The sequence below is a fragment of the Lutjanus erythropterus genome, chromosome 24 (assembly GCF_056507025.1).
Source record: "Lutjanus erythropterus isolate fLutEry1 chromosome 24, fLutEry1.hap2, whole genome shotgun sequence".
Classification (NCBI taxonomy): Eukaryota; Metazoa; Chordata; class Actinopteri; order Lutjaniformes; family Lutjanidae; genus Lutjanus; species Lutjanus erythropterus.
In genome coordinates, this window is record NC_139340.1 from 10635574 (window position 1) to 10763879 (window position 128306).

Here is a 128306-nt window from a genome sequence, read left to right on the forward strand (position 1 = left end):
GTGGAAAGAGTGCGATTATTTGCGAGTGCGAGTATTTTAACAGGGACCAACGAACTGGTGACGTTCTTCCAGAAATTATCTGACAGTCACCTCACATTTTTCATTCATGTCATGTATATAGATTTTAATCTGGTTAACTTCATACTTCTGATTCAGGAGCATCAGTATTTGGAAGAAGTAGCAGATTAAGTATCTACATTTAATGATGATTTCATATCTTCTGCTGCTCATCTCACATTCATGTTGTAGGTGCAGGTTGTGCAGATTAATTAGCGTGCTTTCTTAGCCAGGTAAAAGGTAAAAAAGACGTTGTTCACTTGTGGCTGTTTTAGCATTTAGTCACTAGTTGCAAATGTTGAAAGGAGAATCAGCTTTCTTGGCCAAGTATATCCAAATACCAGGAATCTGACTCTATTTTTTATTTGTTCCTCTCAATGTACAGAAATAGACATAAGAACAAGGACAACAATGCAGAGCCAAGAACATAAATGTTTAACTATTATGTACTGTTATGTGAGAAAAAGTATAAAAAGCAAACAATGAACAATAACATACAATGTCTATATACATGTCAAACTGTTTAAACTGTACAAGAATGCACTAGTGCAAGGGTACAGAGTGCAAAGAGAGCTGGGACAAATATTGAATAATTTGTGTATTGAAGTAGGTGGACATGTACAGTATATGCACCAAGACCTCTGGGATTTAGGGCTGTGAAGTATCTTGTCCTGTCAATGTGTGAAGCTAACATCAATGTTGGGTCAAGCAGGTTTAATACAGAGTGGTTAACAGCAGCATTAGGGGTCATCAGACATATATCAAAATATTGTAATATCGACACAACATACAAGTACTTTGTCATTATTACTAGGGATACATAAGATTTTATTGATACCAATGCCATTATCGATTCTGCTTATTGGTCCCATCTTTATCAATTCCCTTATTGATTCCTGAAAAAAATTAGTTGAGCTGTCTGTAGAGCTCGATGTAGAGCCAGTTGTAGTAATAGTGAATGAAAGGAATGAGATCAAAATTTGTATGGTATTCATTTTCATTTAGACTTTTTCATCAAAGAAAATATCTAGTAAGCTAAATGGCACTACTGTTCTAACAGGATCTTTACCAGTATGGTAATGTTAGACTACGTGTTTCAAATACATGGTATTCCTGTAAATTAAGCTCCTGTTGCATAGAAACATATTTCAGCGTATTTCTGGCACTTCCACCCCGACTCGAAATGATCATTTTTCAGACATTACAATTAGCTCTCCTGTTGGCTTTCCATTTGAAAAGAAACATTCTTTTGACTGTTTCTTCCTCTCCTCTATAACTTCTTCCTCTAGTTCAACATCATTGTTTTGCAGTGTGCGACTGTCAGAAAAACATGCTGACATTGATTAATGGAATTGATCAACTTGGCAGCGTTTGATTCCGATGGATTGGGCAGTTTGGAACTGGTCCTGAACCATTCCACTTCGCAGTTTTCATCCCTAATTATTATAATTACTGGCCAATATGCAATATACATAAAATGATCAAGCAATGTCAAGTCTAGTGCTACAGTAATAACTTCATAAATGTGAGCTAAATTGGTCATTTTTTTCTGTAGAAAATTGACCAATTTTGCAAACTTTGAAATTGACTTTTCTCTGATGGCTTTAAAACTGTGAGGACTTGCATTATTCTATCAACTTCTATTAATGTAGAAACAAGATAAGCTGGTGATTATGGTACCATTATCTTGTCCAATAGTCCATTATCTTGTACAATAGACCACAATTACAGGCCTGTGTTTTATTTATAGACAATAATTGCAATTTAGATAGCAATCACAATATCAGTCAGTACAGTCAGCCCTATCTTATTATATATAAACAAAAGCACATTATGTCTCCCTACGCAGAATCCCTTTTATATTCCCCTGCTGAAGCACCCTTGAACTTTCCATGGGTTGTTGGATTTATCGACCCTGACCTCTTTTAGAGGTGAGCAAACAAAAAGGCCAGTTTCCTTAGTGGGTTTATTGTTATTCACTTGGCCTTCTTTCTGAATAATTAATTGTTCAATTTAATCGCAACATGAGGAAGCAAACCGGTGGAGGAGAGCACTGCCCAGTTGGCCGTTTTCATGCAGAATTAATGGTTTCTGTGTAACAACTCATAATTTACAATGCATTAGATTTTATGACTTTCTGGCTACACTATAATTACTGATAGGAGGAGGCTGTAACTTGCAAGGCTGTCATCTTTTATAAGGTCTTGAGTTTTGTGCGCCCGTTGCTGCAGGATTTCGCTCTGATTCTTCTCTTTCTCCGAGGGTGCTCACTGGTTTCACATTGATGTGCTCTGACCTATGTTGTTCCTCCACGCTGGCTCCCTCTTCTTGCCCTCTCTTCTTTCAGCGCCGCTCTCTCTGTGTCTCTGTGGAGAAGAGTTTGGAAAGCTACACAGGCGGAGGCTGTGCGTTTCATCTGTCGAGCTCAGCGAGCGCGTTGTGATCATGTCTGTGACTGCCGTCCAAAGTTTATTGGATCATTTGATAATCTTGTTGGCCGGAGCTTAGCCACACGTGTCCCCAGTTCTGCATACGACTCCATAGGCACAGATGATAGATTCTAATCCAACAACACCATACTGGGATCATACTGATTTGTAGCCACCAGTCCTCTCAGCAACATGGCACATGAATAAAACAATAAACAGCCTGGTTGTTTGTTATCGTATCTGGTTATGTTTACTGGATTTGACACATGCCACTGTTGAAGTAACAGCATGGCCATGGAGAAACCAGATAACATGTGTTGGCATCCATTTTTCTGCTATTGTTTACAAAAATGACAGAAGATAAGAAATGAAAAAGTAATAGGCTGCTATTATCCCAAATGCTCAGTAGGCAGATGTCTTCTCTTGTTTTACCAAAGACAACAAACCAGAACAGTGTGAAGGGACTCACTGAAAAGGATAGTTTGGATTATCTGAAGTGGGGTAGTATGAGGTCCCTAGTCAGTGTTTACCTTGCAAGGCAGCAGGATTCGCGAGATCACCCTAGAATCCATCTTGCCAGGCTCGTATCAATCCGTTTATGTCTGCAAGAGAAGTGGTCCAAGCCAATCAGAGGGACTACTTGCAGCTACAGGCGTGAATAAGTAGCGTATATCTCTGCATTTGACCATTTTTGGAAATATTTGGGATAATGTAAGTACACAACTCAACAACATATATAACTTCGTCTGGTGTTTTCAGACATTTTATTGCAGAAATGTTGCATATTACATCTTTAACCTGGTAGTGACTTTTTAAGTAGCTAAAATACCTTCTGTTGCTGACTCTGTCCACAGCAGTACATGGCCTAGCTTTCATGCTGGTTCTCCTCTCTGCATCTCCTGACTGGGGATGTGCCAACCACCATCTGCTGTAACTAATACACCGACTATGCATAAGTACCTCGTACAACCCCACTCCAAACAATTCAAACTATCCCTTTAAAATCATGTCCTCATCTCTGGTGATGAGGTGTGTTACATACTGCTGCAGCCAGGTGTGATAAAACAGCTAGGGGGATTACATTGTTCGATAAGGCTGAAATTTGTCAGGGGATTCTTGCTTAAGTGCTGAATTGCATTTTATTCTCTTTCTGCACAGCTCTGAGGGTCACGGCGGTTCGTTTTTGATTGTAGTTGTATCACATAGCCTCTGAGATGCAGGGAGAGCCAGGCTGTGCTAGCTTCATGCCGCTCCCCCGCATCCTGTTATCTCATACTCCACCAGCTGTGGTTGCATGTTGGCTGCTGTCGCCTTCCCATTTCCACACGCGAGGCTCTGCTGCAAAGCCCGCTGAGCTCCCATCCGCCACCACACTTGGCATGGGATGAGTGCAGAGCCGAGCCTCCTAGCCCTGGTTTTTTTTTTAATTGGGTTCTGATGACGGGCCTCTCGCTGGTTTGCCAAGCTGGCCGCCACCACTACTCATGTCTCCCAGTACCCCCTTTGGTCAAGTGGATGATTGGATTTCCATTGGAGTGGTCAAATAGCGGGGGTACAGAAGGGGTGAGGACCCTATCAGCCGTCTCCGTGTGTAACTCTACAGGCTGTTTGGCCTCCGATAGCACTGAATTTACAGGCATAATACAGGGAAGCTTTGTTTGTGTTAGGGCATGCTTCTGCCTTATCTCTCCTGCCGCATGGATACCTTGTCACTCTAATTTTGAGGTTGTGAATTGAAAGTTTATGTGGACCATTATGTTGAGCATATCTGGAAACCCTGTGGCTTATGAAACGCATTCAAAACCACCCGTTTGAAAATGCACGCTCCAAAAAGAAGGCTGTTTTTCTCCATTAGAGAAAAAGACTTTTGGAAGACATTTTGGACAGTAGCATTGTGCTTTTTCCTTTCCATTTTGACAGCAGATGCCTAAGAAAAAGCTTTATAATTTTTTTCCTTTGTCTGACCCCCCCCCCCTTCCTCACTCTAATCCTCTTTACAGAAGCCCAACATGGTTCCATACTGATATTTATATGCAGCAGGGTTGTCGGGATGAGGAGTCAAAGTCATGCTGTTTTTACTTCTTCAGCTAAATTAATTAAATACAGAGAGTGCAGCTCGCTCCTCGGTCGCCACAGAAGAGATATTTAATTTCATTTTTGGAGGCTGTATGTGTAACATTTTTACTGCTTTAGGTGATATTAATATCTTGCTGTATGCATGGCTGATTTCAATCAGCACATAGTCTTCAGTGGACCCGACTCACCCGTTTGAATAGTGGTGTATTTGACTGCGAGGCCTAATTATAGAGAATGCAGGTTCTATACAGCATGTGCACAAACATCATACAGAGCCTCATTAATCTTATACTAACTAGATGCAGCATCAATTATTTCAGGTGTGTTTGATACACTTCATGCATGTTTAAGTGTCTTTATCCTTTGAGGCCTGTATGTAAATTTGACATTTGTCTCTCAAAATGATGTCTACCAAATTGATTTTGAGGTCAGGCAGATTTAATGTGGAGCGATCTTATCCCCATCTTATCCCAGTTGGTCTTGTTAACTGGCTCCGCTCTCAGCTGTAAGAAGAAAAATATATTTACATGAGACTGACAGACCCAGATAATAAACTTTCTGAGCTGCTCTCCTGGACTGAACAGATGTTTCCTATCAAACAGTTGGGAGCCATAATAAAATGAAACTGCAGGTTACTGTATGCACACAGCGGGATGATATGCTGAGCACCACAGGTGCTTTTATCCCGGTTGAGGCTGTACAGTAAAGCTTGAATTCACAGGTTTTGTACATGTGAAGCTTTTGTGCTGTTTGAAACACAAAGCATTGCTTCACTTTGGTGGAACATGTCATAGAAGTGGAGTCAATAACCAGCTCCGGCTGCTTCAGGGATTCACTGCCACTGCTCGCATTTGTTCTTCCGCTCTCAATATTGATGATTGCAAAAAGGATGAATTACTCCCTGCAAAGTTAGGAGGGTTGGAAAGCAAGTCAGAAAGTTTATATGGAGTCTAATTTTCCTTATTACTTCCGTCTAGAGTTGCATATTGGGTAGAGCTGCAATTTTGCCAGTTATTTTTGTTTGTTCTAGAAAATACCAAGAGGAAATAGTGAAAAATACCCATCAAAGTTGTTTTATTCTTGAAAAATTACTTGAATGATTAATGTATTATCAAAATAGTTTGTACATCATGCAATTACATTTAGATCTTGGTCAAAGAAAAAATCTAAGCCTGCCTGTGTGACCATACTGCTACTATCACAAGATATTTAACAAGATATTTCTGTCTTTTCACAAGGAGTGATTTCATTAGCAAGGTCTTTTGGATGTATTGAGCATACAACCAGATAACTGAGATTTGGATTATACTGTTCAAGTTGTGTGAGAACATTGAAATGTATGTTTTGATATTGTCTGGATAAGTCGAATGGTTTGGATTCATTCTGTGTTCAGGAGGCAACACAGTGCAAGGTTGTATGAGTCATTGATATACAGATAATGTTGGGGGTGCAGTCCTCCTTTTGGTTTACTTATTAGCATGTGACAATGACACCAACTCATGCTGAGAATTTGCTTAAGTTTTTTTTCACCATAAACGACTAGAAACCATTTATCCCAATCCCCTGATCACATATATATTTTATGAATAGCAGCTGACACCGATTGATGTCTGTGCATCCCCATCCAGCAGCGTAGATGCATGAGTCTGACATTGTTTTGCAATGCACAGCTGTCACAAAAACATGCTGGCAGTGAATTGATAAGCTCAGAGGCATATGATTCTGATGGATCAAACTCTTTGGAACCGGTTTTCAGTGGTTCCAGTTCTTGATTCCCATCTGTAATCCCTTTGAATCCCTTATTGAATTTTTTTAGGTAGTTTGTTTGGTGGGGAATGAAGACATTTCTTATCTTGTAAAATATGTACTGTTTTATTTCACTCTTTATCTTACCTAAACCACAGAGATTTTATTATGCTGAAAGGATGTAACGCTTTCACCACATATTTTGTTTCTCCTCTGTGACATTCATTAACCCTGTGCTGAGTCATTTCTCCTTTTGCTGTGTTTGCTCCTCACTGAGGGCCTGTGGTACAGCTGCAGAAGTAAAAACAACACAGTGCAAATAATATTAATTCTGCTATATCATTGTGCAAATGTAAACTCACAAATCACACAACTTTCTGCTTGTACAATGTACCTAACGTTACCTGAAGCAGAAATGGTTGTTTTTATCCAAAAATAACACAAGTTCTTTATTAAATATGATAGATACTATACATATGTATATATATATATATATATATATATATATATATATATATATATATATATATATATAGTAGTGTGTGTGTGTGTGTGTGTGTGTGTGTGTGTGTATGCGTATACATGTGAAAACAATCAAAATAGTTATTAAAACTTGATCTGACAGCTTAAAGATGCTTCCAAGGTAAATAAATCAAATTCAAAGTGAGTGTTGCAGTAGGAATATTTTTTTTTCCTGTAAGAGCAGTTTGTTCAGCCTTGATTCAGGTTTGTGCTCCTAGCAAAGTCTGTCCATCCTCCATGTTTACAGCATAATCTTCATGCTAGGCTGCAAGTTTACAGAATACAACATATTATTCTCTTCTTCCTGTTGTTGGACCCCTATAGGCCTGTAAAGCATCGGTGCTGAAAGATACAGCACATATATGACTGCAGTGTTCCTGTCATGTTTGTACTGTGTTCTCAAAGAGGTTTATCTCATTTATTCCTTTTCTTGCCTGGGAACAGCTGTGAGGAAGCCTCAAAAGGTCAAATAACACCAAGTTAAGCTGCCTGAATGATAATAAGAGAAGACTTTTATTCAGCACTTGGTCTTGTTCCACTTTTCACTTAAGAGCAGGGCTTGGTATCATTCAAAATCTTTTTGATGCATTATTTACTTCAATTCTTTTTTCTATACCAATTGTATAAAATCCATTTTAAAAAGAAAATTACATTAAACCATTTGTTACAATTACTCACTTCAAATAAGGAGGCTGTTCAGAGACCTAGCTGCAGCTGGAGAAGCTGTTTTAATTCTGCGCACTTTAGTCAACCTGGATGACTGGATCATATTTAAGAAACTAATGGAATATCTGTACAGTATTGGACTACATACTAAAATATAAATAACTGTCTAAAGGAACATTAATAACAAACAACAGCCTGCCTAATCCAAAGAGAAATAAGAACAAGAAAGGTGTCTGCCTTTGTCTTTGTTGAAGAGCAGCAAGCCTGGGTCTGACACCCATAAACTGTCTCAGCTTCAAGAGTTTTTCTCTCCTTTTACCTGAAATGCGTGAACGTTTTCATCCAGGTAGATGATGTAGTGAATAGACTCACCAACAAGTTAACAGGTCAGCTGAACTGGCTATATAACAAACAGTACAATGTTTGTTTGGACATTTTTTCTGGATGATTTTTGTCATTTTGTTTTACTAAGTTAATGGTCTACAGGAGTGAAAGCAGCTGTTGACCACTTTGGTCTTTGCAAAGATAGTTTGTGGTAAGTAGAAGTGAAGCAATTAGGCAACAATTTTGATAATATACCTATAATTTTCAAGCAAAATGCAAAAAAAATTCAACTTGCAGTTTTTCAAATGTGAGTATTTGCTGTTCTTTGATAGTACACATCTGAAGCCATCAATATTGGCTCTGAGAATTTTAGACCCAACAATTAATTGAAAAATAATCAGCAGTCCTGGCAGAACATGACAAAAACAACACAACACCAAGTAGATATGTGTTACGATCACATAAACCACAAAGGCACGTGTTTGAAACACTGACAAGTAAAAAACAATACTGGGAGTATACCTGAGCAAGTGTTCGTGCTCAATTTTTCTTTTTTATTCACTACACTAGACGTAGTTTATTTGTTGTTTGACTGTGCTCTCATAGTGGCACGGGTAAAAAAAATAACAATTCTTCCCCTTGAGAAGACATGGGGATAGAGGCAAAACACATTTGAGGTTTGTTTGGTATAATCATTTCTTGGAGCGTGTTTATTCTCAGGCATTCAGGGCACTGTTTTGTTATTTTTGTTCTCCAGGCAAAGCAATGCACACTTATCTTTGCAGAAATTTCCTGTAAATATGTTGTGTATAGATTTCAATACTGTATGTTGCACTCCATTAGCTGTAGAGTTTTGACTGCATACATGCCCTGCAACATGTAGGTTATGATGTGTAAATGATAAATGACTTGTCTGAAGCTCTGGCTCTAAAGATCCTTTTATCTGCTTAGATTACTTCAGGAATGTCTGTCTTCTCTAGTTGCCTTCACAGAGAAAATAATGTACCAGAGCCACACTAATGTGTGTTCTGCCGAGATGCACACTGCTGTGTCCTCTCTAATATGTGAACCCCATGCATTTTTCACGATGCGGTTGATTACATTCTCTGGATGATTTTTCATATTTAATCAGCTCCAGGCGCCATGGGTTTTACTTACACAAGAGTGGCCATTAATATGCAGCGTATCCACATTGCCGACATGCATTTACTTTGTTTGTATTCACCGTTATGACTTCTTGTAGAGTAGATTTAGTAGTTTCAGTGTGCGGCTCTGGCGTAAATTTGAAATAATGTATGTGTTACTTACTCTGTTTATCATTTTCATCTCCTGTAATGAGTTCTAATTGATATCTAGTTAGTGATTCGTCTTCAGATAACACTGATTTCATCTCATTTTTTGAGGAAAGTTCCTAGAAAAGTAGTGAAGACTGGAATAATAATGAGGATTATAATTGCGCCTGAAAGCAACAAAACAAGGATACCACAATTATGTGGAATAGAAACAGAAAATAACTCCTGTTTTTCTTCATGTGGATATGCGGTGATTGGATGTTTGCCACTCACCAGCTCCGCAGATGATCTAGATATTCGGATCATTTTTCATCCATTCATCACTGTCATCATCTGTCTTGCCTGTGGGAAAAACAGCGTCGGCTCGATCACGGACACCTGGTGACCTTTCCAGTGAGACTCCGCTGTGGGGAAAATTTTGTTGCAGAGTCATTCAATTCAGCCAAGTTATCACTGATGTGGCCCAAACCGTGGAATAGTTGCTGTGTCACCCCTGCTTTGTCATGATATAGAGAGCAAAAACACAAAACTCTCATAATAAAATACTCATTCACCTGTTATTATACAGAGCGAGAACAGGACAGCCTTTCAGCATCATCTGTTTGCTGCTGCCATGACAGTTCTCCTATTCACATTGAATATAAACAGCCCATGTGTAATGAACCAGAGGATGATGGTCCTGCTTTGCGGTTTGTAGGATTGCAGCTCTGACTCCCTACAGCCTTTGAGATGTGTTTGATGTGCTGTGACGCCTAAAGATGCCACAATAGTCCTGCAGGTTCAAAGCACACAGCTGTCCCCATGCATGCCAAATAGGACACACAGAGGAGCTGTATAGCTGCACGCTACAGTATACCAGTCATTTTGTTCAACACTGAGGATGAAAAGCTTTTCTGGTAATCCATCATGTTAAATCACGATAGGTTGACTATGGCTGCCCTCTAAATGTCAGTTAATAAAATCATCAGTCAAGGTGTGCCCAGTTCAAAACCAGTGTTGTCAGTCAAATCATATCCTTTTTTTCAGCTGCGTCACAGAGCAACACAGGAAAACAGCATGGCAGGCTGTAAAGTGTAGTGTAACTGGGCAGAAGCCATAAATAATGGTTTAGTAATAGCAAAAATTGTATTTCTCATAATTCTAGGCAAGATGTATTGATGAAACAAGCCTAAGAGACTACAGTCAGTGGCTCTGTGAGGCTGCACTTAGACACAGTAGTTCTTTTAGCTCAATGTAGGTGCAATTCCAGAGCAAAATGACCAGGGTACATCTAAAATTAGTGGGGTGCACTAGGGCCTACAGTGCTGTCCGCCAATAGCGATGAAATAGGTGTTATGTGCCCAAGTATGGTTCCTGTGAACAGATAATGCTGGAAAAAAAACTGAAAAAGTAGTATTTTAATGAATACAGAGTGTTGTTCCTTTTCACTAATAGTTTGCTTTATGAATCAGAATGGCATTTATTATTCAAATTTCAGCTGAGGGTGCAGTGTATGCTTTTGCACCCTTGTAGATCTGGGCCTGGATAAATGAGCATAACATGTTCACAATGACAATGCCAACATGCTGATATTTAGCAGGTATAATGTTTACCATGTTCACCATTTTAGTGTAGTGTAGTGCACAGCAGAGGCTCATGGGAATGTAATTTGTATTTGATCATAAACCAAAGTATTCATCACATTGAAATGTCTACCTGATGATGTGCTACATGAAAAGTTAACAGATTCAGTCTGTATCAAAATTTCTTCATAATTAATCTAGCAGATTAATTTGAGGAGAAGTTTAGGGATCGTCAAAGTTATGCATCATTATGGGAACCCCTTAATGTTTGTACAAATTGGTAATGGTAATCCATCCAGTAGTTGTTTCAGTCTGGACCAAAGCGGTGGACCAACCGACAGACTGACATAGCCACCCATAGAGCCAAGCATTTGTCTTCTGTAAGGACTTTGTTTTGTCCATGTTCACCAGCTAACCAAAAGGTGATAATCTCTGCGAGGAAACAAACAAACAAAAAAACCCTGAGCTGGGTCCCCTTACAGTGCTGTGCTGCACAGTTAGTAGTGTTGGTCATCAGTCATCGATTGTGTGACGAATGTCTGGTGATTGTAGCACAATAAGATGCTGCTTTATGGTTTCAAAATGTAGCAAAACAATAAACAAGCTTTGGCCACAGCAATGACACTTCTATGCATGAAAAACCTCAAAAAAGGATGAGGAGGAGAGCGACTCTGACTCAGACTGTATTTGGCTGCCAAAGCACTAAATCGGCCATCAGTGTCTCGCTGTGCAGAACCATTGTTTTTGACTGACGACCAAAGATTTCATCATGTTTTCTCATGTTTGTCAATTTTGATCTGGGACAGCCCAGAAATGCACAGTCTAAAGGGACCTTTGAGGCATTTCAGTTATCTGGGACAGCTGTTAATATCAAGCATGGTTAATCATCTCTAAGTTTGAACTGAAAAAAGATGAGGACAAACACTTCAATCACAGGCAAAGGTAAATGAGCTCTAGTAAGCTTTGTGTATATGCTCAACCTCTCATCTTATCAGGTAACACTGTGAGCATAACCCTTTTGTAAGACTGTTACCACTCATTTTAGTGTTTCCATGATGACATTTTGCTTTATGTGCAATGTCGTGCCTGCACATCGTGGACGGCTCCCATGATATAGAGTTATTGCTGCCTTCCATCACTGAATCTGTGGCAGTAGGCCTGCCATTTCCTGTGCATTCATCACCATTAAGAGAGCAATCAGTGGTGCTGGAGATCAGTTCAGGCTATAGGAAGTATGCAACGTAGATGGCAGATTCAGATTCAGCACCCCTCCTCCTCCCCAATCACCCGAACCCCCCCTCTCCATCGCTTTATCGAGTGCTATGATCTATTGAGGGAGAAAGCCGGAGCGGTCTTCAAATAAAAGCAATAACTCTGTGGCTGTGGAGAAGGAAATCAGGAGGCAGCCGTGTCCTAGCAAGCCAGACAGCCATCCTTCCCCACCTTAGTCGTGTATATGGACATACGTTTCTCAACCCCCCCCACCCCCACTTCTGTTGCTGCCTCACTCAAGTTTATCATCAGCCAGTCCCCGTAGATGGCTTATTGCCTTTTCCACCCTCATCTGTCCGCCTGGCTGAAAAGGCCTCCCAGGAAGAGATTAGCAATCCAATAACTCGTGGAGCATCCACCTCAGCAGCAGGTGCTCCCCTGAGTGAATGCTGATGAGAACAGCCAGGACTCTATAATAACAGGCCAGGCAGTATTTGCTAACAGCGAGCAGTCTCCCAGAAGCCCCGACCTGCTGGTGATCCTAACTTGTTGTTAAGTTATAGCGGGTTTCAGTGCCATTCTCTATATTTTTCCACATCATTCAGAGGAATTGTGCTCAACTGGTCTGCAGAGTTTTGTGAATTGGCTAGGATTGTAGTTTTGGTTGTGTTTTACTGAACCATAAAACTAGTCCCAGTACAACAACCAATTAAAGTAGCTAACAGGTATTTTAGCAGTAAATTAAAGAACCATTTAAATGGTGAAAAAAACTATTTCATTTGATTTGGATTTAGATTTTGCCATGATAAAATCTTTCAAATGTGAATGTACATTATGTTACTGATGTAATTGCTTGATGATTACTGATGAGCGAGCACGGCCATTATGATGATAATGAATTAGTGACAATTAGACAAATCAAATGTTAGACCCACGACACACAGCCTGTGGTATAATGAAATATCTGTCTCACATGTGAAATCTTTTGATTGCTCACTTCATCTGATCCCAGCCACACTCCATAAAGATGTTTTCTCAAATTTTGGCCTCACTTTCTCTCCAATCTGGATCCCATAAACATATTGAGACTGACTTCAGATTTTGAATTTCAAGTAAAAATGAAAATAAAAAAACTAATAATCTCCTGCCCCCTGTTAATTTGGGTAACTGTTAGATTTTCACTGAGCTAGATCTGAGTTTGGCCTTTGAGGCTTCTGCACCCTTCACTTTAGATCTAAATCTCACTGGTTGTGTTGTGCCTGCTGTGGTTGGTCAGGCCAAACTGCCATTTTTTTTCATGGCTCCAGAATAGAATAGTGGCACTGCTGCACCCTTTTGTGAATTTCAACTTCTAAAGGCCCTAAGCAAAATTCTGCCAAGAGGCCCTCTTACCTGATCAGTGAGCCATTTGCCATTTCCACATAACCACTCCTGGCAACTCAGTGCCCCTTCTTTAAAACAATTTGCTCCATCTGCCAGTCCTATAATAAGTAGATCTATACAGAATTATGTATAAACAAACAATATTTATTGAATAAACTCTTTTCTGTATAATCTTAATGAATCTAAATATTAACATTAACATAAATAGGACATTGAAGAAAATTTGATGTAGATTATAAAATATAACACTGAGGTTGCTCTCTGCTGCCTGGTATTTAATCCAGTCTGTTAAAGGACCAGTGTGTAGAATTTAGTGGCATCCAATGGTGAACTTGTATATTGCAAACACCTTGACTCACTCTCCCCTTCCAAGCATGTAGGAGAACCTGCGGTGGCTGCCAAACTTGCGCAACAGGCAAAAGGCCTTATTCAGAGTCAGTGTTTGGTTTGTCCAGCCTGGGCTACTGCAGAAACATGGTGGCACAACATTGCAGCCTCCATAAGGATCCACATCCTCTGTAGATATCAGTGGCTCATGGCGAGGTAACGAAAGCACAGCACTTCATTTTCTCTCACAAAAGCAGCGACTTTGACCTCAGATTACACTGTCTGTGTGACTGCTATTTGCACTTTTCAGCTCAGGGATCCTCAGCTAGGGAGCTCTCCACTGAACCCTTTAGACATGTTAAGTTTGTCTTTCCCTTTAAATCTTGCTGCAAATCAACCTTTATGCAAAAATCTTTTTATGACTCCTTTTACTCTGCCATTTTCTATTTTACTGACTTCGGTTTTATTGTTTGAACTTTTATATTCCTTTATGCTCCATATTTTATTTGTTTTAGTTCATACTGGCTTGTTTATGCTTTCTTTCCTCACGCTGCAGCTCAGTAGTTAACTGTCACCTGCAGTTTTATGGAGCTGTGCAACACTTTTTACTGTGGTGTTGTGTTGATCATTATAATAGCCCAGGGGTGTATGGTAAAAACACATGGAAGCGTCTTCACTGTGATTTTGAAGCTTGATAAGAAGACAGGTGATGTGCTGTAGACATAAATATGAACTGAAAAGCTAATCATCCATTACACAGAATTCATTATACACAATATGGGATCGTTAATGAAATCTGTAGAGTTTAACCATCTTTTAAAATCTACTGGTGGGTTATCTCTGTTAGTGCAGAGTGAGCAAAGTAACAAAGTAAGATGGCATTATACATTTACTCATTTGAAACACATCAACAAAAGCAAATGATCAGTGAGTATTATTTATCTACTGCGCAGAAAAAGTTAGAATCATTTTTGGGAGCAAGAGTCATATAATGTGTAAACAACTGTGTGACTATCTGCAGCTCCACAGCCCTGGCTTTTCTCTTACTTTATTATACCTGCTTCTGATATCAAGCCTCAGACAAAAGACTCCACAAACACAAACTCAGCACAAAACAAACTGTGGGAGTGTATTTTCATTTTACGGCGAACACAAAAGGACTTAAACGCCCTATAGCGTAACTGCAAGTCGTCTCCCCTGTCCATAAATCCCCTCTGGCTTTCTGCTGCGGGGTGTGCAGTGAATTTACGCGCTCTGCTTGTGTTATCTGTAGTTTGTGTTTTCTTCAATTTCACGGGGGCTTGTGTTTCATGATAAAGAGTCGGTGGGAGTCAGTTCCTCAAGGCCAACTAAACGTGATAGGCCAACATGCGGCGTTTGTTATAACGTGTGAATCACAGCAGAGACCAGCTCTTCTCTCAGTGATGCATCATCTGTAATGCAAAAGTGTCTGCTTCTCATAAAATGATTTGCAGGGGTCAACCGGGATTATTTTTAGGATGGGAATATAAAAAAATGGCACTTTTTAAAAAATAAGATTGGCAGTCATACTCAATTTAAGTAGGATTTCTCCTTGTCATCTTCAGCTTTCAATACAGTCACCTGTCGCTAGATTCAGAGGAAGTGGCAAGCAGAAATCTTGTGTTCTCCCAGGTGCTGCAAAAATCATCCAAAGTATCTATTTTTGATAACTGTTTGCAGTCTGAATATCAGAGAGGCTGGGAGAAACAGAGAGATAAAAAGAGAGACAATGATAAAAGGGCTGTCTCTGCTATGCTCTTGGATGTTTGCCATCTTCGGTAAGAGAAAGGGCATGCACAGACTGGTGAATGGGAGGCACAGGTGCAATAAAGGATCTTCACTAATTGAGTGAAGTACAGGAGCCCAGGAGGGACGGGCCAGGTGCACAGATACTAGTCAGGGTTAGCAGAGGTCCACTACAAACGAAGCAGAATCCTCCCCTTCACTGTTCTTCTGTAATTGCGGTTAGCCTAATCTGTCCCCCGGCTTCCTGTCTGTGGAAAAAAAGAAGAAAAAATAGAACAGCGAAGCACTAAGCAGTCATCTGGCACGAGTCTCGCTACGTTGGGCTTGGCATACACCAGCCTGCAAGATGAGGAACAAATGAAAACTGAATTACCAGGCTGGGAGATTAATGGAGAAAAATGAAAAAGGATGGATTGGACCGTACGGAGACGCCAGTGTTACAGGTGTCTGGGGAGGGAAGACGGATGCCAGGCTTCAGACTTTGGCACCCAGAGTTTCCTCGTGTTCCAGCAAATGATAGGCCTATGTCATAATAAAAAAAGGCTGCTGAAAAGTAGCGTGATATTAATTGCGACAGGCGTCCCCTCCTCCTTCATCTGCAACCACTGAAAGCATGTCTTCCTAACAAAGAGAATCTGTCCTAAAAGAGTTCACATTTCACTTTTTTCTTGTCATTATAGCATGAATAAAGATAGAAAAGAAAGAACTATTGTGCTTTTTGATAGAAGACAGTTTCTACAGCTGCTCAGTGAGAGTGATTAGCTGCTATTTCATTTTTGTTAACTTTATTCTATTATAGATTAAAGGGAAAGTTTGGATTATTTGGTGAGGGCTTGTATGAGATACTTAACAATAGTCAGTGTATTAACTACTAATAAGTAGATATTGGTTGGCATTCCCCCCACTTTGGTGAAGCACTCAGGAGTAGAAGCATGGAAGCTAAGCAACAAAGTGCTATGGACAGGGTCAGCAGCAAACATATTTTAGCTAACTAGAAAAAGACACAAGTGTACACTATATTTAGAATATTTTCACCACTTTACCTTGCCGTCAGACAGCCTTTTATGACAGGAAACCACTGTTATGTCAGCCAAATATTACTGTAGGCAAAGCAACCTTAAGGAAAAACAGTAATTTTATCTCACAAAACACAGGAATTGCTGGCCTACAGCTGCCATGATCTATTAGTTGTGTTATTGTGTGACTTTGGTGAATCTGAATTAACTGATGACTGACTGTACTGATCATGCAACCCCACTTCAAGTAATCTGAGCCATCCCTTCTTTATTTTCAATCAACAATGTAGTTTAATAATACAGGACTGCAGCTTAATGTGGCCTCCTCCTTGTTTCATTACTCCCTGCAATAATTCAAACTGATATGCTGTCAGAAAATGCTGAAAATGACTGTTGTCTTGTTTTGTTCAAGCATTTCTGATGAATGGTAGCAATATTATTAGCCTACTTCATTATAAAAGTCAATTCGTGTTGCTGCAGCAGGAGGAAATCTTTGGTTTGCATTAGCAATAACTCACTACCTATCACGATATGCGCTATCTCTGAACAACATGCAAAAAAAAAATCACATTTAGATTATTTTGACAGTTAATGCGATTGCAATATGAGTAACAGTTTTAGTGGGGATGGTGATTTTTGCATTTCAGTTTAGATGAAAAATATAAATATGATGATGATGTGTTTTTGTTGGAGCCTGTATCAAACAAGCATGTTCCCCCAGGTCTGGAGAATATGATTTGTAGGCCTGTGCATCTCTGTAGTGCCACAGTTCTTCATTTATAATGGTTTGTTGTGACCTGACTTATATACACTCAGTTCATAATACTGTGAATATGTAAATATTGCAATACTGCATCAGCGGCCACTCTGCAGGCTGGGTGGAAGCTTTGGCAGGCTGTATGTGGCCTGGGGTTGCTAGTTGTCCATCTCTCCTGTAGTTTAACAGTTATGATGCAGTAAAATATTGTAATTTTCTGTATCAACCCCCCTTGGATATCATTACTTTCCTCACTAAGTGGGTCTTCAGTTCATTATTAATGAGTGATTTCTCTGCTGATGACATTTTGGCCTTTTACTTTCCATTTGGGCTAGTGAAAAGACAGCTTTGTCTTACATCAGATTAATATCATATTGAACTTTAATGTCACTGGGATGACATTTTATTCTTGCTTTATTTCATTATTTTTCATTCTAATCAATATAGATTGTGAAGGCTGAAGTCCAGCCACAACACTGTCTGACTTTCCCATAAGCCCCAAAGTATGCTTTAAAATGTCACTAATACTGTAGATATTGCTTTTTCAAGGATTAGAGGCTGAGAAATCTGCTTTTATTACTACATAATACTAAGCTGTATTCTACTAGCATCCAAGTACACATCACAAACTTGTTATCAACACTCCCAGCTATCAATCTTTGTATCCTGCCAATAAATGAATGCTTACAGAAGGTTTTCAGCAGTGACGCATCCCCTCTGTGTGCTTTTGGATTATGGATTGGGCCTTTAATAATCAATGACAGTGTAGTTGTCGGGACAGATTAGCGACATAATCTCCAGTGTATGCCTTTATAATGCTCTTTACACTGTAACTCTCAGAAGCAATAAAGAGCCTCAGATTAGTGCAGCTAATGTTTGTCACCATATTGGTTTCCATCAAACTGCGCTGTTGAGTTCATTTCGAATCCCTCACTGTCAAAATCGCTTCCTCTGAGGATTTTATTTGAGGTTATTTTTGAAGTGACATTTTCGGTGGATCTTGACATTTTGATCAAATTGATAAAAAAAAAAAAAAAAAAAGATTATTTGATGGTCGAGTTCTCAAATAAGGCTGGCAAAGCCGTGTCGCTCGAGGAACCTTCAAGCTCAGTCAAAGTAAATGGAAACGTCATTTTAAGCCTTTACGCCCTCTGTCTCCAGCACCTGTGTTGCAATGCCTTTCCTCCATCTCCCCACAAGTTTTCTGAAGCAGGAGGTCACCATCTGTTGTACCCACGCCAGAGCAATACCTTTTCCATTTACATTTCTCTGTGTTTATTGAGGTGTGAGATGCTGCCATGCAAACGCCATTATTCTACCTCTCCCTGGCTGATTTCCCAGCACCCTTGGCTGATAGAGGTGAGCTGACGACAGCCCCAATGGAAGACGAGCCGCGCTCTGCGGGCAACAAGTGCAACACAGTAATTATGAGAAACGGACGGCAATCAAGCCTGGACATAACTCTTCAGAGCCCACACTGTGTGACATCACGGTTTATATTTAGTGAATTGGTGGGAAGCTGTTCTTTTATGTGAAAAGCTCTCAGTGTGAGAGGGATTGTCGCTGGATTGGCAGCCAGGATTTAGAGGCTGAGGTTCACAGAAAGAATATTTTTGGGATTTTAGGGGGAAGGATGAAGCCAGTTTGAAAACATAGTTTGACTCAGCTGTGCCCTCTTTGCGATAATCAAAGGGGGCATTTGAGGATTCAAAAATAAATTCTTACTTCTCTACCATACTGACAGTGAGCATTGTCAAAAAATAAAACTGATGCCTATGATCTCCTTCCATTTTTAATATAAGTATTCTCCAACAATTCCTTCTTTTTTAATCAATTTTCCTTTGTTGAGAGCAGAGTTTGTGGCTTCAAAAATGGGTAATGCATCTGATGTAAAGATGTATATGAAAATGCATGGTATACATTTAAGAGCAGAGAGTTGGTTATCCTATTCACTCCCAGCAGGACACTGTTGGTCAAATTGGTGTATCGTGCCTGAAGCTAATTGTCTTTGATCGTCTTTAACCTGGTTATTATAATCATTGTAAGATCCAGAAAGTTATTTGCAAGTGACCAGATCAGATTTGTGTTTCCAGACATCACAGACCTTCTTGCATGGGTTGCAGCAGTAATGATGTAGGCTTCAGTTACTACTTACACTGATGACGCTTGATCCAGAAGGTGCCTCTGTGTTCTCTGTGTTGTCCCCCATACCACTCTGAAAGTACCAGCATAGATTCTGCTCAGCTGCTCTGATGCACTTTCGTTAGTCTGGATTTGATGTTGTTGTTGTATGTTGCACTACAAGTGACACAAAAGACACTCTAGCGTCTAGACTGTGACGCATCTGTACAATTAGAATCACATTCCAAATCACCACCAAATGTGGCTTGGCTCCTCTTTGCAAAAATCATATTTAATACGTTTTTTTTTTTTTGTTGTCCGGACCTTCTAAAAGCATCTGGATATAATCAGGATTAAATTAATTGGTAACTTTTTTGATAATTGATTAATCTGTTTGATTAATTTTTTTAAAGAAAAAAAGTCTAAATCCTCTGATTTCAGCATCTTAAATGTAATTTATTTTGTTTCTTTACTCTTTTTTGACAGTAAACTAAATATCTTTGAGTTTTGTGTTAAAAAGGACAATCAAGGACGTCATCTTAGGCTTTGAGTTTGACCATTGACAAAATTGGCAAAATGATGTGAAATACAAGATGTACATATTCTTGTCCTATCCTATTCCTATTCCTGTCCCCATGTCTCCACAGCAGCTTCTTGGCAAGGTTGTCAAACAGCCTCTGGTGGACGGAGAGGCTGAACGGCTCCACGGCAGTCTGGGTACGTCTGTTTGGGAGTATATTCAGGAGACAGAACGGAGGACAGAGACGCTCTGAGTGAGGAGCACACTGGACTACATCTCCCAGTCAGCACTACTGAAGTGACAGGTAACTTAGTTGTGATGTAGTTTTCTTTTGTTAAAGCTGCCCAGCAGTTGGTGGTCAGAGTTAGCTTGTCTTTCGTGGCACATCATTAGTGGACAGCTACACATGGGAAAAACTATTTAACAGTAAGCAAACTGGAAATGCAGAATGTAAAACAAATGAATGAGTGAAGTTCAGATGCTGGCAGCAGCACTGACTGCTGCAAGAGCTCATTAATATCATCGTTCTGGACAATCAGAAACCAGGTTCCATTTTAAGTCCAACCTCAGTATCCATAATAGTGTATTCATCAAATGGATCGAAGGACAGGTGTTATGAACATCTACAACAGTGCAGCACAGCAGTTACCATAGAAATACTTCACAGCCTTCATTATTAAATGTAATAATATTTCACTCAGTATAAAAATAAATTATAAATGCTGCAGTGTGTGCTTTCTATTAGTTTGCGAGGACTCAGCCGCACAGAAACTTTCATTTGTTGCCAGTCTGAACGTTGTGTTTTCAGGTTAACTGGCCACGCGGGCCGGGACTCAGGGGGATCGCTTGTTTGTTTTTCTCTGTTGTATAAGAGCAGCGGAGCTCAAATCCTGTTGTGTCACAGGCTTTTTGCATAACTCACACTTTGTACAAACCCTCTCTGTCTGCTGCAGTGGAAACAACACAAGCCTGGAAATTATTGATTTGAACTAATCTCATTTTTTGCTGCATACATGTTGCATTTTGAGCTCATCAGCTCAATAGCTCAACTGTCCACTCAAGACTCGTGTCTGGTCCAATCATAAGTAGGTACCCCCTCCTCCCTCCCTCCCTCCATGCACATGCAGGAGCAAAAAATAGCGCAATCACTCTGCACATGGGCGTGCGGAATGAAATCCATCTTTGGTAATTTAATGAAATTCAAGTGTCTTGTCCTCACAACTCTCATTCCAATTAGAAACGAAAAACTGTGAACACAAGGGTGAGAAATTATTAAAAGAACAGTTGGGGTGAAGTGGAAATTATAGAAGGCCCTCTTTCCCTTCACTCCTCTTTGAAAAGTGAATGTCAATGCAACTTTGTTAGCAAAGGTTAACACGGTCATTAGAATTCAGCCCGCAGCACGTCCTAATTTATTCCCAAAGTGGTGTCGTTCATTTATGGATCCGTTCCATATTTAGGGTGAAGGCGGTGGCAAGATTTCCATCGTAGAATGTCATTTAAAACAACGGCGTGTCTAATAGGAGACACTTAGCTCGGTGTCTTTGTCTTTGACTCACAGGTCAGGGGGATTAACACTGACAGAGCCTCTCTGACTGTCACTCAGAGCCTGAAACTAAATCCATATCATTTGAATAAAACAGGCGGGGTTGCACCAACAAGGATTCATTTTTAAACCCGATTAAGTCATGGTTTAACTTTAATTTATATTGCAGTAAACAATATAATATAAATAATTTTATGCTAAGCCATCATGAGTAGGCTAACTGTACTAACCAACTTTTTAGCTAGCTAGCAAACAATGTAATTTAATACTTAATAGGTCCTGACAGCATTAAAATTATTATTATTATTATTTTTTTTTACATATTTCTGGATTCTGGAATCTGTATTTACTCATTTTAAACTTTAAACTTAAACTTAAACTTTAACTTTAAACTCTGATTAGAACTAATCTTAGATTAAATTAATCCATGTTGATGCAACCCAGTCATAGTATGAAGAGTAACTAAATTCAGATGTTTGTGCCTTGACAACACCACTTGGTCTTCATTTTCTGGCTCCCTAAGTAAAACATGGAAACAACAACACTTGTCAGCCTGATGCGCTCCTCAGCTCAGGAAAATGCAAAGGCATTTTTTGGTGCCAGCGTCTCCCCCACTGATTAATGGCTAGAGGTGGAGGACCCATGTTGTGGCTTTGATGAGGCAATTTGTACAGTTCTGCAAGAAAACAATGGCAGTTCATTTTATTGCAATGCGTCTCCAGGGATACATCAGCACGGCTGCTACATCGTACAGTGAGGAGTTTAGTCCAATAATAAATCAAAAGATGCTGGTGTGCCAGGGAGGGGCGGTATTACAGCCCGCTCTTTAATGGCCCATGTGCTGTTTGTAGCTCCATTTGAATGCAGAGTTTGAAGCCAGTTTCTTATTGTGTTCAGTTATGAATACAAAGCCGGAGACTGTTAACGCTGTTGCTTTTGATACCTCCCTCTGAGTGTGCAGAAAGCCAGTGGTAGATCATTTAGACATTGTATCCTAAACATCACATTTTCCAGAGGAGCACAACAGCAGTAAAGCCTGGAAGTTGCTTCACAATAGAGCCGACTGATGCTTGATTTTAAGGCCGATGCCGATAATGATTTTAGGGAGTAGAGCCCGACTGATAGTATCTGCATGATATTGGCCCTGCACAGCTGTATCAGTCAGTGTTGGAATTTTTTTGCCACTAGCAAAAATGAGCGTGAAAAGGTTCCAAGCTGTAGACGTAGGCCATGATGCATGTTTTAATTGATGAAATCTTAAGACTTCTTTGTTTTTATTTGGTGTACAGACTACACTGTTTTACAACTGGAGAGTGTAAAAACCACTTCAGGCTAACAACAATGATAAATGTGTCTCCAGAGGTTGCAACACAGCAACGTCGGTTGCTGACCCACAGTATAGGCTTAGCTTGATGGTTGTCAATAGTAGAAAGTTATCAATAAACCATAATTATGTGGATTCCAGCATTGATTTTGCTACTTGAGCATTTTATCAGCCTGAGGATGAGCTGTAATATTTTTTTTTACAGATTTTCTGCTGATGGGCCACAGTTAACCAGCACACACTATATGTGACATTCACTGTCATACATCCTGCACACACATTACTGAAGCATCCTGTCAGCTGCTGGCTCTCTGGGTCCCACTGAAGGGAAATAGTGGACATCTTTGTGTACTAAATTGGCTACTTGGTGTGAGTCTGCCCTGTCTCCATCCATGGTATGGAAAATTTATCGTGCATTTCACTTCCAAAATACAAAGTGGCTATTGATCATATGGTGTTTCAGGGTTATACTGTAAGCTGGATGAGAATAGCTGGGGAGGATATAGGGGGGATTTTCCTCTCTCTGCTTTTGATAGCCCCGTCTGTGGTCATCCATTTTTTATCCCTAGTGGAGATTTGTGTTATCCCTGCTTCTCGTCAAATTGAATTTATTGAGTAAAAATGCATTTCATGATGGAAGTTGATAAGCCATACTAGCTTTTTTCACAATAAGTCACGATAAGCCTCTGCCCATAGTATAACAAATGGAAAATGCACCTTGATCTGTTTGTTGTTGTTGTTGTTTTTTTTCAAATTGCACACTGGCTGCAATGAATTATTTTTTAGTTAGAACCAAAAGTCAATTATTCAATTACTTGCTCAGGCAGAAAATTAATTGGCAACTGCTTTTGTAACCTGTTGCTGGTTGAAGTCAATTCTCAAAGCAAAACTGGCAAAAATTCTCTGGTTCCAACTTATCAAATATTATTACTTTATGCTTTTTGTTGTCCTCTGTGATACGTTTGCAAACTGAATTGGTCAGACAAAACACAACATTTGAAGACATCACAATGGGGTTTGGGACATTGTGATTGGTATTTTGGCTATTTTCTGATATTATAAAGGGATTTATTGAAAAAAAATAGATTTGTTCATCATACAAAGAATCACTGGTTGCAGGTTCTGTTTTCATCATTGATATTTTCATGAAGAGATCATAAAAAACTGGGAAGAAGTTCTCAGAGCTCAAGGTGACATCTTCACTTGTGTTACTGTGTCTGACCATTTATGATCATATCAAAAAGACAGTTTTTAAAATGTTATACAGAAGTAATGTGCCTGCAACCTGAGACTTTTCTGACACTTGTACTTTATAGATTTAATGGAAGCATCTGCACCTTTTGTTTCTCTGTTTTCTCATTTGTTCAGTTGTTTCCTTTCCTTCCTTTTTCCATTGGTCACCTGTCTGTGTCCACTTTGTTCGGTTTTACAGTTACTGTCATTACTGTCATCATTATTTAGTTGGTTAATGAGAGCAATGGGACACTTGGCTTGCCTGTCTGAACTACACACATTTTTTCTGGGCTGCTGCTTCACTGAGGCAGGATAGTGAATTAACTACTGCAGCATTAGCAGCTACTGTTGAGCCAGGAATTTGGACGAAAGGTGCGTGTTATATGTTGGTGTGTGTACTAGAGGGATTTTGATTTTCCCTTTGTTTTGAAACACAAATGTGTGGTGATATGAGTGCTAGATCGCAAGCATCTGCAGTGAGATGAATATTGATCAGGTAAATACTGATTATGAGGAGTAATTTTTCATTCTGGAGTTCTTCTTGCCTGCAGGTATTTTGATCAAATCTGGTATTTTTGTTATTAAAGCAATAGGTAACAATTGTGCATCCAAAAATGAGTACTGCACACCAAAAGTGAACTGGAGCCATTGACCGTATATTAAATAGGTTTGAATCCTATTTAATATACAGCCTATGGTTGAAGTGAGTTGTTTCCCCCTGCTTTTCCTCCCTAAACTTGGTGAAGCTCAGGCAGGCTGCAGGGACTCTGCAGGGCCGAAGACGTGCAACAAATTGGCAATTACAAGTGGCACAGTGTGCGGGCTGGAATGGCAGAGGTGGCAAAAGTACAGACATTCTTTACTCAAGTAGAAATATGGATACTTGTATAAAAAAATACTCCAGTAAATGTACATGTCCTGATTCAACCTCTCGCACCTCCCTCTCTTGCCATTTTTGTCTTGTCTTTTATGTTATTTTGTCTTGAAGCATCTTTTACATTGTTTTCGTCTTGTTACATCTGTCATGCATGATATGTACGGATGGCTACATCAAGTCTTTTCTATGTGGTCGTGTTCAATCCATTTAGGTAGATATCAGTCTTGAGAACTTGGTGCACAATGACGCAAAATAAAAACAATGAATAATTCTGCTCAAATGCATTAAAACTAAAGTAACGTCTGTATTGAAAATGTATAAAAGTACAGTAGAAAGTATCGATATTTGTGTTAAAATGTAGACAGTAAAAGTAAAAAGTTGTTAGAAAAATAAACACTGAAGTACAGATACCTGAAAAATTTGTACTTAGTTTCTTCCCATCTCTGCAGAATAGAATTATCAAAGGAGTAGTGTTGTCAGAGATGAATATTACAGCTGTTTCTATAATCATAAGTCATTTTATGGTTTCTTACAGTAAAATATTCCAGATTCCTCCTTCAAATATATGCTCGAAAACACCAGAACTGTAATGCTAATTATCATGTTTGCCATATATTTGTTGCTGGGAGTTTGAAAAGTCACCAAGGTGACTGTAAACTGTTCCTGCAGCTGCTGCTTCATTCCTGCTGTGTTATGCTGAGTTTGCATAACTTGGTGAGTTAATTCACAGTTGGTGACAGACTCAATTGCTAATGTTCCCATGTTAACAAATGTGGCAGTGAGCAGGCATTAAGGTTTGTGCCAGGGCCATTATTACTGTGTTAGTGCAGGATATACGGGCAGCGGTACAACAGCTCTGCAGCAATCAGCTCAGAGTAAAGCAGGTCCACTTGATTGACTTCGTGGGGTTTTCCATTTGTGGGCTCTGCAGTCCTCCTGAACCAGGTCATCTCTAATTGTTGACATGAAGCTCTCCTCATAACAAGAAGAAAAGCTGTGACAGCTGCACGCAGGGCGCAATGATTAGTGTGCCTTTTATATCAGAATCATGATTTGAGAGAGAGCAAAAGAACCACAGTTTTAGTTCTAACTTAATCAGCATAATCAGCAGTGTCTTAAGAAGCTGAAGTGAGAAAGTTTGGATTTGAGCAGCTATATTGACCATTGTCTCCAGCATATTTACTCGCTGTAGTTAATTAACTGTAAGTCTGTGAGCTGGCAGAAACAGCAGGAAGAAACTCTTGACTGTTGTCTGGTTAATACACTCAGAGGCCTTTTTCACAGAAGACAATTCTGACATGCAGAGCGGGAAACGTAAAGGTGAAAATAATCAAATCAATGATGGCTGAATTCCATTAAGCTGCTGCTATTGTTCATGCTGGCTTACTGGAACACTTGAATAGAAGGTAGACATTGTTAATGTTATTATTAACATCTGTACCATAAACACCCTGAGAGGACCGCAGCATCAAGCAACTGCATTCTTTTATCTCTTTCTATGCGTGTAGAGAAAGAAGAAGATATGTTTTTTTTAAATCAGGCCTGTAGTTTGATTTATAGAAAATAATAAATTGAAATTACAGCATTAGTTAGAAAAAACAGTCTTTTTAAAAAATGTAAAGATATAAAATGCAATTTTAAGGTAATGAAAAAACAAAAAATTGTATGTATAGGTGATTTTACACTGATGAAAAATAGGTATGAATATTATATTCCATTCCTACCATATTCTGCCAATAAATCCCTGTAAATCTCACACACTGGACCTTCAATCCAACAAGACACTTCTGTAGGTATGTTCAGACACGTCCATGTTCTGTTTTTTCCTTTTCCAAGCCAACCTTGAAAATGAGGCACATAATTTAGAGAGAAAGGGTCTGAAAGCCTGATGATCATGTGTAATCCACTGCAGTTTGCTTTCACTCTGAGATGCTTTGCTCCTCTCAGAGTCATTTAGTTATTATTCACAGGAACACTGTTACTGAACAGTGGGTGGCTGCATAGTAGCATTAAAAATCCAAATACAACAATGTACTCTTTTTAGTTAGGAATCGTATACAAAAGAAAGGACAAAATGAGAGTCTTGAAACGTTATTCCTCACGATATTGAAGTGAAATGGCAAAGAGAATGAGGACTTGGGCGACAGAAGAGATAGCAGCAGTGAGGGGTGAACACTGAGAAAGAAACAGAGACCCTGTGAAGAGAAATATTCTGTTTTGCACACCACTCATCCTCCGCGCTCGCTCCATGCATAAATGAATACAGATAGCTGGGTGAAATCAGTACAGCTAAGGAGTAGCTTGGCACAAGATGTTGCCACTAATCAGTCCCCTCAGCCACCGTCCAACCGTGCATGCAAAACCACCTCACACATACACGCTCACGCGCACACACACCGCCTAAACAATCACTTTGTCTGATATTTCCTTTCACGTTTGCTTTTCTCTTCCCATTTGTCCCTCGTACAATTCCAGTGGAATGTGCTCTGCAGCTTATTACACAATACAGATACTGGATGTTGTTTTGCATATTGACAACTTTGGCTTGCTATTATTCTTTGCTGCTGGCACATGTCATCATTAAATTACTTATTTCCAGAATTAACACCCTCAGTGCTGTATTTCAGGTATATTTCCACACTGTTAGAAAGGTGGAAACTAACATAAAGAGTTTCACCTGTCATTTCATCAAAATGAGAAATCTGTGGTGGGTGGCTCCTGAGAGAATACATTAGGGAGGATAATAAAGGTGACGGAGAGCACCCAGGAGGATTTCCCGAGGATAATGGTATATTTTCTAGTTCATAAATTATAATGCTGCCATCGAATGAAGCAGGATTAGAGATGTATGCATGCATAAAAGCCTATAGAAATAAATAATAACATCATAAATGCAGAAATAGAAAATAAACAGCCACTTTAGAGCCTGTTTGAATTCAAGGAGGCATTTTCTCTGAATTAGCTCAGATTGTCTTAAAGAACAGCACACAGCCAGCTCAGAGACATTTCCTAGTTCTTGTTGAAAGTGTAAAACAGTATTCACAAACTTGTAAGCTGTCTCCATCTTGTCAGCCATCTTGTCGTTTTTGTCCTTAATTGGAAACCCGAAGTGCTGACATGCGGCAGACCTGAAGCTTGATCCATGAAGAAACACCTGATTTTCACTTTTGCCTGAGTCCGTCCTGTCACTTACTTCATGTTGTCAGCGGTTGAGTTGAGCTCGGCTCACCGATAAGTGTGATGACCTGCAAAAAAACCTGCTGTTCAGAACGACGCAGAGGAGAAAAGTCTTCTCTGGGTGTCGTTTCTGAGCAGCAGAGCACATCTGGAAACACAACTTCTGTTTCATGTTCTGTTGAGATAATTTGCAGACCAAAAAAAGAGGAAACTGTTTCTGCATGTTTCTACTCAATAAATCTGTCGAATAGTTTCTTGATTGATGGATTAGTTGATTGGCCCAGAAAAATGGTGTAAAATGTTGATCAGTGTCTCCCAAAGCCCAAAATGACATCATCAAATGTCTTGTTTTGTCCATAACCCAAAGATATTCAGTTTACTGTCATAGAGAGGTAAAAAAACAGAGAATATTTACATTTAAGAAGCTGGAATCACAGAATTTTTAAGCTTTTTCCTTAAAAAAAATACTTGTTGAATATATATATATATAAATATTTCATGATGTCACACTCTCTCACTGATGTTAGAACCTGTGAACGCCCACACAGGTGGTTTTCAGTTTATCTGGCTGATCATACCTCTTCTCAGGCCTATGTGGGCAGGTATAGACGGTAATTGATTGACATCTTCCTGAGTCTCCTGTTAGCTTTGTTGCACCTATTTTCCATTGATTCCGGTGGGCAGGTCGAGTCTGCATACACACGGCTTCATGCTCTGTCAGCAGCGTTACAGAAGCGGTGCCTTTTGTGGGCCTGATTTTGTTGACTTGCTCAGATTTTGTTAATTTTTTTAATTTTCCTGGATTTTTGTGCTACTACCATGGGTAAGTAGGCTGTGTAGTATCTATGTTCATAGCTACATTGAATTATTGTAGGTCAGAAATGTAAAAGCTGTGAAAAGCCTTGCACAAATAAGATGTTTTTTTGTTTTGTTTTTTTGCCTGTATTGCATTTTCAAGTTAGCTGGAAGAGAGTTCTTCTCATGCAAAACTTTGCACAAAAGTAAATAAAAAAGATCTCGAATGATACTTTTGAAATATTGTATTATGAATATGGAATAATGTCTTTAAAGTTGCTAGTTATGAAGAAAAGTTGTATATCTTTTCGAAAACAACACCTGAAGACAGTTTATTACCTCTGCATCATTCTCTTGCAGTAGAGCTTCTTTTTTGTGCTTGCAGGAACGACTCACTGTGCACTGATTATGCACACGTCAACTAAAACAAATGTTTGCCCAGTTTTTTGATTAGCTCGCTGTATTGTTTGTGATGCGAGTCTGTCAGTGAGTCAGAGTTACAAGAAAAATGTTCAGACTACAAACACTACCTATGTCTAATTGGCTCTATCTCAAAACTTCAAAACCAGGGGATCTGTGCAGGAGTTGGAACAAAGTTGGAACAACATTATTGTTTAGAAGACTGTATCATTATATGCTGTGGCATTAATTTAAACTAAGGGGCCAAGCCTAAAGCATGAAAAACAACCTCAAAAGACCAAAACTACACAATGTGGACGGGGTAGACCTTATAGTATAGATTATTGTAGGTGATATATTTTCATATCGGTTGTCGATTCCAGGATACAGGATATCACGATGTAAATGAATTCCTAATAATTCCTTGGTTGTAGATTTTATTTGAATAAATAAATAATAGAAAAGAGACAAAAATCAAGTCAAAATTGGGGCACCATGTCTTTGGCCACTGAAAGTTAGCCGCATTTTTTTTGTTTCTCCAGAGGATAGGGATAATTGCTGGTGTTTGAGACTGTGCGCTCTAGTGGAGGTTTGACAGTTGCTAGAAGCACATTCATGTCCCTATAAGAGATTCACTGTGTCGCAGACACCTGTTAGACATGTAGAATCCACATTTTATTAGTTCTGATCCAACTTTGGATACCTGAATTTGAATTATCTGTACCGATACAAATGTTGTAAATGTAGATTCAGCCCTCATGATTTCTCTGTGAGGCTTTCAGACAACCAGACATGTACCATAAGTATGACTGCAGGCTCCAAGCAGCATGTTAGCCCCCCTTAGTATCCATCTGTTTTCCTCTTCCTTTCTCACTCCCTCTCCAATCGCACTGATCCTCACAAACATATGAACAGCAGTCGAACGAATTAACTCCCGAAAAGCCCCAGACGACTGTCATAAAAATATCAGACAATAGATTCCACCATTATTTCCTGCTGAACAGACAAGCCAAAACAAGCGCTACCCCAGCCACAGCACACCACCCACCAGCTCCAGCTCCACATTCAAAAAAAAAGATGGCAACCCCCGACAGTTCACAAACCAGTGGGTGACATTAATGTTGGTCCACACTTGATCCCAATCTTAATACCTGGGTGGTAGCTTGGCTAGCAGCTTTACTATGAAAAGCTCTGTGGTGTTTGTGTCTGTGGGGGCTGTGAGGTTAGAAAGCCATAGCTTTATACCCCCAGGTGTTGCCTTCACAGCCGCTGCTGAAAAGCGAATCTCTTGTTCTTGTTCAATGCCGTTTCTCTGCTAGTGCTCAACAGTCTTGCTAATGCAAACATCATCTATTACCACCACCTGTAATAACATCATATGCCGACTCACTGTAACTTTACCTGTGAAAATGTAAACACAGGCTTTCCCATCCTGCATATGATCTAATTTCAAAGAGACATGAAGAATAACTATAGAGAATAGCCATTCTTCTTGCTGATGGCCCTGTTTGCTTATGTGGGTAAGATAGGAACGTCCGTAATAAATTGAGACAGTTTCATAAGCCGTTATAAACTCCTTGTAGTATGTTTAAGTAATCAAAGATTCACCACAATAGCATCTCGTTACCTCATCTGTCCACGACAAGCTGCTGAGCTTTTACTCACACTTGTCTGTCTGATGTATGACTGGGTAGAAGTAACTCGGTTTCTGTGATGTGATTTGTTGTGAAGCAATGTAATGTATAATGTACAATGTGAGGACAATATATCAAAGGTGTAGAGTTTATGATGGGCCCTACAGTAGTCTTAAAACATCCTTTTACACATGTATCACAGCATGGTTTGTGCTGGAGAAATTATTTGTTGTTTACGTTGAGGAGAATTTATCACCACCAAGTCTTGTGACTATACTGTACCAGCTTCTCCGTGTGTGACATATTAGATAAGACTTGCCCTCTTGACTTTCAGCAACTAGTCAGTAGCAAAAATATATGCATAATGTATGCATTTTTAACTGCCTCTGAGTTTAAAGGTGCTATAAAAAAAAACCCTGATGCTTTGTCTTCCCGTGTGAATGTAGATTGAAATACATAATGGATGATTTGTGCTGATCAAACAGCTCAGAGTGACAGTATAAAGGGGGAGGAGGAGGGGACAGAATGACACACTTTCATTCATTCACACCTCTTATTAGCTGCTCCATACACATCAAATCAGTTTACAGACGTAGAAACATAAGGAGAAAGAAGGGAATCATTCACACTCGAGCGCACTTGGATGCTAATGCATTAGACTAAGAGTTAATGTTTGGTATGTGTTTGTGTGTGTATTATTTGGCCTCCATCTGAACACCACACCAGCCCCCGACTCCCTCATCAGCCATCACTCTCATGAACACATGTTTAGTTTTCATTGCAGCAACGCATCAACCACCTGGAGGGGGAAATGCCTGGGTGGCATTTTGACATGCTGTTTGCAGCTGACAGCTTCAGGATAATCACTTCACGACTCCCGTGAAATTTCCTAATAAGCCGTTCGCTGAATGTCAATCCGGCTTTACCTGTGTGAGGTGCGACTGTATGAATTCACAGGGATTTCTTTTCTTTTTCAACCCCTCCTCCATTTTCTCCTTCTTCTCGTTCTTCTTCTTTTTCCTCCCGCTTACTTCGCTCACTGATTTGACAGCTGTTGTTCTTAATTTTCTCCCTGACTATTTCCCGGGGATCCATCTGGTGCTGCCGAGAGTGGGGGGCTGATGTGGGAGCACTGCTCAGTGAGTCAAATTCACAAAAAACACACACACACACACACACACATCCACACACACACACAAATCAGATACTTGCACACACACCTGGTCAAGAGCAGTGTTTCTACACTGGTGTGGGGAAAGCTTACAGAGACTGCCCACGTGGGTTAGATTTACCTCCCACACAAGCCAGTGTTGCTGTGTTGAATCAGGAAGCATTAAATAATCACAGAAAAATAATAGCAAAACCATTGCTACACAGATAAATCAATAAGTAGAGAGTATGTGTCCTTGCATAACAACACAATGAACACATGCCTCTTTGCTTTCTTCTTCTCTGAGTTATGTGTAAGTAGAGTAGGGGGGAGGAGGAGTTTTGTACTGTTACATTTTCAGAATTCTGGCATCAACGTAGGACTGAAGCATGAGTTTTAATGACATCCACACAAGCCAAAGATGTTGTGTTGAACCAGGAAGCATTAAATAATCATGTATAGGAAAATAATAGCTAAACACTGCTCCATAGGTAAATAGTAAAAAGTATGTGTCTTTGCATATAAACATCACACCGACCACATTCCTCTTTGCTTTCTTCTTTTGTAAGTTTGTGAGGTCACTGCGAGTTGCAGCCTTTCAGTAATTTACCTGCAAGCTGTAAGTTTTAAACAGCCTCAGCCTCAGTGGACATAATGGGCTGAAAGCAGCTCAAAGTGGATTTGATGGTTGTTATTGACTCGTGTATGTACACTGCAAAGAAGCCAATTATTGTGAGAGTCTGGAAGACATGTCTCTGTGTGCACGTATTCACGCATGTTTCTCTAGAGGCAGAGAGGAAAGAAAGGCAGGCCAATTACAGAGAGTGATTTTTCTATTTGGGCTCTTTGAACAATCACAGCTTTCTTTTCTTGCTTTTCCAGAGTGCTTTTGGTAACGCAGTGCCGTGGGCAGTTTGGTTTTTGTCTGCTTCCAAGTACAGATTATTCCTGCTTGGAATAACTGTTTGTTTTGGTGTGCAAAGTACTGGCAGAGCTGTCCTCCTTCCACCCCGTGACAGACTTTTTTATTTGTACATACTTTTGTTTTCTCTGTAGGTTGTGATTCTTTCATCTCAGAGGGGTTAACGGCAGTTATAATCCTATTGATCCAGAAAACTGATCCTTCCTAATCCTCTATACATGAAAGTTGGGCATTGTGATGTGCAGCACAGTACAGTAGCGCCAGTAGCAACGGCTTTATAAATTCTCAGCCAACGCCATGAGCCCGCCGTCAGTGTTCATCTCAAAGCTGCTGCGCAGACAGAGAACGTCCAGGACTGTACCTCAGCTAAGAAGAGGCAGTTCTTTATGAATCCGTTATTTGTTTCTCCTGTGGAGGATGGCGCGTCTTTTCAACGTGCTGTTATTGTGGATTCGGCAGACAGAGAACTGAAGACGAAAGAGCATTTTCAGATGAGCCTCGGGGAATGAGTCAGCCCAACTTCACTAGCCTGCCTTTCTCTCTGCTTCTCACTTTCTCACCTTGCGTTGTGGGTTCTTACTCTCTGTCTCTCTGGAGTTCTGCTCCCGGTGTGCCCTCGCACTTATTCCTCTTTTAAAACCTCCCATCAGCTCCCTATCCTTCCTCTTCATCTCCCTGTCTTTGCTTCACACTTCTCTTCCTCCTGTACTCTGAGAAATAAAAGTGCTAACCAGAACTATAAAGGGTTCTTCGGCTTATCTCCATAGGAGAATCCTTTTGGGCTCCTTGTAGTACCTTTTATAACAGTTCCTGTTGGAAACCTTTCAGCGAGTTCTACCTAGAATCCAACATCATGGGTTATAACAAGAACCATCTCTGAAAGGTTACGCCCTTTCACAGAACTCTTTCATGTTATGGCACAAAGAACCCTTAACGAAAGAGGGAAAGAAGAATTTCAACAATAACTGAAGAACTCTTTCTTCCAAAAAGGAGTCTTTTGAACCCTTGTGGAACCCTCATTTCTAAGAGTGTATCGTCTCTCCCTTGACACCTGCCAGGTGTGTGTGTGTGATGGCAGAAAGCATGTGGAGGTGCCCTGCCACGACCAACACTCATCCATGCCAGTTAATGACACTTAGAGGCATCCCATGGTGCACATCACCATGGTTGCCAGGCTGAGTGCTGGCTGATTCAGCGGTAAAAAGTCGCACTTTGGCAGCGCTCCCGGTTCAGGATACAGTGGAGGTGACATCAGCGACTCTGGATGACACTGTTCTGGCAGCCTCTGCCTCCCACGCTCTGTCACTATCATCGATTTTCACACTGTAAGCTGCGAGACAGAGAGGAGAGAGGATAGAGATAGAGTATTGGGAAATTTGGAGATAAACTGGTTATACTTGCAGTGCAGTCAAAGTAGTCATGAATGAAGGTAGGGAAGTGATGTCTGAGAAGAAAAAGTGTGTCTTGAAGTGTCAGTTCATAAGAGAAGTGTGTTTTCTGCTGTTTCAATTGTCACACTACCATTGAGTTTGTTTACAGAAGGATTCGTTCGAAGATAGGTCAGTCAAGACAGTTTTTGCTCAAATGTTGACAGCCTTTCACAGCTAAAAATGCTTTTTTACATTAATTTTATGGCTGTAAATATGTGTTGACATTTGTAGAGGACCTATAAGGAAGAAAAATCCAAATACAAACCAAATGAAGGCTAAATATTGTCATTATATTTACCTGCAAGTATGGTAGCAAGTAGCAAGAATGATTCTCTAAGATAAAAACAAGATATTAAAATCAGATTTAATGTTTTATTAATAGGGTTGGGAGTTGAGAACTGGTCCAGTTGAGAACTGGTTCCAAATTGTCTGATCCATCAAAAGTGTTTGCCCCTGAGCTTATCCGTTCCTTTTATCAATACTGGCATGTTTTTCTGACAGTTGTGCTTTGCAAAACAATACTGTCAAACGCCTGTGTCTCCCCTCCTGGAAATTTGCAACAAGAAGAAGTCAAAGAAATGGTTCAAAGTGTGGTTTCATTTCACAAAGAAAGAGAACAATAGTGCTAGTTGTAATGTCTGTAAAACGATAATGTCGAGTAAGGGTGGAAACACCAGCAATATGTTGAAACATCTTTCTACAACATGGGTTTATATTCCAGTAATGCCATATATTTGACACTTTTTTTGCACACTAGTGCCACTGCTTCCTAACTGAGCAGCACATTTGTAATGTGCAAAATGTGTCTTGGTATTGTTACACTGAAATAAGCAGGGGCCTCTCTGAAAAAGACAAACCTGTGTGTGTCTTTCAGCATCCATGGTACCCAGACCCCCCATACCATCATAGATGCTGGCTTTTGAAGTTAGTCCTGGTGCTAGGAAACATAATGGTCCTTCTCCTCTTTAATTGATCAGGAATCATTAAGGGGATTGTTAAAGAATCACCGATAAGCAGAACTGATAATGACTTTAGCATCAAAAGATCTTTTAAATCAGCAGTTTATATACAGTGTAGACCGCCATATTGTTCTTGCAATTCTCTAGAAACATCAAGTGTTCCTCTTGGTTTGCTTAGTAGAGAATAATATAAGAAACTCTCCACTCAGTTGCTAAGTGCTGTCGTGCAGTGTTAACTGTAGCTTTTGTCCCTGAAATTGTTACTGTAATGAAGTCTGACCTTACCTACTACACCTGGAATCACTTAATGAATCAGTAGAAAAACAGCCTCCACTGATTTCTGTTCATCAAAAGTGCCTTTTCACAGATGTCAGAATGATGGTTAAGTGTTAATTCAGCTTCTGTGAACAAATGATGTATTCAAGCCAAGTGAATATACCAAATGATCCTCGACGTAGCACCTTCTTACTAAAGCAGCGACATTCAAAGCAAACTCATTTATTATCAGGTCAGCGCCTTATCTGTCACTAGTCTGAGGAACAGCAATTTAAGGCTCACCGGAGTTTGTTAGTTGCCCACAAGTTTTAGTATTAAAGCATATTTGACTGCATCGATTGCTCAGAACTTTTAATGGCTTTGCTTGAAGAGAAGCGATAACTTTGGAAATGGAGTGAACAAATCTCTTTCATGTAGAGTACAAGTTGTTGTCATTGCTCTGAGGGTTCCTAAGGCAACCATTGGCTGTCTCCTTTTATTTTGCAAGGTGTGAGTCATGGTCAGCCAGCTTTTTCAACCAGCTTTTGAGTAAATTAGACATCTGTGAATTCAAGTCACCTTAAGCGGCTTGATTACACAATCTCGATGCTGCCTTTCTGCGCATAATGTCTGTATTAGAGTTTTTATTCATCCACAGAAGCTTTCGTGTTACCCTTGACACTTGTTAACAAACCAGTGCATCATTGCAAATATGTATTTAGATGAAATACAGTTTGTAGACCAATTTTGCACTAGATGCATGTAGGGCTGCCTCTAAAGATTTTTTTAGCTTTTAATTATCCAAATAATATCTCCATGATTAGTGCTTTGGTCTATAAATGTCATGAAATGCTGAATTAATATCTTGCTTTGTCTGACTGTGAAGATATTCAGTTTACTATGACATAAGATAAAGAAATTCAGCAAATTATCCAATTTCAGAAACTGAAAGCAGGGAATGTGGGGTATTTTATTTGTATGCATGTTTGCACACTAACAAAATAAAAATAAGAATTTTAACAGAACACATTTTCCAGTTTTTTTTTTTTTTTTGCAGATTTACTATTTACACCCGTTTGTTTGTGTGCGCATGCTTGTATGCACCAACATGCCACAACAAATTACTTGGAAATAAAAATATTTCTGATTCTGATTATTACAATAAATATCTGTACCTTCTTGTGAAGTGGCATTTATCAAGTTAAAATTAGCAGTATATAATGAGATTGTGAATTTAACAGAGTATGATGAATCTGACTCATATGAGCAAACCTCACAGAGGAAGAATTCATGATAAGAATCCAAAAATGTCTAAGAATGAGGTCCATTGTATCTCAGCTAGAGCTACAAGTTCTTATTCTTCCACCATTCCCAATTGGTTACGTAAGGCATCTTTCTTTGAAGGCATCTCCCCCCTCATGTGTGATTTCTCTGTGACCCATGTCAGCGCTGCATAGTGAGCTAGTTACACGTCTCATTCAGAACACTTTCGTCCTTGTTTGCAACATTAACCTCCACCAGTTTGCCCCGCGGCAACGAGGGATCCAATCAACTCGCATGCTTTGTCAACCCCCAATGTCTCCGTCGTCTGAGACTGTGACACAAAAGAAAATGAATGCCCTGCATATTCATCACTATTACTAGCGAGGAGACTACGCATTTAATTGAATATGTAATAGCACAAGGGATTGGAGTCGGGGCTCGGCTCATTGCGTCGTTGAAGCACAGGCCATGCTCTGGATCTCTTCATGGGAAGATAACAAATGCCGGGCTGCAGAGATGACACGTGCAAATCCCACAACGGGAGTCCAACTGTTGTTCTAAAGTGAAATATTGCTCGGAGATCTGCGGAGTGATGATAAACAAGGAGGTCGGAGTACATAGTGTAAATAACAAGATTAAATCAAAGGCCGAGCTATGAGTGAAACACTCCCCTCTGGGCCTGAATTGATTGGCCATTTCAGCGCTGACAGATAAATAAATAAAGAGCAAAAGGAGGAGAAATGATGTGTTAACTTATTTGTTATGCACATTTAATGTGTGAGCCTGATCAATGCAAGCATGGCACCTTGTTGTTCTTAGCGCTCATACTCGCACTGTCTGTGCTTCAGTGAAGTGATTGCTACAATTAGCTGTTAATACTGAGGAATGAGCCCTTGACGCTGACTAATGGCTTCGCTTTGACTGAAAGAAAAAGCCAACTCTGATTAACCAGAGGGGCTGAGTGGAGAGGGGGGTGGCGGCTACTTCTCAGCGGAGGCTAGACTTTGGGTGGCGGTGAGGTCCTCCTGGGACCCGGGCCGCCTTCACCAAGCATTGGGCGTGAGGATGAAAGAGCCCCGAGATGTGATCGGGCGCGATGAGGGAGCAGAGCGGACAGACCGAGCCCTCAGAACTCTTGACAGCTCCCCAGCAGAGAGGAGAGAGAGGATGATGGGGGAGAGAAAAGAGGAGGAGCAGAGGCGCCTCAGAGAGATCAAAGGTGCACTCATCAAGGGCTTGTCTCTCCTTTCCTTTGACAGGGGCAAAGAGGTGGAGAGGGGGGGGGGCTTCAATGAAAAGTCAATGGCAGTGACAACTGTAGGCTGAGGCTGGAGAGCAGAGAGTAATCCTTTTACCTGTAGCTCTATCTCTGTATATTCCTCTCAAGCTTGTCATAGCTACAACATTCTCCATATCATTTTCAACGCTTTCCCTGAAAGCTTTATGTATTTGTAATGTAACAGGCATATGCAGAGTGCGCACACATTTGCCCCTCGGCTGACAGCAGTGCAAGAATTACTTTTTCATGTGTGTTTCACATACTAGTACATCAATAATGACGTTTTCTAGAGTTTCAGCGTGTTGAATCAGAACGAAAGTAGAAGAAAAGTGCAATTTGATGTCTGCAACAAATTCCAGAAAGTTGGGACAGGGGCAGCAAAAGACTGGGAAAGTTGTAGAATGCTCCAAAAACACATTCAACAGGTAAATTGTTAATAGGTAATAGTATCATTATTGTTTATGGGGAGGAGGGTTAGTGGTCTCTTCTGCATGTGTTACAACAGTGTCGTAGTAGTAGTTCAGGTACTAGACTGACCTGCCTGCAGTCCAGACTTGTCTCCCACTGAAAATGTGTGGTGCATTGTGAAGCAAAAAATATGAGACCCAGACTGTTGAGGACCTGCAGTCATATCTCAAGTGTACATCTGATTGACCCCAGACATTATTCATGTTTGAGAAGATTTCTAAAAAAAATACTCAAAACAATTAAAGGTATAGTTTGAATTATTTGATATAGGGTTGCATGCAGTACTTATATATAGTCAGTGTATCAGCTACAGTTAATGGTGGTCAGCATGCCTCCAAGCTTTTTCTGATGGGAAAATGCCATTATATAGACACAAGAGTTGCCGGCCTACTGCTGCCTCGATCTGGTTGTTGGTCGGTTTGAAGAGAGTGATATTTAGCTTGCATAACTACAGTGTCCTGTCAGAAAAGACTATCTGACAGCAAAGTAAAGTGGTGAAAATATTCTAAATATATCTATATATCAATCTAATGTAGCTAATACACTGACTCATATAATCCCACTTCAAATAATCCAAATTATCCCTTTAATTTATGATCAAAAGAGTTGGCAGTTAATTTAATAGTTGACAACTAAATTATTATTTGACTAATTGTGGCAGCTCTATCTAATATGTCTCTCAGAGTTTTCTAAAACTTGCAGGAGTGTCTCATGGCTTTATTGCCATGCAGCATTTGCCCAGTTGACACCGATCAGCCCAGATTTGAAGTTGGGGGGGGGGTTACACAATTTGTTTATTCATTCATCTGTCACATGCAATATGTCAGACTTGAATGATCTCGTTTTGACTAAACCCGAGGAAACGATGCAACTCACAGCTGCACCCAGCTGTCAGAATTACACTGATTGGCCCTTGGTACAAATCAATGTGTCCTGTTTGTTATTTTCCAGCACAGACTGGAACATGTTAGTTAATCATCCTGTTGCATGGGGAGAGGGGAGCACACTTACCTGCTGAAAGGGGATGCACGCAGCACAATGAAGAGATGACACAGTTCCATGCCGAAAGAATGCCTGGAGAGTGTCTCACTCATTAAACACGATCATAATGAACCGAGAGGTTACAGAGGCGATCTAGAGAGATATGACCTATTTCTCCCTCCTGAGTGCAGCTGCTCTCTCATCACTGAAGGCAGAAGGAGGAAGGAGGAAGGAGAGAAACAGGAGGAGGAGGAGGACACGCTGTAGTTTGATACACAGGACGTGTAATTTCTCCTGATTTACTATGCATCAGCAGCCTGAAAAATAGGCAAAGAATAAAGAGGGTTGTCTTTACTGTACACGGGATAGAGGATGTAAATGTGGGCATAAAGTGGATGTTTTATGAGCAGTGTTGATGGATGTAGAGCAAGTCTTCATCTGGCTTGTCTCTTGTGTAAATCTCTGTTCCATAACGTTATTCAGCCGGGAATATAAGACGAAGAAGAGAAAAATGTTCCTCCAACGGTACATTTTCTCTCCCCAGGCTCAGCAGTACAGTACAGGGCTGTTTTTAACATCTTGACATGAGTCACTAATTGACACTTCTTGGACCAGACTTTGAGAAAGAATGTACACTGTCAGTCAAAAGTTTTCCTGTGTTTCAGAATTAATCAAATTTCAAGTGATGCAGTTACTTTGTGATTTAACACCAATACAGCCGTTTTTTTTGTAAAACACTCTTTGATTCCTCTGAGCAATAAAAGGCCGGCTTTTTACTCTCACAAGCTGACATTTCCCCCCAATGATGACTGCTAAGAGACCTAAATCTTTGTGTTCAAGGACTTTAATTGACAGGATCTCAGATTCTAATGGGACCCTTAATTAGGGCTTTAATAACTGCGCGCACATTGAAAAGGTCAACCAATTAAGGGTATAGTTATGTTAAAAACACCTAGACAGGCCTCGCTCCGAGACAAGTATACAGTGTGTTGTCTGCTCCAGGTGCATAATTAGAGTAATCAAGATCTAGGCCATTTCCAATTAGATCTGGGTCATTTCCATTAAAATGAAAAGTCACAGGCATCTCTTAATGCACCATTCATAATACGATGCTCTTCAAGTAACAAGGCGCAGTCTCTTAACATGATGACGGCAGATTCAAATCAGCACTTTAATTTCTGCCTGTTTGTAGCCTGAATAAAGACCAAACCACTGCCATGTCCAGATATAATACTGCACAGACCTGAAACCTTCATTCATTTAAAGAGTAATTTAACCCTACTTTGAGTTAGTAAATTACATGGACAGTTACTTTATTATGGTAGCTATTGATCCTGGACCCTGTCCCATGTTTATCACCTTGTTCTGTCCTCTAGACCAGGATTTCCCAAAGTGGGGTGCATTCAGCCCTTGGGGTATTCTTATTATTGCTACTAGGTTACTGGGCCTACCCATGCGTCTTCAATCAGTGGAAGAGGCTGTTGTATCTGTTTCTGAACTTATGCATGTGTCATTCTCTTTGTTCTGTTTTATGTGGCAGATTATAGTAGTTCTGTTAATTCTGCTTTGAAGACATGTGCCCTTGGCCTACATTTTACTAGAATGTCAACTATTTATGTTGATTTCTTTTGGCTGGATGATTATGAGTTACTTGAGTTGTGCTTTTAAAAGGGAACCTTTTTTGTAGCAGATTTTATTTGTCAAGCTTTGGAGAGAAGGCAAAATATTCCATTTCAAGGCAAAGCTGTAAAATGGACTGTAATTTTGTATTGAAAGGAAACTGAACACTGCGTCTGTATTTTTGGAGTGTATGTAACCCATCAAGGTTGGGCACTTTGTGTCCATGACACAGAAAATCAATCAATCAATGTAGCGTAGTCAGCCTGCAGACAGGTCCGTGATCAGTCCCTGCACTCACAACAAATTGGAGGCTCACGGATGTCTGTACAGAGCTCTGAGGACGGAATTTGCGTCACTCAGACCCTAGCAGACCTTTGCTCATGGGTGTGGAAAGCATAATCTTGGCATTGACATCAGTGAATTTGTAGATTCATTGAGAGTTGGAGAGACAGAGGACACTGGCACAATGATCTGACAGAGCTGTGACTGGGGTCTGAGTATCAAGAAAGCAGGTGTCTTCATGCTAAAACAGGATTCTTTTTAAGCCAAGGTGGAGTCAAATAGATCCTCAAGTATCCAGGTGGTTGGTTGTGATAAATAAAAAATAAACAAATAAATAAATAAATAAGCGATTACAAAAAAAACCTTTCTTGGTGAGGCAGGAACCAAAAGGGCCAGTAAAGTATTACAGACATTCTTCTGACTGCAATAATTCAAAGTCTGCTTGGCCCAAAAGCCAATATTTTGTACCTGTGAGGAAGAAAGCAGGCATTTGTGTAAAGCTGGCAGGAGTTCATATAAAACGAGTGTATTGCTTTGGTTTGACAAAGACCCATGGGATCTGGATATGTGGTAGAATTTCAATTCAACCTCAATCCAGTGAGCAGAGGAGTGAAATGTGACCTTGAATTTCATCTCCCATGATAAAGTGAATACACTGAGCAGCAGTGTTGGCTGGTCTCAAGCTCAAGGTGTCTACAGAGCGTGAATCACCTGTGAAATAATTGAAATAAGTTTAAAAAAAAAAATCGAACACCATTTCCATATCCTCCACATGTCGTTGGAGACTTTGTCAACAACGCTAACAGCAGCTGACAGGAAGTCTTCAGGACGCCTTCAAGCTGAAAGTTAATTATCTCATTCTCCCAGGCGGGTATCTCAGGATCTGACGGTATCTGTTCCAACCTTTCAGACCACACAAAGACACGCTTTTGATTTGCGACAACTCCCATACCCCCCCCCCCCCCACACACACACACACACCCTTCCAGTTAGCGGCACTTGTCGGCAGTCAGGAGTGTGTCGATAGGTCGTAGAGACGAATGCCATTGGTGACAGATGTGTCGATCAGCCATTAGATCATTACTAGAGAGATCCATGAAAACCCCAATGAAATCATTACAGTATTTTCCATGTTGTGTGGACGTCATCTCTTCTAAGCCATATTCATTCATTTTGTCTCTTCATTTCTTTTTGAAGGGCAGTGGTTTATAGCTCTGAATCATGTCTACTATAATCACCATGTCTATTAAGACAGACTGAAATTTGATTGGCAACTCATTCTGAAAGGTCAAAGGAACCCTGCAGTACTGCCGGATTTGTGGATTCTGCTAAAGCCTTTATCTCTCCAGGAAAGTCTACTATAATGAGTTTGACCTTGCCAACCCGGAATTATGATACCCAGGTGTAATTCGTGTTTGAAGTTAAGGAAAATATAAATTATATATTGCATTACATATTTTTCAATCCTTTTGTCATAAGAGCTACAGAGAGCAATTGAAGCTGGCTTACAGGATGGATCAGAGTTCAGTTTGTCTTTGAAGGTAATCAAAATCAGCCACCCACAGTGATATTAACAGTGCAGAAATTGTGTAAATAAATAATAAAAAGGTGTTAATTATGTTTGTGGTCTTGCCATCACCTCTAGAAATGTCACCAGCTGCTGCTAATTGTTGTTTTAATATTGACAGTATTGGAAATAGGGTGCATCTACAGATTATTTTCATTATTGATTGATTTGTTGGCCCTAAAGTGTCAGATAATTGTGAAAAATGTTGATTGCTGCTTTCCAAAGCCCAAGGTGACATTCTCATATGTCCCAAAGATATTCAGTTTACTGTCAGAGAGAACTAAAACCAAAAAAATCATGCTATCAGCATGGATCTAGGGACAGTAATATCATCAGGTCAAAATCTCAGTTTGTCCAGCACTTTGATTAATGACTAAATACCTGCAACACTAATGACATCCTCATTGGCCTCAGCTGTACTTTGTGTTTTGTCCTAATTAGCAAATTTTAGCATGCTAACAAGCTAAACTAAGATGGTGAACATAGTAAACATTACCCCTGATAAACATCAGTGTGTTAGCAGCACAGCCTCACAGAGCTTCTTAGTCTCGTTAACTTCAGATGCATGTATTGTTTTTCCGGATATCAAAGAAATGCTATTCTAGGTCAAGTTTCTTGTACCTCTAAAGTGCATAATGAGACATTACACATTATAAGCAGAATAACATTACCTGCAGAACACAATCTCCTCTGTTGATTCATCAGTGGTGGACAACTGTATTCAAACAACATCAACAATGCACAGTGTAATACATATACACATTGAAGTAATATTTTCATTATGAGGAAGCATCCAAATAAATTATGTAACCTACCTTAACTTCAAATCTGGGGCCAAAACTGGCCTTGAAATGTAACTTGAGCAAAATTACGCCCCCAATCATCACTTTAATGGCACACAGAAACAATAACAATTACACACTAGAAATTATAACTAGAAAAAACTATTGCAAAGCACATTTTTATTGGGCTCTTATGGTAATTTCCGCACTGTGCACTCACAGACAAACAACACGAGGAGTATATTCGGGGGGGAAAACAAGCTCATCACTCATCACAATCTTAGAAATGATTTCCACAACAGAGGCTCGGAGCCTGGGTCTGTTCCCAAAGGGGAGAGAGATACAAACTCTAATGACTGCTGGCAGCAGAAACTAAAGGTGCATTTGCTTTCCCTTTATTATTCCTCGTTGTTGAATAATTAAGACCTATTGTTATTTCTCGGCCACCCACTGTAATGATGGCAATAATTCATATTATGCTGATTAGCACGGTGACAGGGGGGGCGTAATGCATTCCAAATGGCACGAATTTCTCCAGCATCAGAGAGATTATGTTAATGGTGAACAGAGGCATGCTTCCACAATGAGGTAAATGTATGAGAAAAATGTCTGACTTAGCTTCACTCTTAGACATAAAGGTGCTAGCTAGAACCGTAAAGGAGAAGAACCATCTTCCACCCAAAACCCCTCATAAAAGGTTCTACAAAGAACCCTTCTATGATGTAATGGTTCCATCCACCCCCTCTGGAGGTTGTCTCCAGAACTTTTTCATCGTCTAAAAGTGCCAACAAGAACTCACCCAGGAAAGTTTTAATGAAAACTTTTTTATACTCCAAGGTTTGTTTTTTTTAACCTGGAAAGTACTCAGGGGTTCTACCTATAACCTTTTAATAATGTGTCAGTTTCATCTAGAACACAATCAGGGGGTTCAACTGAGAGCCTTTTTTTAATTCCCAGAGTTTAATCTAGAACAAAGTCAGGGGTTTCTACGAAGAACATTTTTATATTCCAGTGATTATCAAGAACATACTGAGAAGGTTCTACCAAGAACCTTTTTATATTCCAAGGGTTTATCAAGAACCCACTAAGGAGGTTTTACACAGAACCTTTTTTATATTCTAAGGGTTTTATCGAGAACCCACCAAGAAGGTTCTACCCAGAAACTTCTATGCATTCAAAGAGTTTTATCTAGAACATACTTAGGTGGTTCTACTGAGACAGTTTTTGTATTCCAAGAACCCACCAAGAGGGTTCTACGGAGAACCATTTCATATTCCAAGGGTTTTATCGAAAGAATTCTTCATGGATTTCAACAATCTTTGAAGGACTCTTTCATCTACAAAAGATTATTTGGATGAAAAGAGCTCTTAATGGAACCCTTAGTCTGGGTAGAATGGGTAGAACCTCAGCCTTACAGGAAGAATCCTTTTGGAACCCTTATTTCTCATAGTGTATAATAAGGCAGAATTGAGCCAAGGCCACCAAAGCATGTTTGTAACGCACTAATAAGTATTTCTCCGCATCTGTATAGTAAGCCAATTTGCAAGGTGATTGCTCATCAGCTGCCTCCTCCAAGTGGTTGTGTGTGTGTGTGTGTGTGTGTGTGTGTGTGTGTGTGTGTGTGTGTGTGTGGGCTCAAGAGTGTGTGTACGCTGTTATATGTGGTTGTGTTTTTTTTCATCCTACTCCTCTCTCTGGCGCGTGATCGGCTTCTTGATGGAGGCCTGTGATTACTCCCAAGCTGAGCTGACAGCTCGATGTATCTCAGCCACGATCAGGTAACTGACTCCATGCCACGGCCGGGACATGCCACTCAAGTCTGAGGCCAGGAAGTTCTTCCCAATTACCCAGCGCGCACCTCTCCCTGCGTGTTAGCAGGAGTGGCGACAGGGCTCCATCCTGACCTGATGTAGTGTTTCCTCTGTCTCTCTTAACCTTGATGGCAGGGAGATAGTCACACCATGATGGTCTATACATTTTCTCAGACTCATGACCAAGGAAGGAAATGTTGGCCTGTCTGTTCATTCATTCTTTCATTACAACTTTATTTATACTCAAGCGATCATCGAGGGGCAACCCTCATTTTCAATGACCTCAGGTCAATTACAGAAAAAAGAGAGAGCTAGAATTACTGCCTTGCGGTTGTATGCCTCTGCTAACCAGTCAAGCTGCAGTTTACATCCATTTCACCAGTTCAGTTCACCCTTGAGTTCAGGTGGACATTAGTGCCAAATTGAAAAAATTCTGTCCGTGTTGGATGGATTACAGTTAAATTTTGTTCAGACGTTCAGAGTCCCCAGAGGATGAAGAGTATTGACTTTGGTGATTCACTGACTCTTCCTGTTGCGGCACCAGCAGGTCAAATTTTTCACTTATGCAGTGAAATATGTCAACATCCACAAGATGAATTGGGACAGGTTGTTTTGGCAGATGCTAATGTTTCCCTGAGGGTAAATCCAAATGATGCTGGTGATCCCTGACTTTTTATCTGGCGCCAGCAGCATGTTGACATTTGTGGCTCAGATTGAAATAACGGCTGATGGATTACCTTGAAATTTGGTTCAGACATTAATTGTCTTTATGAGCCCTCAGGTTTTCATTTAACACAATCATCTGGTCCAAATTTATATTGACTATATTTGACTTTGGTTTATGACTAAATACCTTCAAAAATAACTCAGCCTCATTTGTCCTTTCTGGTTCAGTCACATACTGACATGCTAGTCTCAGATATTAAATTTAGTGATAAATAATTTTTGCTCAGTTTTGACTTAACTCACTTAAATTAAACAGAGTAATATAGCTGTGACACTAACTTCAGGCTACACCAACTACATGAAAACGTCTGTCCAAAGCTATTTATTAGTTTCTGATTCTGAAAGCAATAAAAATCCCCAAAACTGTATCACTGAACTATCTCTAATCATATTGCACACATTTAGGCCCTTCTATATGATCTCCTTTTAATAACTAATGTAATAATTTTTCACTTCCACTCACAGAGTCTCCCCTGAAACTGTTTGGAGCTCTCCCAGGGAGGCCCACTTCCAACTCTGAAAACCTCTGCTCTATACAGTATACTATATTTAATGCCATTTTATTTGAGTCTGAATTCTGCGTCTGACGTATCTACTATATGGTGTTTTGAGAAATTTGCATGGAACCGAAAACACAGACACATGCCATGTTCTGCCCCACAATGCAATGCATCATATTTTATAGATCTGATAATTACAGTTGAGGGAGCTGCAAGTTAGTGATTGTTATATGGGGAGGGATGAATGAGTGAACAAGGGAGTGATTTTAGATTAAAATATTTTCCTTTGGAATATTTTAATTAGTCTTGTATTATCGTCTGGAGTTCAGTGCCATCCTCTGAGGTAAATGAAAACCTGAAAATGTTTTGAAATTCGGCGTGTGTGGGTGCAGCATCTGCCATGGAAGCTTATTAATCAAGCAAAAAACTCAATTTGATATGAGAGAATTTCATTTGACCTTTTCTGAGCGTAAGTGGGCCTTGAATGATAAGTTCTCATAAAAGAGCATACATCAATAGATCCGTCTCCGCCTGTTTGTTGCCATAGTTAGGAGATAGCGGCGGCGGCGGCGGCTGCAGCATACTAATGAGCCATCGGCTGATTACTCTTAAAACTTCCCTTATGGTCTGTGTCAGGATCAATTTGAGTTGAGCTGAGCCTTTATGCAGTTTGTATGAAGTAAAGCATACATGTATCTGCTGCTGCAATGAATGCTGGTTTATTGTTTCATTTTTCTGACAGAATGGGTTCAACTTTCAACTGAACTGCGTTCATAAGAATTTATTTATGCTAAAGAGATGCTTTTCTTTTTACATTTTCATCCTGATGTTTTAGCATCAATCAAACATGTTTATTTAAAACATTGAAGGGATAGTTCAGATTATTTAATGTGGGGTTGTATGAGGTATTTATAATTAGGCCATTAGCAGTTTTGTAGTTTATTTGCAGATGCAGAGAGGGGCACCAGCATAGATGCTAAGCAATGAACTACTGTGGACAGGATCACAAACAAAAGGTATCACAACCAACCAAACTGCACAGGCGAAATGAATAATTTTGCCGTGAAGAACATGGGAGTTGCAGAGACTTGGTGTTTCAAAAGAATAGTTCAGATTCACCAAAGTCACACAAAAACACAGACTAACTAACAGATCGAGGCAGCAGAACACTCCTGTGTTCTGTGAGGTGAAATTACTGATTTCACCTATGCATGTTGGTTGGTAGTGAGAGAGCGATACTTGGCTCATATAGCAGCAGTTTCCTGTCAGAAAATATTATTTGATGGCAAGTTAAGAGTAGTAAGAATGTTCTAAATATAGCACACACTAAAACTGGGTAATGTACAATTCACTGCAAGTTTGGCTGGGAAAATGTAAACAGTGAACACAGAGAATCACACCTGATGGGAGGTTCTCCTCTTAGTTTCTCCATACTGGACACGTGCTGACCAGCGTGTACTGTTGCTAATACACACAACACCACTTCAGATAATCCAAACTATCCCTTTAATATTGTTTTTTAGGCTGCAAGAATTACACATGCACTGCTTCTTCACAGTATCACCTAATCTCCTCCTTTTTCTTTTCCAATATCCTTTCTTTCTTGAAGTCTCTTATCAGTTTTTCTGATCTGCTTTTGTCTTTTTCTTGCTTCACAGAGATGGTATGAAGAGACGGAGCCCATATTGCCTTGGACGAGAGCCAGCTGTGTCAGGTACGGTATGCTACACTGACCTCAGCCTCCTGTCCGTTTGTCAAATAGCTGCTCAGTCAGGGATGCAGCCTATTTCTGGTTTTAAAAGGCCTTTTATAATAGGTAGACACACTGGCCCTGTATTTCACAGAGCTTTTCTCTTTCCAGAGTCTGAGAACTGAAACAGAGGCCCTGCTTAAAAGTTATTGTTGCCTCTGAGGTTCACTGCTTCAATCTTGCTGTTTAATGAAGCAGAGGCTTTATCACCCCTGCATGCATTTAAGTCTTCTGGGTTCCCTTTGTCATCAAAGGGAATTACTATATTAATTATTGAAGAGAAAATATGGTGTATGGTGTGTCCCAGTGGTTCACATCAGCTCCTTTCTCGAGTGTTTGGGCTACAGTCTGAGCAGCACAATAATCACATACAGACTATTATACATACAGTTTTACATATGACTTCAACTAGAGGATGAGGCTGTTGAATCAAAAGTTTTCTAGTCAATGTGTTGTGTTATTACAGACAAATCTGGAGGTCTTGATTGTAACCAGGCAGCCAACATTTTGGCTTTTTTTTCTAGGAGGCCCGCCAGAGATTTGGTGATAATTTTAACCCAAAGTATGATCTTTCCATGTTCTCTGTCTGAACCTACCCAGATCTTAAACAAAGTGTTGTCACATTATAAAACATAATTAGTGCACAATAAGCAAACAACATGTACAAGTTTGACAAATCTAGGGATCCTTTCTAGACATCATCATATCCAATGGAGACTCACTTCACTGACATTGAATGAGTTTGAAGGTTTAAAGTGACCTTTAACTTACCGTTTTTTTGTGTAACTCCATATATCCAGCAGTTTTGAAGTTGTTGCAGTCTATAATTTTCAACCCACATGTTATGCATACTGCAATTTGTTTCTTGTAGACCACCTCATAGTTTTTGTACGCGGACGAAATGATCTTTTTCAACTTGAGCTTAGTAACATAATGTTGGCTCTTCGTGGTTCTCTCCTGCACTTTGATTGGATGCTGTCAGATTGGTTTGAACAAAGTGGATCTGGGGAATTAAGTGTTGGCTTTCTGCAAATGAATAGCATTAACAACTCATTTGATTCAGGAAATGAGAGGAAATTAATTGATGCATTCATTCACACTTTTTAAATACCAGACCTTTTAATCTTTGGGTTTGGGAGAATGGATCAAGTATTTTCAAGTCAAATGACTCAAGTCCTATTCTAAAGTTGGGCTGACAGTCTTTCTGATTTTGTCAAGACGAGTCAACAGTCAACAGATTGGTCACTCGAGTCTGACTGTAGTCCATGTCATGTGACTAGCATCCACAGCTCTGCTAACAACCTTTTTTAAGTCTATTTTATATCATCTAAAGTAAATTGTTTATTCTGTGTGTTTTTGAGTGACATGTAGCTTATGGTCTTAATGGGTACAGCTGAGACTGAACTTGAGACCCTGAGTTGGGCCAAGAAAACAGTGATATTCAGTCTAATTGGGTCAGATAGAGTATTGTTGTACTGCTGTGGGTCTCAGTCTGTGTGTCAATATTTTTGATGCGTGAGCAGACTTGCTGTTAGCTTTGATCAGTACCATAATCATCAGAGGAGAAAACTGTGCTTTTTGAGGTGAGACGGAGAATATAAAGTGTTTAGGAAAACGACACATACCGCTACTCTTTATGACCATGGCTGCTCGCTGATTGATGGTGCATAATGCTGCTGCTGGTGTTGGTGCTTGGGTCTGTTTGTATCGGGTCTTACTGTCCTCAGGTCTCTTACAGAACAGGCCTTGAAATAAAATTTTCCACATCGATTATGGGTCAATTTTCCACCACTTATTTCAGATCTTGACAACCTCTCTTCTGACCTCTAATGTGAACATGATCAGTGGGATACAGTTCACTGATGCTTGCAAGGATGCTGACGCAGGTACCCAATTTTATTATCATTTTTATTCTATACTTATTTGTAATTGGGTCCAGATGCATATAATTATATATTATCATTATGAAGTAAATGTTGATTGCACAGTGAAATGGCTATAGAATAATGACACCATCCATATTTAGACTGGTTCCCTCTGAGCCTCCCTTTCACTATGCAAATCTGTCTGCCACCGGGCATGATTTTTCCCTGGAAAATGATGTCGCCATTATAAACTAAATTAATGAAAAAAATCATTTTTTCTCCAAATGTTTATTACTGTGCAATGCAAATCATTGCAATAGCTTATGCCTGTTCCCAAATTGAATATAAAATTACCTCTTCAGTGAACATCTTTCTTTTTTCTCTCTTATTTCCAAAGCAGTGTTGATCAGTCCCTCACAGAGCTTGGCTCTTGTTGTACCGCTGGGGCAAAAACAACAGGTGTTGTGTTGAGTGATAGGCTATGGGTAGGTGTAGCAGAGTAAGGTAAAAGCGAACACTTATCAACGAGAAAAAATTTCGACACACACAGCAGGACTTGAAAACACTAGGGGGCTGAAAAGCTGTCTGTTTCCACTTTACAGAGGCTTGCAAGAGATGCACAGATCAAGTCAGAAAATTTTCTTCAAAATCCATTCAAACCGTAAATCACAACTCTGATCAACACACAAGACTAATCATACCAAAGGCAGTGTTAGTGTGACGAATCACCAAATGTTGTGTACGGTGTAAGCATTATTAAAAAATATTTTATGGTGATTTCAAACTCACAAAATTGAAACTTAAACTTTTTCAAACTACTTCTAATGACCTCTCACAGCCCCCCGGCAGTGCCTTCATAGCTCACTAGGGGACTATGGCCTGGACTTTGAGAATCACTTGCCTAAATTAAAAAATAAAACTCTATCAGCGTTATCTTCGAGCCACCGAGGGTGTGAGTTTGTGTTCAGTTCAGCCTCTGACAGAATTTGGCCTTTGGACAAAAAAGTTCATTTTGCACCTTGAATACAACTCATTAACATCTTTAGTCCCTTGCCTGGTAAAATGACCAGATCTTTTAACCTCCTTGCCCCCAGTGATGCAGATTTTATGTAAAAATTTCAAGCCCAAGCTGAGATAACCCTAATGACATCACCATGACATCAATAGGGTTATGTTATGCAGACTTGATAAAGCTCCTGAGCCACAGGAGACGTTATGCAGCTGTTTTCACAGGCTGAGTCAGAGTGATCATCATGTATAAATCTGATGGAACATAGTTTAAATATTAAAGGTGCGCTCCGTAATATCCTTCTCCAAAGTGAGGGGATATCTTGTAGTTTGCTCTTGAGCATTGAAACAAAATCTGCATAATGTCTCTTTGAATAAGACGTTTAGTTAAATCATCATCCTGCCTGATCTTTCTTCCCTCTTCGTCTCTCCCTCTCAGTCCCCTGCCAGTGTCTGCAATAGCCCACAGAGACACAAATGGTTATCATACATATGTCAGATGCTCCATGCAAGCAAAAGTTCAAGTCTCCTTCATATGTGCACTTCCTCAGCGCCACAGGCAGGGAATCTGTGAAAAGGTCATCTCTCACACTGAGTAAATGAAGGAAATTGCCGGCCCTGGCTTCCTCTCACCATACTGTTTTTAGCCAATGCTGAGCATTAGTGGCTGCTGCTTACTCCCACTCACCTAATCACCACTCAGCATGCCAAATTAATACATGAATCATATTACTAATCTGCATACAATTTGCATTTTCTAGCCTTGAAGAGCATTTTAACGTGATGTCATTTTTTAATTGCAGCAGCTCTTGCAGCCAGACACATTGTGTTCTCCAGCTGTATTATGATATTCAAAGCACTAATCACACAGAAATTCTAGTTTCTAAACTCAACAATGAAGAGAGCTTCAAGATGAAATTATATTCAGTAGCTGCAACCTAATTGAAATACAAAAGATTTTCGCTGAGGATGGAAACCCATCCAGTTTCACTGGATGATGGTAATCTTTTTACAGTGGATTGTTCTCTGGCTGCAAGGAAAAAAAGAAAAAAAAACAAAACTGGGCTTCAAAGCTGCATCTAATCACGGAAGTACAAGAGGGTGGCTGAAATTACTGATCCACACATGTTGTACTGTGTAACCGGGGTTGGGAGGGTTACTTTAACTTACTAAATACCAAGACTAAATGTATCTGTAATCCAATTATGTGTTTTTATAAATAACTGCAATGGAATAGAGTTACCTTTGTTTGGTATTCTAATTACCTAATCTGGTTACATGTAATCTGTTATTACCCAACCCCGTGTGTAACATGAATGTAAAACCTGAACACATGGGTGATTCATGTCTAAGATCATGGTGAAATTTCTAGCGAAAAGAACTGAACGTGTTGGTGGGCCCTGGGGAGGAACAGTCAGTATCTGAGAAGCTATTCAGCCTTCTTTGAACTGCTCCTCCTCGTTCTCAAATCAGGACTCTCGGAGATACGAAGAATCATGTATGAATATATACAAACAGTTAAAAGGCCGTCCATTTTGCAGCACGCTATCTCCTCTTTTCATTTATAAAACTCACTTTTCTTTAAATATTCAATCAGCCCTTGAGATAATTTTTGTGGCAAGTTGGATGATTAGATTTTTTTTTCTTATTTGGTTAGTGAAATAGAAAGACACTATGATGAATTATAGTTAATACGCTGGAGTAGATCTAAACGCAGCTCTCTGACACACATCCAGCTATAACAGTATAATGTGCTAACATCATTTAACTTCCTTGATGGGGCTTTTTTCTTCTCACTGGGTAAAAAAATTTGAATGTCTTTGTCTTGGTGTAAGCCTTGTTAGCTTGTCTTAAAGGGATAGTTCAAACAATCTGAAGTGGGGTTGCATGAGTATCGACAGTCGCTGTATTAGCTACAATAGATAGAGGCCCTAAGTTTAGAGAAGCAGAGGGGAGCATTAGCATGGAAGCTAAGTAGATTAGGTCAACAAAAGATGATAGGTCAGCAAAACAAAACAAACAAACAAAACAAGTATAATTTGAACACTCAGAAGACAGCTGCCTTGAGAGTGATATTTGGCTTATGGAACAGCAGCTTAATGGCAAAGTAAAGCTGTGAAAATATATCAAATATAGTGTACACTCAAACTGATATTGATATTTTTAGGTTTATATTTTTTAAGGTGGATAAAATGCCTTTTGTTGCTGACTCTGTCCACAGCAATACATTGCTTAACTTCCATGTTGGTACTCCTCTCTGCTTCTCCAAACTGGAGGCGAGCCTATACAACCCTAAAGCAAATAATTGGAACTATCCCTTTAACTTTCTTTATGAGACTCCTTTTTAGGTAAAAAGAAATATGAGTAACTTTGTCTTGTTGCCAGGCTCGTTAGCTGGTGTCTTAACAAGCGTCCCATGCATAAATTGTTGATTTTAGATTACGGTCTACCAAACTCATAATATTGCTTTTGATTTCATCATAATTCTGGATATAAAACTCGTATGAATTTCAGTAATGGATGGATTCATTGCTCACCCAGTCTCCACCACAGTGACGGGCTAATTGAACAGTACACGCTGGAGATCCAGCTGCAGGCCCTATTTGCATAGCTTCATCATAATTTATCAAAGACACCTCAGCGGGCGCTTCATCATGTCTCAAGACCAATTTCTCCATCTTTTTCCCTATGAATACATTACGCCACCAGCTCATACATCTTCTCCTCGGCTGTCCTTGCACCGAGCGGTCGCCCTCCCGTTTGTCACGCGTGGTCTCCCCTCCCTGCGCTGTGTGTTCAGCCTAAATGGCAACCCGTGGCGAGATCTGCTTGGGCCGTGGCCAATGGCAGTGAGTTATTTGACCGCACTGGGAGATTTCAGGGAACACAATGCTTAATACAGTGGTGAAGAAGCCTCGGAGATTAAAGTCTCTGTCCTGCCGTGGTGGTGGTTGTAACTCATTAGTCGATTTCGCTGATCAATCACGGTTGAATTATTGTGGGTCATTAAGAACGTAAACCCTGAATGCTGGCCTCAGGGGGAAATCCATTTTGGCGCAGTGGGAGGTGAAGGGCTTGATGAGTGGGAAAGGATGTGTGTGTGTGCAATCCCTCAGACTGTATGAACCCGGCTTAATGACCATGATTGTCAATGAAAATAGTAATTTATCCCCAAAGATAGAGGAGTTTATCGTATTTTCCCTATAAAACGTCTCTTATTTCATCCTGTACGACCTCAACAATGGCAGCGTCTGTGGTTACATTAAAGAAGCTGTACTTGAACTGCTGGCAGATTTACACTCACACACAAACAGACTGGACAATTTCAGAGCAACGATAAAACTATTAAGCCTTTATTGCGTGGTTGACTCCTTCACTGACTGGCATTGTTTGGTATTTTTCCATTTCAAAGGCTATATTTGTGATTATGGAATGGGAACAACAATAAGGTCTTCAGATCAATGAAGTGGCTCTTTATAAGCTCTCCAAACATCACAGCGGGAAAGGGCAATCTCAGAAGATTATACTTGTCAGATTAAATGAAACTGTGGTGTGGTTTCAATTGGCGAGCAGCAAGAGGCTCTCGTTTCGAACAATAACACCCCACTGCATTGGAAACACAAGCCAGAGAGAGGACAGCGGATGCACCTTGCAGGTCTCCGTCGCCCATGTGTGAGTTGATTTATAATGTGTGCCTGGGTTCAAATAAGTGCTCTGTAGGAAAGTTATTTGTCTTGGCTGACACTTGAACACAACAGCCTCCCCACAGGACCTGCCGTGCTCGCTTTCTCTCTGCTGATGTACAAGATTTCAGATTGTATCTGGGATCCACCACTGGGGTCAAGTAGTAAATGCAAATTGGGATGTTATTTAACTTGTTGATGTGTGGAGGCTGCTGCTGCTGCGTCAGGACAGCTCTGCTAGCGTCAGCTGCACTTACAGTCACCCTGTGTAACCTCACTGTACAGTCACTGCATTAATATAGCTCCATCAATAGCCAGAGGTCATTAAGTCACGAAGGTCAGGACTTGTATAAACATTATAGCCTGATTATAAGCAGTTATGCCCTTATTTGAAGTAAGCATTATCAGGAAAAGTCAAACTGACATTTTGTGTTGGAAAATGAATAATTAACAATTATAATGATTCTGTGGTACAACTGTACCAAAAAAGAGGGCAAAAAGAGGGCAAAATTCCCATGACAACCCCATGAGAATCCAAACTCGAAACATCATAAATTGGCAGTGGATGTTCACAGTCCAGGGCAGGAGAAATCACACAGAACATCACTGGAATCCAGTCGGGCTGCCATAATTCTACAAATCCACTATTCAATTATATTCTTGATTTTAAGGTCATGATGTTATTCAGTGTTTCAGTTTAAACATTTTAGTTTTGCACTGACGGCTGTGACATTGCTAGATTATTGTGTCGTCTTTGAAGTATTGTTTTTTTTTTTCTTTGGACAACACTGCAACAAACAGTTATTTTCAAGATTAATTTACTAGTAAAATGTCAAAAAAAAAAAAAAAAAAAGTGAAAAATGCTCATCACAATTTTCCAGAGCCCAAAGTGAGGCTTTCAAATAGCATCTTTTGTTCAATCAACACTCCAAAACCAAAGGCTCTTCATCTGCTATCACAAATGACAAAGAAAAGCAAATAATAATCTTTAAGAAGCTGAAACCAGCAAATGTTTGACCATTAATTTTCTGTTGATTGTCTTACTGATTAATTGATTAATCATCACAGCTCTAATCCAATATGTGAATTAGGTCAGTACTGGCTTCTGATACAAGATTGGATTGGCTGAGTACCAATTCTAACTAAAAGTGTTCACCCTGCTGCTGTCTAGCAAGAATATCAGCTGCCGCACCATCAGCTTCTTTCCTTCAGGTTTGAGAGTCTGCAGTTCATGCTCACTCACTTGTTTTAGTATGTGTACTATAAATGGCCTCCAAATGTAAATTCCATCATACAAACTTGTGTGTTGAGTGAAACGTTGGACCCTTAGCAAAATTTAATTATAATTTTAGTGTGACAGCTTAAGGTGGATACAATTCTGCTTTCTTCTCTCTGGATCTGTGGTGAAGCTGCACATCTGTTGTGTTCTGTGGAGGAGGAGGCAGTGCTGGTATTTTTAGTTGAATGTCAAAAACATTTTTGGATTTTGAACAAGTTGCATACAGAAGAAAGTCTACAGAGCATAAAAGCAAACCTCAGCCTCTGGCTGTAATGCACATGCACGCTCCTATCTTAATTTCTTACCCTTTTAACTCCAGAAATTCTCTTTGAATAACATTACTGAAATATATACTCATGCAAAGAGGAGTATTATATTTTCCTTTCTGGCAGAACTGGTAAGAGCTGTGGACCTGCCAACATGGACAGTATCTCTGTTTTCTGCAGGCTGCTTTTTCCTCTGTGTTAAATTCAACTCATCTCACTCTGAGCAGGTCAAACAAATCAAAAGCAATCCTTACAAATATCATTAAGATCAATCATTGAGTCTGCATTTAACCAAACTGTGTGTGGGCAGTATCTACATCAACTCACAGCTTGTTTTGCTGTAGCCTTTAACCTTGTAGCAGATAGTGTTTACACCGGCCTTTGAACCTGGCACATTACAGCACAGTATAGAGCAGTGCAGTGTTTGAGCTCTGATTTGTCTTTTGTCTCGTGGTAACACATCTCCATTTGAGAGTAAAGCTCCGCTGGTCCTCACCAGTCAGAGCATCTCTTGACAAATGAAGGTTTCATTTACAGTGAAGGTCGCGAGATGCCTTTGTTTTGAAATCACTGGAGTGGATCCCCCCCTCTCCAAGTTGTATTTCACTTTGCCGCTAATTTAAAGTTTTTGGCTGACACATCCTTGTGAGGAGAACTATAAGCAGTCAGTCACCAGCATGAGCTGTCTGCAGTATTTAACCACTTAAATCACAGCTCTGCTCTAACTTGTACGCAGTTAAAAGACAAAAAAACGATGGAATAAAGTAGAAAAGAGGTTTTGTTTGTCAGTTTTCTCCCTTGATCCTAGTTTGCTTTAGCTGAAGTGCTTTTTGAATGGTCAAACCGCCTGTGAAACCCCTGTCCTTACATTCCATAGTTTCCTTTAACTACCTGAAACCAACAAGCCAACAAGCACACCCACTCCACACTGCACTTGACCAGGTGTGTGGAGATGACAAAGAAGGCAGGATTTGAACTTTCAATTCGATTTTTCATTCTTTACGCAACTAATTCTGTTACTTTTCACATATGCAAATGAATTGACCCCAACGGAAACCTTCAGAGAAAGATTGTCCGACAGTTATCTCTGTATTTGAATGATAATTTTGTCTTGCCAGCAGGGTTTTGACATTGTATCTGCAGGTCTTGAAAAGTCTTAAAAAGCAGGTTCCTCAAAGGCTTTAGAAATTCTTACATTTAGTTTACTAAAGTCTTAAATATTTTCTCTTGCTTGCCATCAAGCAAGCCATCATTTTTGTTATAAAATGCATTGTGTTTGTTGTGGCAGTGGGTTGTGCTGCAGGTGGATGGTCAATCCTTTCCTCCTGTGGAGTTTCACTGAGCACCATCAAATACTGTCTCTGCTGCTGGCTACAGTAACAGAGAAACTCATCACCTCTTAATGGATCATTTTGATTTTTAGCAAGAACTTAAATAAATGGATCAGTTTTCATTGGTTTATGAACTTATCCATGAGTTTGGGTTTTTAGAGATATCTTGCAAAAGTGGGGCACTGGCCAGAAAGTAAAGCTATTTAGGCAGCTTTGGCTTCAAAATACTTGGTAACCCCTGTACTATGCCACAAACACCCTCAGCGTGATGATGCACTGAGTGGCTATACTGCACTGATCACTGCATGTTTGTCTTTTTACCCCTCGTTGCTGAGCATTGAATACCAAAAAGTGTGTCCTGTTCATGGAGTACTCCTTAAACAGGCTTCATATCAACTATTTAGTTATTGGACAAATGTTGGTTTCCTCGCCATCAAAATCTCATGAATGCAAATAGAGTGGCCGGACTGTCCTCTCTTCCTACGTGCTTCAGCCTTCCCTTCATCCAGAGCAAGGACTAGAGCAAACGCTTTACCTTGTGCTGACACTTTACACATTCAGTATTTGTTGACAACACAAAGTATCTATGAAATTAGATAAGTGCAACACATAAATGTGGATAATCGGTATCATAACAACCAACGTGTCTCAGCTGTAAAAATGCTGCGCCTCCAAAGCACTCTCAAGCACTCCCACGGGGCTGTTTTCAGTAGAGCGCCTGATGTTTTCAGCTGGGGAAAAAAACGCTTTCACCCGAAGATGTTGATTCAATGGACCATTGGTCTGTCCAACACTTTGATTCAGTGCCTCAACACTGACTTGACAAATTGGCATTAAATTGGTTACTGATTGTCTTGGTCTCTAGAGGATCATTGCCAATGATTTTGTTGATCACCTGACCTAGCCTTTAACAGTACTGTCAAGTCAAATTCTTGCCTTAAGAAACACTTTGGTTGGAGGAAAGGATCCTCTACGAGTGGCCAGATGTTATTAAATTTTCTGCTGATACTCGTATTCATGGTGGATAAACCCTCATGTTTATGTTGACTTTTTGGATGCTTTTGATCATCTGATTTACTAAAGAAATTAACCATTTTGATTTTTAAGACCTTGTGGCCTTAATTCCAGTGGGTACTGAGCTTGGTACAGCTCTAAGAGGAGGAGCATGTTGTTTTTTATGTTGAACACTGTCGTATTATGGCTTTAAATGAACCTTGAAGCCTGAGGGCCAACTCACTTGGCTTTCAGATACCTGTTGAGCATAAAAAAAAGTAGTTTATGCGGATTGGAGGATGTTATTTGCGGTTGGCCATTGATGACAAGGTATCAAGGTGAAAGTGCTTGAAAATGAAAATGTTGTTCCAAAGCAAAGCTCCCTTCAGTGAACAGCCATTACATATTCCACTCTCTGCTCCTCTCCCATGGTAAATCTCCTTTGCCCACTACTGCTTTGACCATTTACCCCCTGCTTCTCTCTTTCACTCCCTATACTTTCCATTTCTTGGAGGTGTTTTCACACGCACACATGCGTAGAGCACACACTGTCTCTTTGAACAGCGGTGTTTGATGTTAGAAATGAGCCTGGGTGTGTGGACTGTGAGGTTTTCTCCGTACCCAAATCCTTTAGTCTTTTGTATATTCAGTGAGTGATTGCATACTCTTAACCATGCATGACTTTGATAAAGCTAAATTCTGCGTAGATGAATAGACCCTCCCTCCACACACTGACAGCACACTTCATAAGGGGTCTTTTATGCGCTGCAATGCTTTTACTCCAATGTGGGGGCTTGGACTTCAGCACAATAGTGTTTTGATGCCGCATAAAATTAGAACTAGGTTCAAAAGGCAGGATTTTCTATGGCCATTTATCATGTCCACTTTGATCAACTAGGTCATTTTTCAGGAAGGGGAAGAGAGAAAGTAAAAAGGACGCAAGAGAATAGACCAGAGTGGGAAAGAAATTGAGGTAAAAGATGAAGAGAATGACAAAGAAAGCAGAATTGCAGGATATATTGTTGATTGTGTGTGTGTGTGTGTGTTTCTCTCCTTGTCGACGCTTTTCTCACCACGTTCATCTATGAGTCTCAGTTTCACCGCTCCGTCTTGGTAAACATGTTGACATTCGCTTTTACATTTCGGAACATTTCTGTTTTGCTGCTTCAACTGAACTGGAAAAGACAGCACCAAACTTTCAAACTATTTCTCTGGACGTAAGCACTCTGCCACACATTCTTACTCTCCACTCTGATCCGTGGGAGTGCAGGCTTTTGTAGCCGTCTCTGGTGGCTCAAAGTGGGTTGCATAGCATACTAAGTACTTTGTGTCGGTGGTATGTTATGTAAAAGTATTTCTAGGGCTAATTTCAGTTAAAAGGGGCAATACTGTGGCACAGCTGTGGGTTGTGGTAGCCATGTGCCTGCATGCTTTTAGTTGAAGTGACACATTTTTCAGTGCAAACTGGAAATAGTTCAGCGCAAGAAAATGATCATAGATTCATGTCTAAATTATTGTTTTGTAAGTCTTAACAAATTTATATGAAAACAAGAAAAAAAAACAAAAACACCACAATATCCCAAAGCCTGATTGGCCATTTTCAAATTGGCTGTTTTGACCAACCAGCATTCTGAAACCTAAAAATATGAAATTCACATCAATATAAAACCAAGAAAATAAGCAAAACATTACATTTCAGAAGCTGAAGCCTAAGTATTTTTGCTTAAAAATGACCAATCATTAATTGCAGATTAATTTTCCGTCAAGCTTCTGTCTAGCTTTTATTAGATGATTTAAAAATATATTTACTAGTAACTTAGAGAGAAGTAGAGTATTGTGGCTGGATTTCAGCACTGAGTGTCAGTGTTCTGGCAACTGAGGACCAAATGAGAGGCGGCTCTGGCACGTATATAGCTGGCAGTTTTGGCTAAGTTTTTCAGATGCCTGTGGTAATTTTTTAGCCAGTTGGCAGAACTCATTCCAGCTTTGCAAACCAATACCAGACAAGAACATCAAGAATGAAATTCTGCAAAACCCCTATTACAATCTGTGTCAATGTTATTTTACTTCCTATTGTGACTAAGTCTTATACTTTACCTGCTACTGGCTGCTCATTAGGCTACAGTTGTTTAGATATGTATGTCTAGTCTTTACCAATACTTTATATCACAATACATGTATTCATCTTACTTGTGTCCACACTTATGTAGTGTCTGTCACTTCCAGTATGTTATCCACACAGAGTTAAAACAAATTACAGAACAGAACAAAACATAGCTCCTGCACTCCCAATGTCAGCATTTTAAAAAAATACAATACCTGCACAGCAAATCATGTTTACTTAGAGATACTGGGGAGTGATGACCAAATGACCAAACCAGGCAGAGCAAGAGATGGTAAATTTCTGCAGTTTAAAAAGATTTGTAGGGTGTGTTTGGTTATTATGAAATGTGAGGCATATCACATGTGTATTGCACTGCAGCTTGAGTTGACTGCTGGAGTGGTAAATGTAGAAGTATCGGTGCTGGACTAATATAGGGTAAATTGAATTGAGCTTTGGGGCGGTGTCAGCACGCAGAATTGTTCTGGTCTTTTTGATATATTTGATTCTGGCACATCATTTCTGAAGAGTCCAGTAACCAGTCAAGCTGTTGGGCTGAGCCCTCACGGTTGTCTGGGATAGTATAACCAGCATTTGATAGATGGATAGGTGCTTAATTCACCTGGCAATGAAATCCACTTGTCACAGTTATAGGTGGCCCCTGCACAATAGCTCAACCTGTTATAGCACCTAACATATCATTCACCAGAACAGCGTGTCCTCCTCCTCTGTGAGAATCTGCAGGACTGTGTTTCAGAAAGGTAGCTTTTTATTCCTGTGTTTGTGAGAAAAGAGAGGAGTTCAAGGACTCAACAAGGACTCAGGTCCCCAGGGGCCCCCCCCACAGAGACAATGATGACTCTCCTCCCACGCCTGCACACCCACCCACCTACCTACCTCCTTCCTGTCCTCCATTTTGACACTGAGCAACGAGGCCCACTCTGACCTTGCAGCGACTTGCAAATGTGCACCTAGCCGCTCGTCTCACAGCTACAGGAGGAGAAACGCCTGCAGCTGACGGACCAACACTGGGACATGCACGGACACACACAGAGACACAGCCTCACATGCACGTTCACACACACACACACAAAGAGTACATCTGCAGGGGGACGCTGTTTCTAGGTCCCCCATCTCCCCATGGGAGCTCCCTATCATCACAAGGTCCAGCAGTCAACATAACCCCTAGACAGTTCTGCCATTCAGCGCTCCTCTCCTCCCCGCTCCTCTCCCTCCCCACCCATCACACCTTCAGCATAATAAGTGTCTGCAGCAGTCACACCACGCCACTGTGTGACCCTCTCAGTCATCGGTGGCATAACCCCCGCCCCTCGCTCCCGGGCAAGACCAATTTACAATCTGACCACCTTCGACGTTGCTGCCTCCCAGTCGTCTGAGTGTGACGCCACGCCGCCGTTCACTCTGTTGTTTATTTACGACCCCTGGCCCTCCAATGAAGGGCATTATGAAAGAGATTACACAGCCAAACAGCTTGGCTCGGACCCCACTCTCATTACTCACAGCTTGTCCAGGAAGATAGGGGAGGACTCAGACAGGGAGCGGGAGCAGTGTTGGACTGTTTGATCACTCTGTAAACTGAACGTATACGCTCTCACCGGGGCGAAGAGGTTCGTCTTTCAAGGGGCACCTGGAAATGCGCAGTGCTGTAGGGGCTCCTGTCGCAAAGGCGGCTGTAATTGAATTGGAAATGACAAAAGGGACTCTGGAGCCCGAGCTGCCAGGAAGGACTGAGAGCCCAGAGAGAAGTTAGACGAGCCAGGCTGTAGAGGAGGAGGAAGGACGGCGATGCAGCAAGGGCTCAGTTTTTCTCACCTTGCCACGCTCATTCACCTACAGCGAGAGGCATGAGGAGTGCGGAAGGCTGCAAACCTGAGGGAGAGGTGAGACGCATATCTTGATCTGTACTTGAAATTAGGGATGTCCACCGGGGACACAGAGATACAGTGTCTGAGACAATTCTGGCAGAGCAGTTTGGGGAGCAGAAACTTGTTATTGCTAATACAATTATTACATTTATGCATCATCAAATATTATTTTAATTGTGAGGTGTACAAATTTGAAAAAATGTGGGGTTGAGTGGCTCAGTGCTTCATCACATGCAGGCTCACACGCTGAATATATCTCATAGTATAGATTAAATTTGTTTTATTATTTGGTTTCCACTGGAAGGGCACCCTGGAGGGCACTTTTTCATGTTTTGTACCCTCAAGGGCACTTTACCAACTATTCTCTACTGAAAGGACACCCTAGGGGGCACTTAATCACATTTTGTCCACTGGAAGGGCACCTGAGAGAGCAATTTGTCATGTTTTGTCTACCATAGGGGCAACCAAGAGGGCACTTGTACTGCATTTTTTCATTCAGGGGAGCATAACGGGGGCTTCCTCCCTTTTAGGCCACCAGTGCATTATGACAAAGTGGTTATGTGAATTTCCATCATTGTATACCAATCATACTGATTGAACAGCTAGAAATAAACAAGAAACAATAACTCAACCAGTAACTAAAAGAATAATGAAAACAGAGTGTAGCCGAACAACCAGGGTGAATTCAATTTTTTATTCAGTTGTAAGTGCAGGGAACAGCTAGCAGAACTTCCATGGCAGACCAGAGTGAGTCAGTGAAGTGAAGTTACTGAAACAAAGTTATGAAACTATATTTATTATGTAGAATTAAAGAAGAACTTCAGTTTAGGACAATCATTAAGTCTTAGTTGGAAGAATTTCGATAATCAATTAGTCATTTCAGTCATTTTTCACAATTTTTTGACATCTTAAAGACTAAACTATGAATCCTGAAAATAATCTGCACATTAATCGATAAAGGAAATCATCGTTAGTCGCAGCCTTGCTGGTTATGACATGTCAGAAGAAACATGAAGGGACAGAAGAGATGCAGATTTAAGCAGTAACCTTATCTTAATGATTGCGTGGTGTTCTTGCTTGAGAAATTTATGTAACTTTGGTCTTTTCAAACCCTTTTTCAAAACCCACTGGCTGAGTGAAAAGTACACAGTGCTCAAGGGTGGAAACAAGGCTGCCTCTGTGAAAAAGTTGACATTTTAGAAATACAAGGTTTCCACCTGACAGGGCTCACAAAAGAGAACGGCCTTGTACACGTTGGCAGATTTTCCTCCAGGAGCCTTTTCAGTTCAACAGCTTTTCTACACACACACACGCATGCACACGCAATGTGAAAAACAATACACTACTCATCAGCATAGTGTTAAATGGTCACTGTTGGTGATTCAGCAGGTGTGAGCTGAGATTTGCTTCCATTTTCATCCTCGAACACAACATGTTTCCATAACGGGGAGCACGCAGCTAACTGACAATTAGTTTTGTGCCATGTCCAAAAGCAGCAGGTGGACAGAATCTTGTAACTGTGAAAAACAAGCAGTGTACAAACTTTTTCCTTGTATACCTGATGTCTTACAAACTTCATCCTTTGTATTATTTTACTATTTTGGCATAGAGCTTTGATAAAAATCCATCAGGAGACAGAGTGATGCTGTACATCCAGAGATTAGAGAGATCAGAGAGACTCTGAATTGTTAAAGGTAGTGTATGTCAGCGTGTGTGTGTGGGCGGGTGGCTGTGATGTGTGCTGGCAGTGTGGCTTGCAGCAGGTGGGTGTGTGCAGTACAGTAACTGTGCAGAGTTAATCTAAGGATGTGGCTAGTTTCCACCCTTATTAAAGCTGCTTGTTGTAATATAGAGTTACTCTCCTACCTGGAGGTTGGCGGATACTTTGGTGATTGCGGTAGGTTACCATGGGACCCTCTGCTGGCGGCAAGCTCAAGGACATAGCTCCATGTCAAAGCGTACAGGAGAGGTGTGCAGGACCCCCTACCTCTTTCCATCTTTTCTTCTTTTCTTGATTTTTCCTTTTGTTTTACAACGCTGTTGTTCCAGCTCCCTCCGCTTCACCCGGCGTTCAAATCAAAGAGTGTTGCTGGTTTGGTTCAACAGGGGCTGACACCGCCAAAAATTAAGACAAGTCTCTACCTTTTACTTCTCTTGGTGTGATCAGTGCCTGCACGCATGACCTTCAGCTACCTCATCTACCACCCACCTTACATCTCAATAGATCAAAAAAGTGCTATTTCATATCTCATTTGTACTTGTAAAAATGCGTCTTCATGCTGTATGAGAAACATTTACAATCAGTGTTGGAGACATTTTGAAAAATGAGGTAGAGAAAGAAGTTGTTATTGGTTTTGTGTTGGCGACAAACAGAAATATAAGTGTCTTGGTTTCTGTCTTGATGAAACTTGCCCCATGTATACCTGGTATTAAAATGGGATCTGTATCTGGATAACAAATAATCTGATCTTGCCGCTGAATTTACACCTGATGTTTTTAATACATTCTCATTATCTTCATTGAGAAGGTAATTTGAGGTGGTGGCAAATCAGCCCCGGACTACCTTTGAAAATCTTGGAGCTTTTGAGTGTGGAGAAACTTTATAAACCTAATGAACCACTGTCAATGACAAATTCTTAATCATTTGTCCCCTCTTGTAAGTTTGGCAGATGTAATATATTAAGTTCTTTCTTTTTGTATAAAATATTGTGTCAGTTTGCCTCTGTGTGTTGCAGTGTCGACTTGCAGGCTAGTCTGAGTAGATAAATTATGCCTTATCAACACACATAAGTACGCACACACCGTAGCACACGCAGCTATTTCTTCCTGTTTATTATTCACTTCCCGTTCACACAGTTCTGTTTAACAAAGCACGTTTTGGTGCTTTCATCGCACAGAATAAATATATTTATTAATTAGCCTTCTCACTTGCTCGCTCTCTAAATTTGAACAACCTATATTTAATGTCAGTTAAAACAAATATCTTGATCAGTGTTATGACATGTACAGATGACAGCACATTGTACGGATTGTGTTTACACCATCATAAGATCTGAGCACACTGCAAGCCAGACTACCTCAAATGTGATCAGGCAGATCTGATTATGATGCTAGATACAGTCATATTGAAATATCATGTATAAGTGGGGTCACTATGGGGCCTCCTGTGCCACAGTTTTGATCTGTCCTCCACCACATCAGGAGCGTTTCAGAAGTGTTTCAGCAGGGGAACATTTTGCCCTCTTGATAATGTTGACTTGCTCAGAGTTTGTTGATTTAGTCTTCTTTCTTTGCTTTTTGTGCCACTACCATGGCTACATAGGCCACATACTTAAATAGTTTCTTTTTTGTCTGTTTTTCTGATTGTGAGTCTGCACAAAATAATTAGTTTGAAAACTGATCAGATTCTCTATGCTGTTTCTGTGTCTGACTTCCTGCCCCGTCAATCTACTCTGTGCAGATTGTATCCATTAAAAATACAGTCAGCACGTAGAGACACCCTTCTTGGACGTGCTGCAGCACTTCTTGCGCAAACACAAGCATTGTCTAGAATAGTCGCCATCAGCCACAGCAGACGTAGTGCAGCTGTAACTCGACACAGCCGTGCCTGGTGGAATCAACCCTCAATCAGCAGCAATTATAAAACAAATGCTGCAAAGTGAGAAATCACACTCTACAGAAATGCTGCAAGTTGAAGAAGAGAGTGGAAATGAACAGAAGTTTCCAGAGGACGCTTAATGTTGTGTTTTCTATATTTGGTTGTGTTTTGTGTTTTTGTGTCTGTAGTTATGGATAACAGACTATTTACCCTTAAAACAAATCAAAGATTCGATGAACATGAACTGATATATCGATGTAGACTTTTTTTCTGTTTGGGTTATGTTTGTTTATATCTGTACATTATGTTTGTACTTGTGAGGCTGTGTTTATTCATTTCATTTCTGTAATTGAACTTTTCCTGGGTTGTTCTGTGGAGGCTGTTTGTATTTATATGAGGTCAAGATATTGTGCCGAGAGAAGCCGGTGAACATATATATAGTAATGTTTAGTTTGCTGTTGATTAATGTGTCATGTAAATGACTAGGCATAGAAATAAAACCTATACGTTCATTCATTCTCCTCTCCATCTTTCTCTGTATATTTCCTCCCTCGCTCTCCCTTGTCCTCCCTTTAATTGGATGAAGCAAATGTAATGACACACTATTTCATGAGAAAATAGATGGGCTCCAAACAAGCAGCTGCTTCGTTCCAGGGCGACTTAATGCTATGCCGAACCCGATAACAGTTATGGCATGTACATGGTGGCACACAGGAGAGATGAATAGATTCCCTGGTAAACTGCGTATCAGGACAGCGACTGCCTGGGAGTGATGCTGATACTGCCAGCATTGGTCTGGACATGGAGTGTGTGCAGAGGACCTGTGTAGGAGCGTGATAGCAATCAGGCGACACAGACAAGTCTGGGAAAAAGAAGAAAAATGTTTTCTTCAGATGCTCTAAATGTTTTCATGATGGGTCTTGGACAGACAATCGGCGCAAACCTTAATTCCAAAAAAGTTGGGATGTTGTGTAAAACTTTAATATAAATAAAATGTCCACATTTCCCACCATTTTTTGAAGATTACTTAAAATTTAGAATGAGTGTAAGTTTACAAAATAGGATGAAGTGTATCAGTCTGAACATTAAATTTCATGTCTTCATACTGTTTTCAATCAAAAATAGGTTGGATTTGCAAATCATTTGTTTCTGTTTTTATACATGTTTTACACAGCGTCCCAACTCTTGGAATTTGTTGAAATCAACTTATTTTAACGCTATAAGCTCATCACATTCTCTCTAAGAAAAGGCATTAAGTACTTAAGCATAATTAACACCCACTCAATTATTATTTCTCCATAACGGAACAGTGAAAATCCTCTAACACATCTTTGAACTCAGATAACAGCCCACAGCAGTGTAAACATGTGTTTAAATCTGTGTCATGAACAAATCCGCCGTAAGGCTTTTGGTAAAGATATTTGCACAAAAATAAATTCAACCTAGTGATCATATTAGAGTTCTCTGATGTAAGTGGTTAAAAAGGAATCTCTAAATATCAGCCCATTTAAAATGTAATTAAAAATTTAATACAGAAATGCTATAAGATATTCAGTAATAGTTCATGCGTTGTATCACTTCAACTATAAGCCCTTCATCTGAGAAGGTTATTGTGCATGAAATGAGAGGAGGGAGTAAAACAAGCCGGGGTGAATAGAACAGAAAATTATCTGCCATACAGTGTAAAGACCTGCCCTCCTACGCCTGTGTAATTTAACGCTGGCTCTGCAGGACACACTTTGTGCTCGTGTAACGTATATTGCTCTACATGTAGGGTCATGAGAGAGGCCCTGATGAGGATTTGAAAATTAATTAATTTTTCTCGGAGGGAACATTTTGCTGTCAGAGAAACACCACCATCTTTTGTGGTGGTGTTTTGAAGCGTGTACGTGATTGCATGACTCTCCTTTCACCTCTTTGTGGTAGATGGTTAACTCCCACGCACAAATTAGTTCATAAAGTGGATCCACATAGGTGTTTTCACTTGTTTTGTCTAATTAGTCCTTGCTTCAGTGCTGTGTGGGTGTGTGCAGAAGCTGCCTTTTTCATAGCGCACATTTTGACTTGCTACAGCAGGAAAAGCACAGGTATTACTAACAACATGAACAATGGCTTCTATAGAGTTCTGCAGGGACATATTTTTTTAGCCCAACCCGGAAGTTAGTGTCACTTTGTTTTCTTTGATAGAAAAAGTTGGATTTTGGATTATTGCAGGAAATAAGCTCTGTGGCAAACAAAATTTGTTCAGCAAGATAATCTTGACACTATTTTAATCATTTTTGAAGCATAAATACAATCGCCAGAAGTTAAAAGCTAACATTCGGCTATAAATGAACCACATCACAGTTGTATAACTCAACAGCATCATCACGAACTACCAGTTCTTAACAACAGCACATGTAAGGGCTTCAAAATTCATGAGTGGAATAATTACTGACACATTTTATGTCAGTTTGTAACCAAAAACCTTTTCAAAAAAACAGAGTTTGAGACGAGGGACTGGAGGGGCAAATAGTGCTAATTAATTTCCATGTTTTAGAATTAATTCATGCAGCACTCTATTCCAGTAAGCCATGACTGTGTAGTCATTCTTTTTTGGAGTCAAAAATAATTTTAATCATTTTTTTGTTTGGTGTTTGGTTAACAGATGGCAGGCTGAGCCCCAGCAAGGAACAAGAGGATCACAAGAGCCTCTAATCCGATCCAAGTGACGATTGCAGGTACGTTTACATGCTGTTTAAGTGCTACAGCTGAGCAGCTAATTAGCTATCTAGCCTGCACACTGATGTTAGCATTGCATTTTGTGAATCTGAAGGTTTGTTTGGTCGCTCTTTCAACAAGCTAAGGTGCAGAACAAGGCGTGTGTTTGTAAATTAGGCCCTGTTGGACAGCTCTAAGTCCGTCAGTTCACACTTGGCAACAGAATGCATCTTCACTTGCATCTTGAGTGACCACCAGTGATTAGATCTCACTTCTCACGTGGTCTGAGCAGTTGGATCGTAATGCATCTTGGGTACATTCACACCTGTACTTACTAGTGATTTGATCACCCAAGACACATATTAATACCAGGTGTAAACAGGGCCTATAGCAGGAAAGCTAATGTGGGTTGTTGTTCAGAGTTTGTGGCTCTTGTGTTGTGTAGCAGGCTCCTGTTTGGTATGTAGACAGAACTATATAAAATAGTATTCTGACAATTAATGAAAAGATAAGACGTACCAAAATGAAACCCAAAAAATATGAAATCTTATTTTTCATTTCAGCTTTTTCAAAGAAGAACACAGGACTTACGTCTTTAAACATGATTAATGAGCAACAATCAAAGAGCACAGATATGAAACAACCTAAAATGTCTGTGTAAAGGTTCAGAGGAAAAAGCCAATAGAGAAAATAGAGATTTTCTGGGCCTTTAAAACTGTGAATGTCATCTTTGTTTTCACATTAAACAGAGCGGTCAGCCATGAATTATCATCTGGAGGAAATTGGTTTTTAAACTTCAAAAGCTGGCAGGACGGAGGAGAGAAAATGGACATGGAAGGTCGAGGTGGAGGATGAAAAAGAGGGGTGCAGTGTACAGTATGTCTGAGCTTTTAGCAGTGGAGACAGCTGCTGGTGATTAGAGATGTTTAAATTTGATGCACAAAAATCCATTTCTGACCAAGGATAGTGCTTCAAGTGATTGTTAAAACTGGCAGATTTTCAGTGATGGAAGTGTTGATCACCCATAAGAACAGGCGCAGTTGTAAAAATACTTTGTTGAAAAAGAAAAAAAGGTCAGATTTTCAATTCCCACATGCAAATGCACTGACATTTTTTTGGCATACAAACAGCTCCATGTAGAGACAATGGACAAAGGTGTGCTTCATTTCACAGGGTCTTTTAAACAAGCACATCACTGTGTGTGTGTGTGTGTGTGTGTGTGTGTGTGTGTGTGTGTGTGTGTGTGTGTGTGTGTTGTCTCCCACTGTGTGGGAGCTATTGTCTTCTTCACTTGTTTGACATACCTGCAGATGAATTTAAATTCTCTGCAACAAGCTGGTGGATAAAGACATTCCCTTAATATATGTAGTTAGCGTAAGAGGGATTAGTGTGTCCTACATGACTATTGTATCACTTTGCGGCGGAGCAAAGATAATTAAGAGTCATTAAGACATTTTCCGCAAGAGCTTTGTTCATTTTCCGTTTCATTTCACCCAAAGCGAGTGGTCGGCATTGTCATTCAAGTGCTGTAACGAGACACTGTAGGTCACGCTCGCTAGCTTTAAATATTTCACCAATTTATAAGTTAGAAAGAACAATGTTGAATCCATCAGCAGTGCAAATTGTTTTGAGCTCAAACAGAACAGAAGAGAGTTGGAGTTCACTAATTGGTGACACACTTTGTCACGCACACTGATGCATTGTTAGGAACAGTTGGACACATAACAACAAGTGCAACTACACCCACTCTCACACACCTACGCACCACCTCTTTGTTTTACTGTTTGCACTCTCAGGCTGTGCTGCAAGTTGGCTGCAGAAAAATACTCAGTAGAAACGAGGAGAAACAGTTTTACATCTTATTTACATGTATGCCCAAATCCAAGGAGTAAAAAAGCAGCTGTGCCCACGTGCTGAAAGTGCAAGAGAGCAAGTGTGTGATAATGCCTTTTGTCTGAGTGAGACAGTGAATCAGAAGATGAGTTCAAGAGAGCAGCCGTCACTCCAATCCGGCGTCTCAACGGGGGCGCTCGATTTTGTTTTCCTTCTTTATGCGCGAGTAAACAGACAGCAGTGACATCCATGCGGGGAATAAGGAGGATCATAAAACCCCACGATGGGCGTCACAGGAGACTTTTAGGTTTACAAAAGACATTTTTATTGGTTGAGGTCACAGACTCGTGTATTTCTTAGTTCCCTCTGCTCCTAATCCCCTGTGCAAAACGAAAGAGATCCTGTTTTTGATGTTTCTCCATTGCTTGTTCCACCAGTGTGATATTTCTGTCTCCTGACATCCACTTTTGTCTCTCCTTCTTTGTGATTTTAGTCCCATCTTTTCTCTCCATTGTTTCCTTTCATAGTTCAACATATAATTTCCGTTATGCAAATGATACATTTCCCATGAAGCGCTGACTGTTGTCGCCTCTCCTGAAAAGTTGAAACTGCTGCTCCATTGTCATTTAGTCAGGATAACTGCTTCAGTTGTATCGCAATTGCAGCCCATTGTGCGTGTTCTTGAAATGCTCCACACTCCATACATCCCTGCTGTTTAAAAGCAGACGGAAGAGAATAGTTAGAGAAAAACTGCCACAATTTGTTGCAATTTCGCATTTTTGCTGCACTATTATTGGTACATGTTTGTTTAAAGTTCGACAGTAAAGTCAGGCTTTATTGACAGTCCAAACAATTGACACAAAGAAACGTCTGAATCACAGGAATAAGAGTGTTGAACACAAGCTGAGAAATGAAAAAACAAATTTTCAACATATGCAAAATGTCACAAATACTATTTTTTTCCTCTCCTTCCATTGCTTTCTTTTTCTCTGACACACACACTGCCATCAAAGTGTTTTTGTGTGTGTGTGTGTGTCACCTCAATATGGCGTGCCGTACCTCTCAGCCTCTCACATATTCTCTTTGATGTCACCAATATGTCGACGTTAGTCCAAACCCCAGACGCAGCCACATGTTTAAAGAGCAGTCGAACATCCTGTGCAACACCTCCGAAGCTAATGAGCCAAACACTCTCCAAACACCAGCCCAGGCTGTTGTGTGATGTGCACAGTTTAAGAAGAAAAGTTGTGGTCTTAATAATAGTGTGAATTCGAGGCCCCATTTATTTAGGCATCCTTAAAGGTACAGTTAGTCATACTTTGCCTGCATGAATTGACAGTTATAGTCAAATATATTTGATAGTTTTATTGATAAATGGAAAAGAATTGCTTATTTGTGTTTCTGAATTGAAATTATACTCATTTTTACTCTTGTTTACCAAATTAGTAAACAAACGTTTTATCACATGCATATTATGTCATCTATGCATCAGTATCTGGTCCAACAAAGACAAAAATGTTTCTTAAGTATTGTTAATGATATTTTAGAGGGGGTTTTTTCTGGGAAATGTATACTAACTTCATCTAATGAAACATTTTCACCCTTTTGGACACTGACAGGGCAAAATGTTTCTGGACACTGGGCCTCAATGAGCAACAATCATATTTAGAGACAACTAAAAACAGTTTAACACTCAATGTCCTATTCATATATTGCTAATTATTGCTCGGTGTATCTGATATCACATTTTTTCCAATGAGAAGACCTCTGACTATAACACAAATGCAGACAATCGTTCTACATGAACACACACACAAAATCTGTGTGTGTGTTCATGTAGAACTGATTTGCTCTAAGAATAAAAACTGCTAAAATCATTTTTTTGATAGTTTTGCTATCATCCCTACAGATAATAAAAGCATTTGTAATCACCAACATAATTGGTGAGATGTATGAATGTGGTGACGGTGCTTAAAGGAGGACTGGCAGGTCAAGGCACATAAGCAGTCAGATGATCAGATTTGTTGTAAACTTGATGAGAAAAAAAAGTGAAAGTTAAAATTATTATCCAACTGTCCAAACACCATCACAGTTTACAGACCCAGTTCACTGTCGCCAGATTAGCTGTTTTTCAGGCCAACTGGGCTTCTTTTTATTTGATTGGGCAGGAAATAAAGGTTTGGGGCAGCTTGGGCAACAGTTTGTACCACTTGGGTGGTTTCCACCAATGAAAAGTAAGGCTGCAGTCGAATGAGTTGGTCCCCCGCCCCTACGATTATGATGGAGATTAACTGCACTGAGTTCAGGAGGGTTAGACCAAATGTGTTGTTTTTTGATCAGTGATCAAACAGTAGCAGCCAAAATGCTGGGACAAGCTAACAAAGTGTTGTTACACAAAGAAAGAAAGAACTTGCAATTAATTTAATATTCGCTGAATTTAGAAGAAGGCCCAAATAATCAAGAATTTGTCATGGACAGCGTTCCACAAAGCCTTTAAATTTCTTCCTGACTCAATAAACGTTCTTCACAAATTTCTTCTCACTCAACAACAGCAACAAAAAAAGAAATTAAATTAAAAAAAGGCTGTTTTTTTTAAGGGAGTCTGGGGATAATGCGCTTACTAGTTCAATGGACATCAGACAGCTGTGTAGTGTGCACTTACAGGATGTTACTTGAGTAGGCAGTCCTTCAGGTCCAGAACAAATTTACAGACACACTGCTAGAAGAATGCGGTCACTGACCACCTCCAAATGTAGTCTGAGTGATCAGATCTCAATGTGTCTGTGCTGGGCACATTCACACCTATACTTAGAGCTGTCCACGTGTGACTGGATCAGCCAGGATGCAGCTGTAAACAAGACCTTGGTCTCATGATAGTCTGTGTACTTTGAAGTAACAGCAAGATCCAATCCTATGTTTTAAGCTTTGATTGTGGTTTGCTTTTTAGATGGGTTGTAGTTTCAGCTTGTAAATGGTTTGGTTGTTTCTGCACCAGCTCACTGCTGTAACTGTTCTCTGTATTATATCTCATATCCACAGTATATACGTATGTTCTTTAATAATCAAAGGGTTCCAGCCTGCTCTGGAGCTGTTTCACTAGTGTTGTTATTGGAGGGTTTTAATGCCATGAGTCCTAACTGCAGTTTCCCAGGTCTTTTTAGCACTCTAACACATTTCTGGGGGAAAACAATACTCTGCAGATACTGAAAAATTATCTGCTAAGAACCAGGGTGAAAGCTGACTTCTATTTAAGGGGAAAAGAAATGCAGCTTTTTATTTTATTAGTTCCTACAAATGTCAGTGCTGCAGCAAAGCCTGGCCTGTTTTGGTTGAACCCCATCATAGGCCACAGGAGAATTCTTACTTCCATACACAAAGCCGTCATAAAGCAACATAGTTCACAGGACAAAGTCTGCAGGGTATTTGCAGCTAAAACGCTTGCTTGCTTTACCGCTGGAAAAGTATCAGAAATAATTGGCCATTAGTGTATTTGGGGTAAAAGAAAAATAATGAAACACTTTTTAAACAACAGTGTTGTTTGTCTGCACATGGGTGTACATCTCTCTGTATCTGTGTTTGCGTGTGTTTGAGGGAGTAGCATTAGAGAGTGACGTGCACAGTCATTACTACACAGCAGGTTACTGACAGGGCATTAGGCTCTCCTGCAGCGGGGCCAGCAAAATTGTGCTCATTATGGCGTCTCAGTTCAGATCCAGGCCTGATTTGCCTGCCTTTGCATGGCTCCTGGTTATCATCGAGTGCAGCAGACGAGGAATCGGCAGAACAAATCTCATTAAGGGAAAGGACAAACTTACAATAGAAGCTGAGCTCAAACTAAAAGAGGTAAATATTGACAAAGCAAGGCCGGCCAAACTCAGCGGCACTGCTGATACTTTTGTTTGTGACCAGCAGTTTGTCTTTGTTGTTTTTCATTGAAATTTGACTTGCCGCATCAATGCTGAATGCTGCTCAGCAGGGCCACGCTGTCACACTGTTCTTTATAACCGGAGAATTGAACTGTAATTGTATTTACACATTTTATTTCGAGGGTAGTTAACACCAGTCAAGATGGTGCTAGTAAAATTGTGGTGAAGAAATAGCTGAGGCTAATCATCATGGTTTCTCTTAATGTCCAGTGTAGAAGATTTATTAGGATTTATTGACACACAGAGGCTGCCATGTTGAACAGCCTATATACACTTAATGGCTGCATACATGATATCACGCTATCAGACAGCTAATGCTAACTAGCTCCAGTTAAAAGTCAGCTTCCCCACCAGCTGATAAACAGCATTGTTCTTGTATTGTCAGGCCTTAGAATACAACATTATGAATGAAAATGTAATTTAAGCGTTATTTGTTGGAAGCATAATTCTGTTCAAATGCTAATATAAACAGAAGCTGCCCGAGCAAGCAACATGCAAACATGCTTCATTGTTTGTACAATATGCTTTAGTTTTACAAGAGAAAATCCACTGAGAGTGAGTATAAACTGTTGGTTTGGCAAAGGCAATCTCAGATAACAAGCTGCTAACATTAGCTACTTATGTTAGCCTAAACTCTGATATCTCAGCATCGAGGCTACCACACAGTAGTTGTTCCTGTCCTGAATGAGGCTTTTTGTTACCTAAATAATGTAGTTTACTTATAATGTAGTTAGCCAATGTTGTTATTGTTCAGCAGCATCAGTATAGATGATAAAACAACCAGGTAAAAGACAGTTGAAGAAAGGAAAAGAAAGAGGAAAGGAACTTCTACTCTGAAAAAAAAAGGAAAAACTAAGAGTGATATTGACCGAGTGGAAGTATCTCAGCTGTTTTATTTCCCACTACATCACTGCTGCTGTAGCAACAATAAAGCCAAGCTGACAGCTCTCACTAACTGGCCAGTCAAACCAAAAGTGAGCTCTGACCTCAGGCCGTGTCTCACGTGGATCAACTGTGATTTCCAGCAGAGTCTCTGACTTTTGTGAAAACATCTTCCCTTGAGGTTTAAGAAGTATTTTCAAGCTGTGATCCCCAGAGACAAGGAATACAAAAGTACAGGTGTATTTTTGAATAGATCCAAAATGCCAATGCTTATTTTAGTACTGAACAAAAGAAACCCTGTAAAAGGTTGAGTTTATGTTATAAGTGGACAGTATGTGCAAGCATTTTTCTTAAAAGCGGCAGTTGAATGCACACTGAAGCCTTTTCATTTAATGATGGCCACATCAGAGGAGCTCGAGAGCCACAGTGGGTAGATGCAGTAGATGGAGAAATGAGCAGTTGTCCAAAAATCTGAACAAGTCTGGCTGGCCAGCCTACACACACTGGAGCACTCACAGCCAAATGACACTTTCCATTTTGGTCACAAGCCCCCCCATGCATTGTGCCTCTGAAAAAGCTCCAATGTGGCTAAATTCAGAGTGCAGGCCTGACAGCAAGGCTTCCCCTTCATGGGCAAGAATGCATCACTCATATTAACCAGCATATCAATATGGAACATTCAAAGACAGACCTCTGAGAGATAAGCATGTATTTTCTTCTCATCCTCACTCAGCTATCAGCCATACTTCTATCATGTAATTAAATCTAATTGCACATTCGGAGCGGTGCAGCTTGATGGGTCTTGGTAATTGGTCCCGCATTAGAAACCGTAATTACCGCTCCGGCCGCAGGATAATGTGTTTGCATCATCATTGTCAGTCATTCTTGGCTGCAAAAGTATTCACATTCAGCACCTACTGCAGTCTCTTTCCATATGTGTGTGCATTCAAGCGTGGATTTATCTTTGTGTGTCGGAGTTCATGTAAATCACACCAACACAATACATATTCAGCTCCGCCAATAAAAAACCATCATTAAAGTGCCACTCCAGCTAGAGTTAACTGACACTTTTAAGTTAACATTTTTTCTCAAACAAAAAGCAGGACAGCATTTAATAATCAGACATAATCTATTACCATGGCAACCAGATTGGCCAACATTATTAGCATGGATAGCAGCAGCAATCACTCTCCTTCACCTGAAAACAGGGACCCCAACTATATGAGGGTCTGTTGAAGGCACCGCGCACCCAACCTGGAATGGATGGCTGTTCCTCTCACCTTCACAGGTGAGGTGAAAGAGGGAAAGGCAGCATCCGGTGTCCATATATCCTCTTTCACACATGCCTTGGCTGATCAGACCAAGGCCTTGGCTTTTTTCCCCAGGATGGCAAAAACATGTCCTGCCCTACTCTGCCTCTGATTGGCTTACCCTGATATTCCTACCCTAACCCTACATAATAACACTCCTGATGTCTAAACCTGCCCATAACCTACACAACATGAACGACCCAAACCAATGCAAGCAATGAGAACAAAAAATCTGAAAGTAGTATTATTTTCATTGATGATGAATGAATTAAGCACTTTGTATCTCTAGACATGTTATCTTGAATGTACACTACTACCACCCATAAATGACCTCCGAATGATGATTGTGATAATAAGAAGCGGCCACAAAGCACAGGCATACTGTGCTTTGTCACTGTGTTGTGACTCCTCCGCCTGGAGGTTGTGATAAGGTGAACAGCAGAGCACATTTCTACGTCTGCACACACAGGGCCTGTTATCTCCAGCAGGAAGGTGATAAGGTTTATATGTACAGTTCAGCACAGATGGACACTTTCACACCCAGGACCTGCTCTAGATTTATTAATGTGCCACAGATAAACGCATTGTTTATTTACATGTTTTCTTCCTCTGCAGCTCTTGAAGTAAAGAGGGAGAAACAGAGGGACTGTTTTGGCTGCTACTTTCTTCCTCATTGTTCTTGTCACTGTTTAGGAGTAAATGCACTGCTGTGGACAGTACAACTGCTTCAATTTGTTAAAGTTTAAGTGAACTGTATAGGGAGACCTGAAAAAGAAACAGCACTTCAGGGCCTGAGTTTATTAAGTTTCTTGGAGTCCCTCACAGGAATCAAGTTAAAAGTTAAACCAGGACTAAAACACTCCCACCACAGAGAAAGATTTAGAGATATTCATAAAGCTTCTTACACTGATTTTCTGCAGGGAGAAGTAGAGATTATGATGATGTATTGTAGTTTTTCTGACAGTTATGGTTTGAGATATTCGACAGTGGTTAGTTGTACAATTCAAAATGCTGAATAAAGGTAATAATATTAGTTAACAAAGCTACCTAGCTTATATATGGAAAAATATGATGCAAAATTTATTACATATGTTAAATCTTACAATAATACTCACCAATTAACCATTTGCATAGGAGGTCAGTCAACATGCCAAAAAAATAAAATATACATAAGTTAACAGGTTACTTTGTGTGACTTATTCTTACATCATTTCATAGCGTCTATAATAGTGCTGAATGTTGCATATATTTTGCAGTATTGCACACACAGCGCTGATGTTGCAAACCCTCTGTGTGCTGTTTGAATTCTCTCCATGGAGGATATGGAAAATTTCATCTTCCAATCAGTGACACTCATTGCAAACTTGTGTCTTTACAGATGGGAGAGAGTTTAGTCTGTGAAATACATCATAATTATACACTGTGGTGGAATGTAACTAAGTACATCTACTCAAGTGTTGTACTTAAGTATAAGTTGGTCTCGGAGGGACTTTAGGAAGTATTTCCATTTAATGCAGCTTATTCTACTGTGCTACATTTCATGGGCAAATATTGTACCTTTTGCAGTATGTAAAGCAGTAAAAAAAAATTGCTCCACCGTAAACATCTGCGGCAGTAAAATGCAACATACAAATTAATGCAGTAGTAGTACTTTTACTTTTGATACATTATTTATATTTTGATGACATGTTTTTCCTAAAAGTTAAACTTAAAGTTTGGAATGCAGGACCTTTACTTAACGGAGTAATTTCACAGTGTGGTATGAATACTTTTACTTCATTATCAAGGATAGGATTTGAATACTTCTTTCACCACTGACAATATGAACACGTTTCCAATCCCATAACTCTATCAGTAATTTTAAATTAGGTCTGCAATAACTCTGGTCATTACCAATTAATCAAGCAATTATTCTCCTTTTTTTCTTTGTCCATAAAATGTCCGGAAATAGTGAAACGATCCCGTTATCATTTCAGCCAGCTTGTGGTGACGTGTTCAAATTGCTGATTTTATTCAGGAAATAGTCCTAAACCCAGAGACATTCAGTTTAGTATCATGTATGATACAGAATAGTATCTTTGAAGGTGGAAACAGAGAATGTTTGATATTCGATCACTAAAACAATTACTAATAATTGTTTATAATAATGCTAATAATCCAATATTCATTCCAGCTCTATTTCAAATAAATAATTAACTCATGATTTACATGAAGCATCTTGTGGAAATGAGTGAATGTATGTGTTATCTGGGGAGCTGTAAAACTGATCACATTTTGATTTCTGCTGAAAGTGTTGGCTGTGCAAAATCAGATCGTCTCTATGTCAAAGCTGCTTTTTCCCTTTTGCTGTGCATTTGTGAGAATCTTGGTTTCTTCATGTGCTCTGCTGTGTTGGCATCCCACACAAGGTCACAGTGATATTTTTTACCATAACACGTTTCTACCTGAACAAACAGGTTTGGACTCCAGTCATTTCAAAAGAAAATTTGGCCTCCAAAAAGAACAAAGGTAAATTTTATTATCACATATAGATTTAGACAGAGTACAACCAACCACAGTATCAACTGGCATCCTGGTCACAGGTACTGACAGGAGAAATGACATAGCATACATGTTTTTGATTTACTTGATTGATTTTTGTCACTCTGAGAGTTTTTTGGCCTGTTAGGATTGATTTGGTACTCTGAGATACTTACAGGCCCTGAACATCTTATAAAAGAGGACCTCGTGGCTCCCAGTTGAGGCTCACAGATGTATTCAATTCAGTTTTAACAGGTTTGGTCATAGTGAATGCTTAGCAACTCGGTCATGCTGCACGCCTTTGCTTGAGAAAAATACAGTATCTGGCAATCAATATAACTCACATATCAAAGGTCAGAAACATTTTTCAACTTCATTTAAGGTTTCCAGTGTGTCACCGGTGTCAAACACTGAAGGCAAAACATTTAGAAGTTCTTTTAGCTCTGCTCTGGTTCTTACCAAAGCACACTCAGTCTAATGCTACCTCTGACACATTGATTAGCAGCTGTAGTTGTAGATAACACCCAGTTTTGACCTGAATATGGCTCCTGCTGAAATCTGCTGTGGGACAAAAAACACCAGTTTTTTTTCCTTTCCACAGATTTATTGTAGTTATAGTGTGTCCAAGGCAAGACATGACCAAGACAGGAAATAAACTTGGCCAGTCACCTGAGGCGAATGATTTACAGGACGAGCAGGTTCAGAGCAACAAAAGGACCCATCTGTTTAGTGGTGAATAAGGCTTTATATCAGCATCCTGTACAGGTTCACTTTTGCAAACCTGCTCTTGCAAAGCTTAGGAACTGACCTGTGATTACACACACACAGGCTACAGAGTCACTCACTTGTCACTCAGCGTGTTCTTACAAAAGTAAGAAAAATGGTGCACTACATGAGATAAGTTCCCGAATTAAAAGATCTAGACCATGATTTTCCTTTACCAAGTGTTTGTGTTCCTAAACTTACCCAAGTTGTTTTTGTGCCATTTAAACATTTTAATGTGATGCCTGGCAACCAGCCTACATTCTTGATGTGAATTTGGTTTTTTTACAGGCTTTCACAATTTAAAAAAAATCCTGGCTGCTGATTAGGCTTGATAATCTTAACTGATGCTGATGTTAAAAATACTCCACAGTTATTTTCATTTTCAATTTTTCCAGAAAATAAAACAATTATTTCATCTCACCTGCTGCCCACCCACATTCACTTTGAACCGAAAGTAACTTTTTTTATCTTCTCCATCACTGTAGTTATGGTTTTTTACATTCCATATATTATATATGTTAGGGTTTTGTTTTCACCGTGCCTCCACCAAAAGCACTGAATATGTTAAGGGAACAGTAATGTTGTGTTTAAGTGTCTCTGGGGAGGTGTAACCTCCAAGATGTCCAAGACAGTAGCCAGACAGAGTTATATTTGTACTATTTTTTCTAAATCAAACCTGGGGGTCTGTAGTCCAACCCCCTGGAGATGACACTTTGATGAAAAATAAAGGTGTTAGCAGTCAATGGAACATCCTGCCTGGGGCGGTAAGGCCATGTCAACTCATGAATACGTCAAACTAAAACAGACTTTACACAGATAACATTGCTAGAGCTGTTTAGTTCATTGTTTCAGTCTGTAAAGTAGCTGTTTTTCTGCTTGTTTCCATTTTAATACATTAGAAGTGTGCTACCCACAATATTCTTTTTATTCTCTAGCGTATTTCCTTCCACGCTTCACCCATATCCAGTACTTCGAACCTTGTACTAATGTTTAACATTTTGTTGGCATATATTTGTAAGACCTGCTTTTGCTCTTGTGTTCTCTGTTCCTTCGTTGTGTCTTGTTACTGTTTGCCGCTCCATCGACCCAATTTCTACATGGGGATCATTAAAGTTTCATCTTATCTTAAATCTGAGGGCCAAGAAGGAGAGAGAGAAAGCAAGACAACAGAGCTGAGAACCGGTGGTGGATATCAAAAGTGTTAATCACACTCTGCATCTCATCCTGTTGTTCCTGCGTGCACCATCTGACACGGCAAATGAACATAAGCCGCTCCTCATTTAAAGCGAAACTTAAGCTTGTCTGTTTACTTTGTTGAAGAAGTAAATGAGGTCAGCGTGATCGAAACATGGACCAGTCGATGAATGTTTGGCTGGGAATAAATCTCAAATCTTTAAAAACATCAGAATTGTGTGAACATATTTTAACTTGACTTTTGACAGGTGGCCATATCTTAGATGTTGCGCCTTTACTGAGAAGTCTAATTCTACATTTTAAATTGAATGGTACGTTTTCTCTCACTGTACCACATGTAAAACTGTCCATAATGTGATTGAACTAAGTATAATCAAATTCATAATGACATAATCCTCATGAGCCTGAATTATGATCATTTTAAAATGCTTTGTTTTTGTAATTATTTTAAGAAGCCCAATTTCAACAAATGAAAATAATGCTTTGTGGCGAGAATCAAGCTTGAGCTGTAAATAAATTCTGGGCATAGTCTACAAATAAATCCTCAGCTCTCCTAATAAAAACTTCATTTACAGTAAATCAACAGGCTAAAGTGTTTTTCAGTGCAAATCCAAAACAATAAGTCAACTCATCCGTGTTTTTAATCACATTAATTGTTGTTTTCACGGTTATTTTGAATTCAAAGAAATCCAGATCCTGACTTTACTCCTCATCCATGAATACGTGTGTGTGTGTGTGTGTGTGTGTGTGTGTGTGTGTGTGTGTGTGTGTGTGTGTGCGCGCGTGCGCGCACGCTTTCATACAGTGTCTGGTGTAGCCAAGCAATCACAGACTGGTGCATTCACACCAACAGCGGCTCCTTTCCTCCCTTGTGAGAGCTGATCCTGTCCGTACAAGTAGTTATTGGATTACATGCGCTGGGAGATATTGAGTGTCTGCTGCTGTTGCTCACTTACCATCAGATTTAAAGGAATGAGCTCTGTGATTCCACTCTGAGGTTGATACTGTAATACACAGGGATGACACGATTCTCCCAAACTGGATGTTTCTGAATAATTAACAAATAGCAGTATGTGGTTGTAACACTAAATCTCCTTTCTCACTCATTCATAGTGTTACATAATTGTAAGCATAACCTTTTTTCCTGACAGTGGGAAGATGAATAACTCCAAATTGTTCTCCCAGATGCATCACCTGATACAGTCTGATTTACGGCCCATAAACTCTTCGCAGGCACTAAAACAACAGGAGGGGCGTGATGTGCATTGCAGCAGCGTCAACTTTTAACGGATAGCAGGTCCTTAACTCCCGGCTGTAAAAGCTGACAGTCAACACATACATACAGTCCGCCTCCTCCTCCTTCAACACGAGCGTTCTCATGAATCAAGACAACGATACGATAAAGACCTTACAGCCACCTTCAGCTGGTAGGGGTTTCAGTTTGCGGGCACATTTACAGTTTCATGATTTATATTTCGTGTTATGTTTTCTTAAGTGAAATGACAAATGTACAAAAGAAGACAGACACAGTTTGAGTGTACTCTGCATGAAACGGATTACAGGATAAGATTAAACCAAGATGACATTAGGCACAGCTACGCACAGTAGTCAATTAGGATGTATTCATTCAGAGTGTCTTATTAAGATCAAGAGAGAACTAATTACATATATACAAAATCACTCCAGCATGTCTGTGCAGGAGACCAGAGTTTTAAAAGTCTCTGTGTGTTCAGCACTTTGTACTTTTTTGGCTTTTAACTGAATCTGGTTTGAAGTTTAGTTTCTCTCCTTTTCTCTCTACTTTATTTCACCTTTTCATGTTTGCTTTCAGCTGCATAGGAGTCATGTTCATTTATCATGATGAAAACCCAGCATTTTCCCACCATTCGACTCAGGGCATGTGTGTCTAGGAGCGTGTCGGTTAGCAAGTCTGTTAGCTTGATCGCTAATGGAACAATATTTGTATGGGCTCAGATTTGCATGTCAAAATCCACCAAAGTTGAGCAGCGTGAATTTTTTCCATTGTAAATGTGCTAACTTCAGTTTGTGTTGCATTTTGTTTTAGTATTGAAGTGCGTAGTACTGGAGACTGATCTGTGACAGATCAAAAGTGGTATGAGGCTCTTTTAAAGCAAACCAGTTCTGTGATCTGGTGTCACAGTTGTCAGCTTTGAACTCCACCAAGGATGCAAAATATCTCAGCAACTTCAACAGCATGGCTTTATAAATGAAACCATAGGTATGCTGATGCCATTCTGGATGTCAGTGAAGTCCACCTTTTTCACAGAACTCACAGCGGTGAGTGCTGAAGCTGTCTTGAGTAATGAATTGAATGGCGCCGTGGTAAATGGAGTTTATGAGTAATGCAGCAGCCTGGGCTGGGATTTTGTTTGTTTTGAAGGGGGGGAAAAGCTCTATTCTATTATTAGAACCAGTTTGAATTTTAAGTTTTTTCGTGTTTGATCAACATGAGTCTTGAAGAACAATCTGCTGCATTTTACTGGGGTGTACGGTATTTTATCAAATCATTTCTTAATACCTCGGTGTACTGGAATACCTTTTTACCGCTCATGCCTAGTATCAGTTCACTCATTTAACTCTGGGCAAGAATGCAAATAAGCATATTTCCCAAAATGTTCAACTATTCTTTTAAAATGATCTGAATTAGTCCCTCTTGTGTTTTCATTTCAGCCTTATGTCATTATGTGTTTAAGCGGTATTGATTTTCACTCTCACCACAGCTGTCATTTGGAAATGAAATAAAATGACAGTCACATTCTGCTCCTCTTGATCAAGAATCCATCAAGCTTGAATATGGAGCACAGATTCACTGTTCACAACCTTTATGATTCTCACTGCGAGTTCATCCATTAATTTTGCACTTAATTAAATGAAATTACATTGAGCACTGTAGCAAACAGCAATTAGCCTAATTAAACTGATAGAAAGATGATCTGTAAACTCTTAACATTGACTATGGGTGTTTTAATTAGTGATTTAATGAAAGCTAAAATGCAGGCTGGTTACTGAATGGTAACAAATGGAGCTCCACAGTTTGAAGTGTTAGTCTCTGTTGTCTTTATGGTAGGAGTGCAGTGCTCAGAAAAGATATAATTAAAAGACACAATTAGGTAGCAGAAGATTATTAGATCTTACATGTTTTATGAGATTTTTCATCATTGTAACAGATGATTTGCCTTGTATTATGTATAGCGACTTAAGTCTGCATAATCTGTGTGCAGCAGCCGCTGTTTTATCCCCTTTGTCAACACCATGTGTAACCCTGTACTCCAGGCTTCCTCTTACGTTTCAGGTAAACTGTCCAGCCAACAACATGCACACAGTCTATTTTTTTTGCATGTGCTTGAGCAAAGGTTTTTTTTTTTTTTTACAGCATTTCCTTGTGGTTTAAAGGACCAAAGCCTTGGTTTTGCACATAAAAGCAAAATAACTAGCATCTGCTTAAACCCTCTGTTAGTTCCAGTCATTTCCAATTCAATTCAATACAAATTTATTAATCCCACTAGGGGCGATTTGTTGGAGCAGCTCATTATTCATAGAAAAACAAACAGATCATAATAAGAGGGAGCTAAATGTGGAATATAAACTATAAATAATACTGGTAAATAAGGTCAGGATAGGTAATAAAAAAGAGCATATAACACTTATACCAATGGTGAAAGTAGGTTAAAAATCCTATGGTGCTTGTAGTAGATGGATTGCAGAGGGATTTGGAATTATGGTGAGTTTTACAGGCAGGTAAAACATAACAATGCCTTGATAGCAACAGTACAAGCAAGAAAATGTCCCGAACAGGCCATGATACTTGCAAAAAAAAACCAAACTTAGATGTCTTTATTGCACTCAGATGATGATCTTAGAACAGGTTTTAACAATACTGCTCAGGCTGTTCTGTCTTTTATGGTTAGGCTGTGAAACCATCCCAATGCATGCATTCACATTTTAGCTTGTGTAATATCTTATCCACTTGAATAACTCACTGTGATTATGGTTTTACTCTGGCTCTAAGTGATACTGTAGAAAGTGGCGTTGTCTGCTCATTGGAGCTCCTCAGCATGATATTCACCATTTTGTTGCATAAACGTTACTTACTGACTTAAGAATGGGTCTTCCAGCCCTAATTATCCAGCAATGCACATCTAGTACAATAGAAGGATGTAAATGAATGGTGTCTTGTGTAAAAAATTTTCCACTCTGAAGACAGCAAACTAAGTTTTCACAGCATTCATGTCTCATAATTATTTGTCTTCTCTGCTGAATTTCCTGACATCACATGATATGAATCCTGTCCTCAAAGCTTTCTTGTCAGACCTTCACTTCAGCACATGAATGCACCACCAGGAAAGATTCACAGATCAATTCACGATTTCAACTTCAGCACCATGGACAGTGCCAGAAGTGATTACTTGTCAACAGAGTGCAGACATATGAGTTTTAATGTGTGCATTGATTTCGATAGTACACTAAAAAGAAACAAGCAGGTGGCCACTAGAGTGAAGGAAAAACACATTTAAATGGCACAGCTCCACATGGAAACTGACTGTCAGTAGACTGTACTGAAAAAATATTGCATTCAAAGCTTCTGTTGAGGTTTTCAAATGAAAGCCAAAATGTCAGTCATATTTTGTGACATCATTACCTAAAAAAGTCCTCACGATTCTCAATTTCAATAAAGTAATTAATCAGATTAAATAAGTGAATCTTTTTTGTAATTAATTTGCTAGATATAAACATTGTTTATATCTAATGTTGTGAATTTTGGAAACGATTACATATCTTTTTCAATAGATTTTGACTTTTATATTTTGGATCACATGAGTCAGAAACAATCCTACGCAGTCACCACTGAATCTTAGTATTAGTGTAGCCCAGTCTTTATCTGCAGCTGTGCAAATATACAAGATTTACACATCTGTTCAGCATTCAAATGCTGGTGTAGAGTTTGAATGTTAAGGTTATGAATGACGCTTAGATACAGCCTTGGTTGTCAGTAAGTTGTAAGCACAGAGGATTTATCAGACAGATTGTACAAAGCCACTCATTTGTATAGTCCTTTATTATCAGACAAGGTCCAAAAGAAAGAGAAATCGACCTGTTTTTTTGTGTGTAGTCATTGAGAGTCTACCTTTTTACTTGTTGATTTCATGTCAGAGCATTTACTTTATTGACTGTATTGATTCACGAGAACCATTTTTTACATTTTGAGAGTCCAAGTTCATTTTCTCGCACATTGAAACAGACAAAGCATTGTCTTGTCCATCATATGTTGTTTTTTTTTTGACTATTTACTCCATCAAAAACTGAGCAGAAAAATCAATCAAACAAAGTGCCTCATTGAGGCTGGACCCGACGCATTCGACATTCACACCGCCTCAGTGGGCTGCTCTTATGCAACCAACGAGTTCTGATTCTGACAGCTCTCAGACATTCTCCTTTCAAGGACAGAGACGGAAAAATGAATTTGCAGCGAGAGAGTGGGGTCGTTGAACAACTGCGTTCACGTTGTGAGTGGGTGGAGAGAGGGAGGGAAGTGCTGCAGCCATTTCTACCACTGCACACAATCCTCCGTCGCCCTCCCCGTCCTCCGCCTCCTGACCTGAGCACATGTAGAGCTGTACTTAAGAATGAGTGAAAAGGTGACCGCACGCTCAATTCCAACTTAACTGTCACTTTTCTTCCAAGGGCACACCAAACCAGTCTTATTCACGGTGTCAAGTGAGTGCACAGTGTATTGTCACAGTAACTGTTTTACTCCGGCTAAGACACTTCTTGTGACATGCAGAAAAACAGTGTCGAGAGAAGATTGTAAGAGAAGCTCTCTTTCATTTAAATGGATGTGTGATCGTCGGCGCAGTGAGGGAAGTCTTGTCCTCTCTCTTTGTGTGGCTTCTGACTCCTGCCTTCCTCATCTTCACTTGCTTTATCAGAACGAGATAAAGGTGCCACGGAGAAAAGTACACTGACCTGACAGTGACACAGACAGAGGACTCTGGGACGCTGGGAAACAGAATGGCTTGAAAGAAACTCAAAGAAAATGGCCGTGGGCTTCAGAAAGGTTTTTCCTTTGTTAGACTGAATGTGTTCACCAAAAGTAGCCTTAGTCCCACCCAGAGAAACACAGTGCAAAAATATTTCCTTTTGCACTACTTAATTCTTTTGGGCACTAACAACAAAAAACTAAACTCTTTGTTCAATTGACCACATTTCTTTATACTTTATCATACTATGTTTATTGTCATGCACCAATATACCAACGTAGGAAGGTCCCATGAAGATAGTAAAAGAAGAGAGGCATAAAGATAATTTCAGCAACACTGATAACCTATTCCACCTCAAGTCAAGGATTATGCAAATCAGCAACATGTTTCCTTTAGAGCAGTTTGTAAAAAAAAGCCTTTAAAGCTTTTCGAAGAAGGGAGTTCTTCTAAGGTAATGGTGTTTTGCTCCTTGGTCCATGCCCAGAGTGCATATAGGGAAAAAGTTCTGAGTGTACTGAGTGTATACATACTCCTTGAGGAGTTTTCATGTAAACAAGTGAAAGGTGTTTCTCAGCCAAACACATTGCAGACATGTTAGGTATATTTCTGTAATCATAAACTAATTTTGCATAATTTGCAAAGCAGTTATTAAAAAACTTTTAAATCCTACATTGTTATTTTCTTTATAGTAGAAGTGTCAGTAATGACGTTAATGCTCACCCTCGAATGTAATATTACAACTAAACAATAAAAATCTTTTTCTAATGTTATATCTGTTTCCCCGGAAACACATGATTTTTATTGTTGTCGATACAACAAACAAAATCCAGTCATTAAAAGATCACTCAAGAAGTTCACAAGGAACTTTTAAGTAAAACAAATTTTCTAGCAAGAAATGACAACTCAAAATGTGACTACTAAACAGCAAAGAAGGGTGTTTGACTTTTTCTTCTGGTGTTAAGATATTTAAAAGCTCATAATAACTTTTTGGCTCAGGAGTAAATCTAATTTGCAAGTTTAATCTGACTCCTGGTTGACTTGAGTCAGGGTCAAGATGGCTGCCGCTGCAGCAACGATCTCCAGTTGAAAGAGGTGTTGATGCTTCTCATAAGAGGCTCTGAGTTCCTACAGTTAGGCGCCACGAGAAACAAGCCTGACACACAACAGATAAAGAAACTGAAAAATGAGATGTGGATTATCTTGTTCAGAGATTTCTGGTTAAATCAGTGCGAGTTATCTCTCCAGCGGCGCAGGCAGCACTGCCCTATTGATCACAAATGATTAGGCATTAACTGTGCTGAATAGCCAACAAAAAGAGAGAGGCGTTCTAATCAGAGATGCTGTGAGAAGTGGTTTTGGTTTCATCTGTCACTGTGCCCCTCCAGTGAAGTCCCATCAACTTTTTCATTTTTTTTAAAAAGACTAAACCCAAGTGACTTGTTCAAGGAGCTGAATGATCCCACTTTGATGGAGGCCGTTTAGTAGTTGGTCAAGGACGGGCTGGGAGATGAGAGGAAGGTGTCGGGGGAAGAAAGTAGCAAGTAGCAAATGAAAAGAAGGATGAAGTTGAAGGCTTGTGCATCATTTTCTATGTTTAGTATTCACCGAAGGCTCTGTAAGTGAAAAATGCTTTTTGTTAATTTGGTGTTAAATGTGCTGTGATTTTAGCACATTATAATAATATCTAATTAAGTGCAATTTGTGCTTTTAATAACTAAATTTTTTGCATCTGCACCACTGCCTCATTCTGTGTTTGCCTGCTGATGTATTTGAGACAGAATTTAGGAAGAATAGAAAAACACAAACTGTTGCAATACCTTCTCTCACACTTAGTGCAGTGACACACACACACACACACACACACACACACACACACACACACACACAGTCATATCTGACAGTGTCCAGCTCAGATCGATCCATCCCAGATGAGAGTAAGCTGGTCCAGCGGCTAATCACACAGATGGATCTCCCATCTGACAGCCGTCATAAGCAGTGAGACCACTACTGGATCACTTACTGTCAACACTGACACACTCCAACACAATGATGCACACACACATTTCTGTTAGGGACTGTGTGAATATTATTTTTGCTGAAGGGAGGGCAGTGTAAAACATTTTCTCATCTCAGATTCATTATTATTATTACCTCATTCATCGTTAGTGAGATTTATTGCCAGGAAAAAAAAGTGAATTAAAAATGGCATCATTAAAACAATGGCTGCTGCATTCTTTATCTTCAAAATCAATTCAAACCTGACCGATGTGTCGTAGATCAATGTGGTTATTAGTGAGTAATTTTTATCTCTCTACAGAGTGTGTCATTTTGCATCCACCCACAGCAGCTCCCATCTCATATCAGCTAAAGCAAACTGTCACCAAAGAAGCAGGGAGCTTTGGTTTTGCACCTCATTTTCATCGGATTAGCCCAATTTTAATTACCTTTTAATGCAAAATGGAAGAAAACTGAAGCATGATTTCAAGCAGCATGTTTTCAGAACCATAGTAAATACCTGCACCCCCATTAAGGCTGTCATTGTTACCCTTTCAAAAAATACAGGTTATCCCATGGACTGTCAGTGCTTCATTCTTCAACTAAGTTGTAATGTTGTCAAGATACCAGAATTTCTATTTTGATGCAGTACCTTGAAAAATGTTGATATTCAATACCATTTTTGATACCACAGGGAACAACTGACTCAGCATTTAGAGAATATATTTTTAGATATTTATTAAGAGATAAATATAACATTGTATATTCAGCCAAAGCAATGGAGGTGAATGACAAGAAGAAGACAGCACTGTGAAAAGGTGAGAGGAGGTGGGATGATGTGGGAACTGCAGTGCTGTGTGTCAACTTGCTCTCAGAGAGAAGAGCAAGAAAGTGCAGCTGGCACCATAGTATCAGTACTAAGACAAAAGAGTAAAAACAAAGTATTAGAGTACTAAAAGCATTTCAAATATATTTATTGACGTATTAATATTTTTGACAACACTACTGAGTGGAGTACAAAGAGGTAATCACTGCAGCCCAGACAGAACAGAAAGGTCTGCACATTAATTCATCTGCTGCTGCTGTTTTGTGACATCAGCTTGATATCGGCAGGCAACCTGCTCGCTAACGTGAGGTACCCAGCAGGCAGAGACAGACTGAATCAGGTAGAATATGCATAATGTAACTGTCATCTACATTAATTTTTGGCTTAAAATAAGATTTTACAGATGTACAAATATGGTAACTCATCTTAAGTCTTGTTCCTGGAGTCATGGGGTCAGGTCTTTCAACATCATACACCTTCCTCCAGGCGAGTCAGCTTAGGTTGATCAGACTCAAGCTTGTGTCGAAATGGCAAACTAGCTGCTCCCTTCTCTTGAGCCAACGCCACCTTGAGGCTCTCTCTGTCATGTCGATGGTACTGTGGGTGGCTCTCCTTCTCCCTTTTCCCTCAATGCCCAGGGAGCTGAGGGCTCCGAATAGAGATCCCAACTTCTACAGCTACCTTGTGGACGTTCTCAGAGTAGAACATTTCACTTGGTGAGTTTCCTTTCAGATGCCTCTTTCAGGTGGTCCTCCCAGGGTGCTTCAACTCCATGACCACATTTTGTTTCATGGAATTGTTCACCAGAACCACATCCGGTCTTAAGATGGGGGTCATAATGTGCTGCAGGATCTTGAGTTGCCTCTCAAGGTCCACCATCAGCTACCAGTCTCTTGTAGAGGCCAGTATTCCTGCTGTTATTCTCACAGGAGTTTCAGGCTGCTCCCCAGCTCTGATGGAGGTGATGGCTTGTTTTGAGAGGCATGTTTTCTTGGCCCACTTGATTTCAGCACTGATGAATTCTGCAGTGGTCTTGGACATGGTCATGCCCCCATCTACACCACTCCTCTCCTGTTGTAGCTTAGTTTGTGCTAAGGTTTCCACAGTTTGAGTAAAGTGGACAGGCTGGTGTGTCTGCTTCACTCTATCTGTGGAGGTTTGATGGGCTTGAAAGCACAACATAGACCTGGACAAGGATTTTTTTTATTTCCATTTTTCATTTTAAAGCTGCAGTGCTGTTTTAATTAACCAACATGATTTTTTATATTTAATGGCGCAGTCTTATGATCAGCTGTCTGAAGGAAATGTCAGACAGACATCTGATCTGATCTTTTTTTTTTTTTTCCGTTTGCCATCGATACATACAATATCCATGAAGAGATATTGGCTTGAGAGGGAGAGTCTAACAAAATATATATATATTATATATATATATATATATATATATTTTTTTTTTTTTTTTACAAGATGTAATGTAAGATTCAGCCCCCTTCCCATTCCAGTCATTCTGTGCAGTCCATTAGCATGCCTGTGAGGACTCTGGTCGTCTAGATTCACTCCCCCTCAAGCCTAACTTTAAACCTCTTTACTGCATGTCTCCTTAATCCTAATTAGAGAAATACTTTAAAGGGGTGTTAAGTCATCTAATGGGTGTTTTATTTACAAGGTTTGAAACTTGAAGCCTCAGCACTTGGCAAGATAATCGTTGAGTCACTGGTATTGATCAACAACCCTATTAAACCCAGTGCAGATATATTATAGTCATTCTGTGCTATGGGACAGTAAAAATTACACTTATGCGGTTTAGGGTTGCCCCATTACACCGTCCCATGCCTGTCCTTCGTCTCTCTTCACTCTCCTCTCTCCCTTTTCTCTCTTTATCTTTCTCTTCCTTCCTCTTTATAACAATGGCTCCTCTGTCAAAGCCCGGCCTGGAGGTGAAAATGCCTGAAAAGCCTGTCATTAACGTAGCGTTCAGAGATCCAGGCATTGAGCTGGAGGTACAGTCAGCCAGTATCCACACCAGTTAACCTTGTCCAGTTTCTCCACCGAGAACACTTTAAATATTCATCCTCCTGATGCTCGAGGAGATGCATATCATTTCCTCTCTGTGTTTCTTTAAAGAGGCGCATATGATTTGAACTTTGCATCCACTTTCAATGATGTAGTCACCATGGCAACGCTGTCACAGGGTGCATTATGGCATCACGGCAACGCTCATGCATATTGTAAAACATGCACATAAATAAACATACACACCTTGCTCGTGTCTCACCCACACTCTAGTATTTCCCCTCCTCAACTCAACTCCCAAACACACTCCACACACACACACACACCCTGTATATATATGCAATCCTTCAGATCTCATAGCATTTCCTCAGGGCACCTCTGACACAAACAAAAGCACAGTTTAAGGTTAATACCACTTCTTTGAATACTCCTCCAGCCAGTGCTGATGTGTTTGCCAGAGGTGAAAAGTTCAGAGAATTGCCGTCTGCTGCTCTGTTTGTGTGTGTGTGTGCGTGTGTATATGCTGATAGGGTGTGTGTGTGTGTGTCTTTTAAGCCAAACTGCATCTGACAGGCTGACAGAACAATGAAAACTGGAGTGTGTATGTCTGTCAGGGTTTAGGTCGAAGTCAAACCCTGGTATCCACACTGTAAAAATAAAGTAGTTGTTTTAACTTAAAGAACTTAGAGTCAGGGCTGCCTTAAAACTTTAAGTTGTTTAAATTCATTTGGAAGGACATGTTGAGATAATGATTCAAAACAAATGAGCTTGTTATTTATTCAGTTGTACACAAAAAAATATTCATTACACTTAAGATATTAAGTTGAACCAACAATTCCTCAGTTACACTGACTAATTTAACATTTACAAGAATTTATTACTCACTTTGTTTGGTGGCACATGAAGACACCAGATAGCCAAAGACTGACAGTAGTTGGACAGTTTGACAGAGAATACAGAACCACAATGGTTTTCTTGCTGGCTTTGGTTCCTGGTACCCTGTGGTTGTGTCAGCTAATAAGGCGGCTAGCTCCACAGCTAATTGACCGAATGTCACCGATCATGGTCCGCAATGTTTTCATTATTGTGAAAACAAGCAACTGTGACTTAGCTCTCAAACAATGCATGCTGGGAAGTCTGCTAATATGCTGATCATGTTTCCTTAGAAACTTAATTTAGTTGAATTGATTGAACTCTGATTATCATCAGAAAACTTTAAATTAGAAAAACTTGTGTTTATAAGGGTTCTGAAAATAGATTAGAAATTTTAAGTTCAATTAACTTGTTTAAATTATTTACATTAACTTAAAGAGAAAAGATTAGTTGATTCCACTAAATTTCTGTAGGGTTTTTACAGTGTATACTTTACTCTTCCTCACACACAGACATGCACACATATATGGCACATACACAGAAAAATCGGCTCAAAGACACGCTTTCTCCGGCGTCTCACCTCTGTGGATCTGAAGCTTAGTGGGTCTGACAGGTGGAATCATTTATTTAGGCTACCGAGGGCATACTGAGCAGCATGGCCTCTGACCGGACCTCATGCTGGCTGGAGATAGCGGCCTCACCTCCGAAGGCCCCAAGGCAGCTGTGGGCTGCCAGACCGCGGGTTATCACGCCATCCACACACACACACACAAGCGTGGCTGAAGTGCCTGCTGTGATTTCTGCAGGATAGTGAAGTTTGTGTGTGTGTCTGGAGAGAGGAGCGTGTCCATTAATATTTATTTACCTCCCTTGACATCCACTGGCTGCTGTTTGTCTGGTTTATTTTTACAAATCTTGGCTCGCATTTATGCAAATCTACCATCTCAATGTAAAAACTTGTATTTAATATCAGCAGGATTTACTGTATAGTCATTGAAACTGGTTGCCAAGGATTTGTGAGTTGTACATTGTCAAGGATTTCAAAAGTAACAGAAACATGAATTAGATTATAGAGCAGCAGAAAAAAGAAAGTAATTTTATTTAAATGTCTGTCGTTCTAATGAAAATCTAATTATCCACCTTTCAACTACAATTTATGCCTGCCAAATGCTAGAAGATATGTAGAGACACACACAGTCACATTTAACAAGTCTGTCAAGAGTATTAAATGACTGTGATTTTTTAAAGAGACATGAGGAGTAGAAGACATATTCAACCATAAAATCACTATAATCACAATAAGATCATTATAACGTAACACAGACAGCAGATCAGATATACGACACACAGGGACACATACTGAGCAGTATTTAGGAGAAACTGAACAAGGGACTTAAAAGCTTAATTAAAAGCATAATTTTTCAGAATTGTAGCAATAAAAGAAAAAGCTAAAAGCTACTTCACTGTCTGTTGTACAAGTTTCTGTGAGGATCAAAATGAGCAAACTTTTAGAAACAGTACCTTCTCAAAATCTGTCAACTCAGACGTTAATTGATCTCTTAAAGGGTGATCACACAGAGACGCATAGCTAGAAACACATGGCCAGCAAAATGGTTGTTTTCCTATGATATGACACACCTGGCATATGCTTCTCTCTTGTGTTGCATGTGTCCTTTCCTTTAGTGTTTTTAGACATGCATGCAAGTTAGAATATTTTCAATTCGATCTAGCTAGCTAGTTAGCTGTATGCCTGAGAGAGAGCTGAGTATGAGAGAGGGAAAGGGAGAATCTATAGCTTATGTCATGATAGTGTCACTTGTCAAGAGAGTGAGAGAGAACTCGACAACTGCTAAAATCCTTTATATTTGGTCTCCCAATTGTGCACACAGCCCTGGCGCACCAGCTGTTTTGCCCAACATACTTTGCCAAGGTGTTTTTTAAGCAAATAGCAAAAGAAAACATTGTTGCTGAACATTGCTTTTACTGGTTAAAATGATAAACTGCTGCAGATCATATCAGCTCTCACTAATTAATTTTGTACCGGCTAAAGTGAAACGTTTGGCTTTTTTTAATGGTGTACTCTCCGATTATTTGTGAGGGGAAAGAAACATCACTCTGTAACACTACTCTGCAACCGCAAGTGAAAAATAAATGAATCATTTAGTCTCCAGTGACGTCTTCATGTAGAAAACAAAACCCAAAGATATTCAGTTTACTCTCGTATATCAGCAAAAAAGAAGAAAGTTCTCATATTTGAGAGGCTGGTTCCAGAGAATGTTTGGCATCTTTGAAAAATGACTGAAATGATCAATCTATTATCAAAATAGCTGCTGATTAATTGGCGATTGACTAATCAATTAATTAACAAATCGCTCTAGAGTGAAACGTCTTTCTATTATAGATAACATTTAGATTGATCCTCATCATCCAAGGAAAAGATTAGCCTGCCTACAGCTTTAGAGGGGAGGGCACATTACTGATCCTGCATGTTCTCATAATAAATTATGTTGTTATGTCAAAAACTCAAAATAACAAGATATATTAACCCATTATCATGAGAAAACAAGCTTTTTATCTCAAGATAACAAAATAATTAACTTGTAATCTTGAGATAATGGCATTAAAAAAATAATTGCAAAAGCTTCTCAGCTCCTATACTCTAGAGAAATGATTGCGTCACCTCCATTTCACGAGAATCTAAGTTAAAGATTCATGAAAATAATATCAATATTTTAAGCTCATCACAAAGTTGTGAATCAGCAGGTCACTAAAATATCGGGTGTGACAGTAACTCATAGACAGCTGTTAGTGCAACGCGTCTGCAGGTTGTCAACATTAATCAAACTAAAGTGTCTCTGCCTTATCAGAAAACAAAGGCTGATTACAGATCTCAAGTGAATCTTTTCCAGCTTCTAGTTTTAATTAATTATTTAAATGTTTAAAATGAACATAATTACAGTCTGTAAGGATTTGGCAAGGATTGATATGATAAAATGCAAACAAATCCCCAACCTATACTTGAGTCATTGTATTACTTACCAGATGCAGTAAACACACCAGTGTTGCCATACTTACTGTGATCCATTGTGCAAGACTCTGAAACAATTTCCATCATATAAGAAAAAGTTCAGCATTAAATATATATTAAAGAGTACTTCTATGTTCTGTATAGTTTCAGTTTTGATTGGCACTACAGGCAAATGAGTTGAGCCTTGAGTGTCCTCAGTTTTCCTACCCAAAGCCATTTGTATGCATTAAAGAGATGCAGATTATTGAAGTGGGCTTGTATGAGGTCCTTATCAAAAGTCACTGTATTAACTATAGTAGATGTCAGGCGGTCAAAGCAGAGAGGAGTACCAAGCAAAGCAATGCAGCAAAAGGTATTTAACTTTTTACTATATTTAGAATATTTTCACTGCTTTATTTTGCCGTCAGAAAGCATTTTCTAATAGGAAAACACCACTATATAATCAGGTATCACTCTCTCTAAACCAGCCAAACTCCATTTATGTAATCAGTCATTTTACCTTGCAGAACACAGGAGTTGGTGGTCTACTGCTGCATCAATCTGTTGTTGTGTGACTTGGGTGTTTTGAAAGGAGGCTTCACCAAAGTCACACACTAACACAAACTAATACAGTGGTGCAGCGCCAGACCAGCAACCCCTGTGTTTTGCAAGATTTTGCCTATGGAGCTTGATTGGTTTGGAGATTTTATTAGGTGGACCTTTTTTTAAATGGCTAAAATACATTTTGTTGCTGACCTCATCTACAGCAGTACATTAATTAGCTTTTATATCAGTGTGCCTCACTGCTTCTCCAAACTAGGTAATACATGGCCTATCCATAAGTACCTCACACAACCCCTCTTCAAATAATCCCAACTATCCATTTAAACATGCTCATATAGGCCAACATATACAGATGATAATATAAACTTTTACCTGTGTTTGCACTTTTAGTAGTTGTACATGGGCACAGTATAGAAGACAGTGCAGCTCTGGAGACACTGCACTTTAGCTCTGTGTGTGTGTGTGTGTTTGTGTGTGTGTGGTGTTCCCAGTGCCCCTCAGTAGGAGGAGTGTTATTTACCGGAAGGAGTGCTGAAGCTGCATGTCCTCAGCCTGTGCTGCCATCAGCAGTGGCAGGGATGTGTGTGCGGAAGTCTCTGTATATGTGTGTGTGTGTGTGTGGACAGGCTAGGAGACAAGGTAATTACCACAGGACCCTTCATCTGGCATCCGCTCAGCTCTCAGGTTCAACAGAGCAACTAACAGGAGCTCAGAGCAAAGACACTAAGCAGGTGTGTGTGTGTGTGTGTGTGTGTGTGAGAGAGAGAGTGCACCTGTGTGTGTACGGAGGCCTTAAAAATGAAGACTTTTTTTTTTTTTTTACCTGAGACACAGGAGGATGTCCGCACGTGAGCATGGAAGATAAAAAACCTGCGAGGAGTGTGTCGTCTCGGCCTCTGCATCATGTGCGTTCTCCCCCCAGCATCGCCCGTGTGTTATCTAGACAGGTGCAGTTGTCTGCGCCCTGCAATATAATGGGATGTGTTCAGCCTGTTCCACACTCCACCCGTCTGCCAGCACTGAGATGGTGTTCTCGATAACTCCTCGTGCCCCCGATGGAGGCTGGAGCTCTGCAGCAGGGTGAAACACAGTGGAGGAATACTGCCACTGGGCAGCAACACTGCACATATGTTTGGACTAGTGCTGGTCCTCCGTCTCCATCAGTTCCCTCCAGGTGTTTTCCTAGGTAAATTAGTTAATGTGAATAATGTGTGTGTGTGTGTGTCTGTTCAGAAGTCCATGAGTTAATTAGCTGCCTTATACTAGCACTCGACTTGGGAGGTTTTCCACTGAAAATTGTGTTGAGTGGATTTGTGTCTATGTGCAGATGCGTGCTGGTGCTAATTGATGCCTGTAGTGCAACAGTCCCTCTGGTGAGCATATGGCTCTTTAATGTTGCAGAGGAACACCGCTATCCATCACCCGCTGAGAACAGGGTGCTGTGGTATCAGGGGGCGTCACAGAGGGTCATTTGTGCTGCATATGTGCCATACAGTGTATCACTACATCTGTACATATTGTACTCAAGGTGTCTGTCTTTTTTGTGTAGCTGGGGTTTACAAGAGTCTGTAGATGATGTTAAAATTCAAAAAGTGAATGTCTTCTTTAATAATGGGAGTTTCTTGCTCTGAAAACAGTTCCAGGAATACCAGCAGTGGCGCATAGTAATGTGGCCGAGTGGCTAGCAGCAGATGGCCAGTGGCAAGGTGGCCAGAAGTCAGCAGTGGCCAGCAGTAAGGCAACCTAGTAGCTGGTACTCTCTCTTTCTACTTTTATCTTTACATGATGACTTTTTCTCTGAATAAATAAAATAAATAAAGATATAAATAAAAACCTTGTTACCAAATGAAGGGACTCTGTCCACAGAAATGCTTGAGGAGCTCTTAATTTGAAACAGATACAGGGAGCATTGAGTTAATAGAGAAAATTATATTGTTTTCATGTCTGTGACTTATTCTACAGACAGATATTGAAACTGCAGGGAGAGGTCTAATGTTGCTGGTACAGATCATTTTCACTGTCTGTTCTTGCTGAGAATCACTTGAGTCACGTGGAAAAAACAGGCGACACGCTGAATCTCTCGATGACGCGCCGCTGCAGCCATGCATGAGCCACACTGCTCACACACAGGCTGTTCATCCCAGGGGTAACGCAGCAAACACTCATGTGGTGTAGTCACTTACAGGAAGGTTGCCAGTAGTAAGGTGGCTGTGTGGTCAGCAGTAGCCAGCCGAAAGCTGGCTTAGTGGCTGGTGACCAGCACCCAGCAGTAAGGTGATTTTGTGGTCACCTATTTTCTCATCTACCCATTATTGTTCAGAGCTCGGCACTAATGGTTGCCAGGTTTCCTTTTGCAACCATACTGAGAAACTGGCAACCAATTCCTGGCTATTTTTTAATGTATAAAAAACAGCAAACAGCAAAACCCCAGAGTAAATAATTTTTGAGTATTTGTTGCATTCGAGTCTTAACCAGACAACGCTGCACATGTGTTGGTGTGTTTACTTGCTTGTGCACAGCCATCTGTTTTAGAATCAGTGGTGAAGCAAACGAAGTTGTTTGACTGTGGAGTAAAAGGTTCCATGAACCTGTCAGTATCACAAATGAACATCGATAGAGGCAGAACGGATGCTGACCTAGGTTTATAATATCAAGGTTTTACAATAAATGCCTCAGAAACTTAAAAATACAAGGGAGACAAATAGAATTTTGTTCATGTGTGTTTGTACAATAAAATTCTGGTGAGACACCTCACTGTCATCTACTGCTCCCAGGTAAACCGTCCATAGAAAAACTGAATGGCGACGGACCTCTGAGGGCAGGTGAGATTTTTTGGGGGGAATTTATGAAACAAATCCTAAAAGCAAAACACTAAACACTATTCAGGCTCATTTTTGGGGAAAAGAAAAGCCCCAAATCATGATTCATTATCCTCAAAGCGGAGAGAATGGTGTACTTAAAAGTGATCTAATTTTATCAACTAAGTGCTGAAATTACCCATTTGTGTAGAGAATGGAACATCACTTATCTCAATTTTTGTCCTATCCATCATGAGCCTGAAGTGCCACTTTTTTCGATTGGTGGTTGCCTCATTTTCGGAGAGAAACACTTGATATGAATAACGTAATATGCATGCAATTCACATCGCTAAGTGTCTGTTGGATCGGAGCATTTTTGTCCCCATAGAAACTGCATCCATATGGACAGAGGAGCATGATGGGAGAAAAGTGGTCTCAGAGAATGATGTCAGCGGCGATTTTAATATTTTCAGCTTTCTAAAGCCTGTCTATCTTTCTATCAGTCTGCGTCTGTTATTATTACCTTTTTTATTTATTGTGTGTTCAGATTAGGTGCTTTTGATGGAAGTCCTTGTGCTCAGGATATTATACTCACTGTATTATGAAAGTCTGATTCACTGCTTTGCTGATGGACATAACAAAAGGAAAATAATATGAGCGAGACCCGCCCTGAGTGACCGTCCAGAGTGGGATCAATAGCAGTAAATTTACAAGCTCATCAGAGACTGCTGCTACTGCTTTTAGTGTTGACGATGCTTGTAGCCACTTTCACAGGTTTAAGGTCATTGTTCGAGTGAAAGGGAGAGAGAGCAGAGTTAGACGAGAGAAGGGGGGGGGACAAAAACAGTCGACTGAAGAAAGAGTCTCAGATGCTGGTGTTGCATGATGTGTCTCCCGCTGCAGGCTGCCACTGTATTGATTGCTTGCTTCTTGGTTTGTTTTTCAGTCTGACGCAAAGGTTCCTCTGCATCTGTCAAGACTCGAGTGTCGAGACACTTGATTTACAGATTATCTGACTGAACATGAAATCTTTACAAGGGAAGGTTGTAAGATTGACAATGAACTTATCACCTTAAATCACAAAGGTGGATTGAGATAAAGAAATTAAATCCTGCTGTCGGGTACAGAAAGCAACGCTTGAGTCTTAGAATGTGAATTTATACTGAAGACAAGAGCAGTAACTCAGGAAAACCTTAAGACGAGAAAAAGGGGTTTAAGCTGACAGTGTAAACTGCAACTGATGGATAGGATGTAATTCCTTTATTTTATATCTCTTTGACGTATTATTTGACCACAAAAAATTACTGATGTAAACCGTTGGAAAAACATAAAGGTGTGATCAAGGGGAAACAAACAGAACTGGTTCTTTCAGCTTTCTATTTAGGGACTAATTGTTTCAATAAAAGGCCTATTAATGATTAATGTGAAAGAGTCAAAAACTAATCTGGTGTAGTTATTGCAGCTCTGCTAGTGTTTTAGCAAGACTAGTTTAGCTGTTTTTATACTCCTCCTTTACTTATGTGGGACAACAAATTACCAAGATATTAGTTCAGCAAATGTGAGATATTCAATTACAAGGTTTTAGTCAAGGGTAGTTGTGGCTGATTCTACTTAGCTAGCTATAACAGGATTTGTCTCTGTTGCGTTAGCTAGCTGTGTAGTTGACTGTGGTTTTTAGTTGTGTGTTATACTGCAAATTTAACATGATGTTTTCTTTGGAAAAAAGGCCTATGCATCATCATAGTGTAAAGAATGTTATATATGGCATAAATCTCAACAATCTGATTTTGGTCTTTCATTTTTGGCTTTGTTGGGCAGAGTAATGAGTGAGTTCTTTGCTCTGCAAAACTCAACAGATCTCTCGTCTCTGTGGTATAAGGTCGACTACCAATTTAATCCGCTAACTTGTGATGCTGCTTATTCAGCTTTAAACTTCATTATCTTCTTAGTACCATTTCATGTTGGTTCTAGTTGATTTGTGTCGATAAAGCACAGTGGGGCCGATGGATATGCTTTATTGCATGTGGGAAATGATTTGCTATGAACGGCAGCCCCAAGAGCAAATGTCAGCGTCAAAACACTGATGTTATTTGTCTTGCTTTGCTGTTTTCTCTCAAAACATTTTGTGGTTGGTCTAATGACTTATCAAAGCAGCCAGAATGTCTGTTCGAGGCCCTGGCAGTTGCACTGACACTTTAACACCCACACATGTACTGGGGGTGGTCTGATTAAATTAAAACAAATGGACTATTATATTTGATCATTAGACCTTTGTGATGACTTTGTACATAAAGTTTTATAGGGCTTATTACATTGTTGAACAGCCAGATTGCTTTGACTGTAGAGATACCATATTTTTTAGCCTTTGGTTGTATATTTTGCAGACACCAGTGGTACAGAAAAACACTCTTTGCTATGGTGCAAGCCAAATTTAGGCCAGGACAAACATAAAGAACAGGACATTAAGACTGAACTGAGCTGAGTTCTTAATTGACTGAACTTAGATATTTTTTAAACAATATTAGTACTGTTGATACTATTGTAAAGTTTTAGACTTTTGACAGCCTTACTTACAAATAGGACCTGAAGCAGTTCATAACAGTACCAGAGGGCCCAAGCATTGTGGGTAACTGTGTCAAAAACATCAGTAAAATCTCATAATCCCCTAATGTAAATTTGAGAAAGTTGATTTAGATGTTGTTCGACAATATTCTCTGATTTTCACTATGGAGGGTAAGTGTGTAGTTGTTGAGCACAGATGGATCCAGCCCACTCTTTTTAAAGAGGGGCTTATGTATTGCTGTTTTTAGGGCCTTTGGAAAAATGCCTGATTGCGGGGATGCATTTACTATGTGTACTGGAGTCATAATGTTTTAAAAAGCTAGTTGGGAAGGCATCAATGTAGTAGGTAGATGAGCTGAGAAGTGACTAGCAATCTGTGAAATGTCTACATAGTGCCAGCATCCTGCAACGGAACAATGGGCAGCAAAAAGGCTCATAATATAACAGTAATTATGTGTCACCATTCTCTTGAGCAAGGCACTCATGGCTGAATTGCTCCACTGCAGATGCTTGGTACCTGACAGGAGAAAAACGGTGCTTGTACTGAGCAACCAAGCAGCTCTCAGGTGTGAGTGTTCCAGTGTGAGTCAGGCCACTGCTGAATTGCTGAGAGTGTGTGCTCAGCAAAACTGCGCCCTGGATAATGTAAAAGTTTAAAAAAGCGAACACTGCCTTGCCCCAGGCGCCTGAGCTCTCTCTAGTGACTACAGCTGATACATTTCATCAATACTATAAAACTCTGACTTCTACAGCCAGATCCATGGAGGTTATTACCACCTCCTCCTCCATATCAATCCTTTACTTCCCCTCGGCAGCAGATTAACCCTGCATTGTTTCCTTGTTAGTTAAGCATTGTCCTTGCCATCTGTTATCACATAATATTTAATTTTAGGTGCTGAATATGCATCGTTGGCATTACTGTAATTTCACTGTTTTTTTTTTTCGAAGCATCGTCCCCACTTACCCCGATGCAGCACCAAGCTCAAATATTGTATAACGGCAATGTCACCCCGTCAGACAGTGAAATGTATTACCTGCATGAATCAAGTTGTCATTTCCAATTTATGAGGGAGCTTAGCATTCCCAGCACAGGTCTGGCCGGTGTGGGGGTGCCGGCTCTTCGAATCCCCTCAGTAACACCCGGCGCTGTTTCTCATTAAGGTCCTTGACACTGCAAAACAAACCGAATGCACCTGTGCTCATCTGGTTCCTCATTTTTCTTGAGAAAACACTGACTGTGTAATTATGAAATGCAGCTGTGTCTCTGCACCAAACTCTGTGTCTTTTTCCTGCTTACTCATCCCACCAGCACCGTAGCCTTTGCACATAACTCTCAGCTTGTTTTAACCTGCGAGAAGCACCAGATGGGTGGGAGTCGCAGCTCGCCTGAAATGAAGTATTGCCTTCTCAAGTTGAGCAAACTAAACTGACTTTAAACAAGTTTTTAACTTTGAGCAATCATTATAATGTCCTTTGAGGCCAGCGTTTGTTCTCAAAGCGAGTGAAAACAAATGCTGAGAATTTTCTGCAAGCGCTGCTTGGCCGCAGACTGATATGCCCCAGCACAGTTTGGGCTCAAGTCAGCACTGAAGTGGGGATGGAGCATCAGGCTTCTGTACAGCAGCCAAATCTGTTGGCCGCTATTGATATCCCATTTCCTCTGTCACTCCTAAGCTGCTTTGCATTCAGAGGCTTTGCACTAAGCCCGGAGTGTCCAGCCTGTGGCCTGTAATACTGACTATACGACTGGCTACGCTGCTCCGCAACAATCATCGAGTCCTTTATTATCCAGGAAACAAAAGCAGAGCTAGTGCCACACTGGGAGCCTTCCAGCCCTGACATTTTAATTGTGCTTCTTTCATATTAGGTGGGATACGAACCAATTTGGCCATTGCCGTTAAATTCCTCACGCATTAATTCCTCTTTTGAATGTTTAGAAGCCGACATAATGGGTTTTAGACTTGGCAGAAGATTGGAGGGAAAGAGGATCAAACATTGAACAGAAGACAGTTTGTGTGTGTGTGTTTTATTTTTTGTGGCTGACAATTATAAACCTCCTGTTGAGCTTATCACACATTCAACAGCAGGAGCTTGAGATAAGGTGTTGAGTTATGGGCTTTGGACAGCGTGTGTCAGCATCTGCAAGACAAGCGTTTGATATGTGTTTAAATTTCCAGCTCATATACAGAGAAAAGGTCTGTTCCAATCCCAAAGGTGGGAAGTAATGAAATAAAAATACTTCATTACAACAGCTTTTTACTTTTACTCCCTATATTTGAACACAAATTTCTGTCCTTTCTACCCCTTACAGTCTCACAACTCGTTACTCGTTACTTTAATTTTAATGCATTTTAGGGCAATTATTGATTATTTTTGTTTTGCGTCATTTCACACCTCCTTCCCAACATTAAGACTGATTTCAACCTAAATAGAGCAGACAATAACACATAGAAAAGATGATTCCTTGGTGTATTCATCAGTGCATTTCACAAATGACGTAACAAGATGAAAATGATGCAAAAGACATAAGATGTAACAAGACGAAAACAAGATGAAAATGCAAAAGATGTAATAAAACTAAAATGATATAATACATAACAGGACAAAAAAATCATACAGGAAGTAATGAGACAAAAATTGCATAAAAGACAACCAGAGAAAAACATCCTATAAGACGTAACAAGATGAAAAAGATGTAACAAGACAGAAATAATGTAACTAGACGAAAACTATGCAACCAGACGTTAAAAAAAAAATAAACGTAACTAGAGGATGAAAACGTAACGTAATGAAATTCAAGCAGGCAGAGAGAGATGTGAGAACAGAGAAAGGAGGTTCGGTCAGCTTTGAACAGAAACAGCTGGTAGAAGTGTCCTATATTTTGAGTCCATTTCCGATCCTGTACTTTTATACTTTTCTGTACTTCTGAGTATCTGTACTTCTACTCAAGTAAAGATTACGTCTACTTTTGCCACCCCTGTCAAATCCTGACACGTAGTTGAAATCGTAACAAATTCTTCACACAAGCACAGCAGCATATTCACATCCTTGTGCCTCCAGAATCACAACATTCATATGCAGCTCTCACTGGCCTTGGAGTCTATTTTGTTTCAGTGGTTGAGGGCAGAGAGTGTCTGAGCCTCCTCCTCCAGGGAGGCTGTTGTTTGTTCAGTAATCATAAAGCATACGCAGGCACTCTAAGACAATGTCACATACCCTGGAGTCAAAGTGGCAAGTGTGTTTGATGAATATAATTTGGTCCTGAGTACCAGTTTTCCTCCTTCAGATGTAAAAAGCAATATTTTTTTGTTTTCATCATCCACTCGATTCTTTTTGTTGTCGTTATTATTGAGTGATATTTACAGGTCATGTCGCGCTTTCAAATACTATTACCACATCTTAATGCTCCAATGTCAAGAGTTTCTCAACATAAAACATTTTGACAGCTCTGCTTAAATCAGCAGTCATGAAAACCGCGAGTGATGCAGGCTGCTTTCTGTTTTCCTCTGCCAATCATTAAAAATCTGTAATATTGAAGCAGGCAGATGTCATTTCTGAGCTCAGAATATGATTTATTCACCTCCTGGTGTGCCTGCCGTCTGAGCTCCTCTCTCACACACATGTACTGCTAATGCAACAAAGACAGCAGACATTACAGTGTATTAAAGCACCTCACAGAAACACAGAGCTGTGTAGCGTTTTTTCCCCTCCCTCAGTGAGTCACATACACACCGTCATCACCCCCCTCCAAGCAAGGTCACTCTACGCTGCACTAATGACTGCAATCAATTATCTGGTGCAACAATAAACGAGACTGAAACTCCCACATCTCTGTAGCCTTCCAGCGTTTTGCTCTGGCTTATAGAGGTCATATGATTGTAAAGACAACAGAGCAGATGATTCAAAGTTCCTGTGACTGCCATGCAGAAATACTATATAATAGTAGAATTTTGTCCAGACAACAGTCGGAAACCCTAAGACTCTCATAAATGAACATAAAAGCAGCAAATCTTCACATTCAAGAAGCTGAAACTAACATTTATGCTTAAAAAATGACTGAAACGATAATTGCCAAGTCATTTTCTTTAGGTAAACTAATTGTTACTGCTCTCATGTGCATTTGATCCAGTTAGTTTTGGTTTCACATTGCAATTATGCTAACTGTAACTATGTATGATATATCTATGACACATTTGCAGTTGCTATTAAAAAGAGAAATATCACCAGCATATTATTTTGAGGCACACACAAGACTTGAGCTGATCTCAGTCTTGAAACAGCTGATTAGTTGAATCAGGTGTGCTCTTGATTTGTTGGAACAAAATCCTGCAGCCACATGGCCCTTCATGGAATAGTCTGGACTTGCATGACTTAATAGTTTTGCATTCGGACCAACAGCAGTCAGAGAAAGACGTCGGCTTCAGCAACAAAATTTGTAAAACTAAGTAGCCTACACCTCGTCTTTCAGTGTGTCAGACACATTTACTCAACATTTCTTACCTTCTGCTGATCACCTCATTTTTGGGTTTTACCTACATGAACATGAGATAATATAAAACTAGTGTTTCTGATATTAATTTGAGTTTGGCTATTTTTTAGCTTTAGCTAGTTGCAAAAGTTAAAGGATTGGGATTCAATAAGATGCATATTCACATAAGACTGAACCCCAACTTTAGACCTCTGCCACATCTATTATGACCATTTTTTTCTTTAATGTGTTTGTTGCAAATCCTCAAAATTTATGGACATGCCATAGTAAGTCGCTGGGCCTTTAACTGATTCATTATTTTGTCAATAACACCTCAGAGAGCCCAAGGAAATGTCTTCAAATAGCTTTTTTTTTGTCTGATCAACAGTCCAGACCTCAAGGATATTTGATTTAAAATGCTGTAAGCAGAGAAAATAAACAAATTCTTACATTTGCAAGGCTGGAACTAGTATTTGTTGAACATTTTGGCTTGAAAAATGAAAAACCGTTGCATATACCATATATTTTCTGTCAATCAGTCAATCTCTTGTCTCAGGACTAGACAGTACCAAGGTGCAGAGTGATAAAATGCCTCCACTTACTCCTTCAGAGCACTGCATAAATGTTTGAAGTATTTTAAGAGCTGTCTCCTCCTCCACACAAAGGTGATCATAATGTGGAGTCGTGGATCAGTGTGAGGCGTAATGGAGCAGCGACCAGTGCAGCAGAGCTCAGTGTGAGGCTGCTAAATTGACTTCCCGGGGGGGTTACATTCAAAACTCTTTAGCGCTTAATGCCGGCGTGCAGCACTCTGACTGCATTTCTTCCCTCTAGTCTCTCCCACTCTGTCTCTCTCTCCCTCTGTCCCTGTGCTGTCATGACAACCAGTTCAGATTAGCAGATCATTAGCAATAAGCCCTGTGAATGGGTGTTAATAATAACTGTAATTATTATTCTGCTTTAATGTTTTTTATCCTCGCTTTTCACACCTTAATGCCTGTTTTTACTGCAGTGTGGTATTTTGGAGTTGTTCTTTCATTGACATGTTTTACTGCCCTTTTATCAGCAGGGTAGTCATTATTATGATCTACAGTACTGCTGGCAAAGTAGCAGTGGTAGTACTTAAATCCAATTCTTAGACACTACTGCGCTGCATTAACAACACAAGCAACTTGGGATGCAAATGAGTCACAAGATTCTTGGTTTTTGATCAGTGAGCGTAGCCTCTGAGGCTAACAGTTGTCAGTTTGAGGACAGGGAATACCAAGGTGGTTTTCTTGTCAGGTTTGGCACTCCAGGGCTAAGTCAGTTAATAGGATGACTAGCTGCAAGACTAACCCTACGAACTAGCTAGTCCTAGCTACAGTTAACAGCAGTTATCTAGTTTAGCAACAAGTAAATAAGTAAGACAAATAAATAAGACATTTTTTTTGTTGTGGTTAAAGTCAAGTTGTCATGACAGAGACCTGTCAAATTGACCGAATGACACTTAATGGCAACAGTCAAACATCCATAAAGACGCTTTCATCTTAATGATGGTCACAGTCATGAAAGTGTCATGTCAGTCTTATGCACACCCCTTCAATTAAAATGTTACCTCTTTCCTAGGTATAAAAAATAAATCCAGATGTTTGCTGCAGTGAGAACAGGAGCTGCTATGGTACATATATGCCAAAATGTAAACAAGAAGGGTAAACACACAGTGGTGCAGATAGGTTCAATATTTAGACATTCAGCAGGGTTCAATAACTTTTTATGAGTTTATCATTAGATTTTTCAGTCATTGCAGGATAAAGCTTGACAGATGTTCCACAGATGTTATTATTACCTCATGATCTGATATTGAAGCCTGGCGCCTTGCTGACTTGACAATAGAGGAGAAAATGAGTGGCTGAAGTCAGAGACCGAAGTGCATTCAAAATGGCCACGAGAGCACCAAGCTGTCAGCAGCTTTCTCATTGTCAAACCAATGGGACCAGTACGACCCAGTGAGGTGTTTTATTTGTCAGTAGTATGGTCATTCTTTATCACAGGCTCAGAGCAGACCACAGGTTTGTATGACAGGAGATTTGGTATTTAAACATGAATTCAAAAGCTGAATCCTCATTAAATCCATCTTGCAGTCATGAGCTGTCAAGGGAACGACCTTACATGTGATCTCATGAGCGACCTTTAAGCAATTATGCAAATCATCTGGTAACCATGGTAACACATATGGTGTCTATTTCATATAGGTTCACACAAATTTAATTAAAAAGTGAGTGAAATATAGTAATCACATGTTAGAAACCTCTCCCTGTAATTTTAAAGACGTCTCTTTTCCATCCTGTTTTTACTCGGCTGTCAGTGCATTTCTCTGTGAGCTCTGTGTGACACCAGACAGGATAAATGAACAGATAATAAGAAGCATTAAAGTGTAGCATTACCTGCTGTCAGTCAACATATTATGTTATTTTGTATGTAAGCGTTATACCTTATTTGTCCGCAAGAGTCTGCTTGGAGGGACTACTGTCAGCTACAGGCTTAGTATTACGTGTGATGACAGCAAGAAGCATCCATGGAAACGACCTCCTGAAGAGGTCAGCGTAGATACTGCAATAGCATCAGTTATGTCAGAACTGAAGAGTATTTCTTCACTGACAGAAGAACAAAGAACAGCATTTACGGCTTTTCTTGATGGAAAACATGTTTTTACTCCTCTCCCAACCAGCTTCAGCAAGAGTTTGATCTGATTGGTTGACGTTAGTCTCTGTGCTGCGGGAACTTGTCCATGCAGCTAGTACAGAGGCCAATCCACTGTATGTGTAGAATTACAAGTGGAGTGTTTATTGACTACATTAGAAACTGGAAGTTTTACACCCAATCACAGTAACAAATATTGTGGTATCGCCACAGTTGTGGTCGTGATTGGCCTTGAAATAAAATACAGAGTCCTCTTTGTCTGAGACCACAGCAAGACTGAGTAAAAATGCAGTTGATTCCAAGATGAGACCTTTAAAAAGTTGTCTTGAGACCGAGTCTGACCTTGAGTACTACAATGCTGCTATGTACTATCATCCTCTGTCCTTCATCTGGTAACAAATGGGCACTTGAATCTCTTGCCAGACTGTTCAATCACTGTGTGGTCTGTTTTGTCCATGCTTAATTAGTCTCTGTAAACCACAATTTAACACTGTTAGTGCTGAATATTTTCCTTTGCAAGAGCTGCATCACCACAGCTTACAACCATGATCTGCTGCCCCTGATATTCTGTTGGAAGTGTAACATATTCAGCAGAGGACTTCTACTGAGTGCTAATATAATTCAAAGTGACATGACAGCACGAAACTATACAGCCATCTTTCAATTTGCTTTGAGGGGGGAAGTTAGGTCTCTGGGATTTCGTGAGGTGCATCACCAAATGAGGATATTGGTTATTCTGGGCTCAAGTGAAATGAGCATGCAGTCGTTTTGGAGGATTATGAAACCAATAGACCCTCCTCAGGAAATGACAGAGGTGAAAAACAAGCTGATCTGCAAACAGGAAGAGAGGAACGAGGTGCGATCGAGGTCAAGGAAAGGGGATGAATATGATGATTTAGTGGTTTTGGCAGAGCAAGGGGGAGGAGAAGCGGAGGAGATTGAGTGGCTTTAGGGAGCCGGAATGCGATAGAAGCTGTCAATAAGTTAGAGGCGAGGAATCCTACATAAAATGACACAGAGGAGAGGAGAAAAGTAAAGGTAGCTCAGGATGATATGAAGAAATAACAAGGGGAGTGTGGGGGAAACTTGAAATGAGGAGTCGCACAGACGAAAACAATAAAAAGCCAGAAGGATAGGGAGTGAGACAAAGCAAGGCGGCGAGGGGAGGTAGTGAGACATATAAAGATGGATCAAGCGCCCACTGAAGTAGAGACTGAGGGAGTGATTGAGAGGGAGGAGGTGTGGAAAAGCAGCCATGATTAGATGGATTCTACTGGACCATGAGATTGATGACTCTGCTTCAGAAAGAAGAGAGGAGAGCAGAGTGAAGGGGAGGGGAAGAGATAGTAGAAACGATGAGGAATAACAGAAAAATTCTGATGAAAAGAAGCGTCGCGCCCCGCAAGACAAAAATCTGGAGTCTGATAAAAAGAAGAGCTGGTTTTATCTCAACGCTTCCATCTTTAAAACAGAGCACAAGCAGCATCTTTGCACATTTCAGTATCTCTAATAGGATCTATACCACTTTTTTTTGCTCATCATCAGTTATGCATGGAGAAAAAAATGTATTCCCGGAGAATAAGAGCTGCTGCTACATCAAAAGAGATTATGTCTGCAGCAAATAAAAGTCTGTTTGTAAAGAAGGATTAGATTTACTTTCAGACACCAAAAAATCCCGTGAATTGGTTATCCATCAGTGCCTTTGAATGCAAAGTGACAGGAGGCACGCAGTGTAATAAATGAGCGTCTTTTTCCTCCATATTTAGAGCTCATATTCATCCCCTGATGGTCTGTCAGTGTATCCAATTAGAGCGGTGATTCTAAAAGTTTCACAGCTAACGAAGGAGTAGCTCATTACGGAGTAAAATATGTAAAATCCACACGCCAAGTTCGGTTTGACATTGAGGTACGGAGAGGAAGGAGGGAAGGAATAAATGGGGAGTGAGACTAGGAGAATGAGAGAGGAAGTGGATATTAATCTTTCCCCATGAGAACGTTTCAGTTTCACCTTCTCTGCCTTGATCCTTCTCCCTCTCTGTCTCACTCCTCCTCCTCCTCCTCCTCATCCTCCTCCTCTCAGACTGCCGGAGTGGCTCTGATTTGCCAGCCAGTGTCTGCTCTAGGGGGGATAAGAGGGAGATAAACAGCGTTTGCAAACAGAAAGTGGTCGGAGCTGAGGCAGAGCAGACCCTATCGATGGAGGGACTTTCCTGGGATATTCACTTTCTTCAAACCACAGAGCTCTTATCAGAGGCAGTGATGGAGAGATAGGCTAACTGGCTGTGGCTCAGTGCTGCCTGCCCAGCGAGTGGACTGATGTTATGGGCTGTAATGAATGGGGAATAAAAAGTATCGTTAAATATGTCACACGCTTCGCTGCTATAAATTTCTTATCATGAAAATAAAATGGAGAATGTTAGAAGTTACACCTCCAGTCAACATGCTTATCGTACTGCTGCTGCAGTTTCATTATGTGGTTATGATTTATGTCGCCTCTGACTCCCTGTTTTCTCATCTTTTTCTAGATGCTGTCAAACAGAGCTGAATGCCTTCCTGCGAGCTGCGATGGGACACAGTAAGGCCATGGACACGATAAGACATCTCTGCTGTGCTTCTTTTCAATCACAACACTAGACGGTAGAGACGTCCATTATCTGAAATTAATGTCAGCTGTGTTGCGGAGGCAGCCTCAAGCTGCGCCGCCAGATCTAAGACAACCCATGGAGGCGTGGCCTCAACGTTTCCAACGCCGCTGCCACTGGTAACAACAGCCAAGTGAACAGCGATGCCTTCTAAGGTCTCCTGCTTATACTTGCTGACAGTGGTTTGCTGGGCCAGCGCTCTGTGGTACCTGAGTGTGTCCCGCCCCTCCACTTCCTACGGGGGGCAGATGACTATCCCGATACGCAAAACACCCAAGGTGAACAAGAACGCCACCTTCAGTAACATCCGCACGCGCTCGCTCAACCCGCACGACTTTGGCTACCTCATCAACGAGGCCAAGAAGTGCGAGGCGGAGCCCCCCTTCCTGGTCATCCTGATCAGCACCACCCACAAGGAATTTGACGCCCGTCAGGCGATCCGGGAGACATGGGGTGATGAGAGCACGTTCCCGGACGTGCGCGTGGTCACACTCTTTTTGTTGGGCCGCAGCACCGATGCAGTCCTCAACCAGATGGTGGAGCAAGAGAGTCAGATCTTTCACGATATTGTGGTGGAGGATTTTATCGACTCGTACCACAACCTGACGCTGAAGACACTGATGGGCATGCGCTGGGTGGCCACGTTTTGCTCTAAGGCTCAGTATGTCCTCAAAACGGACAGTGACATCTTTGTCAACATGGAGAACCTAATCTACAACCTCTTGAAACCCACCACCAAGCCCAGGAGGAGGTACTTCACTGGCTACGTCATCAACGGTGGGCCCATCAGAGACATGCGCAGCAAATGGTACATGCCCAGGGATCTGTACCCAGAGAGCAAGTACCCGCCCTTCTGCTCCGGCACTGGCTACGTCTTCTCCGCAGATGTGGCCGAGCTCATATACAAGACGTCCTTACACACCAGGCTGCTGCACTTGGAGGACGTCTACGTTGGTGTGTGCCTCCGTAAACTGGGCATCCACCCCTTCCAGAACAGCGGCTTCAACCACTGGAAGATGGCCTACAGCCTCTGCCGCTATCGCCGGGTGGTCACTGTCCACCAGATCTCCCCCGAGGAGATGCACCGCATCTGGAACGACATGACCAGCAAGAAACACCTTAAATGTTAGCAGGACTGTTAGCGGGACAGTCAGGGGGGAATTAAATGTCCTCTTGTCCCCTGCTTCTCCATCATTGGCAGATACTGTACAGCACGTAGCACTGAGCTGAAGGAACAGTATTGACGAAGCATCCAGGCACATATTGCTTTGCCAGGAGCGTCTGCAGTGCAAGGCCAAAGTGAACTCCTCTGTATTCTACGTCCTCCCTCACTTCAAGGTGTTTATAAGAGCTGAGACTCACAAATCAGGCACAAAGATGGAAATATGTTTTCCAAAATATGTGCAAAATGTTCAGCCGGTTGGTTGTCATTGCCAGCAGCAGCACTCTGATTTTTATAGGAAAATACAAGACAGGAAACTAGCGGGCTTGTGTTAAAGCACTCATTTATACGAGACACAAACTGTCCCCAATTACTCAACTGCAGATTACATAAATGCCAACACTCTTCTTTGAACCCAGACGTTCGCCTCTTGGGTTGATCACAAGCTCTAATTATGAATGTTCCTCATGTATTTTCAGTTGTTGTACTTTCTGAACAAGGTGTTAATGTTGGATGTACTGTCTGGCACTGCAGCAGCTGCCGTCATCGTGAGGACAATGGTGAGTTTACAGTGTGATGACTCATTTCAATAGACTGAAACATCATCTAGGAAAGCAGAATAGTATTAAAGGGATAGTTTGGACTTTTTGAAGTGGCGTTATATGAGGTACTTATTCACAGTCAGTGTATTGCCTACAGCAAAAGCCAGTTGGCATGCCCCCAATTTGGAGAAGTACTGGTGTATGAAGCCAAGCAATGCACTGCTGTGGACAGGGTCAGCACCAAAAGGTATTTTGGCCACTTAAAAAAAACACCAACAATATTTTCACCACTTAACTTTGCTTTTCTGGTGGGAAACCACTGTTATAAAAGTCATCACTCTCTGCAAACCAACCAGACTCCATAGAACACAGGAGTCGCTGGTATACTGCTGCTTCAATCTGTTAGTTTGTTTGTGTTTAGGATAGATTCACCAAAGTCAAAATAATATAAACCAGTCCCTCCAGGATCTTGCAGACCTTATATATGATTGTAGCAGCATAAAATGCTTGATGACAGCTTTTCTTTAAAAAAAAATTGTCTTTGGTAAAGTGGTGAAAATATTCTAAATATAATGTACATTTAAACTTTTTTTTTTAAAGTGGTTAAAATACATTTTGTTTCTGACCCTGTCCACAGCAGAACATGGCTCTGTTTCACATCTCTGCTTCTCCAAACTCAAGGCGTTCAGACCTGCATCAGCTGTAGCCAGTACACTGACTATTGATCAGTGCCTCATGAAACACTACATCAGATAATCAAGACTATCCCTTTAAGGACCGGATGTGTTCTATTCTTTTCAGAAGCAGACATATTTTCTTACAGCAGATCCACAGATCTTTGTATTGTGCAATGAAAAACGTTTCTTCAAAAGGTTTCGGGCCAGCGTGAAGATATCGGCTGCTTGCATTCCCAAGTGAATGTTACTTCTGTTAATGTGTAATGTGCAGTTATTTGTCTCAGGCAGTGCTGCGAGCAGGCTGCAGACTATTATATTTTCTATTACTTGAACATGAAGGAGAACAGATGTACTGTAAGGGCAACGTGTACGGAGGAAAAATATTACATTTTTGAGTGCTTTCTCCTCTTTCATTTACTTGAGATTAAATAAAGCGCTTTTATAAGACCTGATATTGTATTTATTATAGAAAACAATATAAAAGTTTTTTCTCTGCTCAATTGAATATATATAATCTGTAAATTAATACACCGGCGAAACTGGATTACGCTCTGTGGGTGCTTCGGTGTGACTGTTGGAAAACATGAGTTGTAGAAATGAAAGCGTCTCATTAGGGCTGCTGTTCATTCAGCAGCAGCTGTGCTCAGGTTGACGCAGGTCCCAGCTCTCAACACGTCACTGGCGGGCTATCGCTGAGTGCCGCTGAAATCTCCATGCGCTCTGGAAACATCACGACCGAGTTCTTTTCAATGCAGGTGTTGGTGTGTGTAAGTGGTGAGTATCGCGCGAGCAATGTGTGATTAAATCAAATGTAGCATCTGTGTAATTGGCAGCTGAATGGCTGCTTTCAACCATGATGTCTTAACAAGAAGAATTACAGATGCAAATGGATTTGTGTGTTGAAATATAGTGTGAAAAGCCTCTTTTTGTGCACAGTGTGCCTTATAGGTTAGTATATCATCCGTTCATTCAATAATTTTATCCGATCTGAAAAAGAAAAACATACATTAATTCATCTGCATTTTAGTAGGCGTCAAAATGGAAAATGACTGTTTTCCTGTTTCCATTTTGAAGTGGATGATGGAATAAACAACAGAAACAAAAGAAGTCTTATTTCTGTTTGATCTTCGCTTCTTCAGTTTGACACCAGAAGGCTTAAATCTCAGTTTAACACCTGAACCTACCAGCAGGATTTTGTGACATCATAACCGGTTTAGAAGCCAATCATTCTCCGTTAAGAAATTTAGACTTGTGTGACATGGAAACTTGAAACCTACACCACCATACACTTTGAATGAAATAGCGATGGCACAATAAATATCGGTGCCAGTGGTTATATGTATCTAAATATAAATAACTATCGAGTATGATAATCTGGAATATGAAATCATCCATCTTTGCACATTACATCTTCTTACTCTCAGGTCTGCATAAACAACAGATACTCTGTGTGTAGCGGCTGTTGAAGTGAACAATCTTTGCGTATTTATGTCTGGATTTGTCAGCAGAGCCCTATCAAGCAAATTATTCAAATTAGAGTATTTTTGTTTAATTTCTAAAAACATGTCTGGTTGGGATCTGAACTCGAAAATTAAGTAATTTTTTTATGGTCAATTTCAGGGACTTGAATTATTTCAGAGATGTGCAGTTAATGACAGATGCTAACCGTCTCTATCAGGTTCATCAGGGATGACAGATGGTCTGTAGTGTACTTTATAAATGTAAAAGTGAACAGGTGCGTTATTAAACTCACCAGAAACTTGGTGTCTGGCAATTAAAATCCATATGTTTTCCTTATGCGAAACACACGGGTGAAATCACAGTTACCCTCGCAGCGCAGATTTGTAGTTCAACCTCGAGTCATTGCAGGAAAATGGTCTTATTTTCTAGCCAGGGACAAAACTAGACAAATCTGTGAGCTCGTGTTTCATTTGCTTTGCTCTGTTTAGACAGATTTCCCAGAGCCCTGGATCTTTGCGCGCCAGTCACAGCCGTTTATTTAATGTGGGATGAGTTTGATAGGATGACTGACGGAGTATCACTAGTCAAGACACACTCGGCTCACCAAACTCTCATAAAAGTGTCAAACTAGGCAAAGCTGAACAAATATGAATCAGGATTCTGTTACTGCTTTGTCTATTTCTCTCCTTAAATGTTTTCAGAAATTTTTGTTTCCTGTTTTATGTTGAAGTTCTTGTCTTTCCTCCCTTTTCAGCTGTTTTACTTCCTGTCTTTTCCCTCCTTTATTGATTACAGATTGTTTTCACGTGCTCCACATTAGCTGCCCTGTATATTCAGTCTTGTGTCTTTCCCTCCTTAGTTGCTCGTTCGTAGTTTAAATCAAAAGTCAAGATTCAACAGACTTACAAGATTGAAGAGAAAGAAACAAGTCCAAAACCAGGGAAACCGTCCAAATCAAGCAAACAGATTGGAAGGGGGTAAGCAAGAAATCCAAATCCAACAACAACAGCAACAAGTAATGAGTTACATGTACCAGTATGGGGAAAGGCAGAACCTACCACAAAGACCAAACACTCCAAAGATAACTTCATACAGGAAGTATTTATAAGAAGGGTGATAATGGGTGAGTCATTATGGATGGATTACATAGATGAACTCCTACCTCCCTCCAAAGATGTGACAGTATGTGCTGCTGTTGATTAAATGTCACTATCATACTCAGCCCACTGTAGATATTTCTGGTGAATCTAATAATGCCTGTACAGTGTGTGTGTCATCAGCGGTGAATCTGTTAGCAGCGGTTGTTATCTGTCATCAACGGGAACAACTGCTCTCAAATCTTTCATCTTTCTTGATTTGTTTTTCTTTGAGATGAAAACAGTCAAACACAGTCATTTTCCACTTTGATGCCTTCAAAAACAGAAACATTTCATATTGATGATTGCATTTCTCTTTTGTTTTCCTCAAGAAAATATTATATTTAGCATAAAGCATTTTAGATGTGTGTGTGTAGGCATGTGTGCTAGCACTGTAAAAAAAAAAAAAAAAGGTTTCAAGTCAAAACAGTTATTGTCCAGGCTGCCTTAAAATTTCAAGTTTGCTGGATTTGAAAAGACATGTTGAGATAATTTTGTAATGATTGAAAACAAAACTTTTCCAGTCAAATAAACTTGATATTAATTCACTTGTACTTAGGAAAACACTGCATGCTGAGAAGTCTGTTAATATGCTGATCATGTTTCTTGGGAAACCTGATTTGATTTGATTTTTATTTACTTTACTTATTTACTATAATTAGAAACATAAATTAACATTTGATGTCCGAAAAGCAGTAGAAAGAAGCAACTTGCTTGTCTAGTCTGACCCCTAATTGATTAATTAATTAATTAATTAATGAGTTGATTGAAGTACCAATACATTAATTCAGCTCATCATTTCAAGCCAAATGTTCTTAAAATCAATACAGGAAATTTTAAGTTTCATTAACTTTAATAAATAAAGAAGGTCAGCTGATTCCACTAAATTCCTGCATGATGTTTTTACAGTGTAGATGTCAGCACATATATGGACAAACCTGCACTAAACAACATCACTGTAATTAGGTTGCTGTAGCCTCTGATGCCTACAGGTGTGTGTGACTGTCTCTGAGTGTGTGTGTGCACTGGATTTGTGAACTCTTTGTTCCAGGCATCATCATCATCCGAGGGAACAGCAACACTCCTGCGGGATTTGGTGCCGGAGAAATGAAAAATGTCTTCTGTTCTGTACTTGCAAAGATAAACATAAAAATGTGGGAAGCACTTGTGGCGAGGCTCCCTCCTCAAACAGTTTCGCTCGGAAAACCTTGTGGGAGCTTGTAGGCAGAAAACACACCGTTGCTGTTATGACTTCTTCATCATAAAACCATTCCCGCTTGGCGTCTTTACGTGAAAATACTTCTTTTTGATCAGTTTCTAGAACAGTTTTGGAAACTAAAATATAATTGAAACAGTTTTATTCCAGCGTATCAGTTTAGGCTGGGTTTGTTCCTCAGGTTTATTGTGCGTGAAAGAAAAGGATCCAACCCCTAACAGCCACAGTATGTTATCAGTTAATGACTTTATTTTCCTCCAAAAAATGTACAAGCATCGTCCGCCCAGTAGTATACATGTGAAATAATTGTTATTCACAGCTTCTTATCCTCAGTGCTGTGTTTTGCATTCCTCTGATCACCCCCTATGGCATTTGCAATTTGATACAATATGCTGAGTAATAGAAAGTCTGCTCTGTAATTGGCCAAACAAGCCAGTGGTAGAGCATTTAAAAGGCTAAAGCTTGGGGAAAATGAAAAGCGAGTGATTATTCTGGGGCTTGTGGTAAATGAACCTCATAACGAGCGAGGCGGAGTGCTAGACAATTGGGAACACTCCGATTTCAAAACAAAGCATTGGAAGGCAGGCCTGTGGAGCCTTGAGTAGAAATAAAAAACTATTAGGGCACAGAATAGACCTTGGATTTGGCATTGTTGTCTGGTTAGATGGCGTAAAAAAAAAAAAAAAAGCTGGAGGCAGATTTCTTAATGCTGCATAATCCAAGAACATCTCGGGAAAAGCAGTGTCTTTTAATCCTTGCGTACATATTCATATTCTTCTGCATATTCTTCTGCCCTAGATATGTCCTCCTCAGCCTTCCGGTTGGCATGACCTCCTCGTGACCTGTCCTTTGAGGCACAGCCGAGGATGTTTACGAGGAAATAGCGGCGGAATAAATTGGCGGTGTGCAATCTGCCATCTGTGCAGGCGCAGTTATACCAAGGTGAGAGAAAGGGGCTCATTGAGAGCAGCTGGGGAGCTGCTGCACGATCCTCCTCTTCCTCCAGGAAAAAGTGTCATCAGAGCCGGGATGCATCACGACGCCGCAGCTTTACTGAAATGATGATAACCACTCAATGTGCAAGTGGCTTGGCTTTCAATGTGGCCTGAAGTGGTGCCGGATGTTCTTTTGTTGCTTGATTACTGGCTGCGATGTTTGGATGTTTCACTTTCTGCTTTAATTTGGAAACAAAAATCCCTCACCGTCTAACCGGTAAACAGAAACCACCCCTCTCTGGACAGGGTACTTGGTTCTCTGGATCTAGTTCAGTCCATACTGTCAGCAGTCTCCCCCTCTGTGTCCTCACCAGCTTCTCTACTTAAACTGTAGAAGAGGTCAAGAGGAGTCAAGAAAACCGTGACACGACTGATCTTAAAAAGTTAGCAAAATGCTAATTTCTTTGACCTGCAAGTGCAAAAATTTAATAAAAATGCTGCAAAAAATTAATATGACTTAAAAGAAAAAAACCTTAAGACCCACTGCCTGCTAAAATATGACATTAAATCCAAGTCTTGTTATTCTGTTATGCAAAACTAACTAATAACTTCTACAAGAGTTTATCCCATCCATATAAATTACTTTTTAGACAAATTCAGTTGTATTACGATGTGTTTTTCCTCACTTTCTCCATATCTTTCCATCTGTTTATGTCAGCTCAGTTTCATTTATGTTGTTTTATTTAGAAAGACCCAACAGTTCCCACCATGAGCATGCACATGGCGACAGTGTAGAGGAAAAACATGCAGACACCTTGAGCAGAACCAGGCTTGGGCTGACAGAAAGTCTCTGTAGAAACATCTGATAATTGCATTTCTACTGCTATGCGTCCCATGTAATTATTTAAAAAAAAAACATAGACTCACCCAATCAACATTATCTGTAGCTTACTCTTTTAAGTGCAGAAGCAGTTTCTCTACGGCGTGTTTCAGATAGCTGATAGGACAATATTTGACCTTCCACCCTGAGTGTGACATCACAGGAAGTGAATACAGTTAAATTATAACAGTAAAATATTGCTTATTTGAAAAAATAACCATATAACTCAGTACTCGAATTGCAAAACTAACACCTTACATTACTCATTACAATAAAAACTAATCTAAATACTCTAAGTGGTTCTTTTGTAGTGAGTTACGCCTGTTCTGTTTAGCAGAGACTGCAAACAAGCAGCCAAACACAGACAGCACCACAACAAAACTCTGCCGTTTAACTGACACAAGATTAATTCAGATAGCACAAGCTAATAATTTATGGCGCACCTCCACCACCCAGATCAATATTAGATGTTTTATCTTAAAAATTCATTCACAGTTCATGTTGAGGTTTACTTCGCAGAACCTGGACACATGACGCCCCTGAAAGTCAATGTCTGCTCACACATCCTCGGCAGTTCTTCCACCTGCAGGAAGCCTGTCAGTGGATATTTACTTGCTCCTCACTAAGACTCAAAGGTCAGAACTTGATGCAGTACAGCAACCAAAAGCATAGAAACGATTAATCTTCATCCTGTCTGCCACGTTTAAAACATTTGATAAATATACATCAAACAAAAGTCGATTTTGGACGCTGGCTGCCTCTAAGACTGAACATTCAAATTTGTTTTGAAATTACTTCTCTGCAAAACAAATCAATGGCAGCGGGGCAGAATAAGCCCCAGACGTGTGCATTCGCCTTTGCATCGCTGCATAAATGACGTACTTGTCACTTGGTATTTTATAGGCAATCACATTCTGTGTGGCTCACGTCTTGGTGATCATTTCGAGTGTGTCCAGCAGCAGAGAGTTAACCCCTGCCGCAGAGCATCTCAGATATGTAAAGCAAAACTTTAATATTGATATCTGGCATTAATATTGATATCTGTCCTTGTCGATGACAGCGTTTCAGCAGCATGAATTATTTTCTGTCATCCATAACAGATAGATGAGATTTAAATAGGAAGCATACATCAGGACGTGAGGCAGGGGCTTGACAGAGATAAGTGTGACAGGAACGCTGAATTTCAATTGCATGAGCGATAAATTAACTCTTAATATCCTGGGATAGAAGCCGATCTCCTGGAACTGATGGAGATGTGGAGCTCACCTTCTTCTGAAGGCAGCAGCAGGCTCTTATTTATGACCAGCTGCAAGCTGAGAAGGAATATTTGCATATTTGCATGTGAGTGAAGTCTCATAAATACCTGATGGGCTTGTGAATATCAGGATCATTTGATTCATAGAACAGGTAAAGGAACAGGGTCTCCCTTTCCAGGCTCGCTGTGTGTTTGATGTCAGTAGTTTTATCATTTAGCATACCAGGGGAAAGTGTGTGACTCATAATCCGTCTTGACGCCTGTGCAGTGTACAGAGTCTCTGTGAGTTAGGCTGTTTGATGTATATGGAGGTGATCCTTGTATTCCTTTCTTACGCTTGCATCCAGGCAAACAGCCGTGCTCACTCAGCCTGTCCAACAGCTACTGACGCAGCTTAGCAGTTTACAACATCATATAATACTGGTTCCTAAAGTATCCCTTCATCCACGTCATCTATCGTGGTCTAAATGTATTCATGTCAACTGATTTTAAAGTGGAAGTAACACAAAAGTTATTTTTTCATACACTTGGATTGTCTTTTTAGGTCAGTTTGGTCGAGTCTGAGAGGCAGAGGCCTGATGCTTCCTCAGTATAACAAATAACTTTCAATTTCTGCTAACTATTTTAGTTGTTCATGCTATTGTTGTTATTGTTTTTTCCTGTTTTGCCTCAAGACTGGAGGGTTGCTGCACCCCCAACTTCAATTTTGGGGGGTAATAAGGCCCAGTGCACCCTCGTACATAGTAGTATACTATATACTACTATGTACGCAGCAGCAAACAGGTTAATGTGACAATTAATTCACTAAAGATCAGTATCACCAATTTGTACTCCTGTTCTCTGTAAATACAAATATGTGTATGTGGTTTTTAATCTAATCATAAGTAGGCTTACGTCTCATTATCTTTATGAATAATGTATGTCAACAGTACAGCTCCTGTGCTCATTATACTAAGTTTAGATACTCAGTTATTGCGCATCAACTCTTAAATATGCATAAGTTACATAATTTCTTTAAAAAATACAAAACTACTGATTGCAATCCCTTTATATGTATTTTCAAACTCCAGAGATACAGAATTTGGCCACTTTGCATTCATCTTCCAGCGACCGTGATAGGAGGATACTAAATCCTTGTTGTCTTAATTAGAGCTCAGTGAAATGAAGCTGCACAGGCCTGAAGCTACATTTTAGGATACTTTTGGGAAAATGTCTAATTAGTTATTGTTGTATGCGCTCAAAGAGCAGAATCAAAACATGTTCTCTATTAGAGATGGAATTTAGGATTCTTAACTTTAATTCACGTTTATGTTTTATCTTTTTTTTTTTTTTTTTTTACATTTCTCCAATGTAAGATCAACAGCTGGAGTTTTATAGAGGGTGTGAAGTGGTCTCATGATAGCAACACTAATCTCAGGATATTAAGCCTTATTTTCTTTTGATCACAGAATAATTATACCGAGATCTTAACAGAATGTTTTGACAGTTCTCTGAGTTGGTTTTTTTTTTTAGGTTTTCTGTGACCATGAAAATGAGGTCTGAACACTGTTTTATTCTTGTCTGTTTTCATGAAGGCTTTTATTATAAAGTTATTACTGTGTGTATTTGTTCGCCTCTCAGGGACTTTAAACACGTCAGTGCTTTTTTTTTAAAAGCCTGTTTTGATTGTGTTGCTTAAATTAATAGTTTGGCATTTTGAGAAATGTGATTATTCACATTCTTGCTGAGAGTTAGATGAGAAGATTGACACCGCTCTCAGGTCTGTCTGTCTGCTAAATATGAAGCTAGAGCCTGGAGACAATTAGCTTAGCATAACAACTGGAAGCAGCGAGACACAGCTAGCATGCATCTGTCCAAACACAAAACACGTTTTAAATCCACAGATGTCCTTGTCTTTACATGTTGTATGGATTAAACAAATAAAAAATATTTGTTGTTGGAATTAGTGACATTTAGACACATTTTGTTTTTAACTTTGAACAATGCCAGGCTAACTCTTTTCCTGTTTTATATGCTAGGGTAAGCTAATCATCTCTTGCATCTGTCCACAATAATGGAATTTGTTACTGTAATTAATAAGCTTTAGGGGAAGCTTTAATGGACACTAATAACTATCTTTTTCCTCTGTTTTCAGTTTTTACGTGAGGCTAAGCAATTGCTTCCTGGCTCTTATTTAAAAGACAAACTCCCAGCTGGGAAGTGAAACTGGTTTCCAAAATTGTACAACTATTTCTTTATGATATTTTAGAGTTATCGCCGAAGTTTTCCATTTCCAAACTTCTCTTTCTTCCTCACTGCTCACTGTAAAAGCCTTGGTCTTTTTTACTGGGTCATTGACTTTGATTAAGCTCCTACAACCCACTGCACTCAGACTTTTAACATTGATTTATCAGTTTTGGTCACTTACACCTCATGTATCACATCTGCCATAGAGAACTGAGTTGCTTTTGTCCACACACTGTGTTTAGGATGCTATTGTAATGTGTTTGTGGACTAAACATGGACTCTTTCGGTCGTTAACTGTGGTCCGAGACACTCTGGCGAGAACCCAGGGGGAGTTCATCGGCTGATTTGGGATGCAATTAATCTCTATTAAAACCACATCCATCTCACTCCTTACCTGACCCACATCTTACTTGCAATTTTTGCGCTTCAGACACACAAACCGCTGGGAACATGCCCGAAGAGGCGGTGAGGAGGAGGAGGAGAAGACGACTGCTCTCCAGGAGGGTTAGAGGGAAGAATTTAAAGGCAGAAAAATGTACAGAGGGGAGATCGATGGCTGAAAAAGACTTATAATCTCACTCATGGCACGTAAAAGGGTCTCACAAGAATAATAGCAAGGTATGTTTTCTCCTTAACTGCATACTTGACTGCTATTTCTCTCTTTCTCCAGTTGAATTTTGCCTCTCACTTTTCTGGCCCCATTTCTTTGTCTCCCACTGCCTTTCCCATCTCAGATAATCTAAGCTCGGTCTAAGCCTCCATCTACTCTATCTACCTCCCCCTCTCGCAGTTTCCCCCCGTCTGATTCGGTTCTTGCCGCGATGCCCGAGAAATCCTCAGCAGATGCCTGAGAGCCTGTTTGGCTGGTTCCATGCTGTTGACAGACAACACAGCTTTAAATGTGAAAACAAGGCTATTTCGAGCAGGCTTTGCAGAGATGGAATGCATGAATTTATAGACAGAGAGAGTGTGGAGGGAAAAAAAAAAACAAAAACTCACAGACGTTTCCTTGTTTGACTTGTTTGACATTTTTCTCCGAACTTGTCAACACAAAATGCTTTGTGGGAACGGCATGGAGGAAAATGCAGACATTTTGTGCCTGTCATGGTGAGGGCTTTTATCCCGAGACGTTACATGTGCTGCACATGGATACACGTCAGCAAATAAGTCCTTATTGATCTGGATTTAGCAGCAGCTGTCTTACTTTTACTAATTGGCTGCAGCTCACTGCGTTTGGTGCTAGTTTTAAAATTTAGAAAGACAGAACCAGTATCCGAGTTAATATTCAAGTCACTGCCAGTTCAAGTATTATCTACAAAAAATGCAATGTCTTGACCAAAATTACCCTGGGCTTCAACAAGATAACACAAATTCAGAGAGAATTCAATCAGGCAGAATACCACCATGAATTCCAGTCACATTTCAGGTGGACCCTTTGACAAATTCATTTCTCTTACCTCTTTGCTGCCAAAAAAGGTAGAATTTTCTGAGCTTTTTCATAATTGTACTCTTTGAAATGCAGCAGCATTGCTTAGAAGGAATCGTTTAGAAGAAATCGGACAGGGCCAAATAAAAAACATCCCAGCATCCCTTGGAATAAGTGGGCAATTCTGCACCTGAAGAATTACGTCCATTTCCAACATTCAGTGCAGTATGACCTCATGTAGTGAGGAAGGAAGTGATCGAGTGGTGGTCAGGGTGGTGCGTGTGTTAATCGAACATCTGGCTTTCATGCTTTCATGGTGACCAAAGTTTGTGTTGCACCACAAACCTGTAATTAACAACCATGATCTGATCTTAACCAGGTGTTTTACATGCTGTACAGTCTTTTTTTTTACATTTAATATTTTTCTTTTTCTGTTTTCTCCAATATTCTCAAGTCAGTGTAATGCCACTTACCTTGCTATCTGCTCTTTATGTTGTATTTCTATGCCAGTGGTTGATTTAGTCTGATTATGTGCACCTGATAATGCATATATGTTGGATTGTGACAGTCATTAAGCCTGAGGAAGACATCTGCCAAAATGTTTGTTTTAATTACTCCTCTGTATTGGGAAAAAAATAAAGATACAGGAAATGTGAATTTCAGGAGCGCCCCCTAAAAGGCGAAGATTCAAATCCTGCCTTTCACACTGCTGTCTGGGCTACAGTCATTCTGCTGCATGAAGTCATCCGTCTTGTTGGTGAAGATGTCTGTGAAAGGCAGCTGCGGACTCAGCTGGACCCAGAGTGAGTCTGAGTGCAGCCTGGATTATACTACAAAAATGGACGCCGCAGTTTGCCTGGTAAGACTTTGATATAACATCATGTTCTGACTTCTACTGAGAAGTGGTGAATTTGCAGCTCACTGCAACTAAAGACGGTGCAGAATTGTTTAATATCAATATTCTTTACAAAAACCAAAGCGGTTAGATGCCAAGGACCCCACAAGACAGGGACCCATTCATGTATGCACCTGGGAATAATTTGATGTAGACTGTTTTTTCACACTTTTACTTAGTTATGTGAAAGAACCAGACAAAGGAAATGCATTATTATGTATGTAATGGAAAGATATCAGGCATGTGCTAAAAATATTAGAACCGTATAAGCACAGAATAATGATAACAGAGAAAAAAAAATGCAAATTCTGATCATTCTGAGATACATTTTCCACCATTAGGCCTAATGGGTTGGTGTGGGTGATCGTTGGGTTAGAGTGCAATCTATTAACAAGATTTCAAAATTAAAATATAATAATCCCTCATTGCACAACTACCTTAAACAAACTGTTGAACCAATTTTCAGCAGTGTTGCTGCATTCCAAGGGGATCAGTTCTGATGTTCTCAGGCTCCTATGTTCCACAGTTCCATGTATGTGCTCTCCCTGGGTCCTGTGTTCCCCAGATGTGGCACATGTGGATCTTACGTTCACAGCTCTGCACCTCTGTATGTAGCACATAATAGGTTAAGGGTTATCAAAGAAAATAAGGATCTCGGAAATGAATTTGGCGAGAGGTCAAAACAACAAAACAAAGGTAAACATGTGACAACTGTAATGATACACTAACAGCGACCGAATGTCCACATGATGCGATTAGTATTTATGTACATGATGTGACTCTCGCTCTGCCTGACCTCCTCTAATCATCTTCATCTCCCTTGTCAATTTCCCTCTCAGCCATCCCTGGACTGATAAGCTCGCCTCTGTTTGCGGTCCTTCCCATTCATCAGAGCAAAATCCAGGGCCGAACGCTGGTTTGCAGCGAGGAAAAAAAAAAAATGACTGACAATGTGAAGCCTGAATAGATGAAAAATCCTGCGCGGTGTCAAGGCTAGCTTTACGGAAAATTCAATCAAACCTCAAGTGTCCAGGAGATTAATAGCTGCCATTATTCATACTTGACTCAAGGTGCTGTGTTGTTTATGTGAGCGGGTGAAAGAGATGAAAAGAAATAGATTATATTACCTCTACAGAGACTCTGCAGCTGATAAAAGTTTTTAGTGATAATCAAACAACAAAATGGTGTTACTCAGCTGGAGTCAGATGGGTAGAAGGGGAGACACAAGGTCAAGCGTTACATTACATCAGAGGCTCCTTCCTCACTCCTTTCGCTTCCAATTTACTTAATACAGGAGAGCTGCTCTTCTTCCCTGCGCTCTGGAAGATAATCGACAATGAAATTAAGTGGCGGCGAGCCTGTGTCACTTGGGGATTGTGGAGGATGTGACGGCTCAGGGCTGATGGGAGATAATCGCAGGACACAATAACCGTTGCCAAGAGAATCGCTGCGGGCTTCTTTATGGTCGTAATAACCGTAACCTTGTCTGGCACTGTGAGGTAAGTCAAATAAGGGGGCGCAAACATTTTGTTTGGGTGCATGGACACACACACACACTAAAAGGCTCATGGGTACACACTCTTGCAAACACATCAGCTCGCTAACATCCCTCTCAGAAGCTCACACATGTGAATTATGTCACTGTCAGCTCAAAGTCTCCCCCCCGGAGCAATATCGACTCCAACACACACACACTTGTAAGGAGTGTACACTTACCCAATCATGACAAATCACCCTTTCCACTGGCTGTCCCACCTCAGGGGGTTGTTACAACAGTGTCAGCTCAGATGAGGAAAGAGGCGACTCACCGACATGGAATCATTGAACCTGGCGACCGCTTTTACTTTCATGTTACTGGGCTGCTTTATCACATTACGCTCTTTGAGGCTTTGCAGCAGAGATTGCAGTCCAACAAAGTTTGTTAGAAATGACTTTAATCTGGTTTGTTTTCATCTCGGTTGATCTTTTTTCCCGTTCTTTTCTTTTGGCTTGTTGGGTTGCCGTTGAGCTGTTGAGAAGCTGATGCCATCTGATGCGGTTTAATCTCACAATTTGTTCCACTGAATTTTAATGTTTTGACATTCGTTTTTTTTAACCTGTATTGCAAATTAGGATAACATCCAACACTCATTTTTACCGTTTTCAATAAGTCCTTTCTCTTGTTAGCATTCAGCCGGCTGACTAAACACAGTAAAAGACCAGTGTCTGTCAGTCCTAATTACTTATGCAAACAGGCACAGCACTGTAATTACACCCTGCCAACAGTATAAACACATACACATGTACACACGTTGTATCCACTGTGAGGTTCACCCTTGAAAGATAAAATAGCACCGTCTGTTGTTGAAACTGTAATTATTAAACAGAATAAAAAGGTCAACACAGTAGACCACAGCTCTATTTTACTCATAATTACAGT

The 128306-nt window shown here is 40.1% G+C and overlaps 1 protein-coding gene across 2 annotated transcripts; it reads left to right on the plus strand.

The window, feature by feature from the left end:
- The first annotated feature begins 19882 nt into the window (after positions 1 to 19882).
- LOC146304737 (beta-1,3-galactosyltransferase 1-like) lies at positions 19883 to 114903 on the plus strand. 2 transcript variants are annotated; one of them, XM_084714002.1, is made up of 4 exons: positions 19883 to 20081; positions 48416 to 48471; positions 69165 to 69237; positions 111960 to 114903. In XM_084714002.1, exon 4 carries the CDS (start codon positions 112220 to 112222, stop codon positions 113204 to 113206), a length of 987 nt encoding a protein of 328 aa, XP_084570128.1. In that variant the 5' UTR covers positions 19883 to 20081; positions 48416 to 48471; positions 69165 to 69237; positions 111960 to 112219; the 3' UTR covers positions 113207 to 114903. The 2 variants fall into 2 exon arrangements, with proteins under 2 accessions (XP_084570128.1, XP_084570129.1); XM_084714003.1 differs by lacking the exon at positions 69165 to 69237.
- Positions 114904 to 128306: the final 13403 nt, after the last annotated feature.

Bases quoted from the DNA above. Each gene is read 5' to 3' on its own strand.
- LOC146304737 (XM_084714002.1), top strand. From the start codon at position 112,220: ATGCCTTCTAAGGTCTCCTGCTTATACTTGCTGACAGTGGTTTGCTGG.